Source organism: Mus caroli, unplaced genomic scaffold (assembly GCF_978045245.1).
Source record: "Mus caroli unplaced genomic scaffold, Mus_caroli_1 scaffold_14, whole genome shotgun sequence".
NCBI lineage: Eukaryota > Metazoa > Chordata > Mammalia > Rodentia > Muridae > Mus > Mus caroli.
In genome coordinates, this window is record NW_028227269.1 from 96,188,788 (window position 1) to 96,332,966 (window position 144,179).

A 144,179-nucleotide genomic window follows, 5' to 3' on the forward strand; every position below is an offset into this window, starting at 1 on the left:
ATCAAAGTTAAGCGCCTTGTTAGGGAGAGGGAGAGAAGACGGAGAGAGACCACGTACATGAGGGTTTGGAGAATATTTAAAAAAGACAATCTCACAGTCTAACAAAATACAATTAACTGAATTTCATCAGGGCTTCTATAAAAAATACACAAAGAATCAATAGGAGGCATAAAATCCAAAAGTGGGTTGTTATCTCTAGACCAGAAAAAAAACATTTCATTAGGCTGAAAGATTTTACACTCCCATTGGGAAAATTGCTTTTCCCTCACACCCTTTGCTCTGCTCAGTACAGAAACTCAATTGAGAAGTCAATCATCAAAGCCACTTAGCAAATGTCACAAGGTGCTGCTGCTCTCCCCAGACATTTGTTTCCTCAATGGGAAATTCAGCTGCTAGGAGCCCTGGCCCCTTTCTTCCCTGTTGACTGACACTCCCCCATCTCTCAGTGGTGTTTTCTTCTCTTGCTGTGTCCTTTACTGTTTGTCTGCGCTTGTTGTTATAGGGAGAAAAAAATCCAATACTCTAAGGTCCTGGGCAACAACAGCTTTTCCCTTTAACATCCCAGCGTTCTTGACACTCACCACCCCAGTGAGAGCCCTGCTTGCCCGAGTTATAAATGAACATCCCTGTCCATCCCTGCAGCCGGGAAAGCCCTTTGGAGGCTGATGGCTGGAGATGTCCTCTTTTGGCATGGCATCCTCAGAAAGGCCTGTTGCTTAGGGGGCGGGCGCTCTGCCTGGTAATCACCCTGCAGGCCACAGATCAACAAGGCTTTCCCTCCCCCGAAAATAGAAGCAGAACCAATGAACAGGGATGCGCGGAGAGCCCAGGATGGAATTTTGAAGATCAGACACACACCGTCAAAGAAAGAGCTTGAAGAAGCTTCTGGAGTTGTCCTTTATGAAGTATTGAGCTGAAAAGAGCATGGTAAGAGACCACTATGCCAAAGCTTATAGTGAAGGGTAGTCAGAGGGAAGGAGCCATTTACCGAGCGCCCCCTGTGGGCCGTGGTTATGTGTTCCATCATTGTGTTTCTGAATTCTGTCTACTGGCCAGCTGTGTGAGCAGAGGCTGGTTCCTTCTTCTATGTGTGTTCTATTTTTAAAATGACTTTTTATTTTTCATTTTACGCGTCTGGGTATCCGTCTGCCTGTATGTCTGCGCACCACATGTACGCGGTGCTCAAGGAGGCCAGAAGAGGGCGTTGGATCCCCTACAACTAGAGTTACAGACCATTGTTAATTGCCACGTGGGAATTGAACCTTGGTCCTCTCGAAGATCATCCGGTGCCCTAAATGGCTGAGCCATCTCTCCAGCACGACTGCTTCTGTTTTAAAGCACAGGGCTGTGAAACTCACACAGGACATGTCTGAATGCACATTATCAACTACCAAGTTCTTTACAGAGAATGATCAATGTTTTCAAACCTAAGGGATTGGCTTGTGCTATTAGTGGACCAGTGTCTGTGGGTGGGATGGTGTGTGTGTACATGTACACGTGCGGATATACAGTTAAGTGTGCATGTGTTTGTTCACTTAACTAACTCAACTAACCAGACTTACTGTGCACACATCTCTAACTTACTTCGTCCTGGCCACGTGGACGTGTCTTAAAGATAGCAGATGGTGACAATGGCGGGCAGCCACAGTGGGGCCCTGACTCCCCATGAACATCCTGGCATCTATCTGCCACTAATCCTTAAATTTGGAAAGCTATCACTGACAGTCTTCAGCCCAAACTTTCTGTCCTCTCTCAATCCCCCAGCTGCTTAGAAGCAAATTATCTAATCAATAAAATTAAGAATCTTGATCTTAAGCTGCTGTAAAGAAAGAATTTGCTTCTACTTAAAGAATGTGCCTATGTGTGAGTCCCACTATCCAGTCCTCTGCAGCGAAACCGACAAACATCTTGTTCTGCACTACTAACAGCTCACGCACCACCAGGCATTCGGTGCAAACATCATTATTTAATATATTGCTTCTGTCAAAGGTCAAAAATGGGGGCTGCGCTAATCTGAAATTGCAGTAGAAAAAGAGAAGAAATGCTCACATCCCACTACCAAGTGAAAATCATGATATAACAGCAGTTAATAGGATCATAGCTGTGTGGTCTGCTTCAAATGGCTTCAGAGCCAGTTAGCAAATCAACATCACCTGCCCTTCAAAGATCGAAGCCTTAGCCAGGCAAACCTGTGTCTGGCCATCCAAATGTGGAAGTGGACTACGAAAGGTTTTTAAGCTATAGCATGAAGCTGGCTTAAATCATATGTTGCTTAGAAACTGATAGTAAAACTTATGGAAAGAATACCAGTGTGCTTCATACGATACTAGGTAACTCTTGGGTGGGTGAGACAGCTTAAAAGGTAAATCGCTTGCAGCTTTGCAAGCCTGACAACTAAACTCAGCCTCTTGGTTGATCCTTGGTCTCAAGAGAAAACTGACTCCAAAAAAGTTGTCCTCCAGTCTCCACAGGAGCTCTGTGACACGTGTGCAAGCAAGTGCACACACACACACACAAACACACACGCACGCGCACGCGCACACGCACGCAGACACCCTCACAAGCTTAGAATACCTTTAGATTTATATACAGAAAGCTTTTTGCATTCAAACCTCTCCATTAAACCTTAAGAACTCCTTTTTTAGACACCATACTTTAACTGGAGTCATGCTGCCATCTAGTGGACATTCCTAAGAACTGAGGTATTTCTGTCCTGGAGAAATCTCGGACAGGGATGCAATACAGTTTTTCCTGCGGGCAGCATTTTTCACACTAGCCCTGGTTCCTGGCTTAGTAAAAAGATATTTTCAAATGTGTCAGTCACACTCAGTGATCTGGAGTAGAATTTCTGTGTTTCAGCTTTGGTCTAAAATTGAGAAGACTCAGTAGAGAAAAATTGTCTCCCCCACCCCCAGGAAAGAAGCACCCGGAGACCAAGCATTCTGTTCCTTTTGCTCAGGTCTGCTGTGTGCCTTTGAGGAAACAGACCTCAAAGAGATAGCGAAGGACCCTGACATGTCACTTTCTTTCCCTTCTTCTTGTTCCCAGACAACTGTAAACACCGCTGTGTGATAAACACGGTACCCTTAGGAAAGGGACATGTCACCTCAAGCCTGCACACATCAATGTGGTTGCAAAGCTACAGCATGAGGGAAAGATCAGAGAAATCAGCAAGTGTCATTTCACATCGCTGTGTCTTCTTGCTCGGTGGGTTGTGACTTCAGGGAATTCCCACATGTAGTTATATCGTGTGTGAGTCTCGTTACCTTAAAAACAAGACAAAAGTATTTCTCACATTTTCATTTGCCCTCTTCTGTTGATAGCAGGCTTTTATTGCTATCAAGAACCAAATGGCTAGCAGAAATACAAGTATATTCTATGGTCTGAGAAGGTTATATCTATGTAGTTATGAATGTGTGTATGTGTATATATATATATATATATATATATATATATATATATATATTCTTTGAGTCTGTGGAGTGTAGCATGGTACCTGTATTTTATGGCTAATATCCACTTAGAAGTAAGTACATACCATCATACCATGCATGTCCTTTTGGGACTGACTCCCAAATTCTTTTTTTTTTTTTTCCATTTTCCCAAGATTAAATGATTATTAAAAAAGCGTGCCACACTGTATAGAAATCAACATTCTCTCCCATAATTCTGTGCATTGGGACTATAGAAATGTCACTGTCCCTGCCCCACATCTTCAGATTAACATTCTTAGGTCATAACAGTAAGTCTTCCCACAAGGAACCTTCCGGAAAAACAAGCTGTTTCCTCGGCTCATATTTCCCGCTTTTTGTAGCATGCACCAGCAATCTATCCAAGAAGTGTATATTGGGGAATAAGGAGGAGATCCACCAGCAAGCCCACAGTTGTTGACGGCCATAAGATTAGATACAAGCACAAAGGGATATGTCAACATACTGGCAAAGAATCCTGTGACAGCTTGGGAATAACTTTTCATTTCATTCATGGTAGAAACCCCACTGTCCAGTGCATAGGTATTGATGAGATAGGCCAGTGAGTTACACAGCCACAAAGAAATGATGTCACCTAGGAGGCGAGGAATGAGACCCGCAAAAAATCCTACGATGCCTTCTTCCCGGTAGATGGTTACTATGGAGTCACACAGTCCACAGTACTTAGACTCTCTGCCAATAAACTGTACCATGGACCTCAGAGTGATCACATGGAAGGGATGTGTAATGAGGGTAGCAGCAGAGCGAGCAATCATCTCTCGAGTTGTCTCTTTGATAACTCGGTCAAAGGAGGATGAACATTCTTTTTGTACAGTTACAGATCCTAATTCCTCAGGCTTCTCAGACTCCTGGTAATACTGTAAGACTTTCCCATGGACCACAGTTCCAAGGACTCCTGAACACAGTCTTGGAGTCAAGCCTGTGAACAACCCACGCCTCCCATCGATGCTTGCAATGTGCTGAGCATAGCAAAAGAGGCCAGGAAGCTGACATACTTGTCGCCCAAAAATATTTCGTCCTATTGTTGGAGGAAGAGGCTCATATCCCACCTGGATGAGCACTTTCACGTACATGAGCGGCTGGGACAGGATGGTGAGACCGGAGCCCAGGAGCACCTGACTGGCCGCGTCCGCCATGATGGCACCCGCCCCAAATTCTTATATGTAATCAAAGCCTCAATGTTCTCCTTCTGGGTTCTCTTTCGGCTCTTTAAGCAACAATAACTTCAAAACAATAACTTTAAAATAATCCAAGACTTTGAAAGAGAGCAAGAAGGCATATGGGAGGAAATGGAAAAGGTACATGATATAATATTAATCTCAAATTTTTTAAAATCATTGTAAAAGCTAAATAAAATCTCCCAAACCAAAGCTCTAGGGCATGAGTATTAAAATACCAATTTTCTATGGACCCTCCAGGCTTTTTAGAAGTCCTGAAAGGTAGGACTATGGCAGTCGTCACTATCAAGGCCCTGCATCCCAACCCCTCAACCCCACAAAATAAACAGATACAATTCTGAATAGGACATTGTGTTAAGATGCAGAATGTAGCATGATGCCTGTGTACACTGATGACAGCAATGTCAACATGCACCTGCGTGTCAGTAAAGAGCTGAAAGAGAACCTGAAGGGAGAACACTGAGGCTCTGATTTCGTATAAGAATTGGGAGTCCGTCCCAAAAGGACATGCGTGGCATAGACTCACTTACACATCGGTATTCTCCATAAAACATAGGATACCCATGACACGAAGAAGCTAAACAAGAAGGAAGGGGCCAAACGAGGAAACTTGAATCTCACTTAGAAGGGGGGATAAAATAGTCATAAGAGGCAGATGGAGGGAGAGAAGAAGGAAGGAGGAATGATGGGGGAGGGATGGGGGATTCAGGATCAGGCGTAGGGAGGGACAGGAGAGAAGGGCAGATGACCAGAGAATGAAGAGAAGTCTGCCCCTGACTGCGATGGGGAGGTGGGAACACTTTCAGGATGAGACAGAGACCTGGGATAAGGGAGGCTCCCAAGAATCAAGGGGGAGGTGACCTTAGCTGTGACTCACAGCATTGGGAATATGGGATCTGAAGAGGCTACTTCCAGTAGCCAGGCAGGAATCCCAGTGGGACGATAGAGACACTAACTCACCCACAAAACTTTCAACCCAAAATGTATCCTGTCTACAAGAAATGCAGGCACGGGGGAGGGAGCAGAGACTGAGGGTATGGCCAACCAATAATTCACCCAACCTGAGACTCATTCCATGGGTGAGCACCTGTTTCTGACACTATCAATGATACTCTTTATGCCTGCAGATGGGAGCACGGTGCCCTCGGAGAGGTTCCACCCAACAACTCACTCAGACAGATGCCAAACAGTGGATGGAGCTTGGGAACTCTTAATGGAAGAAGAGGAAGAAGGATTGAGGGGATAGCAACTCCACCAGAAGACCAGCAGAGTCAACTAACCTGGACCCTTGGGGCTCTCAGAGTCTGAACCACCAACCAAAGAGCATACATGGGCTATACCTAGGCCTCCCTGCACATATGTAGCAGATATGCAACTTGGTCTTCATGTGAGTTCCAGAAACTGGAGTTGGGGCTGTCCTAAAAGCTGTTGACTGCCTCTGGGATATATTCTTCTAGCTGGGCTGCCTTGTCTGGCCTCAGTGGGAGAAGAAGCACCTAGCTTCACAAAGACTTGAAGTGCTAGGGTGGGGGGATGGGGAAAGGACTGGGGGGGGTTGGCTGGGACGGGGGCAGTGAGTGGGATGTAATGTGAATAAGTAAAAGTAATTAAATTAGATTTTAAAAAAGAATTGGGAGTAAATTATTTTTAATTTCCTTTGTTATAATGATTCTTACAGAAAATAATAATTCAACCTATCGGGTGGGATGAACACATTTGATCTACTTAAAATTCTTCAATGATTAAAATAAGTAATTTTTCATTCTAAAAAACAATATGGTTTGTCGCCGCAACCTTGTAACAACAGCACTCATTTGTTGAATACTTAGTAGCTGCCAGGCTTGAGCCAAACACATCACATGTTACATTATCCCACTTCACCTGGGCAATACCCATAGCATTGCAATATGCCTAGTGTTAGTAGACTAATTCTTTTAACACATGGGAAACTGAATGCCCAAAGAAATAGCATTGTCCAAAATCTAAGAGCCAACAAGAGTCAAGCTGCAGATTGCCTGCTTGGCTGTTGACTCTCATAGACGAATTCTGACATATATTATACCATACATCCCAAAACAATCACATAAAGAGTATCAGGAAAATAAAAGTTGGGTAAAATTTTTCTACCCCATTTAGCAGTATAAGCTTGTCCCAAAGATTCATTTAGACAGTTTATAGTAGTAATATACATACATACATACATACATACATACATACATACATACAAGCTGAGGGCCCAATCATGCTTCTCACTCTGCCTGGCTCTCCGATGTATTTATTAGGTGCCAGGAAACTAGGTGGTGCTTAGGACAGTGGACTTTTATTGGGTCTTAAATAGCTGTGATAGTGTCCTTGTGAATTTTGCATGTGCATCTATTTTCATTCTGGAAATCTCACTCATGGGAGTCTTCTACATAGGTTTATCTGTATCCTGTCTGACTCATGTCTAATGACTGGGCATCAGCAGCAGGTACTGACCTCACCCAGTACAGTGGGAGAGATGGGTGGTGTTGACCCTGTTGATGTTATAAGATAGAAATGCATGGCTGTAAAGCCATGTGAGGTTTCAGGGAAAACACTGTACTGGGCTCTCATCATTCAGCCATTCAGAATCTCCCATGGAAAACCTCATCTTACAAAACCAGTGTTCTAGTCAGTCTATGTAAACGAAGCCACCTTTATGGAACTGCACTCTCCTTGTTGGTTGGTTGTTTAAAGACCAAGCTTCCCCATGTAGCTCAGTCTGCCCTTGAACTTGCTGTGTAGCCTAGGCTAGCCTCTACCTCATGAACTTCCTGCCCCGTTCTCCAGAGTAACATGATTACAGGTGTGCACAACCATGGCAGCTATGAACTATTCCTTCAGCTCTCTAAATCAAAGTGTTGTTGAAAACGAGCTGGCATCCAAACCACTACAGAAACCATGCCCTCACCTCGGAAATTTCTGTGCGCTAAAATGAGGCTAAAGAGGAAAATGGGGAGATAGAAAGTCCTCGCAGGATGACAACCAGGCAGGAAATCCAAGGTAAAGGACCAGTCTAGATTATTTGCTGTGTTGAGAATGGAAGGTAGCCATGCTTGGATAGTAACGGCATTAACACTTGGCATTTGTGTTTTGCTAGGACTCAATGGAGACTTAAGAAGAGGCCCTGGCATTCCCAAACTCCTTACAATCTAGATGGGATTGGCTGTGACTCTCATTTCATTTTAGCCTTCCATAGACTGAGTCCGTTCCTTTCTACCATTTTGAATTCAGAATTGCTCCTGCTGAAACAGCTCTTTCTACATGACCATCCATCCTATTGTGTGATGTCATGGTCCTCCTAAGGAAAAACTTGGATTCTTGCTTCTACATAAACTGTTCTGTTTCTCTGCTTCTGTCTCTGCCTCTCCCTTTCCCTGTGTGTCTTTCACAAATACAAAGACATGCACCTATTCACCACACATGTATGTCCTTGCAATCATTCGTGTGTGCAGATTCATACACACACATACCTTATACATCGCTTTGAAAAACATGCTTTGGGAGGTACAACAAATTTAATCAAAGACCTGAAAACTTAAGAGTGACATCACTAAAAGCCAGCCCCCGAAATGGGCAGTTGTCATCTCTGTGCACAACACTCCTTGGGCTTCCCCACCTCCAGCAGGGCTACCTCAGTGGCCTTTGGACATCATCCCAGCCCGTTTCTCTTTTACTTGTTCTCTAGTATCAATCAAGGTCTCATGCATAGAGAGTTCTAAATCCTTTCAGTCCCCTAGACTCCTGCAAGCCCTCAAAGCAAATACTTTCCGAAAATAGCTCCCTTCCTAGGAATAACTCTAGTAGCAGATCTAAAATAATAATAATCTACCATCTACATTCATTTCCAATTAAATTTTCTATGACTTGATATTTGATGGCCAGGACAATAAGGATACTCTTGATTTGGCGAATCCTGGCAACGAAAACCTCCATTAAAGCAATTTAAGGCTATTCCATCTTTATGAGCGTTTCACTAAAATAAAGCACTTTGCTGGCTAGAGTTGTGTTAAAACACAGGGGTCCTGTATATTCCTTGGCCTAGAACTGAAACTACCAAGAGGCCCAGCTCCTTTCAAGGATAGCTGGACATCTACCAACAACAAAATTTGAAGCCTTGAAGACAGATGTTCAATAACAAAGAGGACTGTTGGTGGAAGGCTCCAAGTACGATTCTGTGTCAAAACAGAGAGGGCTGCAGAAGACTACATAGCGAGAACTAAAGAAAGTCTTGCCAAGCAGAAGGGATTTCAAAAATAATCAGTAAGAGTGGGCATAGAGGGGACCAGCTGGGGTGTCACTTTCAAACCTCCGTTGAGCATGCCAGGAACTGAAATTGAACAGAGTAGGAAAAAAATAGAACCAAGTTGTCAGCAGATGCAAGCTCAGAGTACCAGGTGTCATCTTCTCACAACCCAAAGAGGGGAAAGGAAGGGGACAACCCAGTATCCTGAACCTAGGACCTGACACGCTGGGCCAGTTTAGGTCAAACCACTGGAGATGATATACAAAGAGTCTGTCTCCTAATGCCTCTGCTCGCCTGGGTCATCCTGACTCCCCTCTGCTCACGCCCTAATTGCTGTCAACACACCTACTCACTCATTTCTCATTAACAGAAGTCCAGCCCTGCTTTTGCTGTGTCTGTGTGAAAGCCAGTAAGCTTCTGACACTGCTCAGGGCAGCAGCTGAGCCATGTCTACCCAGGCAAGAATAAAACACCTCTGTCTTAGTGAGGGGACTCCAAGATTTCACCCATCTTGCCCAAGGGACAGATCAAAGGAGATAGAGCTGATGTGTAGGTGTATGTATAATTATATTTTAGTTTTGTCAGATTTTCAAATTGACTATAGAAACCATTCTCTCCTCCTCTTTCTCCCTCTCCCTCTTCTTTTCCCTCTCCTTCTATATATAATTATAGGAAAAGAGGCTTTGAACATGAGAGGTATTATGGGGAGACACAGGATGCACTGGACAGGGAGGACATGGGATGGGTCAGAGGAAGGAGGAAACAGAAATTGGTAAAATTAAATTAAAAATTTTAAAAACGAGGGAAAAGGATTTTTTAAAAAATTTAAAGGAAAATTTTATAGAAAAAAATTTAAACAAAAACAAGGGGAAAAAGATTACATACATGCCAATGACACCCAGACTTGCAGCACCAGATTCCTCCATCACAGATCATCTTTACTGGGTATCTTGGGTTACAGTCTAAGAAGTGACAAACAGAAGCTTTGGTCTCCTACCCCAACTCTCTTCCCCTCACTCACCCTTGGTCATCTCAGAAGAAGAAAAGCCATTCTTCCAAAGGCAGGTAAAAATCTTAGGGCCCTCCTTGGACTTTGTTCTTTCTGATATGCCTTAAATCTGGACCACCAGAAAAGCTTGTTTCATCTGCCTTGTAATTATATCAGAATCCAACCACTACCACAATGGTTGCTGAGACCACGGGGCCAGTCAGCATTCATTGGTATCTGGACCAGTGAAGGAACCTCCTGACTGCTCTCCACGTCGCCACGTTTCTGCAGCATGCTACTCCAGAAAGACACTTTCCATCTGTCTTTCTGGGCATCCAGTCGGATCGTTTTGCTGCTCAGCACTTCTGAGGATTCCCCTCTCACCCAGTATGAATTCCGACACCATCTGGCCCCTGCTATTTGTTATTCCTTAGAATTACTAGAGCTTAACCACAACCTGCCATATACCTTATACATAGAGATGAGTAAACGCCTCTCAAGGCACACCGTAGCTGTGTAGCATCCCAGCGCAGCCGAGTGCTTCTGATAGAGATCCTATTGCAATGCAGGTATGAGCAAAGGCGCACTCTTGCACTAAACTTCAGTCACTATCTCAACTTTGCCACTATCAATCTGTCTCCAAGACTATTAAGCTCAAATTTGGCAAGACCTCCACTGAGTCAGTTTAATAAGACTCTTCTCACCTTTGATATCATTCAAATTCATCATCCAAGTATTTGGCATGCTTTTCAAAACAATTCTCTTAGGCTGGCTTAACGCAAATCTCCTTTCCTTGATAGTCAATCATGTTCCTCTTGGGAGTTTTCTATTCCCAAGACTCATCCTACTGTATTTGTCTGAGTAATTCCACAGCAAAGTCCTTCCCCTTACTGTAGTAACTTGAATGCGGGCTTCGTCTCATTTTTAAACAAGCATCCAGTGCAAATTTTTTCCCTTACACCGTTAATTAGCAGGCTGTCCATGGTGACATACTTAAGTGGTTCAAGGGCAGAGTTGAGTAGTTAAAACAGAATGCATAATCTTCAAATCCTAAAATATCTACTCTCTAGCCACTGAATCCTATGATGTTGATTGTGAATGCCACAAAAAAAAAATAGAAAATTTGTAGATGCTTGGTAAATAGTGATTAATTAAATACTAAAAATGGGATAAAATTACAAAGTAGCAATTGGGTTCCTGACAAAGGAATCAGGTTGGGACATCGGAGTAAAGACTGCTTTACTGCCATGATTATAATAATACAGTAGTAGACACCTCTCTCTAAATATGAATTTAAAGTCTTTGATGCTACAAATAGTGTCTGCTTCTGAAGGAAGGAGACATGAACTTATTTTCAAGGAAGAGCATACTTTAATTTAGGAAAAGTATCCTACTCAAATATAAATAGTGTCCCATCTGGCACTATCAGGAACTGTGACAGCTGAGCAACCAAATGCTTGTGCCCCTGATGCTATTTCATTTAATAGGGCAAATAGGGAGGTGTTTCTGTAGAGCTGCAGGTTTTATAGTAAGATGAAGTGAAACTATTTCTTCCTCCTATCTCTGACTCTCTGTCTCTCTCCTCTCTTTCTCTCTCTCTTTCTCTCCATCTCTCTTCTTCCCCCTCTTTTTCCCCTCCCCATGAGGGAAGCTGAGGGAAGTATTACAGGCTCTGAGAAAAGGAGGATCCAAGGTTAGACCAATGTTGGATACGGAGCTGCCCCTTGGGCTGGCTGATGGCTGGTCGTGAAGCAGGGAGGAAAGAGGCCTTGTGGAAGCCAGTGTGGAAAAGGCCTAGACCTACAGTTACCAATAAGAATTTTAAGTTATTCTGTATGGTTTTCTTGTCTCTGAGATGCTTCTGTGAGCTACAAGGCAAATGGCCCAGGTGAAAGATGAACATAGTAAGGTCCAGGTGACAGCAATGTAAAAACATCATGTAGAGGCTGGAGAATGACAGAAAGAACTGAAGAACTGATCCTGCGTACAGTTGAGAAACACCCATGATAGAACACCCCAGAATTATATTGGAGACAGGATTTCTAAACTTAAAGTAGGCAGAATGTTACAATGTGGATGCTTCAGGGGGGAGTGTGATCTTATTTTAAAACACAACCCACTGTCTTTTTCCTACTTTCTAATTCATTATGAGGTTTCCTGGAGTCTTATCCCATTAGGCAATTCTGTTTTAGAAAAATCTAAAACAGCAAACAAGCAAAAAAAAAAAAAAAAAAAAAAAAACACCAAAAAACCAAAAACAAAACAAAACAAAAAAGCCAGAATACCACCCCTTCCTAAGCATTCACTAGAAGCAAAAGAACTCTAAGCTGACCCTGCCACACTCACGATATGAAAGCACCTTCACAGGGCTTCCCTGAGCCCCATGCCTCTCCTCAGATCTGGTTCCACACTTTAGGAGTGTCAGAGCAGGTGCAGAGGAGACATCAGATGACTCCAATTCATTCCCGTGAGAGTAGAGATAAGAGTGGTTCAGGCATCCTTTATGGATCTAGGAGCAATCCCTTCTGAGAGATGCTTTGCTCTCTCAGAGGGGACCAACACCTTACATCCAGAAGAGAAATGATTTAATAGGGAAGAGTCCAGCTCTAATTTGTGTCTCCTAAACTATGGGGAGGTGAGCATATTGCAAACACTACATAGAGTGGTCACAACTTTGAGGTCTCATTTGTAGAGCATTACTGGAAATCTAGGGAAAGTGACTCCACTCCCATCCTGTCTATCAACCACACCTTTTCATTTTTATCTTTTTAATAGCTTAAGACCAAAACTTTTGTACTTTCTGGGCAGACCTCAGGGGAAGAAAAATCACTCTTTATCCTTAGTTTGAGTTCTCAAAGCTCTGTGACATCTCATTTGATAAAAGAAGACAACTTGGGTCTGGGAACAGTCAGAGCACACATTCACTGGCATGAACTATATGCCCTCCAGATTTCAATGCTGGGCCACCAGAAAGTGTGATGGACTTAGAACATATGGCCTTTGGGGCAATAAGGTATAGATGAAGTCACAGATATGGGTGGTTCTGTAAGGAAAGACACCAGAGAGCTGGCTGTCTCTTTACCTTTTTATGGACACCACAAAAAGCAACAATTTACAAAAAGAAAGAGAGCCCTTCCCACATACAGGACCTGCCAGAAGCTTGACCTTGGACTTCCAGTATCCAGACATACGAGTAATGAAGTTCTATTTCCCAATCTGTGGCATTCTGTTACAAGAGTCCAATATGGGATACCATACCAACAGCTGCCAGATCAAGAAAATAAAGGCATTTTAGACAGCACTGGCAGAGAGACCAGATACAAGGAGCCAGTCCCTCTGTTTCCTGGACCAGCCGCTGATTCAATATTTATCAAGTTCCAGAATATGATAGTTATTTGGGAATGTAGGATGGATACAGTCCCACCTCCCCATACCATTAGAATGGCTATTAGTTTAAAGAAAGGATCTTATCTGAAAATAAACCCTCAGAGCACACAGGGGCAAGACCAGCAAAGGTACCACAGTTAGTTGAAAGAAGCAGGACAGTCAGATGGATAATGCCTGTCTTCAGTACACTCTCAGAACTTAGGGGTCAGTTCCACTGGTCTGATCCCCCATGTCAGAAGAAAAAGGCATGTATAGTGCCATGTTTGTAAAGCTAGCACTGAAGAGGTAGGGACAAGCGGATCCTTAGAGATCACACAGGTCTAGCCTATGTGATGAGTCACAGTAAGAGACCGTTTCTCAATAAATAAGGGAGACAGTGTCTGAGGAATTACATGAACTTGTCTTCTGGGAGCTTGAATACACACACACACACACATGCACATCTATACATACATGGTCACAGATATTTTCCCACACACAAAAGATTCAATATTGAATTTGTCAACCCACAATATTGAGGGCTGACAAAGGAAAGTTATGTTAGTCTTCCACATAGCATTCAAAAATCATGACAGGTATGATCTTATACCCTGGGTATCTCAGAATCCCAAAAATATCCCATCAGAGGCAATAAATACCACTTCCCAAAACTGTTCATGACAGCGGCCTCTAATCTATTGTAGAGCTTAGAAGTAGAAAAGGAAACAGGCCGTCTTTGAGTTGATTCTGACCCAGAACTAGAGTCAGTGGGTGAAAGTTCTACAAAGGCAGATCCGCCAGTTCAAAATCATTTCTAATGACCATAACTCCTGAAGACATGAAGCATGTCTGTGGATGAAGAGAGGCACCTGCCACTGAACAGGTCAGGTGGAAATCACACCAGCAAAGCAAGAACTACAGAAGTATGAGTTCATCCAGGGTCCACCAGGATCTCCAAATAACTCAACGATTTGTTAATACCACTGGGAAAAGGAAACCACTTATCTGGACACTGCATTTTCATGATGCCTATTAAACCACGTCCAGGGGTCCACAGGTCATTCCGAGGGGAACGCTTTGTTAAGGAGGGCCATTTAGGAAAACAGCTGGTATGCCAAATTTGCTGTTCGGTCCTATGGTCAAAGTTTGGGGTTCTGACTGTCTCACCCAAAGGGGAAAGAGTTTTTATTTCGCTATAAAAAATGAGTCAAAAGCTATTTGGGGAGGGGGCTCTGAATGATAAAGAGAAGCACTTTCTTCCTTCCAAACTCCATAGCTGATGCTGGATTTGTGGTTGCCATGGTGACCTGAGCTGGTGCCTGCCTCCTGCTAGGGCACCTCCCTACTCCCTGCTGGGGTACAGTGAGTTTCCAAGCTTGGAAGACATTCAGCTTCCCTTCAGGGACCTCAGAGCCCTTCTCCCAGCCACGAGTTATGCTTTGCTTTAGTCAAAAGGATTTTTAAAAAGGAGGAACTTCAAAGCCTTGCCTGGTGTTCTTTAAATATATATTTAATAGCTTTGTAAAATGCACACATTATAAACAAATACATATGTACACAAGCATTACATAGTACAAACTAAAACGACCTGAAATTCTATTTAAGGAGGCCCTTTGTATGTACCAAACACTGAAATATGCTGTTATCTTCCTTCAAGTATACAGGAAATACAAGGGACACATTTTACTAATTCATTTAACTCTCATAAACTCCAGGCAGGGAAGTTGCCTGCTGCTGTGACTATTTTATTATCTTAGTTCTCACAAACAGCAAGAGGATGCACTGAGTTTTAATACCACATGCCTGGGAAACGGTAGGAATAAGATTCAGCTCCTCACCCCTGACGGCAATGAAGCCTTTGTGGACTTAATTGCCACAGGTGCGGGGATGGCTATGCCTGGTTGCCAACTTGACTACATCTGGAATGAACTACAATCAAGAGCGGAGGGCACACCTGTGAGAGATTTCCTGCTTGGAGAGGGTGAATTCACTTCTAGTCTGGATTTTAGGGGTGGGAAGGCAAGTCTTTGATGCTGATCTTAAGGCAGGAAGACGAACCTTTAATCTGGGCCACACCTGCTGGAAGCCTATATAAGGATATGGAAGAAGGATGCTTTTGCTCTTTGCCTGCTTCCTTCGCCTTGCTAGCACATCCATTTCTTCACTGACATTGGAGCCTGCATCCTCAGGATTCTAGCATACACAGAAGACTGGCTGAGACACCCAGCCTGGTGGGACTGAGCAACTACTAGACTCTTAAACTTTCCATTCACAGACAGCCATTGTTGGATTAGATGGACTGTAGCCTATAAGTCATTCCAATAAATTCCAATATATATCTTATTTGTTTATACATATAGACATAGTCATTCCATAAGTTCTGTCACTCTAGAGAATTCAAGTATAGATACTTTCAAGCAACAATAAATTTTCAAAAGTAGTATAGTAGTGAGGCATAAATGTACCACGGTCTATCCTTCTGCCCCCTTTTGACAGGCAGTTAAATGGCTGGCAACAATTATTAGCAATGATGTGCAACAGTAATAGACTTGATTAGCTAGACCCATCGTAGCCCTATGAGGTCATCGCCTTCTTCAGTAGACACCCCGGCAGTAAGGTGAGCAAGCCAGAGGCCTCGCTCTTCCATGACTTAAGAAAGCAAGGTGAATGGCTCCTGAGGTATTCCAACCATGGTTGACTTTTGGTCGGCACATGTATGTGCACCCACGCTATGGACACACACTGACACACACATACGTACACACATATACACAAAGAGAGAAACTATGCTAACGTAGAAGAAATGTATTCTTTACAAAATTGTCTTCCAGTCTCTCCTTATTCAAGTATCCTAGTACCATTACTTCTCTTCCCTCCTAGTGATGTCCCCCATGGGCAGTGGGACTCTAGGCTTCTACTTCTCCTTGGTTTTGTTTTCTTATTGTTAAAATGGGAATAATAACATCTGTCTTACAAGGCTCTGGAGGATTAGATAGCGCACAGAGAATACCCTGTTTTCTTGATTCTCTATACTTCTTGCTGTCTAGTAAGAAAAGTCAGGTCCTTGCCTACTTCTAATGTTAATAAAGGTTCTCTTTTCTGGCTCTAGCATTTCCTCTGCTCTCTCTTCTGCAATGTCCCCTGAGCCTTGTGGTGTGTGTGTGTGTGTGTCTATAAATGTCTTATTTAAGATTCAATCACCATTTAGTCTCAGTACCCAATGCTTCTCTGCTTAAGGATAAAGTAGCTTTGGGGACAAATATAAACATGGAGACTCCAGTTTGGCACCAACCAAAAGTCACAAAGCAAAACAAAAGGCATGTGAGGGAGAGGAAGCTTTAGAGAGAAGGCCAAGGAAACAAGAGAGATGAGAAGGAGATAAGAGAGGGAGGGGGTGGGAGCAAATAGAATGCACTGAGTACATGAATTAAATTGTCAAAGAGCAACTATTAGTCAATTTAAGAGGCGGGGGGGGGTTGAGCATTCTGGGAAAAATGGATCTAGACTTTTATTACCTGGCATGCTAAAAATATCGTGTGGAATTCTTCTCAATATGATCTATCACCATCTTACTGTTCATCCAGCGTGTACATTGACTTTTGCCAGCCACCTCTGCCATATCTGTTAAAAACTCACACACTTCCCCCTCCCTTTTCCATTAATACAGATAATTACATTAGCAGATTTCCTCTATTGATTTACCTTTGATCTGTTATACTGAACTTCACTTGGCTGTGGCGCTATCATTTTAGTCATTGCTAGATCCTACTTGTCTGCACTTCATTTGCAGTTTTCATATCAATATTCTTAGCATGAGCAACTGAGGGGTTGTTCTCACCCACCATTACCAGGGCCATGCATCCAGAGATCATTACAAGTGCCCCTTCTTTCTTGCTCTGTCAAACCACCCAGGAACTAGCTGCTCCTTAGTCAGCAGAATTGCTGTGCTGGAAACTGTTTCTGCCTGATGTTTTATGGAAAATGGCTCCATTTGTTCCATGATAATTGGTCATTTTCATTTGCTTCAGTTTCTTTTCAGTTAGTTCAACTCAGATCTCTTCATAGAAAAGTATTCATTTAGGCTCATTCTGCCACCTCTGGGCATATGGGTTATAGAAAAAAACTACGAAACAAACAAAAGGTTTGTTTAGCATTTATTGCCTTAATTAATTAAATTGTAATTTAAAAGGATGTTCAATGTTGAACACATTGCTATGTGTTTCATAGCTTTTTCCTTCATATACCTTCTAAACTGGCTGAGGCTACTCTCTGAGGGTCACTGGCACACCTTCCAACAGGAGCAAGAGCCCACAGGTAAGGAGGGACACAGAAAGGTAAAAGGGGACAAGTGTCCTCCAGGAGCCTTCCTCTTCTACAAGAATGGTTCTCAGTCCTGACTACAGATCAGAATTACAGGTAGTGCTTATGAAAATAAGATCCAATCCTTAAAGCCCTCCCCTAATCCAACCAAACAGATTCTCTGGGGTTAAAACCCAGGTATCTGATTATGAAGTCTCTTTGAATGTTTTTGATGTGCACCCACCAGAGTTGGTGGCAAATATACTCCACAAAAATGTCAACAGCAGGGTGGGGAGACCTGAAAGCTCTTACAAGAATACAACCATACTGTCTCTATTAGTGCTCAGGTATTAGCAGGCTTGGAAGGCTGAGGTTGGACCCCTCCATTATAACCTTCAGATTATAAAACCAGGAACCCAAATTTTGATCAAAACAATGAGATCTGAGTCAAATTTCTAGCCCTGGGTAAAGATAGATCCCCAAAACTCATTACTACCAGAGACTCTCTGCTAAGGAACATAGACATACTATCCCCTCCCCCCACCTAGATATAACTGTCAATCACGTAGCCAGTTAAACACATCTGTTCTTGAGACTTTATAAACTAGCATAAAGCCCACCTTAACAAAGGTAGGCACAATGACCATCCTCCACTATCTGTTCCTAGCCTTGAGAGAGACTTTATAATAAATGCTGCTTGTCTTCATTCTCTGGGTCTTGTCTGAATTCATTCCACAGAGATCACAAAGACCAGCATGTTGAGGAGATGCCAGATCTGGATCCTAGTCAAAAATTCCAGCCTACATCTCCCACTAAAAGATTTATTTGGTCCATAGATCTGACTTAACTTGAGTTTACTCCAGACACAGACTTAGTCTCAGCACTTGACATACTGTACTGGCTGGTTTTCTGTGTCAACTTGGCACAAGCTGGAGTTATCACAGAGAAAGGAGCCTCCCTTGAGGAAATGCCTCCATGAGATCCAGCTGTAAGGCATTTTCTCAATTAGTGATCAAGGTGGGAGGGCCAAGCCCATTGTGGGTGGTGCCATCCCTGGGCTGGTAGTCTTGGGTTCTATAAGAAAGCAAGCTGAGCAAGCCAGGGGAAGCAAGCCAGTAAGGAACATTCCTCCGTGGCCCCTGCATCAGCTTCTGCTTCCTGGCCTGCTTGAGTTCCAGTCCTGACTTCCTTTGGTGATGAACAGCAGTGTGGAAGGGTAAGCTGACCCTTTCCTCCCCAACTTGTTTCTTGGTCATGATGTTTGTGCAGAAATAGAAACCCAGACTAAGACACATAGGCTTCTCGTATTAAAAAAGCTCAGGAGAACAAGTCATAGGCAAAACGAACACATGGCCAGGCAAGATTCTCCCCTACTGGAGATGGAAGGCCAGTGCCAGGGGCCCAGAGGCTCAGAGAGCCAGTTCCGTTCTCTACCTCCTTTAAAACCTTAAGGTTTCCTTCAAAAACTTTACAACTATGGAAATAAATCCAATCCCAAAAGCATCAATGTCTCCCAAGCAGAGCCTAGAGACAAGAATCCAGTAAGAGAGGATTATTGAGTTGAATGTATGGCTCAGAAGAGCAATATTGCCCACACAGTTCACCAGCCTCGAATGAAACCGACTCTAACCTGAGTCACACAGGCGAAACCCCTCTCCCAGTTGCCCCTGCCTGCTGGGACTCCAGCAAGTTCAGTAGCCATGAGCTGTGGCCCATCCGGTCAGAGTTCCAGCTTCCTTCCTGTCTGCTTAACTCCGTGGAGACTTGATATCAAGTTCCAGGGTAGGGGAATACTGGAGGGAGGGTGCTACCCTCTCATAGGAGCAGGGAAGGAGGAGTGCGGAAAGGACTCTATAAGGGGAGCCTGGGGGGCAGCATTTGGGATATTAATGTTTTTTAAAAATAAGAGCAATATCTCCAAAAAGATACAGTGGAAGCTTTTTTTATTAACTTTTAACCACTCAGAATCACTCCCACTCACCCCGAGACCCAAGTATCTCTAGCTAAATGCCAGCCTTTTAATTTTTTTCTCCCATTGTTTATAAAATTAATTTTTGTGCTTGATAACATGCCAACTAGTCAGACAGACTTTTAAATCTCCCCTATTTGGGCTAGAAAATTCACTCAGACAGTAAAGCACTTGCCATGTAAAGATGAGGTCCTGAATTCAGATGCCCAGTACCCACGTAAAAACCTAGGTACAGCAGAACACACCTGTAATCCCAGCACCGGAGAGGCAGAGACATGAAGATCCCTATGGCTGCTGACAAGACAGCCTGGACAGTCAATGAGTTCCAGGTTCAGTGATACTGTTCAGAAAAATAAGGAGAAGAAGCCAGCCTGCTGCTGACTTCTGACCTTCAGATGCACATGCACACACATGCATGTACAAACGAGCCCACATCACACGTGGGCACGCATTGCAATATACACAATTCTCACTATTTAAAAAGAGTTTTAGACATTTCACGTGGTCATCAGTGGCAATTCCCAGCCTCCCTGGTAATCGAGGAAAGAGTCCAGACGACTAATCCAGGTGCCGGCACTCCAACATGCTATGACTCTTTAGTTGCAAACATTATCTAATTTGTGAGGTTGTTCTAGGTCTGAAATGACAGAACACATGCGAGTTACTATTTAACATAGGGCGTCTGCACCCATCTATAGTGGTTTCAGTGAGAATGACCCAATAGGCTTAGATAGTTGAGTATTTCATATGTCTGAATGCTTGCTCCCAAGTTGGTGGAACTTTTTTTTTTTTTTTTTAAGGAAGAATTAGGAGGTCTGGCCTTGTTGGAAGAAATGTAGCCTTGTTGGAAGAAGTGCATCACTAGAGGTATGCTTTAAGGTTTCAAAAGTCTACACCAGGCCCATTCTCTCTCTCTGCCTTGTGCCTATGGATCAGATGGAAGTTCTTTTCCATTGCCTTAGCACCATGCCTGCTTGCCTCATGCTGGACTCACCCTCCGAAACTGTTAAGCCTCAATTAAATTATAGGTGGAATAATAGGTGGTCATAAGTCTCTGATGTGGGTGCTGGGTACCAAACTCAGGTCATGTGCAAGAGCAATCAGCATGTAACCTCTGAGCCATCTGTCCACGTCCTGTCACACAGATTTTAGATAACGCCATTCAGAAAGAATGAGATCTTGGGAAAATAATAATACACATCGAAGAATGGGTGTGGACTTCCCAAGAGAGATTTTCTTGAGAAGTTATCAGAATTTTTTTATCAGATATTAGAACTCATTTCCAGAATAATAGCATCTATGCAATAGGTTCTCCAAGGCTGATTGGCTGATTAGAATTTCTGTAACTATGCAGAGCTGGAATATTGCAGGTCTAGAACCAAACTATCTTGGGCTATCTTTACCCTGTAACTGACTGACAACTCTGCATGACCTTAACATCCTTGTGACCCTCAAATAAAACCCCTTTCGAGATTGTATGAACAGGCCCCTGGCTTCCACTGACCCCAAACCAAGACTCAGCTAACAGGCTGAGACCCATAGCTGGAAACTGCCCCCAGCCCCTTGCTGTTATCCATCTACTAATGCTATCGATTCATCTTTAAAAGTACATTGATTGACGGCTTCTGTTGTTTTGTTACTCTAAGACCTTCCTGCAAATGCTACCACAGAGAAGCATGCATTTGAGATGACCTAAATCTGTGTTCCTGGGCTCGAGTCACTCATGTTTTGCTCCAGAATAAACTTACTCCCTTTCAAGTTTGATCTGCGCCTATGAACTGTCGGTGTTACACACGTCAGAGATTTTAAGTGTTTGGCCCTTTGTCAGTCTTGTGTCGGCTCCAGAAAGCAGGTTTCCTGGTTGCCAGCTCCAGCATGCAGCTCAGCAAACTTGCAGACCTTCAGGGCTGAAGTTAAACCAGCTCCAGGGAGAGCCAAGCATCAGCCTGTGAGAAAGGCCTCTGCTGTGTGCTTGGTAGGCTACTGCAGCCAAGGACGTAACTGGTCTCTACTGATGCTTGGGTGGAAATGAAGCAGTGTTTCACTGTGCAGCACAGGTGTCCTTTAATTCACACTCAGCCTCCTGGGTGTTGGGATTGCAGGCACAGACTGCCAGGCCTGGCGGATTCGGATTCTTGAAGTCCATTAAAATTCTTTTAATTCTTAGTAGTTTATCTCATCTGGCTAGTTATCATCCTTTGTGTTATTTTTGTTTTATTTTTGTTGTTGTTGTTTTGTTTTTCTGGTGTGGTTTCCATCTTCTGTCTTTCATCTGGACCCTGACTGAGAGAATTCTAAGATTTAAGAATCTCACAAAGTATTGGGGGGAAAAAAAAACAAGGAATAGAGACCATCTCCCAGTTTAGAATTTTAGAAGGGACCACTCTGTAGCTGAAACCAGACAAAGATAAAACTAGGGCAATACTGCACATGAGTATAGATGCAAATATTCTTATTCCAATGCTTGTAACTGAGATCGGCCATGGATGAGACAGGGTGGGCAACCCCGTTCCGCATGACATATCTAAGGAGCGCAGAGATGTTTAATATCTGGACATTAGACAATGCAATAAACAGCATAACAGATAAAAGAGTAAAATATATACATAAACAGATAAACATACAATTATCTCATCAAACTGGGTATTTAACAAATCTAATTCCTACTTATATTTTTTAAAAAAATCTCAGAAAACTGGGATCTAAAGATAGTAAAGAAAGAGAAGAGAAGAGGGAAAAGAAGCCAGCTAGGAAACTACACTAACAGGAAAGACACTCTCCCTAAGATGGAACAAAGTGAGGGCAAACGCCCTTAACACTTCCCAGTGATGGACCTGAAAGTTGCAGCCAGCACAGAGGCAGAAACCTCGCCCCAGAGCAGACGTGCCAGGAAGGAAGCAAAAATCACCGTGGCCACAGATGACGTAACTGTGTGTGCAGAAATCTCAGTCTATTCCTGACACGGTGCACAGCATCAGCGGCTCTAGCGGTGAGGCGAGTGTAACATCACAGAACCATCTTGAGGAATGCTGGCGGTTTCTTATGAAGTTAAACAAATCTTAACACCAGAGCTAGTAATCTCTCCCCCTCCCCCATTAATCCAGAAAAAGCAGATGCAAATTCTCAAAGATTTGTATGTTAGTGCTCTGATGACTTTTATTTTTCATCTCATAAAAATAGGAGATGGAAAACCAATTGTGGTACATCCATTCAATGCTGCTCCCTTCAGAAATAAGGAGCAGTACACCACTTTGGCAAAACCTTACACTCGGACAAATCTTACAGCATCCCGCTGATGGAAAACACCCATCCAGAAGAGTCCACAGCGCATCCTGTCACTTTCATGCTTTCAAAACAAACAATATTTTGGCAACAAAGGTATCACTGTTGCTTGAAATTAGGAGTGAGAGGAATGGACTGCACAGGTGTGACAGAGAACTTTCTGGAGTGATGCAAATATTCAGTAGCTTCATTGGAGTGTGGGTTACAAGGGAATGTTTACAAAATTATCAAAACAAACTATACACTTAAAATGAGAATATTTTATGACATATAAATTATACTTGTATGTTATTTTTCAAAAATAATTTAAAATCTAAACAGTAAATCATTTAGCCTTGGTTTCAAGTTTTCAGAAGTAATACAGACCTTACTGTACTTCTGCCACGCTAGAGTCCTACCAATTCCCATGGAGCAGAGTTACGTCAATGAGTAAGTTTTCCTTATAAAGAATTCCAGAGTTCAATTTACCCACATGAAGAATTGGTCTGTTTCTAAGAGTTACATTAATGTTACATAAATCATACTAATGAGAAACATGCTTAGCAACATTTAAATCTAAACCCTGGGAATTTAGTAAGTGCATCTATCCAAAAACATCAGGAGATGATCCAAATCTGTGAGCTAGTTAAATCCTTGGCGGTCCCTCCTGCCACACATTGACAGATGAAGGCATTCACCGGTGCTGGGCTGCGTTCAAAGCCCCTTGTGAGGACTCACTGCAAAAGGCACGAGAAAAGAACAGGGAAGCAGCGAGACTCACCTACGGCACCAGCTTATATGGGGGAAATGTGCTCAAGGCAGTTATAAGGGTGATAACATCTAAAAGTTGGAAGTAAGATCATTAAAAAGTACAAACAACCCAGTTAATCTGGTTGTTTTTTATTACTGCAGAAATGGCTTCAGTGTTAGTTTATTAATGAGGTAATTGCCAAATCATCCCACCATCATCTCACACAATTCCAAAAGTATCATCCTGGGGGGTGGGGGAGGCCTGGGGGAGTGGGAGGGGAGAGATGAAGGGAGAGGGAGAGACGACTGCATAGTGAAGTGCTTGCTGTAGTGCTCATCAGTTTCCCCTTGAGCATCAGCATCTTCTAAGGAAGCCTTGACTGAGGCGCATGGCTAGAGCTCACAAAACCTCCTCTGTGGTCCCAGCCGCCTGCACCATCATTTACAAACAATGTGGACTGAGGCACCTTGGTATAAGTGCGAAGGCTGCAAGGGCAGAACCACCCCAAGCGCCCCTGAAGGATGGGACTGAACAACCGTGGGCCCTGAGAGCTACCACAGACAGTGTCAAAGACTACCTGCATCCCCTCTGGAATCAGCTCTAAATAAACCTTTCACGGGATCCAGCAAAAATGCACCATGTCCCCTATTTACTCCTCATTATCGTTAGCCTCAAAGGCTCATATATAGATCCATCAAAATCAGAATTCGCCCTGAACCAAACAAAAATAGAAAATCCAAATCATGTCTTGACGCCCCGTGTGGACTAGCGAACAGCTTCCACGCGAAAGTTGTCAAACTGCGCAAACTCGAAGGTGTGTGTGCCGATCGCAGCCCAGCCATGCCCTGGGTATTTCACACGGACGTTTTTCCATAGGATCGTGCCGTTCAACATACCAAAGGCGAAATAACCCTGCAGGAGAAAGAAATGTATCCCTTGAAAATGGAAATAATGCTCTGAAGTCTATTTAAGAATATGCCTCAGCTACTTAGTGGGACAAATGCTTTGTCTCCCTCATCGAAGGCCTAGAACTGTAAAATACAATTACGTGTGTTTCAGCAAAAGCCTGAAAACAAATTTACAGCAACTTTTTTTCCTGAAAGAAGTACCTCTGTTTAAAGTGTTGCCCAAATGCAGCCAGGCCTTTAATCCCAGCACTCGGGAGGCCAAGGCAGGCGGATTTCTGAGTTCGAGGCCAGTCTGGTCTACAAAGTGAGTTCCAGGACAGCCAGGGCTATACAGAGAAACCCTGTCTCGAAAAACCAAAAAAAAAAAAAAAAAAAAAAAAAAAAAAATAGAGTTGCCCAAATGCATGAGATCTCAGTATTTCCTGATGTTCTACTCAAAATCAAAACACAAAAATAAGCCCATAATATTTTATAGCATTATGAAACTTCAGACAAAAGTCCATTAAAATAACTCAGTAGTTGCACACACTGGTACACTGACTAAGTGGAGAGATTCCTCCAGAGCTTGCTGGAGCCCAAATGCCTGCTGCAAACTGCTGTGTGTGTGAGGTCTAATTAAGGACTATGCACTCAGTCAGAAGAGGGGTTAGCCTTGACTTCACTCTCTTTGTCCCCATGAGGAGCATGTTACTACAGAGCCATATGGAATGCCTCCCCTTACGTCAGAAGAGCAGTGGCCACAGGTTAAGCAGAACAATGGGGCAAAGTGGAAGGAAGAGGGAAGTGTAGATGAAGTGTGATTGACTCGTAATGATGGAAAGAAATCAAGTATGCCTTTCTCAGCAAGTGGCCATTACGTTGCCCTCGCTATCTGGCTGGCACACAGTAAATTGTACATTTCAACCTTTATTACCACTGCTGTAGTACACTGTGAGCACACACTCAAAAGTACACCAAGTCTACAGCTCGCCATATAAAACAGGCTACTTTCAAAAGATAAAGACCTTGAGAGTCAAACCATCGGGCCAAAACCCAACACAAATTGTTCAGTCTCAAAATGATAGTACAGGGCTCTTTAATTTTATGGATGAAGACACTGAGGCCTGGGCTGATTAAAATTCCATGTCAAAGATTTCCCAGAGGAGCCAGGAACTGAATCCAAGCCACCTAATGCCCAATGTGAACCCAGTACCCCTGACTACACACCTGCCCAGTTGTCTCCGTCTCACAGCACTTCCTGGACATCCTCTGCCACTTCTAGGGCAGTTACTGTCAGCACTGGGTCATCAATGGATGGGAACACACACACACACACACACCATGTTAAACATAGTTTATCCCATGGGGCCACACTGCCTCCTGGGCCCACTCCCTAGGCTCCAGGCAGCCTGGAGCCCCAGGTGCTCCTTTCACAAGGCCAGACCAGCAGCCCTTTATACCCAGCTTGCTCTCCGCCCCATTTACATCTACACTCAACCATCACTCACTTCTCTAACTTCCCCAGTTAGAAAGGCAGAGCAGGGGGCTATTTTATCACGCGACCCCAAACTTCTTCATAATGATGTGTGCACTCACGTCCAAGTTACTGAGTTGGAACAAAGCTCAGGCCAGTGGTGGCCTCAGGGTCAAGCCGTTGACCCTGCAGTGCACTTTCACTGGAATGCAGGCACACTAATCTTTCATCTCCTCTCCCATGGCTCTCTCACACTAACAGCAGAACTGAAGAGGTGCAGCACAGACCACATGGACCACAAAGCCCATCTAACTCCTGCCTGGCTTCTTCAAGTAAAATGCTTCCCCAGCCCTGAGTATCAACTCTTCATACAGCATGGCTGATCTTGAAGCTACATCATAGAGTGGAAGAAGTTAACTGATTTGCCCAGTCTCAAAAATCTGTTAGTGGCAGAATTGGACCTAGGAACAGACCTTTCTTTTTTTTTTTTTTTTTTTTTTTTTTTTTTTTTTTTTTTTTTTTTTTTTTTTTGGTTTTTCGAGACAGGGTTTCTCTGTGTAGCCCTGGCTGTCCTGGAACTCACTTTGTAGACCAGGCTGGCCTCGAACTCAGAAATCCGCCTGCCTCTGCCTCCCGAGTGCTGGGATTAAAGGCGTGCGCCACCACGCCCGGCTAGAACAGACCTTTCAATGTTTCTCTCTTACCTACCTGGCACCATCATAAGGGCCAAGAAATTTTGGCTAGACAAATCTTAGGATCCAGGAGAGATCCCGCCCCTGCTATCATTCCAGTTAACACACATAATATTAAGCCAACCTTTAATGACTTAAGCCCAGAGCCATACATAGATTAATGCATCTTTCAACCATCATCAGAGAAGCTTCCTTTTGCAGCAGATGGTGATTAACACGAAGACCCAAATTGGTCTAGGTGCAGAGTATGGGAGACTTCTAAATGTTCTACCATAAATAGGATGCTATATCACATCTGGTCTTCCCAAGGCTCATGGATCAGTGGTGGAAGAGGAGGCAGAGGGATTATAAGAGCCAGAGGCAGTGGGTGACTACAAGGAAAACTGTTCTCTGGACATAGCAGGGGAGATACACACACACACACACACACACACACACACACACACACACACATGAAATCACAGCAATTGTTGCACCACAAATGAGACCTGTGCAAGCTCAAGCCAGACAGAATCCACGCATGCCCAGCAGGGATGGCTATGAAGTCCCACCCCTGGCTGAGGAGCCACTGGCCATTGACATAGCAGTGAGGGGAAATGTCAGTTTCCATTAAGTTTGTTGCCCTGATGGATGGACCATGCTCGAATGGAGAACCACAGACCCCAGAGGATATGGGCAACATAAACTGGACTTGATGGGTTTTTTAAAAAAGAGGACACAAAGCTATGTGTGCAGGGAAGAGGGGTAATCTGGTAGGAAATGAGGGGTGTGAATATAATAAAAACACTTTATCTAAAATCCTCAAAAATAATTAAAAAAATGAAATGCAATTCTTCTTCTAAATACCCGCCTTCACCAACAATACCACATAAGCATTCAGGAACTATGTCTGGGATCATTCTACCAAAGAACAATTAGAACAAATTATGTGCACTAGGAAGAGTATGGTCAAATAAACTATCTCACATCCCAACTCGGTCCTCAGCTCTAATTAATAAACAACTTAAAATGAGAATTCTCATTTTCAGTGGTTGGATGGGAACACAGGACAAATTTAAAAGTTCTTTGAATCTCAATTTCAGTTTCTGCTTACAACCTAAACAAAAGCAGGAAGGGGCTGCTGCAGGAGAGCCACACATCACAGATACTCTGTGTGCACAGCATCCTTTGGGAAACTCTCAGTCTCTACTTCATGACCAACCAAGGATGCTGCTGCTGCTGATGGCTAGATCCCCTTTATCCTATGGACTCTCCTGTATCTCCTCTAATAATAAAAGTGTAGAAAACTGTGCTTAGACTTCAACAAGTCTAAACGATCAGAAGGAAGTGTCCATGATTCTGCACACTCCTGTAAGTTGTATTTAGACTCTTGATTCAAGAACACTGAGAACCACAATTCACTTGTTGACTTCACTGACCACTCTTCAATTTAAAAGGCAAAAACAAAGTTAGAAAGGAAACACTGGTCTAAAAAGTGAACTCCTGATTCCCATGAGAGTCACTGACATATACCTCCATGCTATGGGTGGAGGATGTCTGGGGACACCACATTAGACTCCCTCTTTTCACCATTTGTCACATCCTTCCATTTGTTTTATAACAGAAAATTCTAGAAAGTTACACAAACATTTTATCTCCATTCTGTCTCATCAGCAATACCCACCTTAATGCCTAAGGTGAGTGTGTACCATCGTTTAGCTGTAATGTCCGCATGTCCTGAAGCATACGTGAGCCATCCACCTGTAACACAAAAGGAGTATCTCAACTGGCTTGCTTTTAAGACCTAAATCCTATGTAGGATCATACAACCTAGGGAGGTTTGTAAATGGCACCTATACATAGTAAATGAAGCAGTGTTCCTTCATTTCCAGATCTACAACTGACTTAAAAGGAAAATCCCTTGTTCAGCTACACACTACAGAAGCATGTATTAAGATTCTATTCTACACCACAGAACATATGTACACTCACAGCAGAGTGAATGAGATAAACCTTAAAACCAACTACAGTCTGATATATTACCATCTAAGCCCATGGGTAACCTATATCTGGTTGGAGCAGCCTAAGACTGCAAAAGACTGCCCGAGAATGGATGTGCTCCCATGAACAGCGTCGACTTACAATGGACAGAGAATAAGCTAATTTTGCACATATGACATTTGGATGCTGGAAGAAACCTAGGAGCAGACAGACACCAAGCAGGTGATTTAAAACGACAACAATGGGGACTGAGCTGCAGATTGACATCCCGAGCTCCGATTCCACCACTGACGAGCTTATTTAAAATGACAACAATGGGGACACTGAGCTGCACATTGACATCCAGAGCTCCGGTTCCACCACTGACGAGTTTTTGGGATTCAGGGAAAATCAAATCGCGTCTCTGGCTCTGCTTTGGATCAAACACTCAGTGAGGTACGTCCTGGGCGGGCTGCATCCTTACCACCTGTCACCTCTTTAACCCTTTACTTACAGGCTGGGGCAAAGAGCAGGAAACTATACAACAGATTGCTTTGCAGGGGAAGGGATTAGACTAATACAGGAGTAAGTCAAGAGGCCGAGAATCAAGAAGTTACCACCACAGGGGCTTTGTCACTCCAGCCGAGTGAGCTACGTGTAACGCAGTGTCAGCCCTGCACTGCAGCTGTTCTGCATAGGCCGGTGCTACTGCAACACGGCCCTGAGGAAAGGCAAACTCTTTCCAAGTATCACGCATATTAGGGAAGAGGAGCTCTCCATTTGAAGAGGCTCCACTTGTTTTGACTTCTATGAGCACCAACGTTTTAGTCTCGAGTGTCTCCTCAGAGTGCTCTTCTCCCGTCACCCCTTCACTGGGTTCTCCACAAACCTTCCCCTCACATCACTGCGCGCCCCGAATGCCCTAAAGGCCTTTCTACTGCTATTTTCTCATTTACTGAGATGCCCTTTTCCTTACTAATCAAATAGCTATGATTCTGAATCGCTTAGTACTCGCCAGCACACGTTGAAATTCATCCCAGAAGACACAGACACTTAGACAGGCTCAAAATAAGTTATGACCCATGAAAACACGTCATTTACCCAGGTCAGCTGTGACTCTGTAAGAGCCATTTGCAAAAATCCAGAAGAAGACCCCTGTAGCACTTCTAATCAAGATTCCACCTTTATTCACTCTTCCAGCAATGAATACGCCGCCGCTCCGAGGGGTCTCTATGTAAACATCGCACTGCACAGTCATGTTGGTCCTGCAGAATGAAAGCAGCAGTTATATCACCCTCATCAGCTATGCTATGATCCAGTACCGGCATGGCCAAGCCTCCAGTCTTCAGTTGAGAGACTGACGCACTACGTCCTAAGCTCATAGCAAGGATAGGCTTCAAGAATGCTCACTGGTGACTGTTTTAAGTTTAACAAGCTTAAATTAATCAACTTTGTTGATTCTTTTAGTGGGTCGCTGGACAATATTTATAAGCTTTAAGCACGGTTAACAGCATGTCTCTTGTCTGGATATACTAAAACACTTGGTCATTCCGCAAGTGTGACATTGAAAGGAGACATTTCTACGCTGCATGAAGGTGGCTTGCAGTGACTGTGAACAGGAAGGTTTACTTACATTTCCACCAGCAGAGAAAATGCAGGCCATGAAGAGATAGTTGCAGAACTCAGGCTACTTTGGGACTAGAGTATAATTTATACCTATCAAGATTTAAAAATGCCTGAATAAAGATCTAACAAAAGTTTGGAGGCTACAGCTAAGACTCCGCAGGTAAGGCACTGACTGCCTTTCCAGAGGACCCTGGCTTGATTCCCAACACTTGAGGAGCCTTACAACGGCCTTACAACACACATGGCACACAGACATACATGAGGGAAAAACACCCATATTCATAAAAAATAAATTCAAAACATGTGAAGATAGTATTTTTGTTCTGATTCTGCAGCAAGACCTCTGGAATCTAATGGGATGCTGGGTAACCCAGCCTGATGGCGCCGTCCCCCAGTGCCTAATTCACTAAGTCTGAGGTGGACCCTGAATATTCACATCTCAACTGCCCAGATGATCTGAGGATGCTGGTCCACAAACCTCATTTTGAGAAGTGTGTTACACTGCACAGGCTGTCTGCCTGATACCTTTACAGACACAGTAAAGCACTGTGCATAGGTTCACTGGTCCACAGGGATGTCCTGCCACCCAGGAACCATCACAGCCTTTACAGTAAGCTCTCCTCCCGGCTGCTTTCTGCTTAAAGATGTTCCCGGGTACAGCCCTTTCCTTCTGAGACAATACTATCACGCTAAACTACCATCCCTGTAAGCAACCACTTCATACCCAGCAAGTAACCGCAAATAGGGACGGCATACACATGCTGTCAAGTAACAAATCCTACAATTTATCTAAAGTAAGACAAGGACACCAAGACATCTGTTTTGGACATGAGGCAGGGGATAATGGATCCTTACGTCTCCTTTACATTCCTCAAAGTTTCTTAAGAGAATTGTGCACAGCTGAACCTTATCACTTATAGGACTGGGGAGAGGGAGGGAGGGAAGGGGAGAGGGAGAGAGAGAACACACACATGTAATAGAGAATTCAGCTGTGAGCAAGAGCAGGTTATTTTGTGGAGATCTTCAGATCACAAGCAAAGCTCACAGAGAGACAGAAACCTCTTTGCATATCTCTTCAGCAAGGCCCGCCCTTCCTGCTCAAATTACCATACTGGTTCTCATCAGGATCTAGGGCTGAGGCAGGGTTCTGAGGCACAGCAGTGCTGAGGCCTGACTGCCTTACTAAAGCAGCCCTGCACACAACTAATCTTTCCTGTCTCCCTCTGAGGAAGAAGACTGGCCGATTCAAGCAAGGCTTCTGGCAGAGACCACAGAACCAGAGAGGCCAGGTCCCAGTTCTGCCACTTACATGAAATGGAATTGTGGGTGTTATCTTATTGCAGAAACTCCCTTTCTCAATCTACAAGTTGAGCATGATGCATCTGCCATCAGGGGTTGTGAAAGCTTTACACGAGCCCTTGACCACTTCCCTCACCAGCCCACAGTCGCAGGCATGGTGTCTCTGTGGCTCTCTGAACAAATCTCGCTGCCGGAATAGAGGATATAACATTCGAATGTAAAACAGGATAAACCCAAAACACCAAATCACATGGAAATTAGGCAAAAAGGTGTTAGTGCAGGGGAGTTTCTGGGTGCCCTGAGCAGAAAAGCATGCTGGAAATACCCAACAGTGGGGAGAGGGAACTTCCACCTCCAACAGAGAGGCAGGGCATCAAGTAGAGGGATGGGGTTGCCATCCCACACGCAGAAACTCTGACCCAGAATCGTTCCTGTCTAAAAGAACTACAGGGACAAAAATGGAGAAAAGCCTGAGGGAAAGGAGGTCCAGTGACAGGCCCAACTTGGGATCCATCTCAAGGGGAGGCTCCAAGGCCTGACACTATTACTGATGCTATGGTGTGCTCACACACAGGAGCCTAGCATGGCAGCCCTCCAAGAGAGGCCCAACAAGCAGCTGGCTGAGACAGAAGCAGATACTTACACCCAACCATTGGACTGAAGTCAGAGACTCCTGTTGTTGAATTAGGGAAAGGCTGGAAGAAGCTGAGGAGGAGGGTGACCCCATAGGAAGACCAGCAGTCTCAACTAACCCAGACCTCTAGGATCTCTCAGACACTGAGCCACCAAAAAGGCAGCATACAGGAGCTGATATGAGGCCCCCAACACATATACAGCAGAGGACTGCCAGGTATGGACTCAGTGAGAGAAGACGTGCCTAACCCTCAAGAGATTTGAGGCCCCAGGAAGTGGGGAGGCCTGGGGGAGGGGAATGGGGGAAGAAACCATCTTCTTGGAGACAAGGAGCAGAAGGAGGAGTGAGATGAGGAACTGTGGGAGGGTGGACAGGGAGGAGATAACAACTGGACTGTAAAAAAATAAAAGTAATAAAAAAAAGTAAAGCTGGTCTACTTAATTTTTTTAAAAGGAGAAAAATTGTATTTTGGCAGCAAGTTTCAGACAGATTTCAGCCCATTGAGGTAGGAAAGCCTTTGTGGAGAGACTCCCTGGTGGCAATGGCTTCTCACATGGATAAAGAGGGGAAAAAAGGCTACAACCCAAAACAGGGGCCACCCATTCAGCAATACATCACTTTCCAAACCTTCCATAACTTCCATGAACAGACTAGGCACCTTGTAGGGGACATTTCCAATACAAACTGAAGCGGCCACTGTCGCTGTGCACTTTCCTCTCGGTGTAGATCTATACCCTTAACACTCCTGTTAACAATGCAAAGTATGCTCATTGTCTTATGTCATTCATTCAAAGCAACCATAGCTCTCCCGGCCATGAAAACCCATCATCCTACTATAGAAAAAGTCCACTCGGCATCCTCAGTTTGATGTGGAATAGAACTTCAGACTTCTTTATAATCATAGACTTTTACACACGAGCAATATTGCATATGGGGGACCATTGGGACAATCTTTCCTTAGCTTCTCCTTTTTTTTTTTTTTTTTTGGCATACATCTTTAAATTTATTTTCTTTCTTTTTTTAACTAGGTATTTTCTTTATTTACATTTCAAATGTTATCCCCTTTCCTGGTTTCCCCTCCAAAAACCCCCTAGCCCCTTCCCCTACCCCCTGCTCCCCAATCCACCCACTCCAGCTTCCTGGCCCTGGCATTCCCCTACACTGGGGCATAGAACCTTCACAGGATCAAGGGTCTCTCCTCCCATTGATGACTGACTAGGCCATTCTCTGCTACATATGCAGCTAGAGCCATGAGTCCCACCATGTGTACTCTTTGGTTGGTGGTTTAGTCCCTGGGAGCTCTGGGGGTACTGGTTAGTTCATATTGTTGTTCCTCATTTGGGGCTGCAAACCCTTCAGCTCCTTGGGTCCTTTCTCTAACTCTTCCATTAGGGACCCTGTGGTTGGCTACAAGCATCTACCTCTTTATTTGTCAGGCACCCTACACCAGCTAAGGCAGTGTGATTCTACTGTTTGTCCAGCAGGTGGCAACACCAGCTTAACAAATCAAAGCATTCAAATCACAAAGCCTGTAAATAAGCATTAACCTATAATCAGGTCCAGAAATCCTCAATTTTCCCATTAAAGTTGGATTTCTCTGACCGCAATTATTTTCAAACTGGCATAATCTAAAGGGAGGACATGGAAGCCAATTTGATCATTTGAGGTCACATAATTCTGACCCACCACCTATTAGGTTCTTAACAGGATACGGCCTACTGGAACCCCTTCACTCAGAATGTACCCCAAATCACAAGCGTATACACTGAGGGCATCTCTCACACACCAGTGGTAATCGCCTATAATACTGATTGTGCTGGAAGCATCTGCAGCCCAGGTAATAGGTCGTTGGTTGAGAACTTGGCGCAGCGTGAAGCGGTGCTCATGGTCTTCATTATTCATGTAGTACTCAAACACGCCAGTCTGATCAGCAAAATTCGGAGCTTCACTAAAAAATGGGTACTCTGTTCAGAACACAAAAAGTAAGTCCTCCATTTAGTATCTCGGCGGCTGATTAGCAAGCCCTTACCAGATCTCTTCTTTCTGATATCGGTGCTACAGTGTGAAATACCTGAATAATTTATAAAACATAATACTTAGAAACAAAGTTTAGGGGTGTGTGTGTGTGTGTGTGTGTGTGTGTGTGTGTGTGTGTGTGATGTATTTGGAAATATATCCAAATAATTGACCAGATGTCTGTACTAGAGCCAATCAGCTGAAAGCTCATGTCCTGCCATGGACTGCAAGACCCAGCAGTGAGTGGCAGAGTCCCCTTGTTGGGTGGAACAAGCAGGGCTGGCCCCTGCACGGGGGGTGGAGGGTGGGGGGGTGTACAGGTACATCACACTGGCAATGCTAATCCTCTGCCTGATGCTTTCCTACAGTTGTCAACTCTGAGGACCCAGCAAGAACAGAGCTACCTGACCCATCTTTGAAACCTTCAATCCCACCAAATGCTGTTCTTGCTGGGTCCTCTGAGATGCAAGCACAATGTGCATGCCTTCTGTTTTCATATGGTTTCCCCCAGTTACCTACCCATCAAGGCTTTTCTAATCACTTTACAGCAGATCCCCCTAGAGACCTGACAGCTAGACTATAACCCCCCAGTAAACAATGAGTTGGAGTCCCTCACTACATCATAACTGTGTTAGGCACTCAAGTCCCTAAGATACATAAGGTGGTTTAACCTCCACGTGAAAGAAAGATACCAGCCGCAGCCAGGACGGCAGCACCTAGCTATACACCCTAAGTTTCACCCAGAACAACTTAGAATTATAACTTTCGTTCCCACAATGACTTCTGCATTTCTTCTGGAACTGAAAAACAAAAATCCAGTGCTTCTCAACCTGTGGGTCGCGACCCCTCTGGGGGTTTCAAACAAACTGGACATCCTATTTATCAGATATTTATATTATAATTCATAGCAGTAGCAAAATTACAGTTATGAAGTAGCCATGAAAATAATGTCGTGGTTGGGGGGTCACCACAGCATGAGGAACTGGATTAAAGCATTGCAGCATCAGGAAGGCTGAGAGCCACTGCTCCAAGGGCTACTGTCCGTCCAGTCTGACAAGCAGCAGCTCGGCCCTACCTCTACAGCAGGTGGATGACAGGTCGCGCCTGGCTAAGCCTGCTTACCAACATCAAAATCGTCCTTGTAGTGGGTTGGGAAGGGTTTTGAGCTGGGAGAGGGAGGGTAGCTGCCTTTGTGGCCTGTGGTCAGAGTGGTGAGTGTGAATATCTCGTCCTCCTCCAGTTCCAGCGTGAAACTGCCGCTGCTGTCAAGGAGCTGAAAGAGAAGACAGCCCCACGTTCAAGGCCAGGTGCTGGGGAGCGGGAAAAGAAATAAGCGTGAACAGCCATTCTGTTAGGACTTCCGAAGCATGGGAGGACGACCAGAAATAAGTACCCAGGCCCTTGACAACTTTAAGGATATTTCAGAAGTGTATAAATAATATTTTATAGAATTTCACCAGATTGGGGGGGGGTGCCAATGACAAGATGCCTGAAGGTCTATCTGTCACCCTACTCTTCCATTACACTGTAAGCTCTCTAAAGCTTGGGTACATTCAATTAATGTAACTCAGCCGCCTGCTTGCTTCTTTCAGAGCCTTACTAAACCCACTAACCCCACAGACACCACAAGAAACATCCTACAATTAAGAAATAAAACTTAAAAGCTGTTCATCATATAGGCAGTTTAAATTTCAATTAGTAGGCTGACTCCGTGTCACAGTTAGCCTTCTTGAAGCTAACAATACACTGAGAATTAAACCACACATTTATAAAGGTCTTGCTTATTAGTTCACCTCGAAGTGTGGCCCAGGGAAATACTCCCTAGAGCATAGTCCTGTAATAAGCATAGCCCTCTGGAGCTGTTTGAAGCCCCACATAACTAATGTGGGCTTGAGCTCCAACCTCCTTTGAAACTTTAATGAGTTTTATCTACAATGAATTAAAGGGTTTAGCATTGTATCATTGCTTTAAGGGTAAATAGATGCAGAACCATGAATATCTGATGCCACATTCTGCCTCAGGATTAACAATATTCCTATGCGGGAGATCAATTTGATTATGTTATTTCTAGCAAACTATTATACAAGTATAGAGTGGCCTAATGGGCATTTAACCATTGATATTGACTAGCTAACTATAACATTAATCATTATTAAAAATCCATCAGATTAAGTCAAATAGATGATGTAATTAACCTATTTTCTGGGGCCTCTTTATTCCTTGAAATCTTTCCTGAGAAGTCACCAAGTCCCAAGCACCATAAGCTCCTGGACTAAAAGCAAAATAAGGCAGATCCCCAACCTCCAGGACAGCAAAGTGGTGGGGAGCCTGTAAGGAGACCCACAGAGCCCTACACTGGGCCCAGTGAGCGAGGCTCTGAAGAAACCGACGCTTGACGTGACATCTTCACGGATATGAAGGAAACTGAGATGTTTACTCTGGGAGGAAACACCAGCTACTGAGATAAACATCTGAAAAGGAAATCTGTTTTCTGCTTCATGAGAGGTCAGTGAGGGACATGTGAAAGGTCAGTGAGGGTCATGTGACAGGTCAGTGAGGGACATGTGACAGGTAGGTGAGGGACATGTGACAGGTCAGTGAGGGACATGTGACAGGTCAGTGAGGGACATGTGACTGGTCAGTGAGGGTCATGTGACAGGTCAGTGAGGGTCATGTGACAGGTCAGTGAGGGACATGTGACAGGTCAGTGAGGGACATGTGACTGGTCAGTGAGGGACATGTGACAGGTCAGTGGGGATCACATGGGGAATGTGAGGGAAGCTATGTGGGGAAAGCTGCTGATACATGCCTATTTTAGGCACACCACTCTCTAGCATTTGATGGCTGACCCTGAGATTCTGACTGACTCTGCTGAGACCTGGGGCACTGTCCAAATAAGGGAGACCAAACAGAAACGAATAGCAGAGAGAAGAAAGAACAAAGCATAAAGCATAAGAGAAACCCACAGAGGGCAGGACTGCCTACAGTCAACTGCTGTGGGGACACAGACTGAGTGGATGGTCTCAAAGGGGGGCAGCCAGGCAATGGTGGCACAGCCACCAACATAACGAGTGTCTAAGGACAGCACAGCTGTGCACATAAAAGCTTCTCACACCTTCATCACGATTTCTATTTGAGGAAGAATTTTATCTCCACTGTCCTGTAGCCATAAAAATCAACTTCATTTTAATTCATTAATCAAATTTGCCCCTTTTTACCACTGTAACGTCCCAAACATAGAAATCAATGTTAAAACTACCCATAGAGTATCCAGTTGTTTAAAATGAAGTCTCTGCTGCGGAGTTCCCAGCTTGGTATACCACACTTGTAGCTCTTGTATTTCTCTCTGTGGAGAAAACACAAGAAAACATACTTGAGAGATTCATCAATTCCTGATATTAATACCTCAAGAAAGCAATGCCCACTGTTGCCAGTCGCTGAAAAGACCACCTCTAGGTTTGGAAAACAGGACATCGTTTAAGCCAATCTTTCACATCCTGTCACCAGGAGCAGCAACAACTGCATTAACCACCTCCAGAGACTTGTCTTTTTCCACTTCTGTTTCACCTAAACACATATGGAAAGCGGGACGCAGCCTGGGGACACTGACTGGCACGAGCTCAGTCACCGTAACACTGAACTGGGCATGCTCAGAAGCGCCCTTGTCATCGTCCCCTTTTGAGCATGTATGTGTTCTCTGACCTTGCACTAGGTAGGCCCAGAATGAGTCTACGACCATTCCTTATAAAACTCCCTTCAGGTGCGAATGCTCCGAAGTGTGCCTGTTTCGAACATGCTTGCCTCTAGCACTGTGCCCAGTGTCCCTGAAGAAACCTAACATGCTTCCGTTTACAGAGGAGAGCACGGTAGTCCAGAAATCTCTACTCACTTAACTCATTTAATTAACCCACTGCATTAACACCTGAGAACACTAGCGAAGATTAAACAGGTCTTAGTGCCCTCGATGCAAAAACACTCATCTGCCCTATGTAAAAACCTTGTTAAACATTTAACTATTTACTCTAAGATGTCTTTGTTTATTACTGTACTGGCTAGCTTTGTGTCAACTTGACACAGCTGGAGTTATCACAGAGAAAGGAGCTTCAGTTGAGGAAATGCCTCCATGAGATCCAACTGTAAGGCATTTTCTCAATTAGTGATCAAGGGGAAAGGCCCCTTGTGGGTGGTGCCATCTCTGGGCTGGGAGTCTTGGTTCTATAAGAGAGCAGGCTGAGCAAGCCAGGGGAAGCAAGCCAGTAAAGAACATCCCTCCATGGCCTCTGCATCAGCTCCTGCTTCCTGACCTGTTTGAGTTCCAGTTCTGACTTCCTTGGTGATAAACAGCAGTATGGAATTGTAAGCTGAATAAACCCTTTCCTCCCCAACTTGCTTCTTGGCCATGATGTTTGTGCAGGAATAGAAATCCTGACTAACACAATGACTATAAAATCTTAAACTGTTTTCTTCTCCCTTCTTGTATGTTACTATCATCATATAAAATTTACCTTGTTCAAAGATTGTGTTCTAATATTTTTTCCTTCAAAGAATATTATAATAATTGCAAAAATGCTAAGTGAATATTGATCTGATATGTTGACAGATAATAACCCAGAACTGAAGATCTTGTACAAATAAGTAATGACATTCTAAAAGATCAAAAATTGTTTTCCATATTTAATAATTATCATTAATTATCATTATTATATAAGCAGGATAATTTCAACTAAGTCTGCAATTACCATAAGTGCCACAGACAATGATAATTCTAGACTTACACACACACACACACACACACACACAGATTATGACAGGCGATAATCTCCACATTCACAGAAGGATTGCATTGAAAGTAACACATCACATGATTTTTAACAACATGGGACAAAGGATTTCAAGTGACATCTTAGGGCTTCTGAGCTGTTACTACAGCCTGCACATGTAGTTAGGTGGTCGTAACAGTTGAAGGTCTCTGGATGTCTTTGTCACATACCCTAGATAAATGGGAGGAGAGGCACTTGGTCCTGTGGGGGCTTGCTGCCCCAGTGAAGGGGGATGCTAGAGGGGAGAGGTGGGAGTTGGGGAGGTAGGTGGGTGGGAGAGCACCCTCTTAGAGGCAAAGGGGAGGGGGGATGGGATGGAGGGTTGCAGAGCTGAGACTGGGAAGGGGGACAACATTTGACATGTAAGTAAATAAAATAATCAAAAAAAAAAAAAAAAAAAAAAGCAGATAACAAGAACTTGCAACTGAAAACAACCCATAGCTTTTGGGCTGATTTTGGAGTCTGACTGCAAAAGTCTTTCTGAAGCCTTCCAGCTTACTGGAGTCAGAGGTTTAATCAAACACAAAATAAAACTCTTCCACTTTGTGCTTCACGAGCAAATTTGCCTTTGCTAGGGTTAACATCACAACCCTGCTTTCTGACCACAATTATTAGGTGTTTTCTCTAATTTTCTTAGTAATAAATGTTGTTCTAAAAACTTTACGCATGTATATAATGCACTCTTGTTGGTTGTCACCCTCCCAGCCTCTCTTGTCTCCCTCCCTCCCAGCCCTGCTGGCCCTCTAATAATACTCTGCCATCAAAACAAAACAAAACAAAACAAAACAAAACCTCATCCTTAGGACACTAAGAGGCTTTTAAAATGGTGACTTTTGGGTATTTTGTTTGGTTTTTCTTTGTTTTGTTTGATTTTCAGTATAGAATACTCTAAACTTCAGGGCTTGAAGACTCCTCACCAAGACTACCCAGAGAAAGCCCAGTTTGGGAAAAAAGTCCTTAGGCCTTGCATCTGACGCTCACCCCACCAAGGACAACCAAGCCCCAGACAGCCTTATTAGGTGTTGGCTTCTGCCCTATTTCACGATGGAGCTCAGAAGAGACCTTAGTTGGTGGAGGGCTTGGCTAGCATGCAAGTGAGCCAGGTTTCTTACCCCACACTCCCTCCCTGAGGCAGATGTGCTAGCCCATGCCTGCAATCCCAGCACTCCCGGAGTAAAGGTGGGATACTCATGAGTTCCTGGCCAGTCTCCATTGTTAAATGGGGCTGCCTAGATTACATGAGGCTGTGGGTTCGTTTTGTTTTTTTAAAAAGTCGGGAGATACAAGGCACCAGGTGTCCATTCACACACAGATTCTTAGTAATTCTATAATACATGACACATAAGAATGAATGGCTTGTAATAGAACACAAATATTTCACAAAATGTTAAAGGTGTATTTTATTTATTAGTTGTGTTTCTGTAAGCTCACATGTGTGACTTTTCAAGGACAGAAGAAGGCACCAGATCCTCTGTAGCTATTGTTACATGTAGTTGGGAGCTACCTGACAAAAGAGTACAGGAAACCAGTTCCACTCTTTGGGGAAAGCAGCGAGCACTCTTAACCACTGAGCCATCTCTCCAACCCTAACACAAATTTTGAAATCAAAATAAAAGTTAAACACATGCACTTACCAAAGATCCCTTTAGAGTGAATGTAGCCAGCTGATGTGAGACATTATAATATGGTAGATATGGCCGTATACACATAGAATGTTGATGACTCTGAGGAGAAAGAGTCATGTGAGTTATCCAAACAATATACAAGCTATTTTATATAAATAATCAATAAATAATCAATGTATAAAGCATAAATAATCAATGCCTGAAAAGTAGCAGGGATAGCAAACATTTATAGCAAATATGAAGTTATTTCAGTTTATAAAAAATAAATTGCTAATATAACTTTAATGAATGTATACTGTGTGGGCCTAGACAAAGCTTAGAATAAGGAAATGACCTAAATGGTAACTTAAATACATAGAAATAGATCCAAAGAACCATAGCCATAAATAAAATAAATGTAACATGATATAAACATATACTGTTCTCATTTCTTCTCACGGATCTTTTTAAAAATTACACATAAAGTAATAACTTCACAGCATCCTATTATCTTTCTGTTGGAGGTGTGGCATGTACAATAAAATGGGAAATTTTACACACAAAAAAATGGCAAAAGAACAGCATTCCTTCATTGCTCCAGGATCCAATCAGTTTATATATGAGGTGGTCCTGAGGCAGGAAGGGATGTCTGGTAAATTCTGAAACCACTGCTGAGAGATGACTCTTGAAGGTGGAGCAGGAAGGTCATTAAAGGTCATTAAAGGACCAGAAAGCAGCATCAGAAAGCACTCACTAAATGTCAAATAAAATGGCAGAGGAGGACGCCAGACAGAAACATCACGAATTGTAGAAAACATAGATCACAAGGCAAGAATAAACCAAACCATAGCAAACTCACGCTCATTTAACAGTCCAACCAAAATGCCAGACAAGGCAAAAGGAAAGCTAGACCTGACCATGAGCCAGTGAAAGAGGACATGCATTACAGGAAATGAAAACCTACAGGCTGAAGCAAGGGTGGCAGGGGTGAGGGACCGAATACCAACAGAAGGCACAGAAAAGTAGCAATGACAAATAATAGGAAAGAAAACTGATTTTAAAACAAAAGGAAAAATATAAACAGAGAGAAAGTTTAATGTCAGAAGTCAATACATTAAAATACTAGAAATAAAAACAAAATCTGAAAATGCCCCAGGGAAGGGCGATCCTAAGGGGGTGAGGCAGGTGGAGAAACACCCTCTCAGAAGCAAAGGGGAGGGGAGACCAGGAAGGAAGGGGGCAACTTTTGGAATGTAAAGAAAATAATAATAATAATAATAATAATAATAATAATAATACAGAAAACCTAACAGAACAAGGGGAAAGAAGAGAGACAATTCTGCAGTAGTGGAGATTTTACTTGTTGAGATTTTTCAGGCAGAACAGGAAATTAACAGAGACTCTGATCTGAGAAACAACCACATGGGATTCCACAGGCAACAAAGCAGCTATTCTTCCAGGGCAGTTCTCAGTGTAGCCCACAGCGCGGCATTGACCGCAGTCCTCTCGGAGGGACACCAGGAAGTATGCTCTCCAATCATAATGGGACGAGATAAAGCATCAATAACAACAGGTGCAAAATTCACAGAAATACAAATATAAAATGACCTTGCCACAAAGCAATTGAGAAAGAAATCACAAGGACAATAAAAAACAAACTTTGTGGTCAAAATATTAAAACAAAACCTAAGACAGATAAACTACACTAAAGTACCACATATAGAGGACGTGAAGGCTATCAGTGCCTATATTTTTAAGTGTTTCAAAAAAAAATAACTGGCCTTCTACTTTAAGAAGCTAGACAGTTTTCAAAAGAGCAAACCAAAGCCATAGCACAAACAGGATGACAATAAATACTACTGTGAAATACTGAAGTACAGAAAACAAACCAAACAGCACTATCCCCTTAGAAAGCCAAACCTTCAGAAGACCAGGAAGGAGGAGGCATGACTCAGTAACTGAAGAGAATGGAAGAGGAGAACCCTGCCAGCCCTAAGCAACTAAAGCGGGATTACAGGAGGGGTTCCGTGCTCGACCACACAGATCAGAAAATCAAAATGATAGATACACAAAATTCCAAAGCTTCCGAAAAAGTTATAGCACCCGACTACACCTACAGTCAGTAAAAGGATCCTTAAGCTAAAACTCTCATGAAGGAAATAACAGACTGGGTTCAGCTCTCTGTCAAAAGAAGGAAGAAGGAAGAATGATGCGACTGATCGGGCAGAGTGAAACACCTCAACTGACAGCCACACCCACTCCTGACTCCAAGGAGTTCCTCCGTCGGCACTACTCCCCTTGCCCCCTTCCCAGGACCCTCACCGCACTGAGGCTGGACCTCACTCGCCAGCTAGACATACACACAAATGGAGGAAGTGGACCAAACGCCAAGCACCTCAAGAAATAACAGGATCAGAAACTTACATGTAAGACTTAAAACTGTAACAATACCCTCACACACCAAAAAAAAAAAGCATCTACACTTCAAATCTGCATGACCTTGGATTAGTCAATGGTTTCTTATGTCTGATATACTAAGTGTGCAGAAAAATAAAAACATCCTGAATGTGAACTTCACACATATTTAGAGCTTTTTTACTTCAAAGAATGCCAAAGAATGAAAGAGAGAAGTTGGGCATATTCTACAGCATTGGGAGGATGATCTAGCAGGATTATGAACTTAGGATCAGCCTGACCTATCCTATAAGGATGGGAGCAAATATACAATAGCTGCATGGCGTCGTAGTTTCTACAACCCCTCTTTAAGCTCTGGGAGGACTGCGCTACCAGCCACTGCCCTGGTTCCCTTGGACCTGTGGATGAAAGACACACGCATGTGCATGCACGCACACACATAAGCTTATTTTTAATATGTATTTTAACTCAATGGCCAGGCACTTCTAAGCCTCCAGAGGCTAACGTGCCCTCACCTTCACTCCCAGCTCAGGACTCTAAATCTGCCCTCAGCTTTGTTGTGTTTCTATCCTCTCACCTGCTACCCCAGGCCCAGTCAGGGAAGCGGCCAATGGCCACTCCACCCGAGATCTTACATGGCTAGTGGCTCTCTCTCTCCAAAACAGTAGTTTATTTTCTTTCCCACTCCATTGTCTCCTACCCTGCCTGAGGGAACCTGGAAGTTCTGCCTCTTCTGCCCCGCCACTAACCCGTAGCATCTTTATTGATCAATCAAGAACCAATGGGGGAACAGGAACAATTCACATGCAGCTTCCAGATCAAAGCATCAGTACCACTTCCTACATCTCACCTTTTTTGTCCAATTAGAAAAAAAAACAACAAAAAAACTCTTTTCTCAGCCATAAATTGAAAAAAACTATAACAATCATGTAAATTACAAAGTATGATATACAATTAACATCTAGTCCATCATATTTGTCAATTGATAAAGTACTCTACTATCATTTCTAACTTAAAGAGTTATAATTTTAGATTTTAGCTTGTAACATTACCTAAAAGCTGTCTTTTATTTCAGTGCCTCTCTCTCAATGTAAACAACTTGAGTTTGATTATGAGACTATAACTCATCTTTAACCACGTTAGAAATCTGAGAACAAATTAAATATTGTCTGAGTATGTAGGAAGTACCAAACATAGCTTTTAAAACGTAAACAATTACAGAGACAGCTGACTATCTGAATGGCCTTTAATGTTTTATAAGGTTGGATTATTTGTCTTTAGCCTTGTGGCCTAGAACCATCTAGCAGACTTTTTATGAAGTAGGAAATATCAAGGACTGCCTTACCCTGTCTTGGCAGAGCTTAGTAGTCAACTATCTTACCTCTGTTTGTCCTTTTTGGACAGAATATTGTCTATGAACTGCTTATGAAGCCTTATAAACTGCTGGTAGCAAGGAAAAATAGTACCAGCAACTGACAGCTCTTCACATTAGTTACTGTTTAACTTGGCAGCCCCATTCCTACTTATAAACACAAAGGAACTGACATGTTCACCAGTTATCCCAATATACTGTAGAGAAAATATCATGTGTATTACATGTATTCATCACCTGTCAATTTAAAAAAAAAATCTATGGCCTATAGAGAAGGGTAGAATAGAAGGTAGGACATCCAATAGATAGAAAGAATTGTGGGATAGAGCTAGGCAGGAGATCCTCCTAGGAAGGTGTGAGGAGACAGACACATGGTACCTGAGCACAGGTAACCAGCCACGTGGCAGGATGTAGATTAGAATAAGTGAGATAATTTAAGTTATGATCTAATAAGAGAAAAGCCTTGCAATATGCCCAAGGTATTTATAAATATATTTTGAGTCTGAGTCTTATTTTGGGGCTGGTCAGAAGAGCCAGTCATTACTTTACACCAATATATCTTTAAAAAGAAAGATGTCTTAAAACAACAGAAGTAGCAAGGTAACCACCAGCCTTCTCCAACCTTTCTCCCTGGGAGGCAGTCATAAGACTCTTGGAGGCATGCCCTCCTATGCCCAGAAGAACACAAGATCCTTCTGTTAAAGACAAAGTTCCTGGTGAAGTATGAGATGCCCACTAAGTGAGTCTCAACAACGGACAATTACCATAGTTTCAATGATGATGGTGAGGTTTCCCAAGCCATCAGTCAGAGCGACATAACTTCCTCCTTTCTCTAGATGGCCCACTGTCTTCAGGTAATACCAGCCTGGTTGAGTAAACTGGGTTGTGTGAGCTACAGAAAAGAAGAAAAGAATGTGAATGAGACAACGTTAAAAGAAAATAGCTGTCTACCAATTTCAGTCTGATTGATTCTACGCAGCTAAAGTCTATTTTAAGAAAGTATTTCCCAAGTTTAAGCTTCCATTTTAAATATTTCAGCTGTAAAGTATATCTGCAGGAAGACTTTCTGAATGACTGGAGAAAATTAGTGAACCTGGGAATACAAGCGTATTAATTATGCACTCCTTTTCCCAAAATGCAAAATAGAGTGACTCTTCCCAACCCTTGCCCACTTACTCCATTCGTCTTCCCAACCCTTGCCCACTTACTCCATTTGTCTTCCCAACCCTTGCCCACTCATCACTACTCAGTCCATCCTAACAGAACAAAGAAAATAATTAAATAAAAAAATTTTAAGCAAATAAATGTACCTCAGAACTACTTTATGGCCTCAAATTGATTTCTAAGTACATATGTATATATATTTCCCAACTTCCCAGAGTCACAAACTTAGAAGAGCGTTACTTCAGCAAAGTGAGTAGAAGAATTCCAACAACCAACAGGTGATCCAGTCAACACAGAAGCCTTACCTAATTTTTCCACTATTTTGAAAAGGTACGTAAGGAATTTAGAGTAATGCCATGATTACAAATCTGAGAATAACACAAATCTATAGATGATAATTATCAAAATATGGGCTTAAAATTGAACCAAGTGGACTTAGATTTATCTTCGTTTGAAGAAATTGGTTTTAATGAAAGACGGTATAATTTTGAAGCAAAATAATGTTAAATATCTTACTAAGATGTTAAAGAAAAAGTCTGCTATTGTTATTTAATCTTATTTATAGGGTTATTAGCTATTAATATGGTTATACTCCGTGTGTATATACGTGTGTGTGTGTGTGTGTGTGTGTGTGTGTGTGTGTGTGTGTGTGTATGATAGCCATAATCATATCATCTTCTAAAATGCATATGTTCAAATGTTTAATACATTTGGGAACCAATTATTTCACATAATACATGTATTCTTTTTGATTAATCAATGACAAAATTAGTTATTAATTTTTACTGGTAATATTATACACTAACTTTAGTACAATCAATAAAATGGAACTGACATAAAAGAATAATCCCAAAACTTCTAGACACACTGAGCTGAATATAAGTATACTTATTCCATCTCTATTTTCAAGCTGTGGGATCACATACTTGAGCGATCACTTTTGTCTCCATCACTGGACATCCGCAAGCCCTGGGCTGCTTGCCTTTCTTTCCCCTTACTACGCCCCACCCCACCCCCGGCTTTTTTTGGGGGGGGGTTTCCCATGTAATCAGCATTTTTAAAAAATTAGGTATTTTCTTTATGTACATTTCAAATGTTATCCCCTTTCCTAGATTCCCCTCCAAAAATTCCCTATGCCCTCCTCCATACCCCTGCTCACCAACCCACCCACTCCAGCTTCCTGGCCCTGGCATTCCCCTATACTGGGGCATAGAACCTTCACAGAACCAAAGGCCTCTCTTCCCATTGATGACCAACTAGGCCATCCTCTGCTACATATGCAGCTGGAGGCATGAGTCTCATCATGTGTACTCTTTGGTTGGTGGTTTAGTCCCTAGGAGCTCTGGGGGTATTGGTTGGTTTATATTGTTGTTCCTCCTATAGAGCTACAAACCCCTTCAGCTCCTTGGGTACTTTCTCTAGCTCCTTCATTGGGGACCCTGTGCTCCACATGGCTGTGAGCATCCACTTCTGTATTAGTCAGGCACTGGTAGAGCCTCTCAGGAGACAGCTAGATCAGGCTCCTGTCAGCAAGCTCTTGTTGGCATCCACAGTAGTGTCTGGGTTTGGTGGTTATTTATGGGATGGATCCCAGGTGGGGCAGTCTCTGGATGGCCTTTCCTTCAGTCTCTGCTCTGAACTTTGTCTCTGTAACTCCTTCCATGGGTATTTTGATCCCCCTTCTAAGAAGGATCAAAGTAGCCACACTTTGTTCTTCCTTCATCTTGAGCTTCATGTGTTTTGCAAATTGTATCTTGGGTATTCTGAGCTTCTGGGCTAATATCCACTTATCAGTGAGTGTATATCATGTGTGTTCTTTTGTGATTTGATACCTCACCTAGAATGATATCCTCCAGATCCATCCATTTGCCTAAGAATTTCATAAATTCATTGTTTTTAATAGCTGTGTAGTACTCTGTTGTGTAAACATACCACATTTTCTGTATCCATTCCTCTGTTGAGGGACATCTGGGTTCTTTCCAGCTTCTGGCTATTATAAATAAGGCTGCTATGAACATAGTAGAGATTGTGTCCTTATTACAACTTGGAGCATCTTCTGGGTATATGCCCAGGAGAGGTATTGCTGGATCTTCTGGTAGTACTATATCCAATTATCTGAGAAACTCCCAAACTGATTTCCACAGTGATTATAGCAGTTTGCAATCCCACCAGCACCTCTTTCTCCACATCCTCACCAGCACCTGCTGTCACCTTAGTTTTGTATCATAACCATTCTGACTGGTGTGAGGTGGAATCTCAGGGTTGTTTTGATTTGCATTTCCCTGATGACTAAGGATGTTGAACATTTCTTTAGGTGCTTCTCAGCCATTCGCTATTCCCCAGTTGAGAATTCTTTGTTTAGCTCTGTAGCCCATTTTTTAATAGGGTTATTTGGTTTTCTGGAGTCTAACTTCTTGAGTATTTTGTATATATTGAATATTAGCCCTCTATCAGATTTAGGATTGGTAAAAATCCTTTCCCAATCTGTTGGTGGCCTTTTTGTCTTATTGACAGTGTCCTTTGCCTTACAGAAGTTTGCAGTTTTATAAGGTACGATTTGTCAATTCTTAATCTTACAGCACAAACCATTGGTTTTCCGTTCAGGAACTTTTGCCCTGTGCCCATATCTTTGAGGCTCTTCCCCACTTTCTCCTCTATAAGTTTCAGTGTCTCTGGTTTTATGTAGTTCCTTGGTCCACTTAGACTTGAGCTTTGTACAAGGAGATAAGAATGGATCAATTTGCATTCTTCTACATGATAACCACCAGTTGAGCCAGCACCATTTCTTGAAAGTGCTGTCTTTTTTCCACTGGATGGTTTTAGCTCCTTTGTCAAAGATCAAGTGACCATAGGTGTGTTGGTTCATTTCTGGGTCTCGTGTTTTATTCATTGATCTAACTATCTGTCCCTGTACCAGTACCATGCAGTTTTTATCACAATTGCTCTGTAGTACAGCTTGAGGTCAGGGATGGTGATTCCACCAGAGGTTCTTTTATTGTTGAGAATAGTTTTTGCTATCCTAGGTTTTTTGTTATTCCAGATGAATTTGCAAATTTCCCTTCCTAACTCTATGAAGAACTGGATTGGAATTTTGATGGGGATTGTACTGAATCTGTAGATTGCTTCTGGCAAGATAATCATTTTTACTATATTGATCCTGCCAATCCATGAGCATGGGAGATCTTTCCATCTTCTGAGATCTTCAATTTCTTCAGAGACTTGAAGTTCCTATCATACAGATCTTTCACTTCCTTAGTTAGAGTCACACCAAGGTACTTTATATTATTTCTGACTATTGTGAAAAGTGAAAGAAATTCCCTAATTTCTTTCTCAGCCTGTTTATCCTTTGTGTACAGAAAGGCCACTGATTTGTTTGAGTTAATTTTATATCCAGCAACTTCACTGAAGTTGTTTATCAGATTTAGGAGTTCTCTGGTGGAATTTTTGGGGTCACTTATGTATACTATCATATCATCTGCAAATAGTGATATTTGATTTCTTCCTTTCCAATCTGTATCCTTTTGATCTCTTTTTGTTGTCTAATTGCTCTGGCTAGAACTTCAAGTACTATATTGAATAGGTAGGGAGAGAGTGGGTAGCCTTGTCTAGTCCCTGATTTCAGTGGGACTGCTTCAAGTTTCTCTCCATTTAGTTTGATGTTGGCTACTGGTTTGCTGTATGTGGTATTTAGGTATGGGCCTTGAATTCCTGATCTTTCCAAGACTTTTATCTTGAACGGTCTTACCCCCTTTCTTAAGGACCTAGTCTTAGAATAATAAAGTACAAAATACAGAAAGCAATCAGGTTACCAAAAATAATAATATAAAACACAGGCAGAACTCCCTTAAAATAGTCACACTCTTTAAGCACAGACAGTTTGTACAACCTCCTTTGGTGCTTTCTGCTTTGTCTCTTTAAAAGAATTTGTGTAGAAAGAGAGAGAATCTAGACATCCATACCTGATACCCAGATAGGAGATGCTACGACATAATGTCCACTCCATGGCTCCTGGGCCGTCATCAACCCACTTCGTCCATAAGGCAATTCTTCATAGTAACTAGCCACCAAATTCCAAGCAATTGTGCTAAAACATTAGTTTGATTTAAAAAAAAAAAAAGGAAAAGAAAAGAAAGAAACACCAACACTATGTATTAAAAACATAAATTATATCTAAAAGACTGAAGTAAAAGTATCCTTCATAATTATATATAAGCAAATGAAGATTAACTTAAGTACACCAAACAAAATATATGTTGCCTCAGTTCACTCTGATTTTTAAAAATTCCAGTTCATTGTTCATCCAAACGTTTTAATAGTTAATCAGAGAATTAGCTCTCTCTCTCTCTCTCTCTCTCTCTCTCTCTCTCTCACTCACACACACACACACACACACACACACACACACACACACACCAGAATTCTGTTAAACAGTGATAAAGTCAGAAGATGAATCATCCTGACCTGTCAAAGATTTGAAACAAGGACAAGTACAAGCTATTTCTGTAACTGTTCTCCCTCTGACAGCTCTCCAAATGCCCCAATTTCACACAGAGTTAATGAACTTGACTTGGGACTGCTGCAGTTTTAAGATGGGAACTCTTGGAGTCAGACTGTCTGGGTTCACATCAAGACCCTGCGAGCTACCTTCCCCTGACCCTGCTCCCTCACCTGTGCAAACAGGATGATGCCTGTTTTGAGTCAGTGCGTGCCTGGGAGGATGAAACACATTGATGCAACTCTAGCCTCTGATTTCTGCTTCTGCCGAAGTACTAACTAGCTGAGCTTGCTGCTCTGGCTTTAGGCCTCTTTTCAGCTGAGAGACACTGACAATTTACACACATACTGAGCTCCAGGAGCAGAGTTGAGTCGGGGCTCTACAGCTTTCAGAAAATGCAGCCATAAGAACCTAAGTTTTTATATCTGGCTGTTTTCCCTTCAGCTGAAAACAAAGAGCACTCACCCAGAGATTTTTCACCTCCCTGAACCAAATTTCCTCCCAACACACAAAGCTACTCTGGCACTCTTAGAAAATCTGGCACCCTTCTCATTACCTTATTGTAAAGTGAAAATAATAATGCTGATTAAACACACAGAGCGACACACAAGCAGCGGACATCATAAGAGATCTGTGTCACACATGCATGGCATTCTCTACTCTGTACCCTGGAGTTCCCCAAACTTGGGCATCATCAGAGTCGGCATGAGTACTGAGCAGATGTACAAGCTCCAGGCCCCTGGCAGTGTGAGCAGCTGCCTACACATCAGTATGACAAGCACCGCAGGACTTCTTACAACAGTTAGGCCAAGTTAGGAAGTACTTCTTTATGGGACAGGATATGGACGTCTGATAGGATCTGGATGTGGTACCCTGCCTCGGAACAAACCAACAAACAAACCAACAGAAAACAAGGGAAAAGGTATGAAGTAAACATATACTTAAAATGAGAGAAAAAAATCATAACACCCTGTTAAATAAAAAGCAACTTACTCAACAGACCATATGCTAAGGTGTCAATTTCATATTTAAAAGTATATAAAAACAGGAGAATGTTTTAAGGACCATTGTTTCAAAATGGAAAGATTATGGACAGCTTTGTCTCACTCTTTGTACATATCTTCATTTTCTCAATTGTCTGAAATGAACTTGCATTATCTTTTTTTGTTTGTTTGTTTGTTTTCGAGACAAGGTTTCTCTGTATAGCCCTGGCTGTCCTGGAACTCACTTTGTAGACCAGGCTGGCTTCGAACTCAGAAATCTGCTTGCCTCTGCCTCTAAGTGCTGGGATCAAAGGTGTGCACCACCACGCCCAGCTTTTTTTTTTTTTTTTGGATTTATTTATTTACTAATTTATTTATTTTATGTGAGTACTCTGTAGCTGTCTTCAGACAGACCAGAAGAGGGTATCGGATCCTATTACAGATGGTTGTGAGCCACCATGTGGTTGCTGGGAATTGAACTCAGGACCTCTGGAAGAGTAGTCAGTGTTCTTAACCACTGAGCCGTCTCTCCAGCCAAACAAGCCACCACACTGGCTTGTTTTTATTAGACTCAAAATTATAAGGCAAATTTTGCATCTAATTACTCTCTAAGCTGTCATCAAAGAATTTAGGGAGAATCCCTTTTAACAACAAAAGGGTCTCTGTTGTTCTTTGTTAACTTTCTTTTGTGAAGAGTTGGATAAAGTTAAAGGAGCTGGACAGACAGAGTGGAAGTCGGCCCCAATAAAGGCTACAGCCCTGGTTTTTGTGTTTGTTTGTTTGGTTTTTGATTTTTGGTTTATTTTAAAGGTAGTTATGAAAGAAGGGTAGGTAACAATTCTACATTTAAAAAGATTCTGGGACCAAAACTGCTAAATGCAATGCACAGAGATGTGCTATATCTTTCATTACAAATGACATTTAAAAAATATGAATGAAGGATGATAATTAGAAATATTTTATATGCTCATATTTATGAAAATGATATGAGCACATGAGGAAATATTCTTACGTTTTAGAGGCAAATATTAAAATATGATGGCATAATATGACAAAGTAATTTAAAATATATGTAAATTATCAAAAACATCATACTGCCTGAGTACACTGTACCCCAACAGACACAACTTTACTTAATACACACTCTTCTCAAACACAGAAAAGGAGGTATAGATGCAACAAATATTAGGCATATGTAGAATAAGTCAATAAACCATATGTTTACAACAATTGAATCTAGAATTTAAGATTATAGTGATTCATTTTTTTCTCATTACTGTGTTTTCTAAAATTCGTTATAATAAATGCCCCCAAAAGATTGAAAAATAACTTACGAGGTCATATTGCCATTGATGTAATTCTGGTTCAATATGCGACCCCAACAGCCTGCGCCAACATTACTGTTGATAGTGCTAAAATCTTCAGATGACCAAAGCTTCTTCCCTGACATCTTTGCATTCCACACTGTGTAGGTTCCAGGATAGTGAGCTCTAAGAGAAAGGGTACAAAAGGAGAGAAGTCAGAAGCCCCACACTTCCATGAAGTAGATGGGTGAACTCAAATACAACTCTTTGCCCAGGTTTGCTGTAAGAAGAAGAAGAAAGAAGGAGGAGGAAGAGGAGGAGGAGGAGGGGGGGAGGAGGAGGAGGAGGAGGAAGAAGAAGAAGAAGAAGAAGAAGAAGAAGAAGAAGAAGAAGAAGAAGAAGAAGAAGAAGAAGAAGAGAGGAGGAAGAAGGAAGGAAGGGAGGAAGGAAGGAAGGGAGGAAGGAGGAAGGAAGGAGGAAGGAAGGAAGGAAGGAAGGAAGGAAGGAAGGAAGGAAGGAAGGAAGGAAGGAAGGAGGAAGGAAGGAAGAAGGAAGAAGGAGGAGAAGGAGAAGGAGAAGGAGAAGGAGAAGGAGAAGGAGAAGGAGAAGGAGAAGGAGAAGAAGAAGAAGAAGAAGAAGAAGAAGAAGAAGAAGAAGAAGAAGAAGAAGAAGAAGAAGAAGAAGAAGAAAATGAAAAATCAAGTGGCTTTCCCACTGTTCCATCTAAAGGCACTTTACAAACGACAGCGACTAATCACAACAGCAGAAGCCTGCAACCACACAAATAAAACAAGACTATTCTGAAACCCACAAATGGATGCATGTGTAGTGACAGGTGAAGGTCAACAAGGCCACTTAAAGTGGAAAAACAAGGTTAAAAAAAAAGATTCAGCCTTTCCTGGGGAAGATAGGGAGCTTTGGAAGGAAGGTAGACAGCCAGGAGGTCAAACAAGATGAGTCTGGCCATGCTCTGTGAAGAAGCAACCTCTCCTCCATCTCTGTCCTCTTGAGACAGAAATCTGGACATTTACTTCAAGGCATAGCATTAAAACAAATCCAAAAGTCCCCATAGGTATTAGTGTATCATTAATTTTTGTGTGGGAAGAATGAACTGCGTTGAGAAAATTGGAGGTACTGTCTCAAAGCAGCAGTGGTCCTCAGTCATGGGGTGTTAGCAATATCCTGTATTGCTACAGGCGAGGTAGCAATATCTAGGCACTGTCAAGACATCAAAAGTGCAGTGACTGAGAATCTGTCCCAGAAAATCAACTCCTTTCATTCTAGCATGTAAACAGAGTCAATCAGGAGAGGTCTACATATATGCTGATTGTCACAAGAATAAAATACTGCTCTAATGACAACTGTAGACTCTATTGACTAAGTGAATCAAAATATTAATATAGTAAATATAAATTAGAAACTAGATGGCACTACAATAAGAGTACATTCACTATCTTCAGGAGTAAGAATATAAACTTTCCAGTTTAATTATTCACAAGCAGTTTGAGAATAAAAGAGACTTGTTCTATCACAATTCTAACTGTACACAATACACAATTCTAACATCTGTACTTTCTTGGAGTAGTATAACATCAGAAGAATGACTGTGAAGACCTTTGAATCAGTATCTGTCAATCACGGTCAACTCTGCAGAAAGCCCTGATAGGGAGTTGTTTGTATCAGTAAACGCATATGATGAGTGTCAGGGAGAAGGAGACACAGCAGAGAGCACCAGCAGAAGCACTGGGAAACAGCCACGCTCCATCAGGAATGTGCTGAGTGCTCCAAACAGCTGAGACAGGCACCACTGCAGGTCAACAGCACAGGCACCCGGGAGCATCCTACCTCCTTCTAGGGTTAAGAAATTGATGAACTTAACTTATTCCGCCAAACTTGGAAAATCAAATTGCTAATCATCAAATTACTAATGACTGCAAACCTATAATTCTAAGATATTTTAACATTTAATTCTTTTTTTTTTTTTTTGGTTTTTCGAGACAGGGTTTCTCTGTGTAGTCCTGGCTGTCCTGGCACTCACTTTGTAGACCAGGCTGGCCTCGAACTCAGAAATCCGCCTGCCTCTGCCTCCCGAGTGCTGGGATTAAAGGCGTGCGCCACCATGCCCGGCTTAACATTTAATTCTTATACCCTTAACTTTGTACTGTGATCGGAGTGTCCAATTTGGCACTTCAGTCAGATATTAACTGTTACTATATTAAAATCAGGATATTTTTAGGTGGCTTTCAGAAAATACTATGTCTGATATGCCTGTTGTTTGTTTGTTTCTTTGTTTTCTGGGACTATATCTCATTCTGTTGCACAAGCTAGCCTAAAACATACTATGTAATCCCAGGCTGTCTTCACACTCAAGAGACCCCCTCACCTCAGCCTCCTGAGTGCTAGCACGAACCGTGATACCTGGCTTGTCTGATGTATCTGATGAAGATGCACACATATCTATATGTTTTAAAGGAAGAAAATTCTAGAAATATTTGCTATGCGATCACTGATTTTCAGAAGGTCATAATAGAAGTAAATTTTAACTCTGTCTTTATAAGGACTCACATCTCCCAAAATATTTCTACATTCTGAAATTTTATAATCTGAACTCGTTCTCTTACCATAAATACATCTCATGTACTTCTATTTGACCTTTGATTATATATTTTAGATTATTTAATTCAATCTGGTATATCCAGATCATCACTCAACATTTAATCAATTTAAAAGCAGGAAAGGCTGGTTTTTGGTTTTGAAATTTAACTTACAAAACCCAGTCTGTATTTCACACTTCTTGACACACCTAAGTTAGACTAGCCACATTTGCAGACACAGACCCGTGAGACTGTTGGCTACTGTGTAAGACAGTGCAGGTCTAAGGCCTTAACAAGTTCAGCAGCAGGTAACAAATCTCTGTGGAGATGGCGGAGGGTTATATGAGAATAAGATGCCAGAAGCAGAATCCAAACTAAATCAGACACTTGCATTCACACTGAGGGGAAGTACACAGAGGCACGTGGGACAGGAGGGCCCAGCAGAAATCCCAGGAGGTACACTGACTGCATAACCAAACTGTGCAGCTACAGTGCATGCCTCGGGCAATGTGAACGGCTCCAGGAGGTATGCATTGCCTACAGCAGCAGGAGCCAAGGAATGACTATCTCAGAAGAGCAAAGCCTAGAAAATCCAAACGACCATGCAGAAAGGGTTTAGAAGTTCACACATACAAACCTGAAATAGTCACAAAATTGCTCAGTTGGGATAAGCATTTTTACTCGCTGGCTTCATCAAGTCAACACAAACTAGAGTTCCCCGAAGGAAGGAAACCTTAATTGAGAAAATACTTCCATAAGAGCTGGCTCTAAGTCATCTTAATTAGTGAGTGATCAGAGGAAAGCTCAGCCCATCGTGAGCTGCGCCCGCCAGGACCTGTCAGGGGCTCCTGGGTTTTCTTTTTCTTTCTTTTTTTTTTTTTTTTCTGGCTGCAAAACATCAATTTTTTTTTTTAGACATTTTCTTTATTTACATTTCAAATGCTATCTCAAAAGTTCCCTATACCCTCCCTACCCACTCCTACTTCTTGGCCCTGAAAGTTTGCAAGACCAGGGGGCCTCTCTTCCCAATGATGGCCGACTAGGCCATCTTCTGATACATATGCAGCTAGAGACACGAGCTCTGGGGAGTACTGGTTAGTTCATGTTGTTGTTCCACCTATAGGGTTGCAGACCCCTTCAGCTCCTTGGGTACTTTCTCTAGCTCCTCCATTGGGAGCCCTGTGTTCCATTCAATAGAAAAGCCTAGAAGATATGGGCACAGGGGAATAATTCCTAAACAGAACAGCAATGGCTTGTGTTGTAAAATCAAGAATTGACAAATGGGACCTCATAAAACTGCAAAGCGTCTGTAAGGCAAAAGACACTGTCAATAAGACAAAAAGGCCACCAACAGATTGGGAAAGGATTTTTACCTATCCTAAATCTGATAGGGGATTAATATCCAATATATACAAAGAGCTCAAGAAGCTGGACTCCAGAAATTCAAATAACCCCATTAAAAATGGGGTTCAGAGCTAAACAAAGAATTCTCAACTGAGGAATACCTGAGATTCCACCTCACACCAGTCAGAATGGCTAAGATCAAAAATTCAGGTGACAGCAGATGCTGGTGAGGATGTGGAGAAAGAGGAACACTCCTCCATTGTTGGTGGGATTGCAAGCTTGTACAACCACTCTGGGAGTCAGTCTGGAGGTTCCTCAGAAAATTGGACATAATACTAGCAGAAGATCCAGCAATACCTCTCCTGGGCATATACCCAGAAGAAGTTCCAACTGGTAATAAGAACACATGCTCCACTATGTTCATAGCAGCCTTATTTATAATAGCCAGAAGCTGGAAAGAACCCAGATGCCCCTCAACAGAGGAATGGATACAGAAAATGTGGTACATTTACACAATGGAGTACTACTCAGATATTAAAAACAATGAATTTATCAAATTCTTGGGCAAATGGATGGATCTGGAGGATATCATCCTGAGTGAGGTAACCCAATCACAAAAGAAGTCACTTGATATGCACTCACTGATAAGTGGATATTAGCCCAGATACTTAGAATACCCAACATACAATTTGCAAAACACAAGAAAATCAAAAGAAGGAAGACCAATGTGTGGATACTTCATTCCTCCTTAGAATAGGGAACAAAATACCTATGGTAGGAGTTACAGAGACAAAGTTTGGAGCTAAGACGAAAGGATGGACCATCCAGAGACTACCCCACCCAGGGATTCATCCCAAAATCAGCCACCAAACCCAGACACTATTGCGTATGCCAGCAAGATTTCGCTGAAAGGACCCTGATATAGCTGACTCCTGTGAGGTTATGCCAGTGCCTGGCAAATACAGAAGTGGATGCTTCTGGGTTTTCTAAGAAGGCAGGCTGAGCAAGCCAGCTAAGCTGCACCCCTCTGTGGCCTCTGCATGAGCGGGGCTCCCGGTTCCAGTCATTTGAGTTCCTGTCCTGACTTCCTTCTGGAAAAACAAGCCAAATAAACCCTTTCCTCCCAACTTGGTTTTTGGTCATGGTCATGGTATTTTCTTTTTTCTTCATTTAGCGATTTATTTATTTATTATATGTAAGTACACTGTAGCTGTCTTCAGACACTCCAGAAGAGGGCGTCAGATCTCATTATGGATGGTTATGAGCCACCATGTGGTTGCTGGAATTTGAACTCAGGACCTTCAGAAGAGCAGGCAGTGCTCTTAACCGCTGAGCCGTATCTCCAGTCTGATCATGGTGTTTTCATCACAGCAACAGAAACCTGACTAGTATTCTAGGTCATTCTGACCTAGGGAAGACTGTCTGTAGTATAGCGTGTCATCATGAAGATCATAAACAGATAGATGTCGTGACTCAAGCCTGGAGTCATCACAGCCTGGGCTGAGGTCAGAAGGATTGAGATCAGCCTTGGACCAGAGGAAAGAACAAAGAAGAAAACCCCTAATAAAGGTCTTTCCTTCTTATCTGGAATTTGTCAGTGACAAACCCAAATCAACATCCTACGGGGCCAACAATGCATTGATCCAAACAGCTTGTTGAAATCTTGAGATCTGCTTGCTTCTGCCTTCTGAATACTGGGGCTAAAGGTGTGCATCATTTCATAAACTAGAACAAGTAAATGTATATCCGTGATCCAAAAGGCTAGCAGTTCAAAGTGCATCCAAAGTTCAGAGAGACATTAAAGAGAACTGTTTCCCTTGTTTACTGATGGTGCTCATGTCTGACTGACTTGCAAACTTTAAAGACAGAACATCCTTTTCCAGGATCGTTTTTTCTTTTTGGTAAAGCTATGATAAAAAGATGAGGACTGCTTTGTTTCTCTTCTTGGTAAATTTCTAAGTGCTCAGGAGAGGGAAACGATACTCTCCAACATGAAAGAAAAAAGCCATCTTACTCATCTCAAAGAGGCCAACTGCTTGCTGGAGTTAGAGGTCAGATTAGTAATTACAAGTCAGGGTGGATACCTTTCTACACACTAATTGTAATTGTAATTGTAATTTCTACAATTAGTGTGTAGAAAGGTATCCAACCTGACTGAGTACTTTACAGTTTCCCTGGTGATAGGTCCATATGGATGTTCAGCCTGTGGTAATTCACGAGCTCAAATGTGGTTTGAGTCTCATCAACACTGTTTAAAAAATAAACAACAACAAAGAGAACAGCATATGAGCATAAAGCAGTTTCCCAATTTCAGCATGACTGAAATTCTTGGCTTGTGTTTTGGTTTTTTGTTTTTTTTAATTTACATGGGAGAGCTGACCTGTATATGCAGGAATGTTTGCAAACAGTTTTGGCATCCACCCACAAGATATTAAGAGCATGACTTTATCTAGCTAAGATATTTACAGATATCTCCAGACAATGCCAAATGTTTCCTAGGAGATAAAGTTATCCCCAGCTGAAACAACTAGTATCAAACTATAAACCAGAGCCACTGTGAACAGCAGAAACAAAAACAAGTCTGGTTAAAAAGACTTAAACAAGAACCAAAAAGGCAAACACCAGAGCAGAAGATTTTTGCATCAGCAGAATCATAATATAGATCATTCAATAACAGAAAATATCTGTAACATGGAGAACACAAGCACCGGTTATACCATAAATTGTAAATACGGGGCTGGAGAGATAGATTGGTGGTTACTAGAGCCGCAGCTCCTATCAGGGGGCTGCAAATCCAGTTGCCAAACACACACATCACACAACTCACAAACTCTTAACTCCAGCTCCAGAGGGTTCAAGGCCCTCCAAGGGCACATATTACATGAGACATATAAATACACACACACACACACACACACACCACAAATATTTAAAAAGAAAAGAAATACAATGATTTTTTTTTCAGAGCAGTATTCAAAAGCAAAATCTAATTCATGCAAGAAATGTATCTAAAATAAAATGACCTTGAAAATAAAAGAATTCATTAAAAGTAATAAATAATTAAAAATGAAAGCAAGATTCCCTCAATCATATATAAAGCAAAATTCAGCGTAAGAAATACCGAATGAGTCACGGGATGGCATTCTCTATCACCAACAGTCACAAAGCACAGAGATAAAACCTTAGCTATGTACAAGTAACCGGGCAGCAAGTCTCACAGACAAAACTGGAGGACTGAAGGAAGGAAGAGGGAATATGCAAGGCAGCTCTGCACAGATCACCCGAACAATGCAATTACAAGTGGATTTACATACTGAGCCCAATCTGTACCCTAGTAGAAAATATAGCCTAAGGCAGAAAACAATCCTCTAGGAAAAAAATTTAAATAATACATTTACCATTATATAACTTAATGTGAGCAAAAGAAACTATAAACTAAAGTAACGGCTCAGAGGGAAAATACTTGTGCCAGAATACCATATGAGTAATGAGTAATCCAACAGCAAATGTTCTTTCTCCTGAAGTAAAATAGAAGTACCCTCCAACTCAAAAGCGTTCCTAGCCAAACCATTCACGAATACGTTTGCTTCCCTCAGACCTGAGCTATTTACGCACACTCTAGTGAAAGGCAAAATCTTCCATTTTATCGTGTGAAGTGCTTAAACATAAACTTATAATTACACTTTCTTTTGCAAAAAAAAAAAAAAAAAAGCCCAAGTCAAACTTAATCACATCAATTTTTCCAGAAAAATAGGGTAGACATATGTTAAATAAAACATAATACAATTTGTAAAATCTAAACTAAGAAAACCTCACAGAACAAACAACCCCAGTCTCTGCAGTTAGCTAAAAGGACAAAAAATAAATATAAAATAAAAAATCAGACGCTAAAGGAGAACAAAAAGGAGTTACAAATCAATTGGAAGAGACTGAATTACCATCCAATACATTAATATTAAATGGACTCAGATCCAATCAATTAAAACTATAAAACAATAAGCAATAATTGATAGTATCAAGAAACAATTACACGTTAAGTTATAATAATGGTATTATTTATGATAAACGGGAAAAGAATTTACATCATTGGAGAGACATGATAAAATCTATACAGAAGACATACAGCACAAAGTCTAAAGTTTCTTCCAGAACACGGACAAGATGGGAAAAGGAAAGGATAGACACGGGCATGAAGAATGGCTGCAGGTTCTTACTGTCAGAGGCTGAGTGAGCAGAACATACTCATTGTTCAGCTTACTTCTGTATACACTGAAAACCCTTGCAGGAGGAATATAGTGCATTGGTAGAGCACTCGCCCTAGCATGGACGCAGCCCTGGCCTTGACCCCCAGCACTGAAGATGAAAGACAAAAATAACGTACTAAAAAAATAAAATCAAATCCAAGATTTTTCATTTAGAAATAAAGTATATGAAGAGATTAAGCCATCTCCTAACTGATTAAAAAAATCAAATTTCATACACAGGTAGGCTTCCAAGGCTTATATGCTGTCATGATACATAGAACATCTGTTTACTTTTCAAAAACAAATTGCTGAACACAATTCAGGACAAAGTTAGGACCCAGAGAGCTGTAAGGCAGAAATGGATTAAGAAATAGAGGCCAAAGTCTAAGAGTTAAGGTACTAAGGATACAATAAAATAGCTATAGTCAGTGCATATAATTGTCTGCCCAGGAACAGAGTCTCAGGAAAACTCAGTTAGGTACTAATTTCATTGCCTTGGTAACTTCTAAAATTAAATACCTGCATTTAAATCTAAATACATCCCTGTTTTATTACTCTAAACATTAACTGATTTATTTAAAAAGTCACCAATGCATTTCATTGTCACAGAGCCCCAAATACACATCTCAAAGAGAAAGGAATGAACTGTGTGCAATCAATCAATGTCTTACTGAGTAAATACTGCCATAGGAGTGTAATCCAGGGGCAGAGAGGGCACGGAGCAATGCACAGTCAACACCAGGGTAAAGAAACCACCATCTGTCGTGGTCAAAGTAAATCGCACCTTACCCTATAACATCAACCACCTTCCAGAGTTCCTGGTCCAGCAGCAAGGAAGAGGAAATCGGCTCCCAGAGATTATCGCTCGCTATGATTCTCACTCGCTGGAGACCTTGATAATCCAGCATTTTTCTTAATTCCTTGGGAGACATAAACAGGACACAGCAAAGGTTACAAGTGAGCCTTTAGCTACTGGAATATGACCAAAATAGCCAGCGTATCTTTCAGAATTCTACATTCTAAGGATAATATCCGTACTGCTTCTCAGAGGACTGAGTGTCTGGCATAAGGCAGTAGAGGCATCTATCTTCCTCCTGAGTTTAAAATTATGCTAAACAACAGAAAGTATGGAGTTGGAGGGGATGGGTGTACATGAAATTTATCAAAGAGTATTATGTAAAAATAATGGTTATTTTTTCCTTCTGTATGCTTTCTGTATGTTCTTTTTAACATTCTAAGTTTTCTGAAATGAAATTTGCAACAAATGTACTTTTAAAGCAAAAAAATCCTGTAATTGGATCCATGATGTACTTTACAATAGATTTTTTAAACTTATGATATTGTATGCTATACTAGGTTAAGAAATATAATGACAGATAAAGTGACAGGTGGAAACCATCTCTCAAGGACTTCAAAACGTCAGTAGGATGGAGAGAGAACCCCTCACCCTATACTAGAAATCAAATTTTGTGTTTTATTACTCAAGTTTTTTTCTTATTCTTGCAGAAAAAAAAAACTTAGTCAATCTTGCATTCATTTATCACTGTCAATGCTTCTAGTCTTTATGAACTTACTCTTAAAGATTCATCAGGAATTCTGTACATATTTTTAAGTACAGTGTAATTGAAACATTTTTAAATGCACACAGTCTGTAAGCTGTGATTTATGAACCAGTTTCTATCTCACAGTCAGTGTGATTACAGCACTCTGTGCAGTTTTACGACAGCTCAAACGTCATCTTTATTGAGCACCCCTTCTCTCCCCAAAACCACACCCACTTATCTATTTACAGGTAAAGAAGGCTCAATGGTCTGAGAGGCCCAGAAATTCACACGTCCACATCTGTCTGAAACTCTCAGATACTGCAAGGGGGTTTCCAGACACCATAATTACAAATTACCATGAAACCAAAGTCAATCTTAAACATAACTACATAACTACAGAGCAAAAGTAATCCCAAAATAAGTGATACACTTGACAGGACGCATAAATAACTGGTATTATATATATTTCAGTGTTAAGAACAAACCCTTCCTCTCTCCAGAAGCCATTTCGCCACACAGTAGGGACTGTGTATTCGTTAAAGTCACATGAACTGGGTACCTTAGTCATTTGTAATGATTTCACTCTGCAATAGAAATTTCAACAGATCACAGAACCCAATAAACCCTCCTGCTCTAAAAATAGAAAGCATAAATTACATGCTTCTATATCCTGAGACATTTAGGAAAACTCAAGGTCAGAAGAAAAATAAATGAGGTCTGACTACTCAAAAACACCGATAGTGAATCTCAGAGCAGCAATCCAATCACTAACTTAAAAGAAAATGAAAGCCAAATGTTAACTCTAATGTTCCCCCAAATAAAACAAACCCCATTATCATGAGCACTATGCGAGGCAGGCACTAACTGGGCCTTCTGTTCCTGCCTCTGGCTGAATCATAAAGCTCATAGCCTCCCACTAATAATCTTGTGCTCCCATTTTTCAATAGACCCACTGTGCCATCTCCCACACCCAACCCAGTCTCCAACTCTGTGAACAAGAACTCCTAGAAAGGCGCAGTAGATTCATCATAACTTCAGTTATGGGAGAGGTTGGAATGTGCCAGGTCCAGAGCCTAAGTATAATTCATAGGCTACCTTTGGTCCTCTAACCCTCCAGGGCTAACAGGAAAAGCATCTGGGGATGCGCAGGACTTAACTGCTTTCTAGTTTCTACCAGCCAACAAGCCCAAAGTGTCATTAGAGCACGTCTGATGCCTACAGTTGATCTTTCTGCTTTGTTGTGCAGTTGATCTTTCGGCTTTGCTGTGACCGCCTACTTAATGTTTCTACGAATGCATTTGACAAGTATCTTGATTTATAACTTTCTTTGTTCTGTTACTATGGAACTTCATCAATCTGCTTCTACACTGAATATGAAATTTGGAGCAAGATAAATCTGTTCCTAGACCATGTCACTTGCATTTGTCTCCAGAACAACTACCGCTTAACCTTTGCCACTGCGCTGACATCATCTTTTACCATCCTACTCCATGCCTGCAGCCTGGCACTGACACTGAGCCACCTCACTGTGGTTGCCATGGATCCCCTCAAAACAATACCCTACCTCCTTCTAACACAGAGTTGTTAAAATACACCTGATTTGTTAAAATATATATACATACACACATGACAAGACAAATAGCGATAAAAAATAAACTAGAAAACAGCTAAATCTGAGAAGTAAAACTACTGGGTTTTTCCAATGACAGGAATCAAAACTTTCACTTTTCTGTTTCTTAAAACTGACGACAAGAGCACCAGCAGGACTTGAAGGTGTTAAAATGCCCTGAGAAAAGCAGTGCAGGATACCTGTTCAGTAATTTCACACAGAACTATATTATAGAACATCTTCTGTCCTAGTTACCTATAACTGTCAACCTGACACAGCCGACAGTCACCCAAGAGTCTCATTTGAGGGATCTCCCTATGGTCATGTCTGTGGGGGATTACCTTGACTGCTAATACAGGGAGGCCCAATCCATAACGGGCAGCATCATCCCTCAACAGGTGGTCCTGGGCTGTTTGAGAAAGCTAGCAATCAGGAACCCGAGAATGAGCCAAGGACCAGCATTTCTCCCCAGTTTCTGCTCCATGCTCCTTAAATTGGCATTTGGCTCAATAATGACAAACTTAGAAACATAAGCCAAATAAGTCCTTTCCTTCCCAAAATTGCTTTTGGTCAGAATATTTTATAACAGGCAAAAATGTAACTAGAACACAGTCCGACAATGTCATAAGTATTTCAAAAATATCAGAAATATGATAAAGAATAAAGTTAAATCTCTTAAGTCTTTAAAATACAAAATAATCCAATGGTTTTAATGTCTATCAGAATTCTAAAGCTAAGATCACACACATATACATGTACTTATCAGTGCATATACTCCAAGGCAGGAGCTTGCTGGGATCAGGTCGATCTCTATAGCACCAACTTCACTGTGGAGACCAGGCTGGCCTCAAAACCTCAGAATCCCAGCTCTGCCTCCCAAAGACTAGGATTAAAGGTGTGTAGAACTATGCCTACCCAATGCTTCAATGCTTTCTTTTTTTTTTTTCTTTTGATGCTGAAGATAGAACTAGTAAGCATGAATTCCACTGTTAGCCAAACCCTACCCTACTCCAAAAAAAAAAAAAAAAGAGCATTCAACCCAACTCTTCAGATACAGGCCATTCAGGACCTATGAAGAATTACATACATATTCTTCAATATCAGAAGTATAGACATATTTTATGTCACATCTAGCAAATTCTAGCAGATTAACTATACTGTCAAAAAATAAGATTTCTAATCTAACTGCTCTCTAAATGTCTTTGTATGAAAGCATAAGCAAAGAGAGATTCATTTCACAGACCTTTATATAGTTGGCGTCAAACGGCCTTTCATTCCAAATCTGCAAAACAAAAATTCAAAATGTCTGAAGTGAAAGTTTTCAAACATCAGAAAATGAACTCAATCATTAAAGTACTACATCTCACTTATCTGATGAGCTAGTTTCCAAACCTTAAAAACTGCTGTCATAGAATTTCTACTTTTGTAAAGCAAGATAACTTTTAACACTTTCAAGTTTTTAAAAAATATTTAGGAGATACTTTTCAAAAAGTCATGAATGGGGCTGGAGAGACAACACAACATGAAAAGCACTCGGCGCTCTCTCGAGGACCAGTCATTCCCTGCACACTGTAGTGGCCAACGCCATCTCTAACTTCAGTTCCAGGAGATCCAGGGCCCTCCTCTGGCCTCCATGGACAGCAGGCATCTATGGGGTGCACATACAGATACACAGCCAAATACTCATATACATAAAAACTATTTTTTTTCAAAGAAAGGCATTTATTCCAGAGATTAATATGCATTCATACAAAAATATTAGAATTATAATGTGTACAAATCCTACACTGGACATTGGAGAACAAACAAGTGTGAGAATCACTAAAATAATTCTAATATATAGACACAGTAAAAAGCAAGTTCTTTACCAGGGGATGGTTAGAAGGAGTTTGTTTATGCAGAGGAACGGAACGATCTGCAAGAACCCAAGAGCAGGCTCTCGGTGAGGAAGTGAGAAGGAAGCAGCACACTTTGTTCAGACTCCTGAGGGTGTGGTTTCTGTGGTGAAAGGGAACCTCGGGGCCTCCAGTCCTGTAGTCTACAGAGGAGCCTAAGTCTAGGTGTGATAAAGACCTTATCTAAAGAGCGCCTCCCCACTGCATGTGACTAACCGGAGACTAAAATGAGACAGATAATCATCATTCACAGGAAATATTCTGTGAACATGTACCATATCAGAAATCTAAGAGATCCGTCTGCATTTAATCACATTAGTTAAATGTACCAACATTTAAAAATAAAAAGTTCCCAGATACAAATGGTCAGTTATACTGTGGAAAAGTAGAGGAAAGCAAAACACCCATGGAAGGAGTTACAGAGACAAAGTTTGGAGCTGAGAAGAAAGGATGGAGCATCTAGAGACTGCCCGCCCTGGGGATCCATCCCATAATCAGCCACCAAATGCAGACACTATTGCATATGTTGGCAAGATTTTGCTGAAAGGACCCAGTTATAGCTGTCTCTTGTGAGGCTATGCCGGGGCCTAGCAAAAACAGAAGTGGATGCTCACAGTCAGCTATTGGATGGATCACAGGGCCCCCAATGGAGGAGCTAGAGAAAGTACCCAAGGAGCTAAAGGGATCTGCAATCCTATAGGTGGAACAACATTATGAACTAACCAGTACCCCCCCCCCCCCACCGAGCTGTGTCTCTAGCTGCATATGTATCAGAAGATGGCCTAGTCGGCCATCACTGAGAAGAGAGGCCCATTGGTCTTGCAAACTTTATATGCCTCAGTACGGGGGAACACCAGGGCCAAGAAGTGGGAATGGGGGAGGGCGGTAGGGGAGGGGGGGAGGGAGGGAGGGGGGACTTTTGGGATAGCATTGGAAATGTAAATGAAGAAAATACCTAATTAAAAAAAAAAAAGGAGAAAAAAGCAGTAAGTCTTGACTGCCTGCCTGTGGCCATGGCTCATCCTCATGTCTTAAATGTTCCTCTGAGAGGATTGGGGATCTGCAGCAGTGTCCATCTCTCACTGACAAGAGCTCACATCGCTGTTGCAACATGACAGCCACTGTCCTACCACACAGTAGGCTGGATGATAATTTATATTGTGAGTGCATGAAAACCTCAAATCAATTTCAGTCAAGGATGCATTAAAACGCAAATGTTTATGGAGACCCACTATGAGTATGTGTGAAACTTTTGGGGTACAGTTTGAAGTATGTGGCTAGCCTCCAGGAGTCAAACTCAGTAAAGCTGCAATATAATGCTTTAAACTTTTTAACATATTAAAAGATGTTAAATAACAGTTTAGGACAGAAGGAGGCAGATTTCCAGCAGCCTGCAAACTCTTGTTCATCACCTGTATTTTCAAGATCTAAGGGCGAACAACAGCTTCAGTTTCAAATGGTCACACTGCAAATGCTTAGGTATCTTACTATCGCCAATGACCTATTAATGACAATTTAATATTTATACACTAGCTCTTTATTAAAATAAAAAAACTCAGGTGAACCCTGGTTTAGGGTACTAACAGAAAACTCACCAAATTGAGAATAAGTTTTAAAGTATAAAGAAACCAGATTGTTGTTTAAAAACTAGATAAAAAGCTTTGAAGGAGAGCCAAGGAGGCAGCAGTAGCACACACCTTTAATCCCAGCACTAAGGAAGGAAACAGAGGTAAGTGGATTTCTATGAGTTCAAGGCCAACCTGCTCTACTAGGAGAGCTAGTACTAGGACAGTCAAAACAAACAAAAACGAAACAAAACAACCACTATAGCAACAACAAAGGCTTTGAAGGAAAATTTGAATTGGATTGGTACCAAAAAAAAAAAAAAAAAAAATCCTACCCACAGGCAATCCAAATGCAGACTTGTGGAGTCCCACCCAAACGGATAGATCTACAAAACCCTCCCAGACACACCTAAGGCTCAGACAACACTCCAGTAGACAGGGCAGTAAGATTGTAAGAGGTAGAGGAGGCTCAGGGAGTTTGCAGTGAGATTATGACTCCTCAGAATGTCACAAATGACACCCATAAAGTCTCACCACCATGACTGCACAAATATGAGCTGAACAAGGACAACACCAGCAGACAGGCCAAAGAGCAGGAGGAAGCCATGAGGCCTTACAGAACTACAGGCAACTGAGGAAAGATGTGAGGGGCAGGGGTGATCTTCCTCAGAGAACAGCACACCAGCTGGTTGTCTAAGGCCAAATGGCCAGCCCCAAAAACATACATGCAAGTACATTATATGGACTGATCAGGCTGTATGTAGAAATATATATGTATGCATACACATAGATGCTTGCAAGAACAATTAGTGAAAAAAGGGGGCGGGGAATGTGCAAAGTCAGGAGTGGTGTGGGAGAGGACTTGGAGGGAGGTAAGGGAAGAGAGCCAAGTGATTTTACTCTCAAACATAAAATTAGGAAAAGAAAACTTGCCAATTGAAAACATTTTACTGTAAAAAAAAAAAATTGAAAGTGGAGGAAAATATTCAGTGCCTTTCAAAGGCAAGAATAACTTAGACTGGCAAAGAGTAGCAACAAGAGGTCAGCTGCGGTTTATTTGTAATGTTATTAGACACCAAAATAACAAGTCAGTCTCATGATACAAAGGATTAGTCATCAAAGAGCCACAGCAGCAAGCACTAGGTAGGAGGAAGGACTGAGCCTTTTTTTTTTTTTTTTTTTTTTTTTGGTTTCGACTCCTTCATAGGTGATTTGGCTTGGTTCTACTCATGGTTGATCTATGAGCTCAGCTTTCCGTTTCTCCAAATGACAAGAACCATTTATGCATTCCCTAAAAAAGGCAACATGGTGTTTTGGGGGATTTTGTTTTGTTTTGAGGCAATGATATAAAACTTTGGCTTCCTCTCAACCACACTGACTAGGAATTAAATAAAACTAGTCCCTGAACACATTTTCCTATTGATCAAGTTAGAACACGTGCTTTTTAAAATCTGCTCTGAGTATTGTAACCTAAAGAATTTCCCTTTTTTCTTCTTAAAACTATAACAAGGGGCTGAGAGATGGCTCAGTAGTTAAGAGCACCGGTTGCTCTTCCAGAGAACCTTGGTTCAATTCCTAGCACCCACAATCAGGTTCCCAATCATTTGTAACTCCCAGTTCTGGGAGACCTGATGTCCTTCACTGGCCTACGAGGACACTATATGTACATGGTGCACAGACATACATGCAAGCAAAAAACCCATACACATAAATAATAATTAAAAAATGAAGCCTATATCAAAACACCCTGTTATGGCGTTATGCAACATGCAAAGAGTATTTCTATACCTAAAGTATGGTTGTAAATCTTCCTTTCTAACTGATCAAAAATCTAATTACTTTCTAAAATTATACATATACAAATTAAAAATAAAGTATGTTAAACTATGTTACTAACCCCAATATAATCAATGTCCAGGTCATGATAATGCTTGGCACCCAAAATCCATCTTACAACATAGTAGGCAGTGAGCTGAAGATTTACGTAAGGCCAGCTGAAGCCTTTGCCCAGCCATCCAGGGAATGACCATGGCAACCCTGTAGGGAGAACACAGACAAAAGAGGAGACAGGTGAGAAACCGGTGCACCGGGCAGGCATAAAGCTGGCTAAAAGGAGAGACTCCACCACAGGCAAACGCAAAAAAAAATCATTTCTATTCAATAGAAACCAAGATTTCTTTACTGATCCTGACAGCTATGTCCTATACTTGCTACTGTCCTTTCAAGAAAATGAAATGAAATTAAAAACAAAAACAAAAACCTCCCTCACAGCATTTTCTAACAGAAAGAAAGGCACATTGTGACATCTCTGCTCTCTTCAGGGATGTTCAATATTACACTCTTGTTCTCTTGTGGTCAAACTGAGGAGCCCTGAAAGGCTTATTCCAAAACAACCCTCGTAAGATCAGAGCAACATAGAGGTCTCACTCACAAGGATATCACCTTACGAACTAAGGTTGACTGGCAGTAGGCCAAGCAACCAAGGTCAGCCAACCTAACACAACAGGAAAGCAGCGCAGCTGGGTGAGAGAGAGAACCTCACCCACGTGTATGACCTCAGTGAGCTTGTGAAGTCAGGAGAGAGAACTGAAAGGCACTGGTTTTAAGTCCTACTTCAGCAGCTCATTTCCACTTAATAAATATATGACCAATCTAGTTTGCTGCTAAAAAAAAAAAAAAAAAAAAGAATCAAAATCAACCAGACATAATATTTTTTTCCTAAGCTAATTTCACTATATAAAAAATATGACATTACAACAGCAGAACCTTTAAAGACAATGCGCTGCTAAGTCCAGCGAAGGTCCACAGTGTGAGGCGTTGCTGGCATGTGGTTTAGCATGCTGAACATCTACATTTACATGCGGTTTCACCTTAGAATCAGGACAGTGGGGAGCATGTGCCCAAGTCAATGATGCTTAGACTAGTCCAAACACTTCTGGAATCTCTTATTTAAAAACCCATTTGGGGGAATAGTCTCCATTGCTCTTTTAATTTGAAAAATAATACTCTTTTCCTTTAATTATCAAGGGAGCTAATTTTCAATAACTTACAGTATTTAAAATAGGTCATAATTTTATTTAACTCAGTCTGAATGTAATCAAAATAGCAAATTTACTTCAAGTGATAAAAGCCCTATGCTTTGGCTATTAAAGTACTTCATGCGGCTACAGAATTGTGAAACGAATACAGACCAGCTTGAGCAACTATCCAGTTGTGTCCAATGCTAATATCCAAACCCAATATGGGCAGTAACTAGATACAGAATTTGTTTAGAATCCTCAGTCTCCGGTGATCTTAACATCACCAAGGATGCTAGACAATTTTATGTTAACGTGACACAAGCTAGAGTCATCAGAGAGGGGGGAAGCTCAATTAAGAAAAAGCCTCTATAAGATCTCACTGTATGTAAGCCTATAGGGCATTTTCTTAATTAGTGGTTGATGGAGGAGGGCCCAGCCCACTGTGGATTGTACCATCCCTGGGCTGGTAGTTCTGAGTTCTATACAAAAGAAGATTGAGCAAGTCATGTTGAGAAAGCCAGTAAACAGCATCTTTCCATGTCTTCTACATCAGCTCCTGCCTCCAGGTTTCTGCCCTGTTTGTGTTCCTGTCCTGACTTCCTTCAATGATACACAGTGATCCAGAAGTATAAGGCAGGGGAAAACAAAACAAAACAAAACAAAACCTTTCTCCCCAGCTTGCATTGTCTGTCATGGTGTTTCATCACAGCAGTAGAAACCCTAAGACACCAAGGTTTTAAAAAAGCAAGCCAGGCATGATGGGGAAGCATACAACCCTAGCACTTGAGAGACAGCAGGAGAATGAGGTGGAAGTCCGTCTGGGCTAACAGCAAGGTCCAGGCTACCCTAGGTCATAAAGGGAGACTCTGTCTCAAAACTCAAGTTATCAATCAAGGCTTGGAGACACAACATAATAAACAGTGACAATGAAATTTCATTCCTGGTATGTTTCATAGCTGGTAGTATAGGGGTAATATCCAAAAATTAGTACTTTAGTATTAAAAGAGACTTCGCGTGCATGATTCCAAATTGAAGAGTTAAAGGAAAAGAGTCCTAAGCGCTTTACCTTACCCATAAGTATAATATCTGGGTTCCTCTTCTTAGCTTCCTTCATCAGCCACCACTCATAGCCTCGGAAATAATTCTCATCTAGCTCATAGTGCATGTGCGAGGGTTCAGTGCCATCTGATAGGGAGAGCAGAAGGAAGGGTGTGACCCAAGGGTGTGCTTTCCAGAGCCTCTTAAGTACACACACATGCACACGCACACACCACACACACACACACCACACACACACTCACACACATACATGCACCACTCTCTCTCTCTCTCTCTCTCTCTCACACACACACACACACTCACATTCTCACACACTTGCATGCAAACACACACTAAAACAATTTTTGAATGTGATCCTTTTCTTGTACTCTAGTTCTGGTTCGGAAGTTGTGCAGATGAGAATTATGTAAGAAGGTGGCTTTGCAACGTATCTTATTCCATATTTTTCATTATCTTAAACACTGTAAGGTTCTTAAATAATAAAGCCACAATGTTATTTTAAAAGAAGTACCGAGACAGATGCTATCACATTTTATTACTGAATAACCCCCGGACTAAGTTCTGCTGAGCTTTCAATCTGAGGTTTTCCAAACTCAAGTCCGCATCACCTCAGCTCTCCCTCCCAACCTTGGCTGTGAATCCCTGTACTCCTGGAGCCCCGATCCTTATATTCTACAATATAACAGTCATGACGCAGCAAGCTCTGAGAAAAGATGAATATACATGCCTACTACAACAAGAGCCAAGTCCTGTGCTAGCACTCAAAGCCAGCAGAGGAACCACCAAGGCCAGAGGTAGGTCTCTGACGTCAAAGTCCTCGTGTGCACTCATGGTTCAGAGACACCAGTCTTTGCAAAGTGGGGCCTTCTGAGGATGACTATCCTGGCCCGTTTCTTCTTTAATGTCAGCACAAGAACTCCTAAGAACTGCACTTATATATCCTTAGCGCTCATTTAGCTTCCGCAAATGCACCACACATCAGCATCAGCTCCCCGTCTAAACGGTTTCAACGTAAGACGTGTTTCCTAGCCAAGCTTCTATTAGGGAGGTTCACGCCGGCTTTGATTTTTCACTTTTTTTCTGTCATCATAAATAAAGCATGAATACTGACACAGGGCCCAGTGACTGACCGACCTCACTCTCATTTTCTCCCTCTCTGACTTCATTTTTGCCTCCTCAACTGTTTTCCTTCTAAGGTCTCCTAAATTGGGCTGCCCTGCAGTTACCTTGGATTCTAAGAAAAACAGTTCTGATCCACAAACACCTTTATCACAACAGATTAAAACTACTCCCCAAAGACCCACGAGCCTTCCGAAGGTTAGAAAGAGAATCAAGCTGCCCTCTCAAAGGAGAAGACGTCTCGGGACAATTGCAGAAGCAGCCTGGAGAATGAACAATCAGACCACAGCCTGACCAAGGTTACCTGCTTGCTAGGCCAGCTATGCATAAATTCTAGCTAACCAAACCACAGATTAAAGCCTTCCTTCCCCTTTTCAATAAAGCTTCAAAGTCCTTATGGCTCCTCAAAGAAGAGCCAAGAGTCATTAGACCTTTTTCTTATTACTCAGAGTGTCTGGATGATAAGAGGGCCTTCCTGCCTTCACTACTGCCACGTCCCGGATAAGTGACCAAGCCTAGGTTATTACACTGGAAGCCAGGGCTTTTGTCCTCAAACTCCAGTAAGAGTACATACTCAGAGGAGACTCAGCAGCAAAGGCGGCTCCTCCAGAGGGCACTGGCTTGGCTCCCAGCATTGGCATGGCTTACAAGTACTGGAAACTCCAGTTTCCGGAAGCTGAATACTCTTCTGGCCTCTGAAGGCACTAAGTGCGCGCTCATGGCATACATATACCCATACAAATAAAACATGCATATTTGTTACATAAAAATAACTAGTTTTTTAAAGAAATTACCTTGGAATCACTAGCAGGAAGACAATATACAGAAAATGCTCTCAAGTAATATTAATGGACTTGACCTATATATAAACATTAAGTATATCTAATTACTGAGAGAAGTATTTCAAAATTTGGTGGTGAAGGTTGTATCTTTATTTAAATTCTGTTTATTTTTTTTTAAAAAAAGCTATATCTGTATCTCTAAAATACATGTGTTGTATTCTACATTTTTAAAGTTAATAACATCTTACATATTCTAATAATTAAATTCTTCTTATAACTTTTCCATGAAATTCCAAATGTGCATGATTTTTAGAAAACTAGATTTGCTTCTCTAATGACTACTTCAACTAAATGAGCAACCGAGAGTCTCAATACTAGTTTGGTAATTTTACATTTAACATGATTCAACAAAAATCAAAATAAGAAAAGCCAGACCAGCAAGGTGATGTCACCAAGCCCAAGGTGCACACATGCACACACCTGAAAACGCAAATGGAGAGAAAAGCTGATCTGCGGAAGAGCAGCTCCTCAAATGAGGCGGCCTTCCTTCTGTCCCATATGTTTAAGGATAGGTAAAATGTCAGGGAAACCCCTTGTCCCAAATCCTCCTACCTGTTGTTTGTCCATCGCCACCTATCTCCACTTTTAGAATATGCAAAGAGGCACCAAAGTTTGGCTGTGGAAAAAAGTAACAGTGCTATTAGTGTGCTCTGTCAGGTAAAAACCTCATAGAGGCCTTGGGCAGTCCAGTGAGGGGAGAGCCAAACTTCTCTCAGAAAGCTGAGAAATGCTAGGGCTGAACTTCAACATATATTTTCAAAACAGCACAGGCCCATTGGTTTAATTATTCTTCCTTACCTTAAATAGATAATCCAGTATTTCAGAACGATAGGGCTCTGGGTAATTTACTAGAAGCCGGGAGGTTGCCTGGGGGAAATAAATGTTTTCAAAAATATGAAGAAAACAAGTATAATCATCTGTATTTGTCTACAGTGTAAACACACACACCACACACACACACACACACATGCACATGCCCCAGCATGAGCAAACGGAGCTGTGGAGGGTCATTTGCCACGCTATTTGGTCTGTATCCAATCACTGGGTGCACAGGCCTCCTGTTTTTCTGAGAGCTAAGGTTTTCTTCTGAGGGTGTAAGAGTTGATGGGGAGATAAGCTTATAAAAGCTATTATTACAGTGTGATAGTTAACATTATCAACTTGACAGGACAGAGTATCCACTGGGGAGACAATCTTCTGAATGTGTCTGTGAAGGAGCTTCTTGGGCTAACTGAAGTAGGAAGGCCCACCCTGCATGTGAGCAGAAACATGTCATGGGCTGACACCTCAAACTGTATAAAATCAAGAAGGCTACCTGAGCACTGGCGATCATCTAGTGCGATCACTGGTGTGCTGTCTAACTGCAGATACGATGTAGCCAGCTGCCGCATCCTTCTTCCCTACCATGATGGACCAAACCCTCAAACTGGGAGCCAAAATAAATCCTTTCTCCCTTAAATTGTTTTTGGGTATTTTGTTATATCAACAAGAAAAATAGCTAATATAAACATGTAAGAGCTATGCTGAGAGGAAACAGTCCCCTCACCTTTATAAATTCGATCTGCTTTTGTTAAGACCGACCTCACAAAGATCCCCAAGGCAAGACAGTATGAACAAAACCTCAGACAAAACTGGCAACAGGACGGAGAGGAAAACATATATATTAAGTACAGGCACTCAGCATCAGATGCAACCAAAGTCTAAAATGGCAAGGGACAGATTCTCCCATGAACCTCTGCAGCGAATACATCCTTACCAATGTTTTCACCTAGACTTCTGGCCCCTAACACTTTGCGTAAATAAACTTGTGTTATCTTAAAAGAAAAGAATAAGTACAAGCACTAACTAGATTCAGCCATACCTAGACCCAGATGACAGCCTGAAAGAAATTATAAAACCAATAGTGAATCAAAGACCTGTACTTTGAGAGGCTGTTATCAATGAGTAGGCAAGGTGTTAGACACAAGGTAACTAAGGACTAGGTCAGCAGCAGTAAAGACAAGATAGCACAAGGACCCATAAACAGCTTGTGTCTTGGTAACTGTGTCTCTTGATGGTCAAAATGCCCCTTTTGCTGTATGTAGTATTATTTCTGTAGTATTAGAAACTAGGGCACCTGGGCACTTTCCCAACATCCAGCCTCGAAATCTTAAAACAACTTCCCGCTCCATAACCCTTACTAGGGAACAAGAACCACAATTGGCTAATCACACCTGTCCTCACAATGCTACCTCCCGCCCGCCCCCAGCCGCTGCTTTGTTCCCTCAGAAGAGAAACTTAAGCAAAGGAAAATGAACTAACTTGTCAAAACCAGGAGGTGAGTGTCCCGTGCCAGAATGACTCCAGCAACCTTGGAAGCCCACATGTCAACCACTGAAGCAAAATGCTTTCCCTAAATATGTGAAAGTCAAGAGAGGGCAATCTAAGTGCTGCTACAACTGTGCTAGGTAACATGTTCGTACACACACAAGTTTAAACTGGGGTGTAAATAAAATGTTCATTCATCTTCATTTATTATTTTCCTAAACTGACTAACACATAACACAGTATAGAGACATTACTAATTGACTAATAGATTTACCTGCTCTGGAGGCTGGAGAGATGGCAACTCACCTGTTTCTGGCCTCTGTAAGCACCAGTACTCACATGTACAAACATTCCCAACACACACACACATACTAAGGCTTACTACAACACACCAGGTTATGAAATTATTTTAATAATTAAAAGTTGAGTAAATTAAGCAAAACTAGAAATTTCATTTTTTAAAAAAAAGCCTGTACACTTAGATTTACTATCACAAAGATACCAAAAGGAGAAGTTATGGTTGTATAAGAAATATTGGCTATTTTAAATTTAAATAAACTGAGAATAGATTAGTTCATTATTACATACACACACTGGGGTGTAGAACTTTTTACTGCACTCCCAGCTTTTCTGTAGATCTAAAAGTACTCTTAAGATTTCAATTTAAAAGCAAGCCCACTTCCCAGTCCTGAGATCTTTGAGTCAACAAGAAATCACTCTCAAGACCTCATCTTTTGAGAATTAGCTGGTGTTTATTAACAAAGTCAGAATGGGAGTGGAAGACAACTTAATTTTAACCAATACACCTAATAATTCTTATGTGCCCTAAGAGAGCCAGCATTCCCTCCTCCCAACACACAGACACACCGCAGTTTCTGTTAGTGGATGAAGGTGGCCCTCTTTTAAAAACAATATCCCCGATCGCTTCAGGCTTTACACAACTCTAAAGAGTCCAAGAGGTCTTACAGGGAGGAACGGGGGTGCTTATCACTGTTCAAGGGTCCCCAAACCCTGCCTATGTCTTCTGACTCCCGGCTCCACGAACTAACTCCCTGGGAAGGAAGAGAACCCCCCTAAAGCATCTCGCTGAGGCTTCGCGGTCCCTCTCTGGCTTTTTCCCCGGGCGACCCAACCGGCGATCCAGAACGAGAGCTCCCTCGAGCCCGGGCCACTTGACTGCAGCAGACGCCTGTCCCCTCGAGACGTCTGGCTCCCCATTGCAATCTAACTGCCAGCCGGGGTTCATCTCACCCTGGCGCGCGGGAAAGCGGCGTGCGCTCGCCCGGCAACGCCGCGGGGGCTTGTGGGAGGGGGCGGCCCCGGCGGTCCCTGCGGTCCCTGCGATGCTCCGCACTCCTGCCTCCCGCCAGCCCGCGCTCACCCCGCCGCCGCTGACTGCGCCGATGCCATCGAACTCCCGGCCCAGCCCGTCGGAGTCGTCTAGCACGTAGGCGCCGCCGGGCACTAGCAGCGCACACAACAATAAGGGCACCGCGACACGGCTCGCCGAGCCCGCGGCGGCGATCATGACTTTTGCTTGGCGTTGCTGGGAAGCCTTAGGTTGGCTGTTAGCCATTGTGCGGGTCACGCGACTGTGGCGCCCGGGGAGGCGGGCCCGATCGCCTCCCTGAGGAAGAAGAGTGGGCTGCTGAGGAAGCTTTCGCCATCTTAAGTGAGGGCTGCGGGCAGTCCGCGCAGCCGCTGTTGTGTTGAGCTGGGGGCCGGGGGGAGGGAGGGCGTTGGTTGAGCGAGCATTGCCTTGTCACTTCTGTGTCAAAGAGGCGGGACCGGTCTCTGCGTGTAATTACTTAGTGACCACTCTTCCTACCTCACCTGATGGATCATCTTAGAGAACGGGAAGTGAATGGTCAACAACGGTCAAAAGAGGGCTGTGAGTGGTCCTACTCTAGCCGAACATTCCCAGTAGGAAACGGCAATGAGGACCTGGCTTTAAGCGCCCCCAGTTAAGCGGTCACCTTGGTTGAGTCGCTTGGCTTGAGGACCCTGAATTTATCTAAACCACCGTGAGACAAGAACAGCAAGTCAGGGAAGTCCGGATAAGATAAAAGTAAGATAATAGGCACTCGGGAAGTCATAATTGTGCACTTATATACACTTAGCAAATGCTAGCTAACAAAGTTGTTCGAATGAGTAGTCTGCTATATCCAGCTCTTTTAGCCTTAAAAGAGTTAATATGATTACTCATCCAAAATGTTTCTATAGCATAGTAATTTGGATTGAGAGACCTAAAAAGTACAATAGATGCAGAAAGAATACTCGGACCTTTATTCTGTTTCTTGAATAAAAAGTGACTATGAAAATCACTTATGAAAGACGCCCTGACTTAAATAGAGGAAGTGGTGTTGTTTGCCAACTCCTGTTACAGTAACCCTTACCTTCCTATTCACTTCTCTACCCAGTTAAATACCCTGGCAGGTGCATCCAACCTGTGCCTGAGACCACATGGAGCAGATGATTGCTATGAAAGCAGCCCACCCCAAAATTATACATAAACTTAAGACATTCTGTGACTTTTTATGATTAAAATACTCAACTGTGCAGACCTCAAGTGTGAAGTCTATAGCAGACAACATAGTGTCAGGATATGAAAAGGTTGGACGTGCCTGCTGGCACATTTTACAACCTAAACTGCTCCTGATCAGATTCAGCATGTTTATCATTAACCGTTTGTTTGTTTGTTTGTGGGGGGGGGAGTCTTCAATTTCTTAGGGTGTGCCCCTGTGCCCTGTAACTTAAATTTATGTGCTTCATCCGTCTAGTCTGTCACAGCAGTTTAATTCTTAGGACCCAAGGATGACAAAGGTGAAATTATGCTTCCTCGAAACAATCATAAGCTACCTTCCACTGTCAGTAAAACTGATGTGATGGGAAAGTAAACTGTCCTGAGAATTTAGATTCCCCTAATATTGTAGAAAGCGCTCTCTCTCTCTCTCAAAATTCCTTAGTGGAAAGCATACAATAAGCTGAGTTTTCCACCCAAGCCCCTGAGACACCAGAGTGGCAAGGAGAAGACACAGGACAGGCCCTGGGGCTTAAGAGATCATAGGCTTTGCATAACTCTCTTTGGAATAAGTTGTGCTCCCCCTTAAAGACAAACCTAAATCTGTGCTTCAAGACTACTGTCTTCAGTACTTTACTCGGTGCTGTAACAAAATATGTGCTAAAGAACTTAAAAGACAGAAAGGTTTGTCTTGGCTTACAGTTGGAGGGTGCAGTCCTTGGCAGGAGAGTCATGACAGCAGTACCCCGAGACACCTGGTGGTGTTGCATCTCCAGTCAGGAAAGCCCAGAGAGGTGAACATGCTGGCATTCAATTTACTTCCTTTTTTTTGTTCTGTCCAGGACTATGACAGCTTCCCTCTTCAGATAAGTCTTTCAGGGAAGACCTTCATAGACACACCCAGAGGTGTGTTTTGTGGTGATTCTAAATCCAGTCAAGTTGATACTGAAGATTAACCACCACAAACACAAATATGGGAAATTATATGAAAGGATAAAATCAAACCATTGTCTTTCTGAGCAATACTGTACCTGTGTACATTCCTCTTTCTCCTCTTCCTCCTCCTCCTTCTTCGGTGTGTGTGTGTGTGTTTGTAGACCAGTGGTTCAAAGCAAGTGGCTTCCTCAATCTCTTCACATAATTTGTGTGTGTATGTGTATGAATGTGTGTGTTTTATATTCAAACATATTTAGAGATGTGCACATGAGTCCTCAAAAAGGCCAGAGCAGGTCCTCGGGTGTCTGTCTCTATCACTTTCTACCTTATTCCCTTGAGACAAGATTTCTTACTGAACAGCAAGGTGCAGTAATCTATCTGTCTCCTTCACCCTCCGAAGCACTGGGATTACAGTTGCCTGCCACCTGTTATGTGTCCCATGCTTGAGCAGTGTGTTCTTACCGACTGAGTCATTTCCCCAACTCTTTTTACCTTCTAATTTGAGTTAGGGTCTCTCATCAAACCTGGAACACATACCACACTCATGAAAACAGGAAGTTTGAAGCCAACATACAGCACATGCCATACTGTAGCATGCCATTCCAACTTCTAATTGGCACACTGGTTACAGATTTTGTGCAATGGATGAACAATACAGAATAGGATACAGAAACCATTAACAGAAATGACACCCAGCCTGGAAACACCACAGTTCATGGATCAAAGCACACAGCTCTTGTTTCCGATTTCTAATCTATACTCGGGGAAACAAACAAGAAATATTTCTGTTAAGCAAAGTCATATATGCAGACTGGAAAAGAAAATTCACCAGTATGTGAGATAAAAAATCACAGTTATCAGAGAAGCAATCCTGTTCATGGGTTCTCTTAAATGTATGGATTCAGGATCGATGACATAAGACTAGAAGAGGAAGGTCCCAGGTCTCATGTTTCAAATGTGTTCTTTTAAACCATTTTAAATTAGAAGTGTTTCTGAGTGGCCTATTTATGTTCCTCAAAACTTCTTTCTGTAAGTTAAAATAAGAGAAAAATCAACCTTGAGAAAGATGAGCAATCTTGCCTATTAAGCAGAAGTGCTGATTAAGGTTCATACCAGCCCATCCTATCTGTTCTATCACAATGTATATGTACACGCATTTTCTAAGCAGCGTCCAACTCATACACGTAGTTAGTGTATAATTCTTGAACTTAAAAAAAAAAAGTCACCGGTCACATGAGGAGATAAGATGAAACAATTACTCACTAAAAGTGTTGGAAACACTCCTTTGAGGTAGGTATCCCCAGAGTGTAAAAGGATATGAAAGCTTATCTCTTTACAGACATCCTGTAATATCTGCTTGTACATCTGAGCTTTCAACTCTGGATCAAGTTGTCTGATTGCCGTTGTTTCTGACAGCATCTTATAAATGAACTTCCATCAAACGGATCTGTGATGATGGGGCTGGTGATATGGCTCGGGGTTAAGAGCACTACCTGCAGAGGTGGGAGCACTTGAGTCTGGATCCCGGTACTTTCCAAGTCTGGCATCAGCAAACACCTTTAACTCCTCCTGTACCTAGTCAGCCAACACCCTAGTCTGGCTGCCCTGCCTCTATCTACAAACATGCAGACTCCCACAAATATGTGTGCACACACTCACACAGACACATTCATGCACATAACATAAACATATGTAATATAAGCATATTACATATATTACACCTAGCTCCTTTGTCAGTGATGTTTACTGCAAAGATTTGTTCAAGAAATAGAAAGCCGGGAGGTTTCAGTCCCATGCTGCAGCGGATGTATGCTTAGTCTCATTTCAACTGTCAATATCAACTGTCAAGAGAGGAATTTTAGAGTCTACTGAGCTCCTAGCAGCGCTGAAGAAAATGACAGTTTATGTTAATTACCCTTCTTTTCTAGTTTTCTGTCACTGTAGCCAAATAACTGGCAAGAAGCAACTTAAGGGAGAAAGGATTTATTTGTCTTAATGTTGAAGACACTGTTTAATACATCACAACAGGGATAACAGGGCATCAGGTGTCATGGGCCTGGTCACCTTGTGTCCACAAGCAGGAAACAGACAGTGATAAGAAGTGGGGACAGACTATGACAAAACCAAGGCCCATTTTTACTGGCCCTTAAGGGTTCTACAACCTTCCTCAAACAGCACTGCCAGTGGGGACCAAGTGTTCACACACAGGTTCTGCGAAACATGTCTTGTTCAAACCACAACACAGTTCAACAGAATGATTATTTCAACATCGAGCACAATGCTGCCCAACAGAGGGAGAACACCAAACACAGAGAGCATTCGAACTTTCTATCAGCCATACTAATGTCAAGACAGAATATTAAGCTTGGTAGTTTATTTTAACCCCAGACATTACCTTCACCATATTTAATTAATAAAAAGCTATATTATTCTCTTCATACTTAATTTTCTAAAAACCCTTCCTTTATGAATTTCTTATATCAAAATTTGGATGTCAACAGGATTTCCCCAAGCACGGAGCCCAGAACCCCAGCCTTCCCATTCCTCTCGGTCACCTCTTTGAAAACTAAACCCATAGCCTGTTCCACTCTCACTTTCTGCCAAAAACCCTTTCTCATCAGGCCACAAACACAACATGACTAATTAAATGTATAAAAAGAAATAAAAATGAGAATGCATACCAGGGTGTCAGAACTTGACCTTGCCCTATTTGACCGCTGTTTTTAATCTCGGAAATTGCACCAGACAAGTGATGCAGCTTAAAAAGGAGAAAGGAGGAAAATGTCCTTCATCAGCAGAATAACTGCCCACGCTGTCTACCGCATGAAGAAGTTGTAATCCAGACGGTCCACATCCATTTGCCCCGTTTCCCGTTTTGAGCCCAAGTGCGCTGCCTCTGGCCAGCGTTGGGTGCCCACTGTGATCTCAGAAGATCAGAAAACTGACTGGCAAAGAATCCTGACCCCATAAAGCCAATGTTCTGAATAATTGTTTATTGATTTGGCCTTTATATTGTCAAAATGCCTCCGTGTCTCCAAGCTCTGAAATTTTGCCAACTATTCATTTAAATGCCACGGTGATTAAATATGGTGCCAGTGCAGTTTTAACTAAACAAGATGCAGAATCCACAAAAGTCAGTGTCTCCTTGTGTGAAGGAAGTAATTTTTGCTCACTAACATTTTTTTCTTCTGTAAGCAGAAGTCACAGTTTGTATTTCTCATGTTCTCTAACTACATCCTCTTTTTTTTTTTTTCTCCAGCGTTTGAAGAGTAAGTGCATAGATATTCGATATGGATGTGAAAATACTCTTCCTCTAAAAAGAGAAGTATGGTCTATCTAGGTAAAATTAGATATTGTGCAAATCGTGAACTACCCATGAAATAGAAACAACAGTTAGACACATGAGCAAAACCAAGCAAAAAAGAGACATGAGGATTGTCGTCATGAGCAGACAGAAATTACTATTTTCATTTTGGCAAATTTTTAATTCCCTTGTTTCTGTATGTGTGTATGTGCGTGATGTGTGCAGATGTGTGTGCCAGCCTAAGGGCCACCTTGGGACTTGTTCCTCAGGCTTCACCATTCTCTTTTGTTCTTTCTTCTAAACTAAAGACAAGTCTTTCTCTAACCCAGAGTTTGCCTGCCTCTACCTTCCCAGTACTGGGATCATGATCATATGCCACCACACTTGACTGTTTGGACCTTGCCCCTGAGGCTCGAACTCAGATCTCCATGGTTGCAAGGGAAACCCTGTATTAAGTGGACCCCCAACCTCCCAGCCCCAACGCCTCAGGTCACTATAGTTTGTACATTTTACCTTAATTTCCCATCATCCCAATGACAATATATCCTGAGGTTTTCAGTTACTACATGGTATTTACAAATTCTTGAATACTTCACAAATTCGTTATTTTTATCATTCTTTTTTGTTGTTGTTGTTGTTGTTACTGCTTGTTTGTTTGCTTGCTTGCTTGCTTGTTTGTTTGCTTGCTTGCTTGCTTGCTTGGTTTTGAGACAGAGTATACTCTATCCTGGAACTCACTGGATAGACCAGGCTAGCCTTGAACTCAGAGATCCATCTGCCCCTGCCTCCCAGATGCTGGGATTAAAGATGTGTGCCACCACAGCCGGGCATATTTTTTATGATTCATAAAGACATACTAAGGAATTTTCAAAAGCCTTTGCATTTCCCTTCTACACCATAGTCCACTGCAGGAAGAAATGTCTCAAGTATACCACCATAAGAGCACTTTTTTTTTCATCTACAAACACAGACTTGGCATATCCTGAGTAGAGCCTAAAATTAAGTTAGAAGTTTTCACTCTCAATTGATTTCGTACTTATAAAATAATATCCTAGCCTTAATTTCTAATCAAAGCTTATTGGAATACAGCTTAAAAAATTATGTCTAACTTTTCTCAAAAGTGGGATGTTCTAGAAACTAATTTCACTTTGATTTAACTACTTATAGTTTTACCTTGTTAAAGTACTGCATTAGCGTTTTAAAATAATAATCTATAGCACTCACAAACACATTTTCACATTGCATGGTTATCTGTTTGTCTGGTCCAGTCCCATCAGCTGCTTTTAGGAATCACTGTTTTCTATTCCCAGAGGATTACTAGAAGAGAAAATGATTCTCTGTAATCAAATACTATACATCTAATCGTATTAGTTCCCCAGAAGAACAGAAAAAAGTTCTCCCAAAGTTGGCTCTCTTGACCTACTCACATCCCCGCCTAGTTTTGCTGTCAAACCACAGTAATCACCAAACCCATTCTGCCTCTTCTGCTTTATTCTTCATGAACCAACTCACCCCAAAGCGGTCCACAGTAGCCTCTCCATCTTCACACCCAGATTACTCATCCTATCTCATTCATGAGCATCTAGAACTGTTTACCTCTGCTTCTGGGGCATCCAGGGTGTCAGCGAGTAGCTCTCTCTTACATGCGGGTATGCTCATTTCCACGGAATAGTCAGGACCTGTGTAGATGCCTGCACAGTGAATCTAATGGCAGATACAGGGACAGGATGAAGACATGTAAAGGATTGAATAGTTGCAATGTATTCCGTTAAGCATCAAATTCAGAGGGTGTAGAGATGAATATCTGGGGAAGAGTGCTTGCTGCACAGTATGAGGACCTGGGCTGAGATCCTATCGCTCAAGTTAAAAGCTGTGCATAACTAATGCGGATGCTGGGAGCCCCAACACAGTGGACAAGCTGAGACAGGAAGATCACTGGAGCTTGCTAGCCACCAGTCCAGTTCCAGGATCAGTAAGAGTCCCTGTGCAGAGGCATAAGGCAGAGCAAGGCAAACAGGACACTTTCCTGGTTTCCAAAAGAGTGCATACTGGTGACACAGCTGCATACACATGTGTGCATATGTCAGACACATACATATGCATGAAATAGGCATACATATAAGTATTCATTTATAATTAAGATACAAAGAGAATGGGTTATGAAAATCACATGACAGTCAATGACCCAAACATCACTTAAAAGTACAGAAGGATCCTTTTGTTTGAACTCAGAGAAAGTAAGCCTTCTCATTAAAAGGCTGCTTCCTCATTGGCTTATGACAAAATACGAGCGCAATTTCCTGTCCCCACAACACTGCTGGTTTCTCTTCTTGATACAAGCAGATTTGCCAGCCTCCTCAGTCAAGACAAGCATCCCTCCAGAAACAGGGGTGAGTATGAGATTAAAACCTAGAACAAGATTTCAAAGTAGATAGTATACTTTTTAGCATAATGATCAACAATGTAACATTTCCTCTGGTTTGGGCTTTGTGAGTGTAACAAGATCAAGTTTTGTGAGAGAGATGCAAATGAGGAAGACACATGGTTTCTTCTACTTTGAGCAGTGGTATGGGGATGTCAGAACTCAAACTTAGAACTGGTTAGGTGATGATATAGGTATAACAAAGGGGACCATGTGTGCTCAGCGATCTCCTTGGGATGCAGTGTGTTGGCAAACTGATGGTTTAGAAAGAATCTCTACCATCCTGGACAGGAAAGCTACCTGCTATTATCTCCCCACCAGTGCATGAGTCTAGGAATAGCTTTTACATTCATCGGAAATCATGTGAGGTTAGAAAATTGTATTTCCAGCATCATTAAGCATCCGTTGTAACTATTTGTTAACAAATAACTGTCATAGTACCGGAGACATGTGGAGACCTGAAAGGCAGCAAGCATGCTTTAGGTGAAAGTGTTTCTGTAATGCTGAATGCAAGCAATTTGCTTTTAGTTATCATCAATTATTCATATTACATTTAGAGCTACACCATAGATTGTCTTTTTCGCGCTTCGTAAAATTTAAACTTAGATCATATGTATTTTCAGGGAGGGTGGCAAAAATTCTCAAAATTTCACTAAAGCATCCTAAATAATATTTGGAAAGATACAGGAATAATATGTTCTGTATATCTTTTTTTTTTAAGATGCATTTTTCATTGACTTAACTAGAGCTATCTGCAATGCTGGCTTGGCATCACAGGTACAAAATCCCTAGGCTAGCCTGTGATGCGCTTGCCGGACAGTCAAGGATGGCTTCCTTTTAGGAAATCTGTGGGGCAGCGGAAGGAAAAGCAGTACACTGCAGACGTTAACATATGGTGAAGGCTTTGCCTGCACTCCTCTCTTGGCCCCACAGGGCATCTCATTTAATTCTCACAGCAACCCCATGGCCTGAGCACTAACTTACAGGAGAGGAAACAAACTTAGAAGAACCACAGATTCTCTCCCCCCTCCCCCGGCCCCCCAAGAACTTTGAGAACCTTTCCAAAAGCAACCACAAGCACATACTGCTGCCCCTGTTACTCAACAGACAAGATGCTATCTGCTTCATCAAGCTCCCCTGGCTGGTGGCTGGCTGCTCTCAGCAAGGCAGGAAGTGCTTTTATAGCTAAAGGAATTTATCCTGTTGAGACCTCTAAAACCTCACTAAAATAATTTTCTCTGTCTTCACTTTTGTAGAAACAAACATGTACTCGCTTAGTAACACACCACTGCCTGCCCTTCCATTCTGAGTCCCATCTCAAGAGAGGAGACCTTTATAGCTTAGGTGTTTTCCCTAGGGTGTATAAGCCCACCCAATGGTGTGATGCTGACATTCATCAGAGCCCCCTCCTTAGCAGCTTATGCAGGTCCTTCCCTTCTTGTGGTTCAGATCATAGAGTTTCATTTTCTGTCTTTACCAAGAACCTTTAAAGGTTCCTTCAAGAACTGAGAAGGTTTTTCTGAGTGGTAGTTACCAGTCAATGCTAGGTTTTGCTCTGTTGATGAAATACAATTATAGGATGACAGCCATTATCTTGGAATACAGAAATGTGAACAGTCTGTCATCTGGTTTCAGTGCTTGCCATTGATAAGCCCTCTGTCAGTCTGAAACGAGTCCTTCGTACATAATCAATCTTTCTTCCCTGTCACTTCCCCACCCCCCACCACCTTAGCTTTGGGTCTCTGCAGTTTGATCACTAAGTACAGACGTTTCACTTTGTCACATCTGACACTAGGCTTCATCATTCATGGGGCTTCATGTCCCTCATAAGTTCCAGAAATCAGTCAGACGTAGGATTTACGCACATTGCTTTCCGCTGACCTCCCTTTTCTTCCCTTACGGGGCTCCCGTTACACGTGTACTGTCCACTCCATGTATCTCTCCTGTTTCCCTTTTCCTTTTACACTGGTAACTTTTTTTTTCCTGATTTCTTTAGTTTCCTGCACCAACGTTCTCTTCTGAGGAATTTTTTACTATTACATTGTATTCAACAAAGTCTACTCTAATTTTTAGAGAAAAAATATGACTTTTCAGTTTTGACGTTCTCTCTCTCCTCACTCCTTCCTCTCCTTTTCCTGAGACATGCTTTCTTTCTATAGCCCAGGCTGTTTGTAAATCCATGGTAATTCCCTAAGCCACCTCTTCCCAGACACTGGGGTTACAGACAGGAGCTATCACACGCAGCTATCTTTCTTTCTCTTCGTTCACCATGTGTTCTGATCCATCTTTTATCTCTTAGGGGCTGATTAAATACGCATGATTTGTGTTACATGTGTTTCCCTTTATCTCTAAAGCTTTTGTGCTCCTAGGTCTCTTAGATTTCCCCCTCACGTATTTTTTTAATCTTTATTTTATTTATTTACATTTCAAAAGTTCTTCACCCCATCTCCCCTGGCCCCCAACCTCTGAGAGGGTGTTCCCCAACTGGCTCATCCACTCCCACCTAATCCCCACCATCATCCCTCTTCCCTGGGCGTCTAATTTCCACAGGATTAATTTCATCCTCCACCATTGAGGTCATACAAGGAAGTCCTCTGCTATACATGTGCCCTGGACCATGAACCAGCCCATGTGTGCTCCTTGGTTTTTGGTTTAGCCTCTGGGAGCTCTGAGGGGTCCAGGTTAGTTGACACTGTTGTTCTTCCTATGGGGTTGCAAATCCCCTTTAGCTCCTTCAGTCCTCCCTCTAACTCTTTCATAGGGGTCCTGGACCTCAACCCAATGGTTGGCTGTAAGTATCTGCATTTGTCTCAGTCAATTGCTGGTGGAGCCTCTCTGAGGACAGCCATGCCAGGCTCCTGTCTGCATGCACTATATGGCCTCAATAATAGTGTCAGGATTTAGTGTGTGCACATGGGTCCCAAATTGGGCCAGTCACTGGGTGGGTCTTTCGGTCTCTGCTCCATTTTTGTCCCTGCATTTCCTTTAGACAGGAACAATTCTGGGTTAAAAATTTGAAGATGGGTAGGTGGCCCTCAGCCTCAACTAGGCCCTTAGTCCTAGTAACCTCTCACATCCCAGGTCTCTCAGACTTTCTATCATATTCCTCTGCCCCCTACTGCTGCATGATTTGTTCTCCGGGCCCTCTGGGTATCCCTCCTGTCCCCCCCCCCTACCTGATCCTGCCTCTACTTTTCCCTCTCCCTCCCCTCTGCTCCATGATTTCCTCCCTCTCTCTGCTCTCACGATTATTTTCTTCTCCTTCTAAGTGGGTTTCAAGTATCCACACTTGGGCCTTCCTTCTGTTAAAGTTCCTACAGTCTGTGAGTTTGTGTCCTGGGTATTCTGAGCTTTGGGGCTACTATCCCCTTTTCAGTGAGTACATGCCATGCATGTCCTTCTGGGTCTGGGTTACCTCACTCAGGATATTTCCCAGTTCCATCCATTTGCCTGCAAAATCCATGACATGATCATATTTGTCGGAGCTCTTATCTCTGGGGCTCTTTGAAGCCCAGGCTGAGGAAGCCTTTCTTTATGAGAAAACTCTACGTTCATTTCTTCTAGGTGCCTAAAAATTACTTTTCATTTAATAAATCCTTTTCTTCTGTGAGTCTTTCCATGATGGCTTAAATTAATTTTTTTTTACTCATTTTATTGATTTTCATGTAAGGAAAAGAAAGCAAATTGTATTTCCTAAAAGGGATTACATGTCAAACATGTTGTTAAGATGCCTCCCAGCCTCAGTCACCACGGCCTATTGATTCCACCATGTACCATCCTAAGCATACTGCTCAATCAGCTTTTACAAACGGAACCTGTTCAAACCAAGTGTGCGGCTTGATAACTTTACAAGCTGCACATGCTCAGTCAACCAGGACCCACGTTAAGAAACAGAATACTGTCTCAGTACTCAGAAGTCCCCCTCCCGCCTTCTTTTTCCGTGTTACCCAACCCTGTTAAAGGTCACCACTGTCCTGACTCAGCACAAACTCTAGCTGGCTTTTATCCAATAATATGTCCTCTGTTGCGTTGGTCTTGTCAATCAGCATCGTGTTATTAAAGCTTCGGCTCTTTCATTTAGACCAAAATGCAAGCATTGAGATAGAGATGATGGATAAGGATAAGGATGAGGGTGATATACCATGCATGCTATCTAGTCTACTGCTAATGGACATCCTCGTTGGTATGTATCGCAGACAGTGCTACCATAAACCTTCTGATCTTAGTGCCTGCTGCTTAGGAAATAGGTGCGTATTCAGCTAGCAACAAGATTACCAAATCATGCTACATGTGTAAGTTTTCCAACCTAGTGTATATATATATATATATATATATATATATATATATATATATATATGGGTTCAGGTGTTCCATCTACATCACCACCAATCTTGATATTTTCCACCATGCAGTTTATTCTGGTGAGCATGTTAGTGGTGTCTCATTGAGGTTCCCATTCATATTTCCATGGTGGCTAATGAAACTGAACCATGTAAGTAGGCCACATGAGCCAAACTAATGGTGAAGATTCAAATCTTTTCTAAGTGAGTATCTGCTACATTGTATGAACACTCGAGGGAAGATTATCTTTCTTTCTCTCTTTCTTTCTTTCTTTCTTTCTTTCTTTCTTTCTTTCTTTCTTTTTTATCTAGCTCCTTGCCTAAACCAGGCCAAAGTAAGGAGTTTGCCAGCTTGTCTCTGTTTTCTGTAAATGTCTCTAGAACTGGTTAATCTCTTTGCTTTCCTGATTTGACCTCTCTCAGAAGCTAGAGCCTCCTAGATCCCAGTGCACATGGTGGTGGAAGAGCACCTTCTGCCTTCGATGGTGTGAATTCTGTGCCTCCCGTGTGTGTCTGACCCAGATGCCCTGGCTGTCCTCTGCCCACATCTAGCTCAGGCACATCAACAGTTTCTTGCTCCCCTCCCTCTCCTCAGATCCAATTTCTGTTTTCCATCACAAATATTTTGCTATTGCTCTAACAGACTGCTTTCCATGTTTTATTCATGCCTTTAAGTGTGATGAAAACCAGATAGTTTGGGAGTTTCACTTTTCCTCTTTAAGAGTGAGATGCATCCTACATGCAACTCCTTCCCAGTCCCAGAATCATGCCTTGTGATAGAAAATCCTTTCATGCTCTGAACTCATCTACACTTGGAAAGAGAATGACACCAATGCCATGGGTAGCTTGCTGAAATGGTCCCATAATGTAAACCATCAACACTACCATGAAGGCCCACAGGAGTGGGATTGGGAGCCCTTCTCTAAGACAGTGTCACTTTACAAAGGAATGAACGTCAGAGATAACCAGCTCTGAGGATGGAAGTTGATAATCACAACATTTTCACAGAATAGAGATGGTTCTGTCTCCCATCTCTAAATGGGGATTTACGGAATATAAGTGTGACACAGTGAGATACATTTCACAAGAAACAAAAGACAAACAGAAGAGGAAGTTGAGTGCATTAGCACTCAACAAATTATATTCAAAATCTACTTAATCATATTATGAAAATATTCTCTTAATAATGTGACTTTTGAAATGCCTTATACTGATATTGTATATTAAGTTGAAACTTATAAATTGTGTAGCCAAAGCAACAAAATAAAATATTTTCTCATTGCAGGAAAATAATTAAATTTTCTATTTTTTTAGCCTCCAAAATGTTTTAATGGTTTAAAAAAACTTTGGTTATGGTTATTGGGCATTGTCTGGTGGGAAATATAGCTCTATAGCTCTATAAGCCAGCATCCTTTCAGCAAGTTTTATTTGAAATAGAAAAAACGTCTCTGATTTTATTTGCTAAAGTTCATTGCTTTGGTTAAATAGTGTTTTGTAGTTTGAAATATTTCTTATTTTCAATAAGTGAAAGAAAACAGCTTTAAAGTCATGATTAGAATGAAGCTACATACCTTCTACATATCTAACCTATGCTAGTTCATCTTTTGTGACAGAAACATGACACTTTTGAAAGAATGCCAAACGGAGTGAAAATAAAAACAAAGTATTCCCATTTGCACTGACCGATCTCCAATCTCCTGTAAAATTCAAAGGGCAAGCAAGAGGCGGCGACCTTTCACGAAAGCTAAAATCCCATGCTATTGAACATGAAGACTTCTGATGCTTAAATCTCATTAACTGCTTTAAGTTACTCCCAGGAGCTTGGATCCCAACTTCTAGCAGTAATAGTCTGTGTAAAGAAAAAAAAAAAATCAGTCTACAATCACTCTCTAAATGCATGGATGAACTGATCAGAACATCAAAACCCAAGGAAACCCTAAGAGAGAAGAATTCTAATAAAAAGAATTTAACATTGAAAACTTACAAGGCAAGGTCCCTTTCCCTGCTGACAGCCTAAGAAGTGATGTAACTGCCACTGTGAAGACCATGGCGATGAACAGCATGTGCATTGAAGAGCAGCACCACCTAGAGCACTATTTGTTCCCCGTGGTCTACATAATTGTGTTTATAGTCAGCGTCCCAGCCAACATCGGATCTTTATGCGTATCCTTTCTGCAAGCGAAGAAGGAAAATGAGCTAGGAATTTACCTCTTCAGTCTGTCCCTGTCAGACCTGCTGTATGCGCTGACTCTGCCCCTCTGGATCAATTACACTTGGAATAAAGACAACTGGACTTTCTCTCCCACCTTGTGCAAAGGAAGCGTTTTCTTCACCTACATGAACTTTTACAGCAGCACGGCGTTCCTCACTTGCATTGCCCTGGACCGCTATTTAGCAGTCGTCTACCCTCTGAAGTTTTCCTTCCTAAGAACAAGAAGATTTGCGTTTATTACCAGCCTCTTTATCTGGATATTAGAGTCCTTCTTTAACTCTATGCTTCTGTGGAAAGATGAAACAAGTGTTGAATATTGTGACTCGGACAAATCTAATTTCACTCTCTGCTATGACAAATACCCTCTGGAGAAATGGCAGATAAAACTCAACCTGTTTAGGACATGCATGGGCTACGCAATACCCTTGATCACCATCATGATCTGCAACCATAAAGTCTATCGAGCCGTGCAGCACAACCAAGCCACGGAAAACAGCGAGAAGAGAAGGATCATAAAGTTGCTCGCTAGCATCACGCTGACTTTCGTCTTATGCTTTACCCCCTTCCACGTGATGGTGCTCATCCGCTGCGTTTTAGAGCGCGACATGAACGTCAACGACAAGTCTGGATGGCAGACGTTTACGGTGTACAGAGTCACAGTGGCCCTGACGAGTCTAAACTGTGTTGCCGATCCGATTCTGTACTGCTTTGTGACTGAGACGGGGAGAGCTGATATGTGGAACATATTGAAATTGTGTACTAGGAAACACAATAGGCTCCAAGGACACAAAAGGGACATACTTTCTGTGTCCACAAGAGATGCTGTAGAATTAGAGATTATAGACTAAGAGGTGGAGGCAGGTTAAGTTACATGGTATTATTTAATGAAACTTACATTTTGGAAAAGAAATCTGGCAGAGTAGAACCCAGTGGAAATAGTTTGAAGGTACACTGTATGACTCCTATGTGGGCTTTATTAAGTAAGGTATAGAAATGTATTATCTTGTATGTATTCTAATGACTGGGCATCATTGTTTTAGTACCAATTCTCTTTGCCTCTATGCTATAACCCCTAAGAAGCACGCAGGACTGTTCGTCTTTACATCAGTGGCCATTCTATCTGACTACTATGATTTTGTTGTTGTTCTGCTTTGGGTTTTCAGTCCGCCTGCATCAGTCTTCTCCTCTGTATACTCCTAATGTACGTACTAAATACTCCTCCCGATCACATCCACTATCAAGGATTTGAAGCCACTCCATCTACTGGGTTATAAAAGGAATGTTCTCATGAACTTTCATGAAGTTTACAGACCTTTGGGGATCTAGTCACCGAGTCACATAAAGTAGAAGTAAATGGATTTTGTATTTTGGTCTTGATTTCTTTACATTTATAGCTGAATATGTTTATATGGATGAGTTTCCGTCCAGACAAATAAATATTTATGGGCAATCTTACACTCATAGGCCTCCTGTTTTGACTTATAACATGTAAAATGTCTTGATGTATCTTTCAAGTCTTCATTTCGGAATTGATCCTGCCTAGTTTTAGGTAGGCCCTGGGTAGGCATTTCTTTTAACCAAAGAATATTTGAAGGATTTTCTACCGCACTTCCTTCTTTATTCCTCTTTCTTCTCTCCCCTATATATTCTTTTCCCCCCAGAATTTTTATTAGATATTTTCTTCATTTACATTTCAAATGCTATCCCAAAAGTCCCCTATACCCTCCCCCCGCCCTGCTCTACTACCCACTCACTCCCACTTCTTGGCCCTGGCATTCCCTTGTACTGGGGCATATAAAGTTTGCTAGACCAAGGGGCCTCTCTTCCCAATGATGGCCGACTAGGCCATCTTCTGCTACATATGCAGCTAGAGACATGAGCTCTGGGGGTACTGGTTAGTTCATATTGTTGTTCCACCTATAGGGTTGCAGACCCCTTCAGCTCTTGGGTACTTTCTCTAGCTCCTCTATTGGGGGCCCTGTGTTCCATCCAATAGATGACTGTGAACATCCACTTCTGTATTGGCCAGGCACTGACAAAGCCTCACAGGAGGCAGCTATATCAGGGTCCCTTCAGCAAAATCTTGCTGGTGTGTGCAATAGTGTCTGTGTTTGGTAGCTTATGATGGGATGGACCCCCGGGTGGGGCAGTCTCTGGATGGTCCATCCTTCCATCTCAGCTCCAAACTTTGTCTCTGCAACTCCTTCCATGGATATTTTATTCCCTATTCTAGGGAGGAATGAAGTATCCACGTGTTGGTCTTCCTTCTTGATTTTCTTGTGTTTTGGAAGTTGTATCTTGGGTATTCTAGGTATTCTTTCTCCTGTGCAAAAATGATCAGCTAGCAAATGTCTTGATGTCGCTTTGGTCCTTCTCACTGTGAAACAAAAGCTTGACAATCACAAGGACTGATACGTTTGCAGCAGGATGTGGACATATATAGTGGTCCTTTCCCATTGTTCTTCCATGATGAAGTGTGCGCACTGTAGAAGCCACCTTGCTCTGGTGCTATATATCCATGCACTGCATTTCCCAATCAAAATGCCTTCATAGAGTTAATACATCCTGTGTGCACTCAGAGACATATATGCTTAATGACTAAACATAAAATACTAAAAATAAAAGGTAGCCAAAATCATTTGATTAATTTTTTGATGTTATTGGTAGCCTGTAGGAATACATATAAAGTTTTTTTTTAGAATCCCAGAAATATTTTTGCCCACATATGAAAACTCAGATGTCCATTGAGTGACTTGAGAGTCACATGGATTCAGCCCTTGAACCCAGAACCCTGACTTGATTTCCAGGCTTGACTTTGGTCTTTTATGGTATTTAGAAAATACTTTTCAATTTCCTTTATTTCTTTATGCATGAAAAATTAATGTAGATTTCGGGTTTAGTGAGACTGAGAGCCATAGCACTAATTTATACTTCTAAAAATTGAAATAATATAGCTAGTAGTCATATTGATATAGAAACTTGCTTAGGATTTTTCTTTAGTTACTGAAAGAGACATGAGAAACACAAACGTTCACAACCACTGACCAAAACATTATCATTAGATAATTAACACTAAAACACTGGTTGAAAATGTTGTATAATTAATTTCCCTAATGCCTGGCTGCCAGAGCCATCTAGCAACTTGCATTTCCTCTCGGAGCAGGCGCACTGCTATGGAAGTCAGAAGGTGACCCTTATGATGAGCACTCTGGACTGAACTCAATCAGCATTGAAAAGTCAGCCCTTGGATCTTTAAAGACTTACAGAGTTCCTCATTAAGATTCTCCCATTAAACTGTAAGTTTTTCTGGAAGGGAAAAGAACTTCTAGTTGTTCTTACCCGGTGCTTTTTTGACAAAGAATCTAAACTGGAAGGTCAATTCCTTCACTCACCCATTGTTTGCAACTTTGCAATGTTTTCCCCAAAGTTTGCTTCCTACAAAATGCAGAAACAGTGTTGGCTCCTGCTCTCAAGGTTTATTTATTTTTATCTTATGTGCGTGGATTTTTTTTTTTTGCCTGCAGGTATGTCTGTGCTCCATGACAGCATCTGCTTTTAACAAGTAGAGCAATGTGCACAGCTGTGAGCTGTCTGTTTATGGCTAGTAGTTACACCTGTCTTTGTCAGGACTGTGGACAGCTACCCAAGAAGCAGAAAGGAGTAGACCACAGGAAGGAGAGCCGTTGGAGCTGGCTCCAGGACACGGCTGTTATACTCTCCAGATGGTCAAACACTGGCATTTATGAAGATTCGAGGTTTTCTGGGTCTATGGGAAATTCTCAATACTCCAGCTCTTGGGCATTCCCCACTCAGAGAAGATACACTAAATGTATCAACATACAGGTAGATATTCATTGTAATTTGCACATGACTTTTGTTTTTTGTTTTTTTTTTTTTTCAGACTGATTTTTTTTTAAGTACATTTTTGGATAGGCAGAGAAAAGACTATATGCAGGTCGTTGTTTGATTTTTGCCTCTACTTCCCCTGCCTTATTTAGGGAATTTTCATAAGTGGAAAGATATTTAAATAATTAACTCCTTGTGTTGTCCAAATTATATGTCATCTCCCTAACAACATCTTTAGCAAATCTTTTTGTACAAAGTGATGCATTTCTTCTCCTTCTCTCAACCACCAAGCCAGCAGAAGGCTTCCACGGACGCTGGTGCCTATTCTTTAGAGCAATGATTAAGTCGCTACTTACCAGTTGCCTCTGTTGACTTTGTTTACCTGATTTATTTATTTTTAGCTAGGTGAGTTTGATTTCAAACTGGCATCCATGATACAGAGCACATAGGGATCTCTTTATCTTTATCAAGTCTATGATTCTGATTTTCAAATCCCAGTTTCACCAGTCTCTTATCCAGGCACGGGGCCCTGTTCTCTCCTACCTAAACCCATTCCCAGTTGCTATGGTAACAGGTGTTACTGTAGCGATGGATGCTGACCCAAGAAGGCTTTGTGATGAGTAGATTTATCTATGCTGGGAACCCTTTATGAAATAAAAAGAATTCTTGAAACAGAGAGCCACTGCTGAATACAAATGCACAGACACAGCCAACAAACTTGCTGTCTCTCACAAAAATAAAAGAAAAATAAAATAACATCTGAAGTAGTGCACCATTTGGGTTCATTTGGTCATTTACCAATCAGCAGCGGAGGGAAACATTTCAGATCTTTTCCTTCCCTAGTCAGTCTTTCTATTCTTTCTCCCTGAAAGTTGCTGATAAGGGTGTGTTTATTGTATTTCCCACCCACCCCCAATATTTTATTTTCTATTCAGAATAGTAAAATAAATATATTGTATATGTTAGAATGCTTTCAGCCACAGATATTTTCACCCTTCTCTCATATAATACATCCTGATGGTAGCCTCTCCTCCCACCCCTCCTCCTAGTTTCCCCCTCCCACAGATGAGGAGTTGTTTTTTTAAAAAGCATCTATCCTGATTTTTCCTTGTACAATTCTAGAAAATGTAGTCCTAAGTTAGTTGTTTATATACATTTCCTAGGCAGACACCTTGGAAGGAGGAAATCGATGTTTCATGAATACAAAATACAAGCTGTATTTTTAAGTATTATTTATTCCTAGCATAAACCCAAATCAATTCAAGTAAAAGAAGGGGGAAAAAATTAAACGCCATACTTTTTTCTTTTCTTTATTTTACTTTATTTTTTGGTCCTCCTAATATATTGAAGGTGGGCCACATTGAGATAAACTATGTATTAGTTACATTAGCTGCGTGCATGTGATCTTAAGAATTAGAAACCACAAAAGCAGGTCAGATACTGAGTGAAGTAAAGATTATTCTTTTCTCTCATTTGGTGATGAGGAGGGCTAGTCCCTATTGTGACCACGAGGGGGCAATCACGTTCTAGCACAGAATTTTGCAGGTCCGTGTTCAGGACAGCTCACAAAGTGACCTAAGACTTTTTTTTTTTTTTTTTTTTTTAATCCAAGCAAACAGCAAACACCTCCTGTAACCTAAAAATAAAAGAGAAAACACACCCATATTCCGTCCTTCTCTCTGAGAAGCTGGGTTACAGACTTTAAGAGCTGGCTCAGTGGTTACCAGCACTCATTGCTCTTGCAGAGGACCCGGGTTTGGTTTCCAGGTACAAACATAGTAGCTCCCAAGTATCCATCACTCCACTTCCAGAGAATCCTATGCCTACATACGATCTCCAAGGGCATCAGGCACACATACACGCAGGAAAAAAAAAACACTCATTACACATAAAGTGAATAAATCTAAGATTATAGGGCTAGCCAACTTTGAATGGGTGTATTTATAAGATTAAACTGTTGTAGGCAGTTTGCATGTGAACCTGCTATTATGAAATTACTGTGCTGAACTCAAGATGCAATTCAGTATATTTGCAGTTTTAAAATTTTAATTATTGTTAGATCACAGCTCACACAAACTGGCATCTGTTATTTTGAAATGCTTAAATCCGTCCTCCCACAAAGAACAGTAATGTCATCATGTTTAATTTAGCAGCTTTTGCATATAATTAAACATATAATAGCCTGCGATCTGTTTTTCTTCTACTTATAATTTTCAGACGCCTTTCATAAAACGCCAATGGCTATTTACACATTCAAAGTAGGCTACAGTTCCTCAAATGATGGTTCCAGAAGCAAACCAGGGGCTGTAGAGAAGGCAAGGAAATCAACATCCTTTGCCGACCTGAGTTTGAATCCTTGCACCCATGTAATATGTCAAGTGGGTTTCATGTGTGTGTGCCTGGAATGCTGATGTTGCAGCGAGGTTGGAAATAAGTGGACCACTGAGGCTGAAACGCACAGGCTCCAGATGCAGGGAGACCATGCTTTGAAGGGATAAAGCAGAAAGTGAGACACGAGGACCCCCAGTGTCTTCTGGCTTCTTTGCACGAGTGGTCAGACACATACTCTTACAGACACCACACAAATATCTCTTACACACACACACACACACACACACACACACACACTGACAAACATGTCACAAATCATGTACACTAGAAATAGATGAATGAACTACAGCTTCCATGTTGTTCAATTCCAGCTTTCAAATAAAAATATATACCTCATTAATTGGGAAATGTGAGCTATTTCAAAAATCCATAACCAAGACATTTTTCTAACTTTATCATGCCATGAAAATATTTCCAGATCTTAGTATTTTATAGTTCTTGGATATTTGACTGAGCCTATAAATATCCTTCTAAAAGAATTCATTTCAGAATCATCCTAAAATTTCTAATCCTGTCTCCAAGACTTGCTGACACTAAGATGTGGCTGATGGCAACGGAAAGCCGTGGTTGGAAATTTCAGAATAGCTCCTACCTTCACCTGGATGATCTCATGAGTTGATACAATTATTGTGGAGTAAGGATGATGATTCAATTTCAATTGCTCTCTCTCTCTCTCTCTCTCTCTCTCTCTCTCTCTCTCTCTCTCTGTGTGTGTGTGTGTGTGTGTGTGTGTGTGTGTGTGTGTGTGTGGTGGCATGATTCCCAAATCCTTTATGGATATTCACGTTTAAGCTGAAAGTTTTTTTATGAAAATATCTTTATTGTTTTTTTAAAAATGTCCCACTACTTGATTTAAAAATCATGATAGTGTCTTTTTCACAAGCTTTACAAATTACAGTAAAAGAATGTTTTTCTCCTTCTGTATGGAAATTTCATTCCCAATAGACAGGGTTCTGTCCCAGTTGAAGCCTGGCAGGAAGTGGGGAATAAACAAGACTAAGGATGGCTGGGGCTCTCTCCTTACAGCTGAAGCTCAGACTCCTCTGAGGGAGACTCAGCCTGTGTAGACCTGTGGCCCACTGAGGCAGGCCTCTGCCAAGAAGGCCTCCGGGGCCCCTGAAAGCCTAGAGTGTTGTACATCAAGGTAGCTTTGTGGGATTGAGGACCCTAGCCAGCCTATGGCTTGGACCCCTCTTGAGCTGAAAGTTGTAAAGATCACAAGGAAAATAAGTTTGAAATAATTTGCCCTCTAGAAGACCTCGGTGTCTTTACCGTCTGTTGGAATAAAGTAGTAGACGCGTGCCCTGATGATTCAATTCTCTAGCCTTGGGAGTAGTGGGTATGCTCAGCGTGGAATCCCAGCCATCAGCCTGACTCAGGAAAACTGTTTTTCCTTTGCCTGCCTATGTATGTCTGTGCATTACATGTGTGCCTGGTGCCTGAGTAAAGTCAGATCCCCCGGAATTAGACTCACAGATGACTGTGAGCTGAGAAATGCACCCTCTGGAAGAGCAGCCAGTGCTCTTAAATCTGTGAACCATTCCTCTGACACCCCCTCCCGACTTTTAATAGTCCACAGACCCACTAAATTCACTGTAGCTGACATGGTGGCATCGGGCTCTGTTGGTAGCACACACACACACACACACACACACACACACACAATTGCATTATCTTTGTCAGCTATAGCTTCCAGACCACATGCTGACCTATGGGAAATTCCACTTCAGTCATTACTGAACTGTCCTTCCTCTTTGCGGTTTACACCAGAGTAAGCGAGATTTACAAGATGCTAAATAAAAACGAAGAAGGGGCCTTCGGTTTGTTTCCTCCTGTACTATCACCGCGACAATGAACTTTAGTTTTTAGTGACCCTGTAAGTATCTCTGGTATTTCCTACCTCCCTGAATACAAGGGCAAGGGGCTCACTGGCAAAATTGGGTAGGAGCCAGGGCACAGACACATTCCTGTGAGTCCTGTAGCTATGCTTCCCAAATAAGATGTTCTCCAGAAATGCTTCTTTGGGCGATGACTAATGGCCGCAAGTATGGTTTTAGCTCAAGGGATGGAATTTGCAGTTAGTCAGCTTAGTCTCCTGGCTGCAATGAGTGGCTCAGTGGTAGGTATGTGACTTGAGTTGCTTACATGCCCGAAAGGCTCTTTCTCTGCCTCCTGGTGGTGATACAATGTGCCACTAAGATGCCTGAAATATTTGTGGTCAGTTTGTTACCAGGAAGTAGCAACAAGTAGAAGAGAAGAAAGCTTAAAGAACCTGAAACCTGACACTGACTCCTAACGTGGTGAGTCTCAGCATAGGATAGTTGTGTGAACCAAATAGACCTCTTCATTTAACCCAATCTGAGTCAGATTTTTCCCTAGTGGAAATTGGAACATGGAAGTGAGGCGATGTTATAGTGTCTCATTGTTGAATAAGCAGGGCAGGCGGGGTCCAAATGAGAGAGAAACAAGGACACCTCTAGCTCATAAAGTTAGCAGCCCTCATTAAGACATTGCAAGAACCCTTACTAAACCTTCGCCTTTGATATCCTGGATATTACGGTTTGAATGTGAAATCTCTCGCACAGGCTCGGGCGTCTGAGCACGGTGGTGGTGTTACTTTGGTAATTTGTGGAACTACTCAGATATAAGGTCCTCAGCTGATGGCTCTGGTTTTGGTAGTTTGTGGGACCTTTAGGATACAAGGCCTATTGAAGTATAACACTAGGATAAATCCTTGAAGGTTATATCTGTTAAGGTTTAGGTAAAATATTAAGGCTTAGAAGGAATGTTAAAGCCGAGGTAACTATTACCTGGCTAGTCTGCCATTTTGTGCTGTTACTAATATTATAAGGAAATTCTCTCATATGTTGTTTCTGCTGTTACTAGGAAACTCTCTCCTGCCTAAGTTGGTTATGCATTCTGTTATGTTCTGTGCTCTTGGAAACCAATCTCCATAGAAGTCAATAGAACTGCCTTTGTATAGTTACCCACAAGAAGCTTGGACCCAAACCAACCACCCAGTAGCACTTCCTGCACCTGTGGAAGCTTTTATGGTATTTGCTTTGTAAGCTGCCCCTGGGATAAACCCAGTATAGGAGAGACATGTGCACCAATGTAGGAAACTATTTGAAATAAGACTTCCATTTTGAGTAGGGGTCATATAAAGTTTAAGTTCCCAAGACCTCCTGGAAACTGACACTGTACTTGGCAAAAAAAGACATATACGTGGGTAACTGACGTCCTGGTTGGCAACTTAAGACATGAATGTTCGACAAGTCTCATCATGGTTAACCAATTGAGACATGAATGTTAGACAAGGTAAGTCCCCTGCCACAGTTAAATACCCCAACCACTGGGAACAGTGTACAACACAGACTCTCCTATCTCTAAATTCTTATTGGTAGGATAGCTTAACACAGATATTTGTGGAATTTAGGCTTAAAAATCCTGTAGGATCTTAACTTAGTGTCATAGTTCAGCTCCTGAGTCTGGACCATGGCCTTGACGGGATTAGTCCTAGGGTTTGTGCTCAATAAATGATCCCTGTCTGACTGAGATTGGTGTTTGTGTGGTTTCTGTGGCAACTCCTGAACCCCCAACAATATCTGCCCTAGGTTTAGGCATGAATGTTCTTTTCCTGGGCCATCACAATGAAAGACTCTGAATTAAGGTGAAATTTCATATTGTCTATGTTAAAAATAAAGCGGAGTTGGGAGGATGACCCAGAGGTACTTGCTATGCAAGTATGAGGGCTAGAGTTCAGGTCCTCAGAAGCCACAGAGAAGCCAGACATACATGTAGTAGCCTCATGAAACCCCAGCAAAGGCAAGGCTGCTAACTAGACTAGCTGGAATTGGAGAGCTCTGGGTTCAGCAAGAGATCCTGCCTGAAAAAATAAAGTGGAGAGCCATCAAGGAATACATCTGATGTCAATTTTAGGCTTCCACATACATGGAGACACACATGCTCATGCATGTGAACCAACCCCACAGGTATGCTTGCAGAGAGAGTGAAAACATTATAGGCTCTGAAATACAAACAGAATTGACTCCACCATTCACGGGGTACATCGGGGCTTCTTTGTGATCTGAGATGCAGAGAGCCCCAGATCATTCATTTACACATGAGGTGCCCATCCCCTAGGTCTGTGTGAGTCAGGAAAGTGAACTGAACTCAAGCATGAAGGTGCTCATCACTCTCTTCCGGGTGAAGATGTAAGATGACCAGCTACTTGGAGCTAGTATTGCACCAAGGGGGATATCTTGCCAAGTCAGTCATGACGGTAGCCCTTAGGGCAGACTTCTGGGTAAGACTCAGTCTCTTCCAGTAACATTCACAGCATCTACCAGCACTATGAAAGCTAGCCAGTAGGAATGGAGCTTCCAGGTGGGTACCAGCTTGATTTCTCTATGTTCCATGACTTAAGAATGTGGTGTCTTCAGCAACAGAGTCTTAACATCAAACTCTGGAAGGTTACTAAGAGTAATGGCAATAGCCTGTCATGCCTTTTGGAGTCTGTAAGATGTCACTGAGCAACAACTTCAAGAGAGATAACATATTTCCGGCAGTGAACTTTTTATTTGTCAGCCTGTGGTGTTGAGTAGGTTCTTTAGAACCCATTACAGGGTAACTCCATTCAAATTCCCTTTATACGTGCATGTGTATGTGTTTTTAGGGAGTGTCTATAGTAATACATTACCTTTTTAGAAAGCTCTCTAGTGTTAGTGATTCCATCCATCTATTCCAGTGGTTCTCAACCCCACAGGGGTCACACATCAGATATCCTGCATATCAGATATTCACGATACCATTTATAACAGTAGCAAACCACAGTTATGAAGTAGCAACAAAATAATGTTATGGCTTGGGGGGGGGGTCACTAACAATATAAGGAACTGTATTAAAGGGAGGCAGCATTAGGAAGGTTGAGAGCCATGGGTCTGTTTCCTCCTCGCCTCTGTCCTTCCTAAGCTACCCCAATTTAACCCTGTTTATTACATTATTCCCTTTAATTTTTTATACCACTTTCCCTGTTATATCTCACCTCCCCTGAAATCCCACCCTCAACCCCTGTGATCTCTTACTAACTTCCCGACCTCTACGGATATTTCAAACAAAGCCTACATATCTGAATATTCAAAGCTAACATCCACAGATGGAAAAAAAACATGTCATTTATCTTTGTGAGTCTGAGTTACCTAACTCATAATGATTGTTTCCTGTTCCACCCATTTACCTACTAATTTCATAACTTTATTTTTCTTAACAGCTGAGTAATAATCTCTTGTATACATGTACTACATTTATATTATCTATTCATTAGTTGATGAACTTATACAGTATTTTCATTTCCTGGTTGATTTCAGCCATTCTGATTAGAATAAGATGCAATCTCAAAGTAGTTTTAACTTGCATTTTCCTATGGCTAGAGGTATGACATATTAGCCATTTTTTTTAAATTACTGGCCATTTGTATTTCTTCTTTTTGAGAACTCTCTGTTTAGTTACGTGACCCATTTTTTTTTAGTTGAGCTATTTGCTTTTTTGATATTTAGTTTTGTTTGCTTGCTTGTTGTAGTTCCTTGTGTATTATGGATATCATCACTCTGTCAGATGCATATCTGGTAAATCTTTTCCAGTTCTGTAGACTGATTCTCCACTCAGTGTTCTCTCTCTCTCTCTCTCTCTCTCCTCTCTCTCTCTCTCTCTCTATCTCTCTCTCCCTCTCTCTCTCTCCTCTCTCTCTCTCTCTCCCCCACCCCATCTGTGTGTGTGTGTGTGTGTGTGTGTGAGAGAGAGAGAGAGAGAGAGAGAGAAAGAGAGAGAGAGAGAGAGAGAGAGAGAGAGAAAGAGAGAGAGAGAGAGAGAGAGAGAGAGAGAGAGAGAGAGAGAGAGAGAAGCTTTTTATTCTCACAAGGTTCCAACAAAAATCCTTTCTGGGTTTAGATTTTGTTTTAAATTCCTATATGGAAGAAAATTCTACACACCACTCCTGACTCATTCCACAAAAGCCAGTATTTTTCAGTATGGGAAATGAACTGCGAATTAGCCTCCAGTCTATCCCAGTATTACATTAAGGAAATGGTTTGCTATGATTCTGTTTAATGTTGGAAGAAGACTAAAGCACTCAGGTTTTCTGTGTGACAAGCAAATCAGTGTGCTCATTATCTGTTTATGAGGAAACCAGAGCACTGTGCAGCCCTGTGCATCAGTGACTTATGAGTGCCTCCTAAGAGCAGGGCATCGGCCATAGATCTCTCTGCCGGTTCACCCCTGCAGTTTCCTGTGGATGCTTTTCATGATAAAACTGGGTATGTCATGATTTATTTTTGCTCCTAGAGTTCTGAACCCCAGTTTGGAAGCAAGAGCTTAGTAAAAAATACACTGAAAAAGCATCATACATATCCAGTCCCCTCTCCTCCCTCCCTGGTTCCTTGGTCCCCATCATTGTCTGAACTTTCAGGCTCCTCGGGTCTTTTAATCAGATGGCTTCCTCCTTGTCTTAGGTTTTTAAGGAATAACTCAGTGATGGGTGTCAAGCCTAGCACCCCACATCTTATATTGCACTTAATTGCTCCGCCAGCCTCTGGAAGCTGATGGTGGTTTTCTTCTACTGTATATGAAGAGACTGCAGCTTAGAGAGATTTAAAACAGGATGAGAGCTGGGCCCTACATTCCTGAGTTGAAAGGCTGAAATTCTACCCAGGTTCTGTATACCCATACCCCTTGATTTCAGCAGGTCTTGTCTTTCTTTACAGAGAGCTGACCTTTTAAAGATGTAGATTTCAATTAAGGGCCAGGATTTTTGTCCTTGTAAGTGAAAGAGATCCAAAGCACACACATGCTACTGCAAATAAGTGGCGCTTTATTGAAAAGAGGGCTGAAAATATCTCAGGAAACCCCATTTTAATATTCAAATTGACAAACAGCCTTGACTGTTTATCTGCCATTATGAAGTATAAATTATAATTATTTTGATGCCACATAATAGTCAGGGTCATGAGTGATCAGGAGAAAGCATGCACTCCATTGTGATAAGTCACAACAGAAGATTTCTGAAATATAAAAATGTAGAAATGAAAGAAATGGTTATGGAACTATATGTAGAACTCAGCTTATTTTTATAAAGTTTCTGACTGCCAAGATTTGGAAAATCTTGTCTCCAAAGATTGCAATGAGTTGAAGATCGTTCTCTTCAATTCAAAACAATGAAGTTATGCAATATTTAAGAAGTGGAGTCCATAGAGGACATAGGTCACTGGGGCCCAAGCCGGTGGGATGAGTTAATGCGCTATCTTCAGAGTGGTTCAGCTCTCGGAGAAATTGATTTGTAACCCATAAGAATGGGTTATTATAAAAAGAACAAGCAGGAGCCGCCTGTTCTCTCGATTTTCATTTGTTCCTTTTTTTTCATGTTTCTTTTTTTCCTTCTTTGCCATATTGTGACTGACAGGAAAACCTTGTCAAGATGTTAGGTCACAAGCTGCCAGAATGCTGGAGCACTTAAACAGTTACCTAGACTCAGGTAATTTGTGATAGCAACGTGAAACAGTCTATAACATTGCTGGTTGGGAGTTAAGCTCAATGACTTTTAAACTCTCTTTGGCAAAGTTCCCAATCAATTTCATGGTGTTTATATTCCATTGCACCCTATTTTAGTACACTGGAGGGAAATATGGAATAAAATAAAACTAGCTCTTAAATAATATTATAAAATATGGAAAACAATTTACTCAAAAGTAAAGAAGAATATAACTCAGTAATTTGCTTTTGTTTTGTTTTTACTGAACTCCAGGCATACTTGGAGAATATAGTCCAGTGGGGAAATCCAAAGATAAGCAATACAACATAGCGAGGGTACGATAAGAGTTAAATGAGAAAGGGAGAAGATGACCAGTCCTAGCTCGCTCTTCAGGGGTCCAGGAAACTTGCTGTTGCTTCTCAGGTCTCAAGGCGGAGTGGGACTTATTTAAGTGGGGGAGGAATTTTAGACGGAGCCAGATCATGCGAAAGGATGACTCCATATTTAAGGAAATGAAAGTAGTTCATTGTTATTGAAACTTACTGTAAGAGAGGCAGGAGAAAATAGCAAAAGTTGGGTCAAAGCAGAAGTTGTGTTAGAGAGTCTTGTAACTAAGATTCATAATTTGAACTTTTATATTAAGGTCAATACACAGATATGAAAAAAATTTCAGCAGTGAATGAACTAAATTTACTAAGATAACTCTTGGTTTAACTCTTGGCTTGGTGTCCAAGATACATGGAGGAGGGCAGGTTTAAAGGCAGCATTAGATGCTATTAGAAAGAAAGGTTTGATGGCTAGAAGAAATTTACTGCGGGTCAGGGTTGAACAGTTGGCAACTGAGTAGCAAGATATAAGTGGATAGATATAAAGAATATTTAGAAGGATAGTGAGCCTTTCAGTAGAAAATCATGCATTAAGAAGAAGTAGGAAAATACCCTAAAACCAAGAACTTAGTTTCTACAGGCTCTGATGATGGCAGGTTGGGCCTATAAAAAAATAGCATTAACTGTATCAGAAGGAGCCTACACCAGTCTCTGCCCATTTGATATTATCATCTTTTCCTCTACCCATGGTCCATTAAGAGACCAGCTGACACATATGATTGGTGAACCTTTTTCTCTGATTCTTGAGAGACCCTTCAACTCTGATTATTCCCTGATAGAAGTAATTAGGTTCCTGTGCTATAGTTTAACTTTCCCTAATGAAGAAGAATGTGTTCCCCAAATTAATAACTATATATACAGAGCAGAAAGTGTCAGTCTACTCCATTAAGGGCACCATGTTTTGCACGTAAATTTCAACGGTAACTAGCACCTCTTACATTTATAGTAATTAATTCATTGTTTGTGAGGGTTCAGGTGCTTTTTCCAGACCCACACAGGTCGACTCAATGGGGATGAAAGGAGCCCACCACGTCTGCATACCTTAGATCTCTAATGGTAGTAGAACTCTCTCTACAGTTTCTCCTGGAATATATATTTATTTCACTTATTATATTGGGCAGGAATGTAGATACAGGTTGTGGTGGTTTGTATATGCTTTGCCCAGGGAGTGGCACCATTAGGAGGTGTAGCCTTGTTGAAATAGGTGTGGCACAGTGGGGGGGAGCTTTAAGACCCTCACCTTAGCTACCTGGAAGCAAGTCTTCTCCTAGTAGCCTTCAGGTGAAGATATAGAACTCTTAGATCCTCTTGCACCATGCCTGCCTGGATGCTGTCATGTTCCTGTCTTGATAATAACGGACTGAACCTGGAAGCCAGCCCCAGTGAAATGTTGTCCTTATAAGAGTTGCCTTGGTCATAGTGTCTGTTCGCAGCAGTAAAACCCTAACTAAGACACAGATATATACATGCATCAGTAGGAGGAATTGTAGAAATTTCTAAGGATTCTATGTGGTCATTCTCAGTACATAGGGCAAACACTGTGAAGACTTTGCCAGTTGCCTAAGATAACTATTAGATGGAGACCAGGAACATAGATAAACTAAACTCCAGTGTATTCACCTCCCTTCATTTATCATCTAGCCAACCACTAACCTACCTGGAGTCCTTGACAGCGTTTCTGATGCACCAGCATCAGAAGGGTCGGATACACATTTTACAGTTCTCACAAACTCTATGTACTCCCCCACCCTCTTCTTCTGTGAAATGAACTTACTGTGGAGAGGGATTGGATTGGGATGGTCTGTATTTGGGTACCTACTTCAGAGGTCATTACAAGGTTATTTTTCTGCTAGCACTTGGCCTACCTTGTGATAGGCTTTCCTCTAAATATTGAGACTGGAGGAAGGGTGACAAATCTTCCACTGTGGTAACTGATACTACACTTCTGCTCACTTCTAGATATTCAGAAATAGAAAAACACACATCATCAACCTGAGTCAGCAGTCTAGCTGTCTCACGTCCAGAAACACTTAGCTGATAGAAAAAAATCCTGTTAAGACTTTTAGAGTGACATTCTGACCTAGACGTTATAGGAATTATATCAACAACAACTCTTCTAGTTAAACGACTGGAGTTCCAGGCTCTGCTATTCCTATCACTCTTAGTAACAATGTAGAGTTTGGTTTTTATGGCAGTCCTTTACACCAAGAAAGCTGCTACCATCAAACTTCTAAACAATTGTCAGTTGCCCCTGTGACCAGCATATACCCTGCAGCCTTGATTAAGAAAGTGTCCTCTGAATTCATTCAGTGACATATCAGGTGAAAGAATTTCAGACCATACATAATAATTAAACCTAAGCCCAAGCACCATTATCCTTCTTACCCTTTCATCAGTACCATACAGTCCAACAACCCTGCCTCATTTACTGACAGCCATCATTCTCTCCAGTCTTTTCAGAACTCATCCGACATTCTTAATGTTGACCTTAGAATCACCCCAAGAGTTTTAAGACCATCTTGAGATGTTCCCCGACATTGAAAACCAAGTTAAAATGAATTATTCTTATATGTAAATAGCCCCCATCCAATTCCCTATCCGCCTTCTCCATCCCAGGTCATTGTGCTTCAGATCTATTCCTCAGAGCCCTCATCTTTTAAAGATATTCCCCATGTAACTGAGGTTGTACCTCTTCCCTGACTGTGCCAAGACCTGGGGAAAGCTTTGGAGTAGAGAAAAGTAGATCTTAATGTGAACTAATACTATAGTGAATAGTGCCTTAGCTGATCCCATTTATCTATCTCTGGGGAAGGGGAGGCTGCTCCCAGAGGGGAGGAGTTTGCTTCAGTCATCCTGGAACATTCAGAGGGCGTTAAGGTTCCCAATTGCTAGGATAAGCTTCTCAGATCTACTCAGCATAAATCACAGAATCCCAGTATCCTTGCATCATAGTAGTAACTGTAGCTGAGGAGCCCTCCTAAAGCTGTGGAGAGCTTTTCTACCTAAAACTATATTCTGGACTTACTTTGCAGTATACCTTGCAGGAAATGAGTCTCCTTTCAACTACTACAAAATAAATCAAAATGCTCAAGTACCGGTCAAATGATCCAATCTTCTGTCTGAACACCACTTCAATTAATCTCAAGTGAAAGACTTAGTAACTTCATGCTAATGATTGTCATTGCAGGCCCAGGATGACCATCATCCCATCTGTTATGGGATGTGAAGTGCTTGGGTCCTACTATTATGTTACTGAGAAAACCAGCTTGAAAACCTCACCCAGAAGGCTTGATTTACAGAGCCAGTCCTGATACCAGTTGTGTTCAGCCTGACGCACAGCTTACAACAAGGGCTTGTATGTAATTCCTGAGGTCAGGAATTCTCAATGTGAGGCTTTTGCTCACCTACAGGGTACTTCTAGGTATGACTGATTGCTCATGTCTGTGCACCCAATCCTGCAAAGTCATTAAAAGAAAAACACTGCATCTCAGCTTCATCTACAGGTCAGCAAGTAGACGCAGACCTTGGTTATAGTCAGATTAGTCAAGAGAGGGCAGAGAGAGGTTTGGATTGGAAAGGCAATAAAAGCAGAGTGACTAGGTGGTCATTGGTGCTCAGTCCTTTACAATACATTGACCCCTAGATACTGCTTGGTTTGGCAGGTACTGACTTTAACTATCTGTATATAGAGGATGAGTTTTTCTCACTTGTCACCATCTCTACTAGCCACCACTATCTTACACCCAGAACACTCCATACATTTTCTTTCTCTTTCTTACTCCTAAATGCATTTTGGCTCAAAACCTGTGAGTGTTGGACTGTCTTCTGATAACAAGGCAGGTTGTCAGCAACTGCAAGCTTTCCAGCTGACTGGTTCTCAGAAGGGAATGGATGAGAGTGACTCATGCCTCCTGGAAAAGGTGGGCAAAGGCTCTCCGCATTCCTGTGAGACTTGCAGCAGAGGGGAGCAGAGAAGCAATGGGATTCCTGGATTCGCAGAACACTGGGCACATGGTGGAAAGACAGGCACTCTCTTTTCTGAAATTACTGTTTTTAGAAGATTAAGACAAGGTATTAGATACGTTTAAGCAGCTTGCTTAGTAAAGATGTTTCATCATTGATCCTATTACCTACAATGATGCTGTGCCTGGCTCTGCTCCCTACCATTTCTCTTGCTCAGAAGTGGCTTCCAACTCAGCAATCATTTCCTCTCTATCCCAAAAGCAACAGAAGAACTAGAGTTACTGTATCATCAAAGCTGAGCTCCGAGGTTATTATCTGCATAGTGATAATAACTGCATGCTGTTAAGAGAACTCTATTTGTAAAGGATATTGAATTTCTTAAGCTAATTTCCAGGCAGACAATGAATACTTTAGACATCTTCTTATGAAATTTATATCATAGACCTACCTGAGGTTCACATTATGTTAAGTCATTGCATCTAGCTCTCTTGATAGAAATAGCTAAGATCTGAGTATAGGCATGTGGTGCCTAGGCTCTAGTAAGAAAGCATTTGATGTCCTGGAAAGTTTTGGCAGAGTACCATAGAGAAAAGGTAGGCCTCAAAGAAGAAATTTATTCTGAATCCAGAAAATAACTTGTTCCTGATACTGAAGTGATGAGATGGGATGACAATTTATAGCAGTGAGTCAAAGATGATATGAGGAACTCCTTGTCTCATCTAATGTCTCTGCCTTCATGGCACTTGCCAACCATCTCTCTTAAGATGCTTTTATACCTTCACTAACAGCCCATAAACCTGTCTGTCTTCCCACACATCAGACAGGCACATTGTACTTTATGCCTGTAAGTAGCAAGCTTGATAGTGTCCTGTACTAGGTGCATGAGAATTGACTGGCTACTGTCTTAGTTAGGGTTACTCTAGCTACAGTGAAACACCATGGCCAAAAGCAAGTTGGGGAGGAAAGAGTTTATTTGGTTTACACTTCCACATTGTTGTTCATTACTGAAGGAAGTCAGGACAAGAACTCAAGCAGGGAAGGATCTTGGAGCCAGGGGCTGATGCAGAGGCCATGGAGTGAGCAACCCATACTTACTTTCTTGCTCACTATGGCTTGCTAAACCTGTTCTCATAGAGCCTAGGACCACCAGCCCAAGGAGGGCAGCAACCACGATGGGCTGGACCCTCACCCAACAATCATGTATTAAGAAATTCCTTATGTAGAATGTTCAATGTAACTAACTAAAATTGCATGTCAAGGAGACCTAGGTTCTTTCTTTATTTCTTTCAGTTTGCTTTTGGTTTCCTGTATATTTGCTTACTGTGCTGTTCTAGTGGTTGTAGGGTAAAGATGCACTGGTGAAGCAGTCGTAGTGCCGACAGAGCGCCGACAGAAGGTGATTCCAGTTGTATATGTCATGCAGCATTCGAAGGGACTGTGCATGCTCTAAAAATCACAGTTGCTTACAAGCCAGATTTCATTTCTATTCTTGTTTTATGTGACAAACCCCAGAGTGAATTGGACCTGAATCTCTGAACACTGTAGACCCATTAGAAGGAAGATTGTTCTGATCATCACAAATTGTAGTGCCTGAAAACACTTAACACTGATTGTCTAAGAGATGAGAGTCCTCCAAAGATGACACAGGAAAAATACTCCAAGTAATCGTCGTGGAAATGTCTGTGTTCCTTGGGGATGCTGTGTTCCCTGTAGTCTCCATCACTGGTGCAGTTCGAACGAACGAGTAGAGTTCAGAGGTCTTCGTGTTCACATTTAAAACTAGATAAATGACCTCATTTTCTTGAGCTTGAATCCATTTTTAATTTTAATTTTATTTCATACAATGTGTAGACGGTTCCCTGTTCTCTGCATTTAGAAGTACACACAGTACAACTCTGTCAGTTCTGTAAGTAATTTTTATAACTATGATGTAACTCTTATCCTCCCTTAAAACATTAAAAATAAACCCTTTATGTGCAGCAACAACAACAGAAAAAAAAAGAAATTCCTTATGGTCAGATCATGGAGGCACAGTTTTCAATTGAGGTTCCTCCTTTCAGATAACTTTGTGTCAAGTTGACATAAAACTAGCCAACACAAATATCTATCTCTAGATATGAATTCCTAAGCATAGCATCCCACTTTTGACATCTATTAGCAAGATGACTGCATGCCCTAGATCTATTTTCACGTTTATCCAGGCTAGGATTTCAATGGTCAGGAGCAAAACTCACTTGTCACACTTCTCTGAATGTATGGAAGAAAACACTTTATTTGAAGAGTGGTAGATGACTAGATGAATAACTGCTGCTGGTAATGAGGTATATTCTTCCTGGTGGAGTATTTAAGAGTTCCTGCTTGGGCTGACTTCATAACTGGTGACATTTTCCACTTTCCCTGACCCTGTGTTTTAAATAAGTGATTATGTGATCTGATGTGCACAAATGAATTAACTAGATATTTACAAATTGGTCCCTAGACTCTATAACTTAAATCAGACTTTCTTAAGTTGGTCTGTAGTTTATGAAATCCTTAGAAGATTGTACGGTGCAGCCAGAATTGATTGCATACTTCCAGAACAACAGAGAAAGGGGAAATAAAATTTATATTCAGTGAGCATGACCCCTTATCAGCATCTTTCATGGTGTGTTTCTGTGTGTCTCTGTGTGTTGTGGGAAGCCACATGTGCCGTTGCAGGGTGGTGTTGGCTACTGCTGGCCACCATGCATACATAGGCAGTAAAGTTTTTTAAAGGCCAAGATGAGGTTTTGGGAATTAACCAATCAGATGAGAGACAAGTTAACCAATCAGATGAGAGACAAGTTAACCAATCAGATGTAGACATGCAAATGAGGTGGTAAGCATAACCCATGCATAACCAATCCGGGTGTGAGACATGCCTCTCCTAGGCCTATATAAGCAGCACCAGTTCTGGGCTTGGGGTCTCTTCACCTCTGCAATCAAGCTCTCCCAATAAGGATCCTGTTGCAGTGTCGTTCTTGCTGGCAAGTCGGGAGCACGCAAGAGTGTGTTTACATGTATGTGTCACTATGGCTGTGTGTACTTAATAGCAATTGTATGGGAACTTGCAGTGGAAATTACTTTTAGAGGTATAGTCCACTAATTTGTATAAAATGCTTTAATAAGTTGCTTAAGTTAAGAGATGAGTCCTCCCAAAAACATGCATAAGAAACAAAGTGACATCACACAGATAAGATAAGGAAACAGCTTTGCATGAATGGGATAATGCAAACTTAGTAGGAAATAAAGAGCCAAGCAACAAGGCTGCAAATCTCCCAACTCCTCAAGTCCTGCATTCCTAGAGCCAGAGGAAAGCATTCCTGCTACTCAGAATTTGAGAAATTCCTCTCTGAGTGATGTGGAGTTTGGGAGTCAGGGACGGGGACAACAGAAATGCCTCTGTGATATCTGATGCACCCATAGCAACGGTGATACTGTGATGCCTGATGCATCCATGGCAATGGGTCATACTGATGGAGAGGACGTGAGACACTCTGAAGGGTCAGTTTGCTCTAGAGAATCCTGTCTCTACCTTCTGTGGCTGAAATTACCACATGGGCCACTATGCTCACCTAATCTTTATATGGATACTGGGGATTGGAACTGTGTTCCTCATAGATGGTTGGCACCTGCTGAGTCACTGAGCCATCACCACAGCTTCAAATTAATTTTGAAGCTTAGAATTTTTGCAAGAAATGACCAAAAGACATAAATATATATGAGCCTTTTAATTTTGTCTATTTTTTTAAAAAAAGTAAATCTTTTCATTTGAACACCCTTTCCTAGAAAGAATTCTTTTTAAAAGATAAATTTGAAGTTGTGGTGATGGCTCAGTGACTCAGCAGGTGCCAGCCATCTATGAGGAACACAGTTCAAATCCCCTGTATCCACATACATATTAGGTGGGCATAGTGACCCATGTGGTAATTTCAGCTACAGAAGGTAGAGACAGGATTCCCCAAAGCAAGCTGACTAGTGAGACTAGACATATCAATGAACTATAGGGTTGATTGTTTCATTGAATAATGTTCTCAGAAAAATAAATAAGGATATTTTCTGACATTACTCTGATGCTCACATGTGCATGTGCATGCACATGCACACACACACAAGCTTTTGCAACTGCCCACACAATCACACAATCTGTGGGCATTTCGCCCATGATCATTAGTAACATGATGTAATAGTTCTTCCAGATTGTACTTCATCTTTGCAGACTAAGATCTTGGAGAGTTGAAATAACATTCATGGAATTATAGGGAGCTTGTAGATTAGGGATTCATCCTGCTGTACTTCTAGGTCACAATCATTTGACTGTAGACTGAAGGCAAACTCAGAAGCCTTTGACACTGCACAGCAGGAAGTTAGAAGGGAGTATGCTTGTTGTTAAGCCTCAAGTTTCCTTTATTGATGTAGAAGAATGTGTTGGGTGTAGCCAAAGAGTAGACTTTGGGAGACTTGAATTCTAATTCCAAAAATATCATCTTCTAGGTGATCTTGCTCAAATTCTCAATGGCCTTAACTATTAAATGAGGATTGGATTCCACTGAAGACCCCCATCTAGATTATACGGCTGTATATCTAGCTAAGTGCGCAATCATAAATGTAAAACAAATCTTACAGAACTCAGAACCTGCAAAAAGGGTCCATCTTGGAACTTCAGGATGTCTATTGCTGTGATTCTCAATGAAGTCGTTGTAGGAAGAGTGCATAGCTTCCTTTGAGAAAGTTTTTCCACCCCTTAAATACACCTTCCCTTCCTCCAGCAATCACACGAAACCTTGAGTTGCATATTTCTGGGGAAAAACCTGAAGGTCCAGGGTCAGAGGATGTTGTGGAGCACAGGCCCTTGATTTCAGTGTTCAGCTCTGAGGCCTGTGCACTCAGCATGAGGCAGCCCAGGCTGCAGTCTTTCGTGCATGCTGGGTTTCTCTAGCAGTTTGCCGGATGCCCCTGACTTGGTGTTTTGCTATCTGCTTTCTCTCTACCCTCTAAGACTTGGATGCCATGAATACCAGAAAGCACACAATGAGGAAAACTTTTTTTTTTTTTTTTTTGCGTTTGCAAAGAGTTCATTTATTATAAATGTCAGACTATTCTTCACAACCCCCAATGATGATAAGCACATCCCTTCTTACAAACAGTCAGCTAATACAATGGCTGGATCACCAAGAGCTCACACTGTTTTGTTTAAGGGCTGAATTAGATAATTGGCAAATCCAGGTATATGTCATTTGAATAAAGCTCTCCTAAAAATTTTGGTGTTTTCTCCATCTCTCTCTTACCTAAGCTTGGGGCCTGTTCTTTCCTTCATTCCACACCTTACTTCTGTCCACATTAAAGACAGTGCTTGCTTGCAATTCAGTGTGAAATCCTGCCCCCTCCCCCCCATTTTGTTTTCCTTCAATTATAAGCCATCATGTGGACGATTAACTACACCACCTCATTAGGTTGGGGATAACCACTCACAATCTGAGACTTATTTTGATGAGTAATGTTATAATTAAATTTCTATATTTTATAGAAATATAAATTTTATATTATTTTTTCTTATAAAAAGAAAATGTGAGATACTCTTCATCAAATACTATTCATCGAATATTCTCCTTCTGCTTGCAACAATACTACTTCCATATTTCCCAATTCTTCCCTACAGGCAGGGCCTTGCCTATTCCAGGAAAGGGCTTTCCCACTGAGTTACACTCCTACTAGTTTTTACTCTTGCGCCATTAGCACACTGTGTTTATTATTATGCAACATTATGATAAATCTATACAGTGTAAGAAAGGTTCCCCCCTTGGGTCTTATTAGCTTTCCTTCATGAAAATTGTTCTTGTTATTTTTGGCTCTCTGTACTCAATAGAATTTTAGAATCAATTTATCAAGTTTATAATAAAAATTATGATGTGTAATTGTTGTGTGCTCTGTTATTATAACTATGATTAAGGATGGTATGTTAGTTGTCTTTCTGTTGTAATGATAAAAGATTAAGACCAAGGTGACTTATAGAAGAAAGAATTTATTTAGGCTTACTGGCGGGGGGGCAGGGGTTGGAGTCCCTCATGGTGGAGCAAAGAGAGAGGCAGCAAAGAGAGTGTCAAACTTGGCTTATGAGCAGAAGCTAAGGGATCATATTTTTAAACACCAGCACCAAGCAGGGATAGTGAACTATGAGTAGAGTCTAAACTCCCAAAGCCTGTCCCCACCCTCAGGGTAATTGTGGAAGCAATATATTTCTTCCAACAAGACCGTACTTTCTAAACCAATGCAAACAGCATCACCCACTGGGGACCAAGCATCCAAATGTGTATTATGACCAGGAGAGGCATTTCTATCCAAAACAACACAGACAGCACATGAGAACACATTGGGCATACACAAAGATTTTAACAATTTTCTCAGCAGTCTGACAGAGCAATCAATATTGGTGGCAGTATGATGTAGTGAACACTGTATATGCAACAAAGAATAAAGCAGTTAGTAGCCATGACTTATTCTATAGCTCATACTAAAGATCATGGTTCTCTCTTCAGAACCATGATCTTTAGTATGAAAGAAAAAAAGCAATTGAGCTTGAAAAGGTTTAAGTGAAACAGCTGCCTTGAGGTTAGATTAAATGTATTTATCATTCAGTTATATCTATGTATAAGTGTGCATGTGCTTGTGGGCATTTTAAGTAGCCCTCGTTTTAAGATCATAATCTATCTGTTAAAGATATGTCTAAGTGGGTTCTCCATATGTTCACTGAAATTTCTGGAATTACAAAACACAAAACTAATGACAATCACCCCTCGCACCCAGGATAGTGTATAAAATGAAGGCTTCTCGGAGTTATGACGAGGTTTTGTACAAGGACAAAAACCACATGAGAATGGTTCTAGAATGTTTTGTCTTAACTACAGTATCATTGCCAAAATGAATCAACTTGAGGATGCTTTCTATGACCAAACAGTGGCAATTAAACATATTTTTTTAATTAGGTATCTATTTCATTTACATTTCCAATGCTATCCCAAAAGTCCCCCCCACCCTCCCCCACCCACCCACTCCCTCTTCTTGGCCCTGGCGTTCCCCTGTGCAATGAAACATATTAATATATGGACTTGTCATAATTCTATCTGTTCATGTGTCACACACAACTGGATTCTGCTGTCAACTTGACACAAACCTAAAGTCACCTGGAAAGTTACAAACCTGGATAGAAGGAGCCTCGGTTGACAAATTGGGCCCATTTGATTGGCCTGTTTGTCGTGTATGGGGGGCTTTTCTTGATTTCTGGTTGATGTAGGAAGTCCAGCCAACTGAAGGTAGCACAACTCTGGGCCAATGGGTCTGGATTATACGAGAAACCTGGCTGAACACGAGCTACAGAGGGTGGGCAGCGTTCCTCCGTGGTCTCTGCTTCAGTCCTGGCTTCCTGTGTGCTATTGGATGTGTGGGTTCTCAGGTTCCTGCTCTAGCTCCCATGCCTGCCACGTGCAGCTATACCTCTCCATCACGAGAGACTCGATTCCCTCTAGAACCAAAATAAACTCTTTCTTCTGTAAATTGCCTTGGTCATGGTGTTTTATCACAGCAACAGAAAAGTAACCAATACAAGTTTCTCTTGTGTTTTAGGAAAGAAAACTAGCTCAAGTCACACACAGTTAAATAACCCTTCTTAACACTTCATCTCCCTATTTCATTGTGTCTCTAAGAAGACATAATATTCCCCATTCTTGTATATGAAGACTACTTTTTGTTCCTGCCCTAAAATTATTGGCATTGAGATTATCCATTCCCTGCACTGAAAATGTATTCTTCCACTTAAAAGGTGGAATTTAGCCTCAAAGCCCCAGGGGAAAAATAAATCACAAAGGCTCTTTTCTTCCTTCTTCTAATCTCTAACCTTATTCATTCTTGAGCCCTTCCTCTCTGGACCTGGCTTGGGATGATGACCCTACAGAAACACGTCAATTCACCATCAGACCTGAGTTTGTCAAAAACTGAGACATGATGGCAGATGATCTGGAAACTGTCTTTGCCAGAAGAATGTATTTTTATCGAAGCTGTTGACTCTTAGGAGTCTCTTTGTTTAACATCGTCCCTAATCGACATAAGGATGGGCAGATAAAAGTGAGTGCCATAACTAACACCCGGATATATGGCACTAGGTTGATCCTTACACTAGAGTGGGAAGGAGCTGGTCAAAAACTAGTAATGTAGAGGAGCTGGGTTAACTAACCATGGAGGGAAACTCTCCCCCCCCCCCACACTCTCCCTCTCCCTCTCCTTCTAGATTCCATGACTCTAGGCTAATCAACTACAAGAAATAAACATACTAAAGTATGCTGGCTCCTATCTGTTCCTCTTAGTCAACTATTACAAGAAAGAAATGGACTCAGATAAGGACTCGCTAGTGGGCTAGATTATCATTTGAAGTGGAAAAAAATCAGGAGAGGCAAAATGAAACAAAATTAAATTAAAATTGAAAAGAAAAAAAAAGAACTTTCAAGGCTTCTCAGGGTCAGGGAAACTAATGATAGTGTGGTCAGGTAACTAAAGAAAAGACAGTTAGTCCAGAAAGGAAGGGAAATTCAGCCCATGGCACAGATAACATAGAGGGCCTTGGCTTTGTTAGCGTTTATCTCAGCACATCAATGAAGAGTAGATGATGGTGAATTAGTTAGACCGAGGAAACACAGCTTCCAGAAAGCCTAGAACATAATTTGTGGTCTATTTAGCAGTGTGTGAAATTGGGAAAGTAGGTCAGCAACCAATGAAGATTTCAACCAATGAAGATTTTAAGAAAACCATAGTGCCCAAGAAGCCACAAGACTGACTATGTAAAATTGTCTGCATATACAGCAGAAAGTAGGTTCTGGAAAATGCCAACACCTTATAATACACTCCCCGATATTAATATCACCTCCCATAAACTGTAGTACAGTGGTTCTCAACCTTTGCATTGCAACCCCTTTTGGAGGGTCAAACCACCCTTTCACATTGGTTGCTGAAGACCATTGAAAAACATTAGATATTTATATTACAATTCATAGAACAGTAGTGAAAGCACAGTTATTGCTGAGGGCCAGCCAGGCAGGAGCAAGGACAAGCAGCTTTAGAACTCTTGGAATGCAGACCACCAATTAGCACAATCACAATGGGTGTGTCTTTGACAGGCATGACCTGAGAGCTGGGTGTCCTGAGGGCTTCCTGCTGTTATGAAGCTTTGCTCTGCTTGCTGCCCTCACAGGTCTCTCTTAATCTAAGTGTATGGAAACTACAGGGACTTCCAGCCCCTCCCTGGGCAGTATCCCCGGCCCTCACAATAACAATGCTTGATCTCTTTCAGGCATTGCTGCTGGAGCAGATTAGTGACTCAGTCACCACCCTAGGAAAGGACTTAGAAATGTAGATGGTCAGCAATGACCACCAGCCTTAGAAAGCATTTGAAAAAATAAAATTGTTAGTGAAGCTGGGTTGAGGTGTTTTTGCTGCTGGCTTTGATGTAGATAAGCTTAAGGAGTTCAGACAGGCACAGTCTTAAGAGTTAAGCTAGGGACTTTTTAAGGTCAGGGAACAGGAACAATGGCAGCACTGACTGCCATGATGCTTACCGAGGCTGGACTGGTGATGGCTGGTCCTTGTAGCCATTTTTATCCTCAGCTTCTTGATATGATTACTGATGAGCAGATGTGCATTCTGAGGATGTAAAGTAGATATGATTGATTTTTATACAAAACTTTAGATTTGTGGTTCTTCTAAGATTCTTATAAGACTACTATTTAAGATAAACACAAAAACAAATTGACCCTTTCTTTGTTACCGCTAATTGCTGCCTACCAGTAAGAGAGATTGCCTGAGAAAACTACCTTACTTGCTCATACTTTGTTAATCTAGAGCAAGTTGCTTAGTTATGAATGTACATGGGCTCTTGAGAGTAATTTGGTTTCTTTACCTGTACTATATTATGTTTTTTCATGTGAAGATATTGGGGAACATACTGTGGTTTTCATAATCCTTCACGAAAAGAAAAATGGAATGTAATTACATTGTAATTCTATACTGTTTGAAAGATTTTACTGGGATATATAAACTATGGAAGAAAAAAAATCAAGTGTGTGTTGAAGCTTGCTCTATCCACCAGCTATGTGTATATATGCATATGTGCATATGTGTATATGTACATATGTGCATGTGTATATGTGCATATGTAAACATGTGTGTATATGCATGTATACACATACACATGTATATATGCACATATGCATGTGTATATATGTATATACACATATATGTGCCTATACATGTGCATATATGCATATATGTGTACATATGTATATATGTTCACATATATAAGTACAGGTATGCATATGTACATGTGTATATGTATATTGTATTCATGTCTATGTGTGAAATACTTGGAGCTTGCATGTTGGAACTTTGTTCCATCTCTTCAATGTGTGATTGTGTATATGTCTAACCAACTGTCTGTCTGTAGGTTTATATGTATTATGTATGCATATATGTGTGTATATATGAAGTTATTGGAGCCTGCTTTTGTTTCATCTATTCAGTGTGTGTGTATCTGTGTATATATGAATTTTCTCTCTTTCCTTTTCTTCCTTGTCCCCCCACCCCCCCCCCTAAAGGGTAAGAAGAGTTCAGACTGTCTTGCTGGCCACAAAATGTGCCAGGCCCAATGAATCAAGCTTTGCTCTCTTAGAAAGAAGTCTGCTGAATGATTTCTTTAATTGCTGGTTGCCAGCAGCAGCAGCCATTGTCTGTTGCTACCAGCATCAACCTCTGCCAGCTGCTATCAGCTTTGACCCTGATTGCCAACTCCATACCTCACTGCCTGCCTCAGTTTAACCTGTGATGTCAAAGCTGGCCATTGACAGTTTTGACAAGTTATAAAGTAGCAACTAAATAATTTTATGATTGGGGGTCATCACAAAATGAGAACTGAATTAAAGGGTCACAGGATTATGAAGGTTTATTAGGGTTTGGAGTTCTTTACAATCAATACCACCTGTCCTATTTTTGCTTCTGTGTTGTTGGGCTAAAACACTAACCAAAATCAGCTTGGAGAAGTACATGGTTTATTTGGCTTATAGCTTACAGTCCATCACTGAGGGAGCCAAAGCAGAAGGAACTCAAAGCAGGAAGCTGGAGGCAGGACCTGAAGCAGAAACCATGGAGGAATGCTGCTTACTGGATCTCTCTCTCTCTCTCTCTCTCTCTCTCTCTCTCTCTCTCTCTCTCTCTCTCTCTCTCTCTCTGGATTACTCTACTATATTTCTAGTCCAGGTCAGGCCCACCTGCCTAGAGGATGTCATACCCACAGTGGGTATGAATCTCCTGAATGAATTAGAAATTAAGAAAATGCCTCAGAGATGTTTTGAGATTTGTTGCGATTTAATTGAGCTTCTCTCTTCCCAGGTGTTTCTAGTCTGTGTGAAGTTGACAAAACCTAGCTGACACATGTCACCAACAGAATTCACTGTGGAGTAGGGACTGTTTTCAGAGTCTGTTGTGGTGTCTCCTCTATTCTTTAGTAGGTAAATCCTGGTAACTTATCTTTTAGTTCAAAAACCTTGAAGAAATAGTATTTGAACCTTATGAAAAGTTCTAAATACTATATAGAGACCTAAGATTTTGAGATCAATACAATAATGAAGAAGGGGAAATAGATTTTTCTCCCCTGAGGAATTTGTGAGTGTTTGAGGTAGGAAATGATGGTCATAGGAACCATCTGTGCAATGCTAGCTGCCCACCAGATATCCATTATTTTTCTTGAGAGACAATGACTTTATTTTTCAACTTCCCATGTAGAAAAATGACTACGTTTTCATAAACAGAATATGATCACGTGCCACCTTACCCCTTGACCCATGAAGGCCTCTCACGTTTCCTCCAGTATGTCCTTGTTGGCTGACTGAAGTTGTAAGGCCTTGAATCCACAAGATGACAGATGTTGGAGAGAGCATCATTACTTCCTGAGCCCGTAGATGATCATGGAAGAAAGAAGAATTCCCATCAGTCCAGATCTTCTCCTAATGACTTCTTGTCAGATATTTGAGATTTTTAACTTCAGTTTTGCGTATTCTAATATATCATATTAAGGGATATCGAAGTCTGTGTTTGTAGTAGTTTCAAACCTTTTCAATAAAGACCAGAGTTGATGCACAGAATCCAAGATCTCTCAAGTGTCCTGGATAGCATCCCTGTTGCCCAGGTTTGATTGCACAGTCCCTTCTTATGAGTCTTTAATAAACACAATCTTAGTCTTTAGTCTCCCACTCCTTCCTTCTATCTTTTCTCTCTTCTCCTGTGTCCCTCTGTTGTACTCCCCTGACAAAGCTCCAGCTCCGGTTCCATCCAGTTCTGCTTCCTCCCACACTCGCAGACTCCTGTGGCTAAGTTTCTATTTTTGATCATAGTACCACTGCAGGCACCACACTGCAGTTTCATAGTACATCCATTCACCTAGTCTCTCATGTGGCTATTTCATCCTCTCGTCTCTCAAGACTCTCCAACTCCTCCCCTCTCTCCTCCTCCCTCTCCTCCTCCCCACCCTCGCTGATGAGTTTAAATTCCACATAAATAAGAAAATAGGCAGGATCCAGAGAGAATTTCCATTAGCTTTCTCTTCCTCCTGCGCTGCCCACCTGCACCTGTTCCTGTGTAGTATACCTCCCCTCCTGGGTAAATTGTCTGTGCTCCCTTCTAAAGCCAAAACCTCCATATGTGCACTGGGCACCATTTCCAAACATCGACTTAAGGCGCTTCCTCCAACTGCTCTGTCCCCTCTCTCCTACACCATCACAATTTCTCTCTATGACAGGGCTTTCTCTTCATGGCACAGAACATCTAGCAACATATCCTGCTTAAAAGTAAGAGTAAAAAAAAAATTGCTCGCTGGAATACCCACTATTCCCCAACTTCTGTCCACTTGCTGGATTTTTTAGGTATATTCTTTTATCTTCCTTCCTGTAATCTTATTCATTCTCGAGCCTACCCCAGGCACCTTCCAGTGGTGTCACTGAGTCAGCTAGTATCAAGATCACCAATGATTTTCATATTATTAAAGCCAAATGGCCACATATCTATTCATCTCTCATTCATCTCATCAGCTTCACTTGCTATAGTATATTATTCATTCTATCCTGTGATATTTTATTCTCTGTTCCTTTACAGATCCCTATTTCAAGTTTTCTGCCCTTTTTATAAATGATTTCTTCTAGTCGTAAAGTGACCTTTAAAATGTTGGAGTACTCCAGACCTTGTCCGTCATATTTGCACTTTGCAAACCAAATTGATTCTCTAGATTTTTGTCAGAGTTCATAGCTTTTTACAAATGTCTGTACAGATGGAGCCCACATTTCTGTTTCTAAGCCAGGCATCTCTGCTAACTCCAGGCTGGCCCAGCCAACTTGACACCCCCACTTAGATGTCTAGTAGTTATTTCAAAGTTGGCATTCTAAAATATAAAACCGCTGACTGCCTTCACACTCAAGCCAGCTTCATACAAATGACTCATTTTAGTCACTTAAGCACCAACATCCATTAGGCTTCACTATCCCCCCCTTTAGCACTACAGCCAGTGCATCAGAACATCCTGGTTCATTTGCATCATGCTATGCTCAGAATCTGACCACTTCTCAACACCTTCATCACCATAGTCTCTCATCTCATTGACTTGTGGTCCAAACTACTCATCCCTTCCCAATCTCCTAATTTCTGTCTTTCCCATGAGAATAAGTTTTCTTTGGGATATTAGGTCCCAGATGCAGAGGATGCGTCTTCACACTTCTTGCAGTTCAGTGTAGTCACTTGGGATTTCTAAAGCCACCCTTAAAAGATAGATCAGAGGGACCTCTTTCCTTGCTGTTCAATTGCATTTCCTCCCATCCTGTTCTCCATCAACAAGGCGACTTCTTAGACCATCAGGACCTTCTTGTGTCAACTCTTTTCTGTCTGCATTTGTGTGAGTATTGAGTTGGAAAGGTTTTGCATCCCCAGGGCCCCTCATAAAGCACAGCCTCCACTCTTCTCTGGTGGACAGACACTGTCAGTTTCGCTGCTCTAACACTGCTGAACTTTGCCAAAGCCAAAAGGCTTTCTAACTTGTCTTTACTTCGCTTTTGTTATTACCCCCCATAGCATCAACCAAAGGGGCCCCTTGATTCTTTTGTTTCTAAGATGGAACAATTTTTATCCATTGATTTTTATGTGTAAATGTTTCATTTACATCAATGAGTCTTTTATGTACAATTTTTTAATCTGAGCACTTAAATACCTTGGTCTCTGTCCTCAGTGACTTAATTAGGGTTTTAATGCTGTGAACAGACACCATGACCAAGGCAACTCTTATAAAGACAACATTTTACTGGGGCTGGCTTCCAGGTTCAGAGATTCAGTCCATTATCATCAAGGCGGGAACATGGCAGCATCCAGGCAGGCACAGTGCAGAAGGAGCTGAGAGTTCTACATCTTCATCTGAAGGCTGCTAGCAGAATACTGGCTTCCAGGCAGCTAGGATGAGGGTCTTAAAGCCCACACCCACAGTGACACACCTACTCCAACAAGGCCACACTTACTCCAACAGGGCCTCGCCTTCAAATAATGCCACTCCCTGGGCTGAGCATATATGAACCATAACACTCAGAGGCCTCTTTTCTTCTTGTTGCTGTTCCTATTGTATTCCCATCCCAAGTGTTTGGATGGTTCTGTGTGTCCATCCCTGTCTTTCTTCTGTTCCTCAAGTCTCATCTCTGCCTACTCTTCATTACATTCTCTCCATTCTGGATGGCATGGCTCACTTCTCATTGGTCAAGCTCTACCTGCTTAAAAGACTCTTAGCCTCGTTATCCTGTAACTCGTTCTCTCGGTTATTTAAGATGGCTCCTGGGGCATCGTCTTATCCACCAAGCACATTCTAACTACATTGTAGAAACTAGGATCATCACTTTTCTTTTGAGAAAGCAACTTCTTGACTTATACTGGGCCCAGATACTCACTGAGTTGTGGAGGACTTAAGCCAGAGATGTAAGACACAAAGTTTGGCTGTGGGAGGTTCTAGTCATGATTCCCATATGATTTGCACCAAGACTCTAAGGCCATTCCCCAAAATCCACAGTAGATATTATATTTGTTAATATAAAATTAGTTTCAAATATCAGTGCTCCTAGTTCCTTTCCCCCAACCCACTTCTACCCACCACCCAGCTAGATGGTCTTCCTTCTAAACAAAAAGGATAAAGCCTCTACCTGCAAGACATCAGACAGCACAGATCACAATCCCCCAACTCTGCTGTCATATACTCTTTTGCTTTACTAATTCATATTAACCTGGATCTGAAAAAAAATGTTTGCTTGAGTGGTTTAGGGTATTTTGGTTTCCCCATATTTAGAAAGAAATACTCAAAAGACAAGGAGCCATTTTGAAGCCCTAAAATGAGTTCTCAGTATGGCATCTGAAGCATCAGGGAAATTCATTTTCCTTAGTAATTTTTCGTATCTATGGCTGCTCATCCCCACCAGATGACTCTGCAAAGCCGTCTGACTCATTCTGGGAGAGCTGTTTGCTTTGGAGCATAATCCAAGTCTGTTTTCTTTTAAAATGTCCATACAGGACAGTTGGGTCTTGAAGATATGCAGAGATGACTAGAAACAAATTAATCATTCCGAGGAAAGGATCTAGCCTGGTGCCAAGGAACAACTACTGGAAAATTAATCACATTATTTAGTCGACAAATGCACTATTTGCAAGTCACTAATGGCATTGATCTGAACCATCATCAGTTCATACTCTTCAAGGTGAACAGTTCATAAAATATTTGTGTATAGTTCAGTAGTGCCTGTTACATATTTATGTTCTATCTTCATTAGAAAATGCTGTTGTTTCCACTTTGATTTTCTATTGTTTTATGATTTCTTTCAAAACCAAGTTTTGGAAAAACACTAATAAAAGACACTTTGAATGGAACTCCAGGACTTTCTGCTGATCAGTGTATCTGAGATTGATAATTAATGTGAAACTGTTCTATTTGCCTGTTTGTTTATATTTTGTGTGTGTGTGTGTGTGTACATGTTCATGTGCGTGTGTACATGCCAGTGTGGGTGTGTATACATGTGTGTATGCACACATGTAGATGCCAGCTGTTCACATAGAGTGTCTTCTCCTTACTCTCTCACTAAGTATTTTTTAAAACACAATCTCTCCCTCAACCTGGAGCTTGCCTAATGACTAGATGGGTTGGTTGGCCAGTTATCTGTAGGGAGCTAGCTGTCTCTGCCACCTTCCTAGCAAGGCAAGCATAAGCACATGACACATGTCTAGATTTTACATGAGTACTGGGATTCCAGTCCTCTGATCAACATATTCGCTTGGCAATCACTTTAATCAACAGAGTCTTCTCCCCAGACCCCATCTTGTTTTTCATTCAACAGTATCTTAGGGAACATATTTAACTAGTAATGGCAGCCATTTTACTAAGCACTACATTTACAACAGGGGAGGGGAGGGGAATGGAAGAGGAGGATGGGAAGAAGGGAGGGAAGGGAGAGGGTGGAGGAAGCACTCAGGTTTCATTTTGAGGAGATTTTGGTCTGATTCACAGAAGGAAAATGTAAAAAAAAAAAGAAGATGGGATGGTGCTCTGTTCGCATCTGCATCAGCAGCATACAAAGTTTAAGGAGATGAAGGAACTGATGGATGCAGGAACCTGAGGGTTAATCAGCAGGACCACTTGCTCTGTAGCTCTCTGATGAGGTAGTATGTGGGTTTGTACATCTTAGCTCAATCTCCCCAAAAATGGTTGCCTTATGCTGTGGTGGCTAAAGACATCTGAACAAGGGAAATAAATTTGAGACGCAGGTCCTTGCTTTGATTTCTGCACTCTAAAATGTTGGAACTGTTGTAAAACTAGGAGCACGCGCATGCACGTATTCATGCATGCACACATATGCCCACACCCTGAAGAGCTTGATATTTTCCACTATCTAAAGCAAATCAGACATCTGATTCAAGCAAGGCTGTCCTGTTGAGAAATGAGTCTGAGTCGGCAAGATGAAATATTTTCTGTAAAGGGTCCACATGCTCTCATGCGATGGGGCTCCTCTTAGTTTCTTTAGAAAACCAGAGAAGAAATAGCCAATGACCAGAGCCCCCTTTTATTTTCCTGGGGTTAATTTGTTCATCTGGTGGGTGGTTTCTAACTGCCACAATGTGTTGACTCAGAACTTTGTACATATAATGCTGTGCTGCACAGCAGAATTTTGTCAGGCCTGCTCTCTCTCAGGAGTTCCAGAAAGATGGACTCCTTACTCTCAGACCTTGTTTACACTGAACAGAGGCAGAAATACACATCACCAAAGCCTAACCCTAATACCTTTCCAATCACCACGAAACATCATGTCCTTGGCGTTGTCTGGAGACTCTGACAAGAACTTTGCAGACCATAGTCATCTTCTTGATCCTCAGAGGACATGGTTGCCAGCCCAGGTCAACACAGGGTATGTAAAATGCTGAGCACAGGACTATAGTGACCTAGTTCGTGATAAAGGATTCTCAGACAGGGCAGAGTTGTAACATCAGCAAAGCTGCTCTTAGATCTGTGGCACTGCCCTGCCATGGTTACCCTTCATATCCCTTTTTCTCCACACCTAAAAAATTATATTCTCTTTGGGTCTGTGGGGTGTATCATGAGTATTCTGTAGTTTATGGCTAATAACAATAAATAATAATTAATATAATAATAATAATCAGTGAGTACATACATGCTTGTCCTTTTGGGACTGGGTTACCTCACTTGGGATGATATTTTCTAGTTCCATCCATTTGCCTGAAAATTTATGATGGCTTTGTTTTTAATAACTGCATAGCATTGTGTAAATGAACCACATTTTCTGGAGGGAACTGGGTGGGAGAGGGAGGGGGAGAAGAATGAGGAGTGATAGGGAAAGACAGGAGAGAGGCCCAGAGAGCCAGGGGACTAAATGGAAATCTACAACTGCAGGGACTAGGAAGTCCTAGAGACCTGGAGTAGGGGCGGCTCCCAGGAGTCAGTGTGGATGACCTTAACTGAGATGCTTAATAGTGGGGACATGGAACTTAGAGAGGCCACCTCCCAAAGCCAGGCAGGAGCTCCAGTGGAAGGATAAGGACATCAACCCACCCACAGAGCTTTCAACCCAAAATTTGACCTGTCAAAAAAGAAATGCAAGGATGGAGCAGAGACTGAAGGAAAGGCCAACCAATTACAGACCCAACTAGAAACGCATCCCACAAGCAAGCAACAGTCCCTGATACTATTAATGATACTCTATCATGCTTGTGGATAGGAGCCTAGCATAACTGTCCTCTGGGAGGTTCTACCCAGCAGATGACTGAAACAGATGCAGATATCCACAGCCAAACATTAGCTGGAGGTTGGGAATGCTTGTGGAAGAGTTGAGAGAAGGATGGAAGGCCCTGAAGGGGATGGTAATCTCCAAAGGAAGACCAACAGAGTCAACAAACCTGGATCCCTGAGATCTCTCAGAGAGTGAGCCACCAACATACATGAGCTGGAACCAGGGCATTGGTTCATGTTTAGCAAATAGGCAGATCAGTCTTCATGGCTGCCTTGTCTGCCAGTGGGAAATGATGCCCCTAATCTGGGAGAGACTAGATATGCCAGGGTGGGGGAGATGGAGGAGGTACCCTCTTAAAAGAAAAGGGGATAGGGAGTATGGGGGAGGGACTCTGTGAGGGAGGGACCACAGGGAGAGCAGCACTCAGAATGTAAATAAATAAATAAATAAATATTATATTATATTCTCAGTTCCTCTAGGCCACGTGTCTGAAGTGTATGCTGTCTTCAGCAATGAGGACTTACATCCTCCTCTGGGGGATAGGGTACAACCAATGACAAAAACAATAGAGTATAATGTCTTGGGAGTCTCTTGGATAACTCTGATGAACTCAAAAGAGGGCTGTCCATGCCCAGTGTTGAAGTTTTTGTAAGATAGTGTACGGCCCTTGGTGGGGTCATTATCAGTGCAGATAGCAAAATTCATATATATATATATATATATATATATATATATATATATTATATAAACTTATATACACACACACACATATATATACTAACTACCTAAAATACCTATTATGAATAATAGGTTTATTATAATATAATAAAATATGTATTATATTATATTATTTTATAAATCATATTATATATAATATATTTTATATATATAATAGGTACTTAGGTAGATAGTTAATGATATGTTTTCTTATGAGTTTTTCAGGCATCCTTACTGTTATTGTACCGACTTTCCCCCTCCTTCTGTATCTATTTTCTTCTTCCCTCCATAATTTAAGCTCCCCTGTCTTTTCATTTTCCTTAAGATCCCCTGCACCCTATTATTCATCCCTCTCCATTGTTCCATCCTACCACCCACAATGGCCTCTTTTTACTTTCCTGTTTCTGTAGTTACTCCAGGTTCTATACTCACATCTGAAGGACCTCAGATGAGAAAGACCATGTGAAGAACACGTGATACTTTTCTTTCTGTGTCTGGGTTTCCTCACTCGATAATGATCTTCTCTAGTTCTATCCATTTACCTACAAATTTCACTTTTCTTTATAGCTCAAGAGTATTCCACCATGTACGCACAACACGTTTTCATTATCCATTCATTACTTTGAAGCATATTTAATTTCCATGTTTTTGCTATTGTGATTGGAGCAGCATTGAACATGGCTGAGTAAGTTTCTGTGGAGTGGGATGAAAGGAGTATGTCTGGGTCACAGGGTAGATTTGTTTCTAGCTCTTTGAGGATTCTCCACGCTTATATTCAGAGTGGCTGGACTAGCTTGCAATCCTTCTAACACTGAATGGAAGCTCCCTTTCCCCACATGCTCACCAGCATTTATTGAGTCTGACCTAAAAGCTGTCTCCATGATGACTAGCTTTCATGGTACCAGAATATGCTATTGAGGTTCCAAAGGAGAGAAGCAACCAAAAGTCCTACCTAGCTATGACACCTATGAGCCACATTAATGGCAGCATGACACTATAACCCTAAGCATGTAATAGTGGCACATATACCTTGGCAGTAGCCAATAGCTTTTCTATTGGACTTTTGCCTGGTACTAGAAACCAAACCAACTATCTGGGTCTAGTGAAGTCATGGATCTTGGAGTAGAACCTACAACCAACACTTTACTAAGCAAGCACAATTCCTAGCTAAATTCTGAGCTCTTATCCTTATACCCACAGATAAGTATAGTCCTCACACACACTGTTATCATTAGAGAAAACCACAACCAATCAAAATGCAGACTTGTAAGACTTGTAGAACTCACTTCCAATGGATGCATCTACAACACAACTGTGTGCCTGTACCTCAGGGATCATTGTAGAAGAGGGGTCAGAAAGAATTGTAAGAGTCAGAGTAATGGGAATTTTGTTTTGTGGATGTGTCTCCTGGAAATTCAGGGCCACTAAAGCCATGAGGTCTAACCAACATGACTGCCTAAACACGGGCTGAACTAGGAAGACAACAATAGACAAACTAACGTGGAAGGGGAAGGCTCATGAGTCCTCAACCCTAGCCAAAAGAACTACAGGCAATTAAGTAATGCTGAGAGCAGGAGAAACAGTCTTATCTAAGGAAGAGCACGCAAAATGGTCAATTCTGTTAAACCTACAAGTAACATCCTATGGACTGAGCAAGTTGTATTTATATGTTTAGTAATATATGAGACCATGAACTTGAAAAAAGAGCAGGGTGGTGCATGGCCAGGGGTGGAGCGAGAGAAGAAAGGAAATGATATAATATATTATAGTCTAAAAATATAGTTGAACTAAAACTATATTCTATGAGTGCTTGCTATAAAAAACAATCCTGATTGGATTCATTATAATAGATTCCTTATGCTTAGAGTCATGTTTTATTCTTTTTAAAGGTTAATTCATTCTTTCAAATTTTCAAATATATAATGCACTGTCTCTTGCTTCCTCCCCCCACCCTCATTATCATCTTTTATCCTCTTGTTCTTATTAAAAATAAAAAAAACAACATGAAAGTGAAAACATTGTGTGTAGGGGTTCTGGGTACTGTGCCCCTCTGCCTACCTGAAAATGTTTTCCTAAAGTTTATGCCTTAGAACATCTGCTCCTTTGGGGACACCATTATTTACATGCCTATTTCCTTTGTTCTGACTTCTGACCTGGTCAAACTATCTGGCTAACAACAATTAGGAAGGGTGTAGTTAGCCAGCAGACTTCCCACCACTACTTCCCCTCTACCAGCTTCTGTTTCTGATGCTTCACTAAAACTGTCCCCATAAAGTAGCTGGTGACCTCCAGCATTCATGAGCAGTGGTGACACCTGCAGACCCACTCCCTTGCTTGTCACTTTTTTCACATGATTAGGTTTTACTGAGTGCCCACAGAGTTTCAGTCCATGTACCGGACTTCAGATTTGTAATTTTCAAGTAGATAGACAGACAGGCTTCCCATCCACAGAAGGCTTTTTGCCTAGTAGAGGAGACAGATAAATAGCAAATATGATATGTTTGGAGATATTTGAGGAGCACACAGATCCCTTGTTTGAACCTTGAGACATCAAGAGTAATACTTCCTGAAGCAGGTACCACTTAACCTAAAGCTTGAAAAGTGAATAGAAGTTAGCTAGGTGAGGGAAGAATGTTCCCAAAGGAAGTAAATAGATTGCAAGGGCAAAAATCATCATGAATGGGATTAGTGCCTGTACTAAGAACTGAGGACAGATCAAATCTTTCATTAAATTAAATGGTGATTATACCAGAAAATCACTTTCTGTTACAGAATTCTTAGATAGGTGACAGAGCGCTCCCTCTCTCTCTCTCTCTCTCTCTCTCTCTCTCTCTCTCTCTCTTTCTGTGTGTGCTCTCTCTCTCTTTCTCTGTGTGTGTCTGTCTAAATGTCTGTGTCTGTCTCTGTCTCTCTGTCTCTCTGTCTCTCTCTGTCTCATTTTCTCTCTCTTTTTCTGTGTGTGTGTGTGTCTCTCTCTGTCTAAATGTCTGTGTCTGTCTGTCTGTGTCTATATCTGTCTGTCTCTGTCTCTGTCTCTCTGTCTCTCTCTGTCTCTCTGTCTCTCTCTGTCTCTCTGTCTCTGTCTCTCTGTCTCTGTCTGTCTCTGTCTCTCTCTCTGTCTTTCATTCTCTCTCTCTTTGTGTGTGTGTGTGTCTGTCTGTTTAAATGTCTGTCTGTCTGTGTGTCTGTCTGTCTGTCTGTCTCTCTCTCTCTCTCTCTCTCTCCTTCCTTAAATTTTTGGCTCAAGAATAGTGCTGAGTGTGAGGATTATTTTAATTGGATTTCTTGTGTCAGGATCTATTCTTTTATAACTAGTGTTCTTCCTCTGGACCCATTATCCCCACTACAGCATTCACCAGCCAGTAGTCACTTGTGCCATGCCCTCTGCCATATGCAACACTCCCATTTTCCTTCACACTAGGATCCCCTGAGCAACTAATTCCTAATATTATGTAACAACAGAAAATACAAGAGTATGATGTGAGGTCTCTGTACTGGAAATCAGATGGACTTTATTAGAGAAATGGTTTTTCTTCAGTCAAAGGATACAACTACACAGTGGAAAATATACAGCAGTTCCTGAGTTAAGATTTACTGGTCTTACCCCAGAACATGCCATCAGACTGATGGGATAGCCCTTTGGATGCACAGCTGAAGTACCAGATTGGATCTGACACTCTAAAGGAATGAGTGTCATCCTCTAGGATATGGTATGCTACCCTAAATCAACAGCCATTGAATGGCATCACATCCCAGTCAATAGAATACACAGATTTATGTAGTAAGGAAGACCCCCCACACACACACACACACCCACACACACACCAATTCTTTAACACTCAGTGGTTGATAGCGCAATGTCCAATAACCTGCTGGGAAGTCTGTGCTGCCCAGTCTCAGTTCTCAGGCAAGTACTCACTCTCTCATGTTTCCTGTTTTCGTTCCTCTGGGTCATTTCCTAGTCTCCTCTACATCATAAACTCCCTCAACCTGATCTTCTGTCTTGAGGTATTTAGGAAAGATCTAAACTAAGAAGCAAGGGTAATTCTAATACATATCTCACAAGACTGATAGGAGAACAGGGGTGAGATAATATACCAGGATCATATCTGATTTAGAATAAGCATCCAGTAAATGTCATCATCTTTGTCATCATCATAATCGTCATTGTCTTCTTGCAAACAGCCGAGGCAGGGCTGGTTCAAAGTCCTAAGGGAGATACTATTAACACACTACATCACCACTTCCATTGATTCTCTCTACAGAGTGAATTGCTATACTATTGACATCTGTAACTTCCTGCTTACTTTGCAGCTGAGTACTGGGATACTCTCCATGTATGCATTGTTTTAGTGCAGTGTGGTCTTCCTGACCTTGACAGATTACAATAATTAGAAGCATAATTATAATCCTAATAATTATAGGCAACATATGTTTGTAGAAAACAGAGGGCTAAGCAGGTCAATTTGTGTTTGGACAATATCGAGCTGATTCAGCTATGCGGCATGGGCCAAGATGCCTGATGCTGGGTATCCATCAAAGGGCTGTGAGTCAGCACAAAATGACTGATACTGGATTCCTAGGAATGCCACTTTTATATGGGTCGTGTATAAACAAGGCCTAGATGTCAGAGGCCTTAGTCTGAGCCTCTGTCATCTTCTGTCTGTGTATCTGTCTATAGGTTTGCCGCAGACCCTCTGGGTCCCTTTGTCTGCGTGGATGGGTCTCTGGGTGCAGATGGGCAAGGAGTCAGCAAGTGACAAACAGACCAACATGCGAGACTGTGTAGAAGCTGAATGTAATTTGTCAAATGAAGCATCAAACTTTTTATACAGAAGAAAATAGGGAAGTTAGGTGACACATCTGCAAGGTGCAAATGAGGTTACCCAATACTTAATGACTCTTACACAAAACAGAGGAATGTAAATACAAAGACTAGCAGGAACTGGGCAATAAAACAACTGAGACAAAGTCAGCCCTATCTAAGGTCAGCTATAGTCTTAGAAGCCAGGCAAGGGCTTTCACACCTAAGTCATGGTTCTAATTAGGGAGTTCTGCTCTAGCTAACCATCTCATGAATAATGCATTATCCTAAAACCACAGCCTGATCTACTTCCTAAACCATTGTAAATTCCTGTATATGGGAGCAACTTGGCTTTTAATCTAAGTGATAGTGTAATACCAGAGGCAATTCTGAATGTCACTGAATAGGCAACATTGAATTCTAAGTTCATGGTCAGCTCAAGGACTTTCTAGGATGTTGGAACACTGACAAAGGCTTAACTATGTCAGAATTCGATCTTAAAAGGCACTTATAATAAAATAATACTAAAAGAGAGCACGTGGATCCATACACCAGACTAACTCAGGAATAGGGTATGAGCATATGTGTTAATGAGAACACCAAAACTCCAGGAGGTGAGTTTCCATGAAACTCTTTGCCTCGTGAGTGCTCCCAGGCTTCTCAGCCTGTCAAGCAGACTTCACTGGAGTGTGCGTGGCATAGGTTTATGTGCCAATCTTCATGTGTGCTGATCTGTATATATGCCTATGTCCACCTGTGTGCAGCCTGTATGTGTCTGGGTATTGGTACTTGCCATCATAGGCCTGCCTCATGGCCTTCACGTGAAAGGAATAAAGTGTGTCTTATTGCCCATTGCCACTTGCAGACTCTTCATCCTCCCAGGCTCCTGCTACCTCCACCCTACCGTTCCTGGCATCAAAGCGTGAACCTCACGATGTTGAGCTATTTCTATAAACTAGGAGCATCTATTGAGTCCTTGGTATGTTTGTAGAAATGAAGACTGAGTTCATTTTATAGCTGAGAAAATGGGCTCAGAGATAGTGAGTTGCCATTGGCTACTAGAGGAGCTTCATCCATCCACCTGACCAGTCTTCTCACCATAGCTTTTATTTCTCTAGATGGAACTGTTTGATTTTAATTCTTCAGAAAAATAAAGCACTATCCTTCGTGGGAGCAGAAAACTATTGTCTGTTCAAGGAAGCTCACAGGAAATCCAACCCTGAGACAACAGTTTTAAGGAACAAGAAGATGAGACATGATCTAAAACAGAAAGAGCAAAGCATAGATTTCTGCTTATGCCAAAACATTCTCTGTGATCTAAACAGATGTAGGGACTTGATTTCAACCAGAGTGGCTATGGGAAAGGGAAGTTCTGGTAAAAGCTGAACTGTAGACAGGAAAAAAAACAAAACAAAACAAAAATGACCACTTAGACATTCCAAACTGAGCTTATTTAATAAGCATTTGAAAAATAATTGTGTCTGTTTAATAACTACCTTCATAATCCATGCTTAGATATTTTAGATGTCATAGTTTATGCTGATGTGGAATTACTCAGAAAAGTAAGTTTTGATCTTATAAAAATCCACTGATATGTCCAAGTTGAGACAAGCTCACCAGTCCAGTCCCTTCTTACTGTCTTCAGTAACATTAAGAAAATGGAGTCACTTTGTTAGCACTTAGGCTGTAGGAGACCTAACTTTAAAGATTTTATATTCCTCTGTGCTGTTTGCAATCATCACAATAACTGGTATTTTTAACAACTGGTTTTTCCTTGAGCAGAGCTAAGGAATTTTTCACTTTTTAATTCTCGTGTCAACACTAAGAGGAAAATATTATTATTAGTCTCTTTGTGTGGAAGGAAACTTTGCACCAAAGAGGCTGGAATCTTGCACAGTAGCACTTCACTACCAATGGGGAAAACCAGCACACACATTATGAACAAAGGTCATAGTGGGAAACTCTAAACTGTTAGGTATAAGGCTCGAGGGGACACTGTGACAGCATGTATCTCTAGGTAAGAGATTTATCTATATTATTAATACCAGAGATGGGGAGAAAGGCAGCAGTGTAGAAGGCCCAAATGGCAAATGGCAGAGTGGGAGCACCTACCTCCTAGGCTTCAGTGGACGAAGAGAGGGGAGGAATGGAACACTTCCCACTCTTAGTCTGTAGCTACTAGGCTGTTACTAGGAATATCCAGTAAGTATTCTGTCAAATAATGCCACGTGACCAGTATACTTCTCTCCTAGTGACTCTTACTGTGTGTTTCAAAGACGGAGAAGTCAAGAATCTAGAAAAATAAGTTTCTTTGCTTCTGGGGACCAAATTACTGTGGATTCTGACAAAATTACTGTTGAACCAAAATGTAGGGGCTTCACAAAAGAGCGCAGACATGGCCATCCCTCCTGACTTTTGTCTATTAGATAGGAAAAAAAGGGGGACATGGTCATTTTCATGACTCTTTCCTGATGGACAAGGGCAGGGTGGATGAGAAGGGTCTTGGCACAGGCTCTGGTATCAGAAATTTGAATAAAGAGGTTGTCAATGTGTCTTTGAGGGAGGGCCTTGTGTAAAGGAGTTCTCAGTGATGCCAACTTGTTAAGCAGCTGAGAAGACAGGATGCAAAGGTCAGTAGGGTTAAGAAATCTCAGGAAGGAAGATGGTCAGGCCATTGTCATCAAGAGGCAGAATATCAGGGGAGTTCGGATGTTGGGGCATTGATTTTCCTTGCTGCATCTTGGACTAATCTAGACTGGTTTGCATAGCAGCATCCTATAGAAAACGATGGATACCTCTTTTTTACAGCAGTTATGGGGTCCAGAACTCTGTTGTTTTGAAAAAGGACACCTGTGAGCAAATCTGTTTGGGTTTGGAAGGTTGTGACTAACCTACAGCCTCTAAAAGAGTCTGAGATGGCTGTAGGAAATAGAGATTGAGAAGGTGACATCAGCTCTGCTGACACCAAGGGTGGAAGAGCTACCCAGGCCCCCAAAGAGGGGGAGTAGGTTGGGGAATCCCTTAGGGTAAGGGGAGACCAAGGAGCAGAATGAATCAAAATGGGAAGCAGTTGCTGTTTGGTTATTTGGAAAGAGTTCAGTCGCTGGGCTTTGAAAGACAAGGGTACAGGCATCTAAACACAAGGCCAACTGACCAGATGGACAGAAGTGGAAGTTTCAGGAGGAAAACTGAGAAGTTGGGAAATTAGGAAGCTGTGAGGGAGTGTGTTGCGCAGCATCCCAGTGTTCGGGTTGGCTAAAGGAAAGACAGGCAAGGAGAGAAGCAACTTCAGCAAAAGAACAGGTTCAATACAAGCGGAAGAAGAAAGTGGAAGGTAAATAGATAGAGAGCAGGGAGCTCACCACTATCACACAAACTAGAGAAAGTTACAGAAGCAGGAAAGGTTTGGAGAGAAGATGGATGTTAGAGAACTTCTCTTGTTGCCAGACATTACCAGAGGTCATTGGGTGTGGGTGTGCCAGGAATCTAGAAAAATAAGTAACTTTAGTAATGGGCATGCTAATTATTATGACTTCAGGAAATTCCCACTATTTAACTGAAGTGGAGGTGCTTCCCGATGGTATAATCAAGTCTAACATAATTGATTGGTGTTCTTTCTATGTAGAGCAAACAGCTAAGCTCCAAAATGGCTGAAATCAGGAGAGATAAATTGATTCAAAGACAGTTTATGAACATAAAGATTAGATGTCTTTCTACAAGTGACCTCTGAATAATCTATTCTGAAAACTGGCTTCACTCATTACAGTCATTGACAATTACCTCCTGCCACAATGTGGAAACAGGCTTTATACATGTGTTCTTTTCCAGAAACAGTCGGGATTCACTCTCAGTCATGAAGTTACAAATATCCTGTGCCATCCAGCAACTGTGAGCCAATGTAGTGATTGATCAAAGTCGGTTCTAGATTGGTAGAAATCAAGGCAGTATCTGTACCAAAGACCACACACCATTCTTGATCCACCTAAGATTTACAGAGACTAGTAATGGTTGTTTCAGGTAAACTGACAAAAACCTAAGAAAGTGATAACACAAGCTATGCTCCAGATGAGTATTACTAATAAAGATATTTGATCCAACTTGCTCTTAGGAGCTCAATTGCATTCTGTACTTAACAAATTTGCCTTTCCTAGAAATCTCTCATTTGTAGTCATTACAGGAGTGATTCTGGAACCTTCCACTAGAGGGCTTCTACTTACATGTTTTGGAGTCACCAAGTAGACATCCCCCAAAGCTTCTGGGAACCTTATGCTTTCTAAAGTGATCAAATCCCATTAAAAATTTTTTTCACCACCGACTTCCCTTTAAAAATAGTAACAAAATCTATCACATTATTTCCATGGGTTTTTGAATGAAGTTTGTGAAGGTTAGACTGTTACCTATAGCAAGTGATTAGAAAGGGTAGTTTGCCCATTTGAGAAGCAAATGTATCTGCCTTTCGAGGTTCTGCTAACTCTTACATGCTATGATCTTGATATAAATGCTGTCTACATAGTCAATCTTTGAACACCTGGACTCCAGCTGGTGGCACTATTTTAGGAAATGGTGGAAACATGACGTGATGTCTAACTGGAAGAACTGGGTCAATGGAAGAAGGCGTTTGAAGATTATATCTAGCTATGATCCCCCCTTTTTTTATTCAAGTACTGTCTGTGATGAGAGTCTCCATACACTCCTTGTTCTTCCCAAGTTCATGGAGTCAAGCAACATGGACCAAACACTAAAATGCTGTGAGATTTCTCACTGCCCCATTCAGAATGGCTATCATCAAGAAAACCAAAAAAACCAAAGGTAAGGATTTACATGTTAGGGTGTGCTCAGTTCACAATGTCTAAGTGGAATCTGCCTGATGTCCATCAACAGACGAATATGTAGTGAAAAGGTGGTACATACACACAAAGGAATTTTATCTGGCTCTAAGGATAAACAAAATTCACAGGTGATTAGACAGAACTGGAGGAAAATATACTGAATATGTTAACCTAGGTTCAGCAGACAAATACTCCATATTTCCTTTCATGGATCCAAACTTTGAGTCTTTAAATTTGTGTGTTTAACCTCGAACACCTGAAAAGCTAGGAAACTACAATATAGTCCCAAGGTGGGGCATTTAATGATGAAGGCGTTGTAAAACTGGAAGACAGAAAAAAACTGGAGTTGGGAGGGTTTAAGCAAGTGGCTGGGAGACTAGGTAGTGGGGGGAGGAGAGAAAAGAAGGGTTAGTGAAAATAAACAATATGTTAAAAAGCCATATAGAAACCTACTACTCTCTCTATATATGGCTTATAGAGTAGTAGGTTATAGAATAATGCAGGGCTGGTGAATATATATATATATATATATATATATATATATATATCAGGGTTGGTGAAGATACTTTCCCAATATACAATTTTAAAGAATTTGAAAGGGAGATACATGACATGTCATGGCTGGATAACACTGTTCCTAAAAGCTATTGTTTATTTTTTTAAAAATCCTAGAGCTGGGTGTGGGTTGCTTCTGAGTTTCTGGTCAGTGAAACTCAGATGTCCCCAAAACAATACAGTCTCATGCAATGTAGATAATAATCTTTTGCTGAAACACCACACAACTTGAAGAGAAATCAATTAGAACCAAGCTGGATGCCTCCTCATTGTTGGCTCGCTTTTATAGTGTTGGAAGGGGCTGTGTGGACTGCTGGAGGAGACTGGCATGAATGAGCTAACCCAGATGTGAACGCTACAAACTGCAACACAGACTTCATGCCAAGATGTGCACACTGGTGCAATACTGGCCATAGTCTGACATATACCAATAAATAGGAATTTCCCCAAGCTAAATGAGAAAAGACTATAAACAGATGATAGTATCAATGTGCCACAGATAAGCTTGCTAAAGATTTTAATTCAGTCATCATAAAAATAAACATTTCAGGTAAGTGAAAATGCATACAACAAAAGAAAAAGAATGTCTTGTCAAAAAGATAAAGACATTGAGGGGATAAATCAAACAGTTTGAAACCAAAAAGAAGAGAAAATACAAGGAAACCAATATGAAAATACAATATGTGGCTTAAAATAACAGAGAAAACAGAGGGAGGGGGAAACTTTAAGATACAGAGAGAAAATAAAGGAAATTAAAGAGAACCTCAAAGGCGCAAGGGATTATATTGAATCTTAAAACAGAGGAAAAGAAAGTGGGGCCTGAAAAAATATTCAAAGAATGACAGATGGAATTTTTCTAACGTGGCAAACTAGATATACGACTTGAGAAACCAAATAAATCCCAAACAAGATAAATCTAGAGAGATCCACACCAGGACACATTATGGCCAAATTTTTGAAAGCTAAATACAAAGAAAGTATCTCAGGAGAGAAAAACAAGTCATTATCAGCGTGGGAGAAAGCAATCAGACCTCCTGAGAGGCTTCACCCAGCAGCAGATGGAGGTGGATGCAGAAATGGACAGCCAAACACCAGCTGAAGCTTGGGGAGTCTTATGGAAGAGTTGGGATAGAAGGGAGCAAGCTGGAGAGTCAAGGACACCACAGGAAGACCTATAGAGTCAACTAACCTGGATCATTGAGGCTCACAAAGCCTGGGCCACTAACCAAGAAGCATTCAGGAGCTGGACCTAGACCTCATACATGTTTGTGGTAATGTACAGATTGATCTTCATGTGGGTCCCCTAACAAGTGGAGTGCGGGCTGTCTCAGTCTCTGTTCCCTGCCATTGGGTCCCCTTCCGGCTACTTGGACTGTCTGATTGGGCCTCAATGGGAGAAGATGTGTCTAATCCTTCTGGGACTAGATGTCCCAGAGTGGGGTGGTACCCAAGGGAGCCTCTGCTTCTCTGAGAAGGAGAGGGCAATACGGGTAATGGTGGGACTGGGAAGAGAGGAGGGAGGGGCTGTGATCAGGATGTAAAGTGAATAAAAGATAAATTATTGAAAGGAAAAACAATAAATGCTTAAATAAATGAAAAGTGGGGTAAAAAAGATTTAATGGATACAACCAATAAACCACAACAATCTCCTTGTCTCAATATCTTCAACTAAATCTCATACGCAAATTCATCTGCCACATAAGGTGACATATCCAGTGATTCTAGACATCAGAAAAAAGCATGTGCAAACTTTGTACCTGCCATACCCAGACCAGGAAACAGCCCATATGCTTATTGAGAGGTCCACAAGTAGTCTTTCATATTCCCAACCAAGTTACCAAAATTTAAGATCGTCATCTTAGCACTTGAGTTGCTGTCTCCTTTGTGTAACACAAATACACATGCACGCGCGCACACATATGCACACAGGTTTGCCTAGATCAAAATTCTGAATGTGACATACGCATTAGGATATGCATCCTTAAGATGAAATACCACAGGGAGCAGATAGGAGTACATTTCTTTTCTTTTCTTTTCTTTTCTTTTCTTTTCTTTTCTTTTCTTTTCTTTTCTTTTCTTTTCTTTTCTTTTCTTTTTTGTTTCTTTTTATTTTTAATTAGGTATTTTCTTCATTTACATTTCCAATGCTATCCCAAAAGTCCCCCATGCCCCTCCCCCCACTCCCCTACCCACCCACTCCCACTTCTTGGCCCTGGCATTCCCCTGTACTGAGGCATATAAAATTTGCAAGACCAATGGGCCTCTCTTTCCACTGATGGCAGACTAGGCCATCTTCTGATAGGACATATGCAGCTAGAGACACCAGCTCCGGGGTACTGGTTAGTTCATATGGAATCTGCATTCAAAGACCATCAGAGTCTTCACAGACCTCTCCCAACAGCTCAGTTCTGTCATGGCTACAGGATGGTGACGCCAGGGGAAGAAGGGGAGTTGAGCTGGTTTCCAAGGCACCTCTGTACTTTCTACAGATGTTAGGACCACTGATCAGATTGGACTAATATTTATGCTTAGACATTTTGAGGACTGGTTAACTGGCTTCTTTAAGACCTCTCAGCCAAAGAAAGGTATAGAGACAATGGTGAACAGCTGGATAGACCTCAGGACTCAATTGTTGTCTGGGACTAGCTGTTTACTGTGTCGCACTGGTGTTTCACACAAGCTGAGAGACAAGAAGTGGCTGAAATCAGTCGTATTTCCCTAGGACATTATTCCTGCTCAAAATTCAAAGAACTAAGGAGTATTAGGTCAGGATTGTCATGTAATATATTCCTAATGACCTTAATTAAGCACTTAATCCCTGGTCCAGCATCCTCATCTGGGAAACAATGCAGTGCTTTTCGTGGCTCTAAATATCAAGACTGGAAAGCCTTCCTTGTTTCAAAGGCTAGTGACAATGAAGAGTCTGAACATATAGAGTTTCTTTTCTTTTCTCTTTTATTCCTCCCTATAGTCTGCTTGGATAAAATGCCCAGAAGTTGTAGTATGAATTGGACTTAGTAGTTCAAGGCTTGTCGACATTGGAAGACATCATTTCCCACATCAACAATTGGTGAGAAATATTACTTTAAGATTAGCTAGATGCATTTATCTCTAGCTTAAATCCTTTCTCTTGAATTTTTTTTGTAAGCTTTCTTGAGAGTATTTCATAAGGGAGTGCAATTATAGATGATTGGACAGTCTTTGATGATGGATTTCTATGACTAGTGGTGACAGATAATCATGTTCCTGTTTTATGATTTTAGCTGTAGATGTAATTATAATGGGGGATTAATGATGCTTATAAAATACATTTGAAAGTCAGTGAAGAAAAAATGAAGTTCACAACTTGTGGAAGTGACTAGAATATCTGTCTCACTAAAATGTGCTATATATGTCTTCTCGTATTTACTTTAGATACATATTAACCAAACCCCAAACTTTGTATCTTCATTCGTGAATAAAAGGCAGTAGGTTTTGTTTTAAAGAAGAGATGCAATGTCACAATATCTCAGAGCACATATATCAGGGTTAGAAAGGATGACACACAGTGGCAATATCAGGGGGAGAAAAGAGGAAGACACAAATACAATTTTCAAAGCAGTAATAATTGAGAAACTGCCCAATCCAATGTAAGACATGCAGTCAGAGAGTGCCAATAAAGATGAATGTAAGGCAAAACAAAGTACACACAGGAAACATTTGGGGTCATTAAAATGAACCAAATGTTCAAAGTAAACCAAAAGAATTAACACTCAAGTGTTATATCTACACACTTGATAAAATCAAGGACTAAGAATATATCTTGAAAATTTTCAGAGGATAAACCAGCTTCCCTCTGAAGGGATGAAACAATAGCCCTATCAAACTTCTCCTAAAAAGCCACCAAGCAAGAAAGGTAAAATATTTTAAGTAGTGAGAAAACAATCTTAGGTTAGTGAAAACACCAATCTAGAATTCCATTCTACATTAAATTCTCCTGCAAAAGGAAAAGATAAACACAGACTTCCTCAAAGGAAAGTTTAGAGAAGTCACCCCAGCAGGATTGCTTGTCATGACAATGGCTCTTGGAGAGAATTAAAACTGACATATGTCAAAAGCTCAGATCTACATTTAGAAAAAGAGGAGCAGAGGAGTAAATTAAAATAAAACTAACACTTCCCTGCTTCTTATTCTTAACTGACACAATAGATGTATTCAGTCAGGAAGAAAATAGTGACTTTTTTGGCTATGTGTGTGTGTGTGTGTGTGTGTGTGTGTGTGTATTGTGTGCATGTGAGCACACGTGCAGGTAGATGCCCATGGAAACCAGAAGAGGGGATCAAATCTCCTAAGACTGGAGTCATAGGAAGTTATGAACTGCCTGACACAGGTGCTGGGAACCAACCTCCGGTCCTCTGCAAGAGCAGTGAGGACCCTTTACCACTGAGCCATCTCTCCAGACCAGAAACATAACTCTTTACTCAAAGGTGACATGATTAACCACATAGAGAATACGAATTGACATGAAGTGCCTTGAGGGACTAATAGGCATTTGTAGCAAGACTTCAAGATTAAAGCATTTTTTAGTGGATAGCTGGAAACTTCAGTTAGGCCAACATTGAGTAAACAAGGTTAGATATTAAATAATAAAAGTTCATATTACTTTTTTTAGTTAAAAAAAGATTAGATATTAAGAATATAACACTATCCATGCTGATATCTAAAAACTGGAATATATAGATGCAAATTATCTAACAAAAGCACACAAGAATTGGAGAGATCTCTCATTATTAAAGAGCCTTACTAATGGTTCCTAGCACTTACATGATAGCTCACATCTACCTTTAACTCCAGCTCCAGGAGGTCTGATGCCCTCTTCCGGCCTACGAGCAATGCATAGATGTACATTCCCACACAGAGACAATAAAAAATCAAAATCAGTCTTTTAAAAAATTCAAGATCTTTGTGAGGACAAATGGTTAAATTTTAATGAAAAACATTAACTAAATAAATAAATGAAGATCAATTCTACGTCCAATGAAAGGAACACTTAATACTGTCAATGTCTCATTTTTTCCCCTAACTTGATGTGTAAATCCCACTAGTAGTAATTAAAACCTCAACTATTTACCTTATGGCTGTCAATAAAGTTATTCTAAACATATAAAAAGACGGATAGCCAATTTTACACTGAAAAAGAACAAAGCCAGGCTGTACATAATTTCTTGACTTACTGTAACTAAACTGTATGTGATTATTAAGGAAAACTTAATGAACAATTGAACAAAAAAGATAAAAGAAAGAGACTCATTTAGAGTCAAATCATCTTTAGACAAGAGCAAATGCAACGAAAGAGACACACAGAAAACAAATTTTTAACAAATAATGTTAGAAAATTTGAACATCCATTTACAAAAGCCTAAATCTAGGCACAGTGCTGATTTTAATATGACTGATCCCTATGAAGGCTCAAGTTGAATTTTATTCTCATTGTGAGTATTACAAAGGTAGATATTTAAACTGACTCTGGCCTTTAGAAATGGACTTAGACAATGGTGGTTGGGATGTAGTTAGGTAGTCAGGATGGAGGCCCCATGACTGAACCCTGGGTGCTTTATAGATAGCATGGTCAGG

The 144,179-nt window shown here is 41.6% G+C and overlaps 3 protein-coding genes across 4 annotated transcripts; 1 reads left to right on the plus strand and 2 right to left on the minus strand.

Annotated features, from left to right (window-relative positions):
- Nucleotides 1-3,642: 3,642 nt before the first annotated feature.
- On the minus strand, nt 3,643-4,634 carry LOC110307000 (mitochondrial carrier homolog 2). The gene has a single exon (XM_021179192.3). The coding sequence runs from the start codon at nt 4,625-4,627 to the stop codon at nt 3,716-3,718; it is 912 nt and encodes a 303-aa protein (XP_021034851.1). The 5' UTR covers nt 4,628-4,634; the 3' UTR covers nt 3,643-3,715.
- Nucleotides 4,635-22,028: 17,394 nt separating this feature from the next.
- On the minus strand, nt 22,029-83,507 carry Galc (galactosylceramidase). Of its 2 annotated transcripts, none has more exons than XM_021179239.2 (17): nt 83,442-83,507; nt 73,948-74,016; nt 73,702-73,765; nt 71,201-71,314; nt 69,007-69,146; nt 64,893-64,931; nt 61,286-61,416; nt 52,345-52,500; nt 49,492-49,616; nt 45,133-45,260; nt 40,612-40,701; nt 37,417-37,503; nt 35,280-35,430; nt 33,928-34,105; nt 29,684-29,847; nt 28,287-28,363; nt 22,029-24,482 (listed from the first exon to the last, which is right to left on the minus strand). In XM_021179239.2, the coding sequence occupies exons 1-17, from the start codon at nt 83,460-83,462 to the stop codon at nt 24,336-24,338; spliced, it is 1,881 nt and encodes a 626-aa protein (XP_021034898.1). In that variant the 5' UTR covers nt 83,463-83,507; the 3' UTR covers nt 22,029-24,335. The 2 variants fall into 2 exon arrangements, with proteins under 2 accessions (XP_021034898.1, XP_021034897.1); XM_021179238.3 differs by lacking the exon at nt 83,442-83,507 and adding an exon at nt 76,838-77,232.
- A 980-nt stretch (nt 83,508-84,487) lies between these two features.
- Gpr65 (G protein-coupled receptor 65) lies at nt 84,488-92,623 on the plus strand. The gene is made up of 2 exons (XM_029484892.2): nt 84,488-84,607; nt 90,593-92,623. Exon 2 carries the CDS (start codon nt 91,026-91,028, stop codon nt 92,037-92,039), a length of 1,014 nt encoding a protein of 337 aa, XP_029340752.1. The 5' UTR covers nt 84,488-84,607; nt 90,593-91,025; the 3' UTR covers nt 92,040-92,623.
- The last annotated feature ends 51,556 nt before the right edge of the window (nt 92,624-144,179 follow it).

Excerpts from the sequence above, each read along its gene's own strand:
- LOC110307000 (XM_021179192.3), bottom strand. The coding sequence starts at position 4,627 with ATGGCGGACGCGGCCAGTCAGGTGCTCCTGGGCTCCGGTCTCACCATC.
- Galc (XM_021179238.3), bottom strand. The coding sequence starts at position 77,032 with ATGGCTAACAGCCAACCTAAGGCTTCCCAGCAACGCCAAGCAAAAGTC. Across the intron at positions 69,147-71,200 it reads CCCAGATATTATACTTATGG|GGTTGCCATGGTCATTCCCT; the intron begins GTAAGGTAAAGC and ends TTCTCCCTACAG. Across the intron at positions 45,261-49,491 it reads ATCTCCTATCTGGGTATCAG|CTCACACAACCCAGTTTACT; the intron begins GTATGGATGTCT and ends TCTTTTCTGTAG.
- Gpr65 (XM_029484892.2), top strand. The coding sequence starts at position 91,026 with ATGGCGATGAACAGCATGTGCATTGAAGAGCAGCACCACCTAGAGCAC.